The 131826-nt window shown below is 47.2% G+C and overlaps 1 protein-coding gene and 1 long non-coding RNA gene across 6 annotated transcripts; both read right to left on the minus strand.

Moving 5' to 3' along the window:
* Positions 1–12126: 12126 nt before the first annotated feature.
* FBLN2 (fibulin 2) lies at positions 12127–107267 on the minus strand. Of its 5 annotated transcripts, none has more exons than XM_069027882.1 (18): positions 107193–107267; positions 79338–80789; positions 44465–44576; positions 41488–41617; positions 37086–37272; positions 35290–35496; positions 34353–34469; positions 33742–33843; positions 32250–32390; positions 26751–26885; positions 24528–24665; positions 24075–24218; positions 20377–20505; positions 19753–19878; positions 19012–19128; positions 17922–18050; positions 15181–15304; positions 12127–14188 (listed from the first exon to the last, which is right to left on the minus strand). In XM_069027882.1, exons 2-18 carry the CDS (start codon positions 80662–80664, stop codon positions 13831–13833), a joined length of 3723 nt encoding a protein of 1240 aa, XP_068883983.1. In that variant the 5' UTR covers positions 80665–80789; positions 107193–107267; the 3' UTR covers positions 12127–13830. The 5 variants fall into 5 exon arrangements, with proteins under 5 accessions (XP_068883983.1, XP_068883985.1, XP_068883982.1 ...); XM_069027884.1 differs by lacking the exon at positions 107193–107267 and adding an exon at positions 107101–107115; XM_069027881.1 differs by lacking the exon at positions 107193–107267 and adding an exon at positions 95879–96025.
* Positions 107268–115068: 7801 nt separating this feature from the next.
* LOC138117459 (uncharacterized) lies at positions 115069–125280 on the minus strand. The gene is made up of 5 exons (XR_011154651.1): positions 124987–125280; positions 124384–124480; positions 122175–122357; positions 119006–119149; positions 115069–118919 (listed from the first exon to the last, which is right to left on the minus strand). It is a non-coding gene; the product is annotated as an uncharacterized lncRNA (long non-coding RNA).
* Positions 125281–131826: the final 6546 nt, after the last annotated feature.

A 131826-nucleotide genomic window follows, 5' to 3' on the forward strand; every position in this document is an offset into this window, starting at 1 on the left:
GCTGCTCTGAGGTTTCCTTTCCTGAAAGACTCCAAAGATGTGAATCTTAGCAAGGGAGTGAGAGAACTGCAAACCAGTTCCCTCTCAGCCATACGTGGTGGGACCCCCATTCAGCCCACATGGCAGAGCTCCCACCTCTGTCCTCACAGAAAACTTATCTCTAAAACTGTCCTGAGACCCATTCCCCTCCTCTGCCTCAGTCAGAGCCCTCCAGATTCCCACTGCAGGGAGGAGAAATTCATTTCCCTTCGCACATCTGAGGGGTAAAGAGCACACGTATCACTGCCCCTGGGGAATGTAAAATAAATTGAGGAGCACTGGCGTGCTCAAAGCCTTGGAGCAGCTGCATCAGTTTTATATAACAGGTTCTAGTTGTCTCTGACAGCTTGACCTTGACTATCAAGGCAAAGTCATCTTTTCCCTGAAGGCTCCTTTCCTTGGGCAGGTTGGTCCTTTCCCTGCTGCCAAGGATGTCCTTCCTTTCCACTCATCCTGCCCTGTCTCCCTCCCAGCTCTGGGTGCCATTTGTTTCTTCCCAGTTCCCATAATCCAGTTTTGTTCTGGGAAAGACTGAGAACACACTGCTGCACCATCACCCTTCAAGAGCTCACACAAAGCAAGAAAAGGGGTTGCTTCCCAAGTTAGCTCTTCTTTCCCTGTGCTGCTGCAGAAGAACAGGCAGTGTTTTCATGGGCTGTTATTCCTTCCATTTCAAACAGGAAGGGAGGAAACTCTCATCACTGGAGCAGTGATGGTGCCCTGGGGTCCTGGGGATCCAGGAAAGCTCATCTGAGCTGCACAGCACAGCGGGCTGGGCTCAGAGGTGCCACAGGAGCAACTCGAAGTGCTGAAACCTAGGAAACACAAAAGGCTTTTGTCAGTTTTCCACTTTACGCCCTATTAATGCTTCATCCAAAGAGGAGCTCTTGAGAAGTTAATGGAAAACATCTAGCCAGCACTAAATTCTTCCTGCCAGTTTTTGATGAAGAAAATCCCTAAGGCTGCAATTTCAATCAATCTGTTTGAATATACATTTTTATTCCTTATTACTATTACTTCTGCTTATACAGAAGACAAACCTTGTAAGATTCAACTCTCCTATGGTTAAGCAATTCTCTAGCTTAACATCCAGCCTGAATGCATTTCACTTGTACAGGGTGCAGGAACATTATATTTCACAATATGTCTGAAATAGTGCTGCTGGTGGACCTGACAGGCAGTGAACACTTTTCAGTCTGAACATTTTACCTGATTTAGGGAATAAATAAATGAATAAATAAATAAAATCTATCTTGAAAAAATTCTACAACCATAATCCAGCTAAGGATACCTTCTGGAAGAAACCCAAACCTTGTGAGCATCTTGTACCCTACCTAGTCTGACAATCCTCTACATGAATAGCAAATAAACACAATTACTGCCTTAAGAGTAACCCTCTGGCTAAGGGAAACCAAAATGAGGGGGGGAAAAGAGGCAATTGTGTTCTTTCCTTACTTATTCCTTGAAAGAAAACAAGCAGCATCTCTTTCATTGTCTTTCTGCCCATCTGTTTTGAAATCCCCCACAAAAGCTGCTCATTGTCCTTGAGAGCACTTTCCCACTGCAGCCTTGGTTTGGTTCTACCCACAGCTTTGGGAGAGCCTAACACCAAAATCAAAGTGGAGAGAGGAGGGTTGAGCCCCTGTGAGGGTCCCAGTTGCTTCAGCAAGCATAACAATACTCCTAAGACTCAAGTTTTGCACAAACTTACTTAGTACCATCCCAAGGTACAGCTTACGTTAAGTTAGGGCTTGAATATTTCTCAATTCTTCTGCAAATAAATCATTAGATGTGTACCCATCATTTACCAGCCTATCTTTGCCTGTTCTAATGAGCAACACATTGCATTTATCACCCACTCTGTCATCATTTATCATGGTGTAGTCCATGAAAATCCTTGAACAAACCTCTCCCCTGCATTGAGGAGCTGCAGGATTTGACCCACTTAAATTTAATAAGAGACAGATTCTTTCTGAAGTCGCTCTGATGTTAGTAATTCACATGGGTTTCTTTTTTTAGATTAGGTATTATTGCCTGGCATTTAAGGCTCAGATAATTAAGTAGATTTATATTTATATTGCTTTATTATTTACTCATGTCTGTTAGTTAAAACCTAATAACAAACAATGAAATTATTACTCAGATACTTAGGATATCCAAAATTGGAATTAGGATCCAGTGCAAATGACTGCTTATTCTGACTTGATGGATAAATAAACATTCATCAGTAAAAGCAATGAGGACAGCAAATAAAAAATAAACCCTTGCTCTCTTTATGCTGTGTCACATGGCCAGGACATTCAGCATTGCCTTAAAGGTGGGAAGATGCAGACATCAGTATCAAGGATGGGAAAGCAAGTTAGAAAGTCAAATCTGGTATAGTTTTGGACATGAAGGTCTTGGGATACAAGCAAGACAAGGTTTGAGGGAAGAGATAACATCTTTATTGCACATAGGGACAGAATGGTGAAAAGAAATAAGCATTTGGGCTCAAAATGCTTTTTCAGCTTGCATGCTGTAAAGCTTGTCTGCTTTTCCAAGTATATCATTATGTCTCAGGAGCGATATTATCTCTCCCTGCAGACTTGATAGTGCTTAAAATGTCAGCTCTTCTTGAAGATGTCTGCTCTGCACCTTCCATCTGTTCCCACGGACGAAGCTGCTGTCCATCTCTGCTTCTCACCCCTCCCACAGCAACGTGGGAAAAGGTGTGCTTCCCTAGAGGAGGGTTTCCAAATAAAACATGTCTTTTAGATGAATATTAACCTCCTTTCCATACCTAAAGCTGTTGGCACAGACCACAGAGCATGGGTATTATATGTCTGCCATGTGAAATACTATTTATAGGAGCCAGCTCTCAGAGTAGGCACAAGAAAAAGTTACCAGTTGTTTCAGTGCAATATGTGTACAGTAAAATCAGTCTAAACTCCATAAGAAAAATCTTTTACTGGGAAGAAAAAAGAGTTAAGGAGAAAAGAGTTGGTGTGTGTAGCAAAATTTGAGTTCTTTCTAAAAAGAAATATCAAAATCTAAAGCAAACAGGAAATAGCCTAAACTCATATTGTAGATGCTTAAGTAGCATTTACTTTTATTAGAACTGTACAAAAAAAAAAAAAAAAAATCAGGCTTGTGTGTTCATGCAGTGTGGGTTAGGGGATGGTATATTCCCCGTTTTTGAGAGGAAAGAAAGGTAGAGTTTAGCTGATTTGCCCGGTCCCACCACATCCATACCAGCACACGGAATTAAACCTTGCTCCTTTCCCAAGGAGGTGCCCATCCCACTGTCCTTTGGGCAGAGCAGCCCCATGAAGGGCCAAAGCCAAACCAGCTCTCCCGGGTGAAGTCCCACCATGGTTTTACTGAGGGCAGAAGGGAGGAGTGAGGCCTTTTGGCCAACGAGGCACCTTTTACACCCAAACCATTTTGCAGCTTTCTGCCAGGGCGAGGTGGCCTTACAGTGAGCACAGGCCCAATTTCCACCCCCAGAAATTAATTTATGCACTGCTCAGGTGGTGCCTGGAGGCCTCAGCATCGACGGAAATGAGGCCTGGGGATCAGTTCCCAGCTCTGGGCCGGCCTCTGTGCCGGCACGGCCACCACCCACACACAGGGGACGGGTCCCAGCCAAACACGCCACACCTGCGCTCCCAGGAGAGACCCCAAGCCTCCTGCCAGGCACAGATGGGCAGGAGCTGCTACCTGGGGCAGCCCAGCCTCTGTCCCCCCTGGCCCTGTGCAGTGCCATCCACGTGCCAGCCGCGCTCACGCACACGGAGCGCCAGCACCATCCACCCCCTCTTCTGGCTCCTTCCCTCGGCATTATGTCAGTCTGTTCTACACCACCGGAGCCAGCCTGCTCCCCCGTCTGAGCCCTGCACTCGTAAGCTCGAAAATATCCCTCCCTTCTGTTCCTGCCAGCTTCCAGCCGGGGGAGTTCTGCTCTGATCCATTTTTAAGCCGTTCTCATGCCACACTGCCATGACTTCACGTCAGCCCATAGGCTCGTCTCGCCCAGAGCCCAGACATGAACTGCATCCCCTGGACCACAGCACTCATGGATTGCGGGATGTGATTCCTGGCAGGAGCTCCTGAAATGGTGCTTTTCCACCCTTCCCGGGGAGGCCTCCAGAGTCACGTCTGTGCCAGTGTCCTGCGCTGGCCTCCGCACGCGGAGCCGGTGGCACCGTGTGGGGAATGGCTCACCCCTGCTGTGGGATGTGCACTTCTCCTCGCTGTGTCTGGAAAACGTGGGCACAGCAGGAGGAGTGGAAATGCCTGGAGGTGTGCTACTTCCCTGATGGGTACTAATTAAAAGTACATTATGAACCATTCCATTTATTGGTGTAGAGTCCTTAAAATTTTGCACTGTTAAGGCCAGTTTTAAACATTTATTATGCCTGCCAGCATTAGCTGACAGCATGGCTGGGATCACTGCAGCTCGTTCAGTTCTTGTTTTTACCAACATTTTTCCATATGTCTCCCTCCCCTCCATTTCCCCCTTTCCCCCTCTTTGTTTCCCTTTTTATGTGGTTCCTACATTTATGGTCCTTTCAGGAAAACTGATAGTGATCAGGTGAACAATCCCAGGGAGCAATTTTTCTTCCCCTGCCATCCTTCTACACACCAAGGAAAGCCAAGATCTAGAGTGCTCAGACATCCAACCTGTTCCCAGGTGCTTCTGCTCTCCCTCTTTTGGAGTAGAAATACTGCATTACTTTCATCCCTGTTAGGGGTTTGTCGATGTCAGAAGTAACATCAGATGTGATTTTGCCCTGTGCTTTCCCAGGATATCCACAGGGAATATTGTTGTTCATACATGCAAAAGCAGGTCACAGACATACTGAACCCAACTGAAACTGAGTCAGGTCTTCAAAACAAACTTCCTCCATATTCAAAGTGAAACACGGAGCTACCTTGAATCATTGAGACTATTTAATGCCACCTTCTCCTCCAATAAGTGCATACTAACAATTTCAGACACTTTTCCCCTTCTGTTCCAAATCAAGGAGTTTTTGTTGTTTCCAAGATCGTCCTTCAGTACAAGAATGCAGGACAGTAGCAATTTCCCCAGGAAGCTCGTAAAAATCCTTTTTCAGTACATTCCAGAACACTATTCCAAGAAAGAACAAGCAAATTAGAGCACCCACCTCCCGTATTTCTGGGAGTATTTACATGTACTATGGATCTTGAGATGATTAAATGCCACTGAGTAAGCAAGGAGACTTTTACCGAAGAAAACCCCAAGCTTTGTTTAAAATGATAAGTTATCTTTCACCTCAGCATCCAACTATAAAGTGAGGATTACCAAAGACACCAGTGTTTCTGTGGAGATGGTGCTCATGAGATGATGAGGAGTCTGTGCTGCACACAGGCTATCCAACACCTTCCCTCCCGGGGCACTGATCATCCCAGCCCCGGTTTTCCCTGGGAATTCCAGCCCTCCAAGCAATTGCGGCGAGCTCCTGGCCCTTTTCCACTCAGTCCAGGATATTCTTGGCAGCACTGATAAGGGCACTCGTTCCAAATAAGGAGAAATCTAGAAACTGGTTTGTCTCGGCACTCTTGGAGCCAAGCAAATCCGCCAAAGCTCACGGGGCTGGACACAGGCGGGGAAAAAACACCCACAAAGAGCCCAAATGAAGCAAGAGTGAACTTCTGACTGTCTGTCTCGCCAGCACCAGCCAAATCTCATTAAAGAGCCACGATGATGAAATACATTGACAGTAAGTGCAACAGACTTGATGAAAGACCTTAAAATGTTTATGCTAATCCAAAGTTTCAGTTTCACGTTCCATACAAGCTTTCCAAACAAGCACAGTGCCAGACAGCATGGAATAATGATCTTAACTTTCATCTTTCTAAAAAAAACCCAAACAAAATATCAAGCATCAAACCCCCAGGTTTACGTTTTTTTCTCACCACCTGCAGATTTTGCAGGACAGGTAAAAAAAGGCTTTCCTCAGTTTGCTTGTGAAACAAACCTGTGTTGGAGCGACAAGCTCCTCCAGAGTCTGGAGAAACAACGTGGAGCAGCTGGTGCCTGATTTACACCATGGAGGAACTACCCCAGTGCCTTCACTGCTACTCCACAGCTACCAGGGAGGCACCCCTGTGCAGAGACTGAACGATTCAGCACTTTGAAAACAAAAGAAAACCCCCAAGAAAGCTCCAGCCCCAGTTCTACTCCAAACATCTATTATTTAGTCTGACTGCCCCTGCTCTATTTCCTCCACTTTGATCAACTAATGACCAAGAAAAGCAATTACCAGCACAAGGAAAATATATTCTTGGTATCTTTGAACTGCTGTGGCAAGTGTAAATGCATTCCTTTCGTGAGAACAGAGGAAATATTTCTTCAGTGGCTAAGATGAGAAATGAGGGGGAAACAAGTAGGAGGAGGTAGGGGAGAGTCCATTATTTTATTAACTAATTAGATCAGTGTTGAAAGAAAATGAGCCTGCAAATCTCTGCATTATTGATTGTGAAGAGAAGGTTGCAGTGTACAACAGAGGTGATGAAACACTGGGATTTGCATTTGGAAATGGCTTGTCCTGCCTGGACAGGAGAGTGTGACAACTTCCAAAATAATGGAGTTATTGTCAGGGGAGGGGGGGATAAATCCATCACTGACAGATTTGGGAAAATGGTGTATGCAGGTAACAACTGGTCTTGTACTCTCTTCTTCAAATCTTCCAGTGCCAGCACGTCAGAGAGAAGAAGAAATCCCTCTGCCATTTCTCTGTTTTTTGTGCATTTCCAGGAACATCTCCACTGCCACTGTTCCAGTCAGCCACAGCACCACCAAAAGCGCCAGAATAAACCCAGGCAGCTCTGCAGTAACAATGGGCCCAAAACTGACAGAACCACTTCAGCACCAGCTGTGGGCTGGGCCAGACACCAGCACAGCAGTGCCCCCACCCTGCCCCACACTGTTCCCTAGGGTGCAGATGATGCTTAAGGACATCAGCTGAGAATTCCAGTACCCTCTCAAAAACGAACACATGGGAGCAAATATTTAACATTAAACTCTACATTTCTACAAAAACACTCCAAGAAAGAACAAAACATAATGCCTTAAAAAAATTAAAAACAAAGAGCAGGATTTGGGGAAATATAAATCATCTGTTATTAGTGATTTCCCAGGGCACTCATTCAACAGCACACTCTGAAGTCCCGAAGGCACACAGAGCAGCTGCCTTCCAAACCTGCAACGCTGCAGCTTAAAGCCACGGTGTAGTTTAGAATAATATTATTCCTCAGGATCTGGCCTGGCAGCCCAGAGGCACTGCCAGCAGGGCAGTGAGCTCCCCATGCTGGTGCAGGCTCCCAGGCATCAAGAAGAAAGGGTGGATGTTTCTCTTTCTGGCCTGTGCTCTTTTAAAAAGTGATGAAACAAAAACCTCCTGGCAGGGGGGTAAAAGCAAGAGAACCCACGGGAGGCAGCTGCAGAAAGGAGAGGCTGCAAGAGGAATTCCTAAGAGAAAGAGATGGAGATTGTGGGGGGTTAAAGGTACCAGAGTTACCAAACAGACTGGGAGCTCCAGGGATTGCCAAGGATGAGAAGGTTGGGAAGTGAGGCTGCTGAGGGCTTTCAGAGTCCTGAGAAGGTCATCACTACATGTAAAAACCAACTCTGCACCGCCTGCCAAGGGACTTGGACTACCCAAGTGAGGTGCAGATTATCTGCTCAACACACCCATGGCAGAGATGTGAACACCCACTGCCTCCCTCTCTGCACACTCACAACTCCAAACCACCAAACACACAAAGAAAACCTCCTGAAGTTTAACCACTGACACCCAAACTGCTCCTACACCCCCTCCACACAGGGTGCAAGGCTGACTGAAGGCTGGGGAGCCTGCTGCATTCTGGCAGCTGTAATTCTGCCTGTTGGCTTTGAGTTTCCTCCCAGAGTGGAGGCCTGGCCTTCATCCTCCTCTGATCACTTCATTTAGAGTGCAAACATATGTTTCTGGAAAAAAATACAGGTACCTACATGGAGTAATCATGTTTTAAATGGCCTTCGTCATTATATTGGTCAGCATCTTCCAGATGTGATTCAGGCAACGATAGCAGCACGTGTCATTTGTGTCTTTGTTCCTCTCCCCAGAGGAAAATTAAGGTATGATTAAAGCTGTGCCTTCACCCAGCCCATCCATTTCAATGGAGCTCTGCATCAACAGCTGTTGGGAACCTGTTGAAAGCTCTTTCTCGAGAATATTAAATCTTTTCCTCAGGAAATCATTCTTTTCAAAGTCATTGAGGTTGGGGTTTTTGTTGTTTGCTTGTTTTCAGTGCTCCCTGAGTTAGCAGGAGATGTTGGTGGTAGCCAGCACAGCCCAGCACAGCTGCAGGTTTGTGGCACCTGAGAAAAAACTCAGCCTCAGCCCTGCAGCCACCAGCACCAGCTCTGGGTCTGCTGTGGGGAATCCTTGGGTGAAGGGAACCAGCGTCAGGGGGGTTTATTCAGCCTGCACATTCCATGGTTTACTCAGACTCCAGGAGTGGCAGTGCTTCACCTTGAGTGTCCGTCATCAAAGATTATCAGTGTTTTTCCCATACTGAAAGTATTCCACATACATTTTCCTCCTGGCTATCAGTGCTGGGGAGGACCTGCCCTCTTCTATGGTGCATCTGGCTGCAACCAGTAATTCTGCAATCAGAGTGAGCCAAAATCCCTCTCTGGAGTGGAGCCCAGTGGAGTCTGTGCAGCCTTACGGAGCCCTCATTGACAGAGGGAAAGGCATCTCCTCCCTCCCATTCCCTCAAGGCATTTATATCTCCTTTTAGGATGTATTTTCCTTACACTGGATCAGCTGGTGTCCCTAATATGTTTCACAGCTCCTTTCTAGTAATGGTGGCACAGAGGAGAGATGAGTACTCTGCACACTGGACTATTATTCCTAAATTAAATTAGATTTTATGTTTCCCCCTCCACCCTTCCCCAGAAAGGACAGCATTCCATACTTGCCCTATTGGGAAAAACCTCCAACTCCTTCAGATGGCCCTTTCCATAATCAGTGTTTCTCTCCAGAAACTCGGTATTTCCTCGGGAGAGTGAATGCACGAGTTACAGACTATTAGCAGTGAACCAAATCCCATGAACCCTGCACAGAACTAATTTCAATTCCCTTCTCACACATTCTGGGTTCACTAACCTGCCCCTGGGTCACCTGTAAGCACAAGGATCTCACCTGAGACCAATTCTTCACCGGGAGTGAGCCCGGGGTTTATGTCCCATGGGGCTGGCCTTGGTCTGTGAGCTCAGAGACCCTTGTGCTGCAGCAGCTGCCCCAGCCCAGCATCACCAGTTCAGCCCCTCCATCCTGTTCCCATTGCACCATCCCACGTTCCAAGCAGTTAAAGCATCCTGCTGTGCATTCATGCAGTGAACACAATTCTTGGCTGCCACACAGGAACTCACTGATGTACAAAGGCTCTCGTCCCACCCCTCCCGTCACAGCGTGTAGGGCACCACAACAGCATCCTCTTCCTCCCCAACCCCAGCTAAAAAGGGAACATTCACTGCAGATGTTGTCATTTTTAACCCCGCCATAGCAGGAGCCTCAGCTCGTGGGAAGAGAACGTGCAAGAGAAAGAATTGTGCGTTAGAAGGGAAAAGGCTCAAGTTTATGACTTCAGCTTCAGATAATTGGAACCAGATATATTTAAATCCTGCTTTTCAGTAGCCACTTCAAAATGAGTATCTCTGTGATGCAGAGAACACAGAAAGTGTGAAGACACTTTTTATTTGACCTCAAAATCTATTTTTACTCCAGAATCCTAATTCTCCATGGCTGGAACTTTCTCTTCTGCCTGGCACGGGTGGGAGCAGTGGAAAGACAAAGACAATAAAAGGCAAATGAAGGGGAAAAACTCCCTAGGTCTGAGGCAGGTCTGCAGAAGGACACAGAGGGACACAGAAGGACAATGTGTGTGTGCCCCTGTGTGCCAGGAGCTGCCCAAGGGAACAGGGCTGGAGGAGGCTCAGCTCTTCCCTCGCTCTCCAAGATGCCCTGAGCTGACAGAGGCACTGGGACGTTTGCACAGGAGGCTCTTACGCCCTGAAGTTGAAGAGTTATTGCAGAAGAGTTATTGCAGAATGGCCCTTATTACAGATTTGAGCCATAAAATCTGTCTGAAATTGACTTCTGTCCTGAATCCAATATGATTGATACAACTGACTGAATAACTGATACAGAGAAGCAACAGTGAATGAAGGTCTGTTTGGGGTATCTTGGAGGAAATGTAAGGATTTGGGCCCGTTAGCAGCTCCCTCCCCTGCTCTGGTGCCCCAGTGTGAGAAGGAGCGGGGCTCAAGCTGAGCAATCCAATGCCTTTCCCTGCATCAGGCTCACACAGGAATGCTGGCACGGACTGGCCAGCACCTGCAGTGACCCACAGACATGTATTTACACACAAAGAGACTGCAAACCACTTCCCCCTCGGTCCAGAAAGGGTAAAATATGAGGTAAAAACATCCCTCTCACCCGTGTGCTGCTCTTTCAACTTATGTTATGTGCATTCCAGTCAAAAGAAAACCTGATGTTTCTTTCTGGAACAGACCTGTTCAAATTTCCAGCAAACACATAGAGTAACATTTCTTCTCCTTTCCAATGGCTCATTTGATCTTGCTCAGTCTCTGGGATCACTGGATCTCCCAAGGAATACAACAGCAGAGTGCAGAGAGGTCAGATTTTATCGAGGCAGGAACATGTAACCTGCAGAGCTGAGCAGAGCAGGCCTTGCCCAGGCAGGTCACAGCAAGGCCATTTCCATCCTGGGGAACACACCAATAATCTGAATTTTTACACATATAGAACAGATGCCCCAAGTCAGCTATAATTCTTTATTAGGTTTGCAGCTGTTGTCTTCCTCATGAGTTTATCAGCTTGCACATCCCTTGTGTAGCTGTTCTTAATTCACCCCAACCAGGCAAGGGGTGGGGTGGCCACAACGGAGCAAAGGGAATAAACGAAACCTACTCAACTCACTTGTTAGAAATGGAAAAGGAAAATTAAAGAAATTAAAAAAAAAAAAAAAAAAAAAGAAGAAGAAGGAAAGAAAAGTATGGCTGTTCAAGAGGGAGTTCAGGAAAGCTCTTTCTGATCTAAGGAAGTGTAAGGGGCCATGAAGGTACAGCCCAGGCCAGGCCTGAACTCTGCACTGAGACCTCCTGTGCACATGGACACACACCCATTCTCTGTCCAGGCTACCCAGCCAAAGAAAGGGGAAGGAGCGTTCCTGGAGATGGGGACTGGGCCTTTGGGAGCTGGACCGGTTGAAGGAGACCAAAATTCCAGTTCAAGGCCACTGACACCATATAGAAGCACATCCCCCCTGTGGGTGGGGCTGTGGGGGTGAGGCTGCTCAAGCTCAGCCAGGGGCACTGCCCCAAGAGAGAGCAAAGGGTGCAGTGCTGGCTGCTCCTGCTCCCCTTGAACTGACAGGGAGAACTCTTTGGGTTGGAGAAAGGCAAAACCCTCCTCTGGTTAATCTGGGAGCAGAAGAATGTGAAATTACCTCCTGTAATCCTTCCCCTTGCTCTGACCAGTTGCACCCAGCAACCCTTTCCAACCTTTCCCAACTACAGCACACTGATGAAGACACCTTTTTTCCTAACGGAGCATTTTCCCTATAATAGTATGCAAAGCCTTTCCTAAAACTTTCTTCATCAATTACCTGTCTAGAAAATGAAGAGTTGGTGCTAAAAACTGCCAGATCTTTAATATGATTGACTATGACTGGTTTTAGTCAGCAAAAGGTCTCCCAGTAACAAATGACCTGTCCATTTGTTCTCTGACAAGGACTGTCGAGGCCCGGCTATCATTTACGCTCAATCAAGTCCTAATGCTGATGGAAAACTCCGGGTTTTGGTGGCTCCTGACGTGGCCCAGTGGGGCTTGGAGAGATGTGTCACCACTGAACGTGTACACGATGGATCTGGAAGGCCTGGAGCTGTAAGATAGGAATTAACTGGAATGACAAATTGCACAAACATGTGTTTCTCAGTTGCCACTTCCCTGCGACATGCTTATAAAACTGTTAACTGTGGAAAACAAAAGATGGATGGAAGAAGATCTTTTACTAAATGATTTTTATAGAAAAAAACCAGAAGTTTGATGTCTGCAAGCTCACAGACAGTCCTTGTTTTACAGCTGGGGAACATAAATAAGTTTTCCCTGCTAACGTGGTTTTATGATCTCAGATACAGAAAGATTTGCCCTTTAAGAATGTCCAAATTAAAGGAGTGACTTGAAGTGGTAGAGACTATGCCTGGGGACATAGTGAATACAGAACATTAACTCTCACCATATAGGTGATGTTTACAAGATCTTTAGATGCAGTCTTTTACAGTGTAATAAAATTGTTGAATATGGCATAAAACCCTGTAAGATTTAACTCCCCCATTTCCTCCTGTGTACACATCGATGGAAATAAGATTCACTGTAAAAAAGAACAGGTTATTGTTTTCCCAAGAGAGGTTGGATCAGATGATCCTGGAGGTCCCATCCAACCTGGGATTCCAGGATTATTAAACTGCAGTGTAATAAACAATCCATATTCTGTAGCTATGCTTTTGCTTCAAAACATTTTGCAGAATAATTACAGCTGGAACAAAGGAAGCTCAGGAAATTGCAACACTGGAGCTTTTTGGGGAATGGGAAAAAAAAGAAAACAGCCACAAAGAAGTTCTGATATTCATTTCTAAATTCTAATAAACACTTTGATTATATTATGCTGTGCCAGATCTGGTGTCCAGCTTTGGTCTTCACCCAGTTCCCTGAAGAACCAGAAGAAATCGAGCTCAAAACTTTGGTTGTGCTCTTTTCTAAATGGCAAAATGCAACCCACCAGTTTCACTGGCATTTTTCTCTGCATCATTTGGCAACACAACTGGAGGAATTTCCCTGAAGCAGAGAAGCAATACCCCTTTTTGTCTATTTAAAATTGCAAGGGATTGCTCAGGGACATGCCCAAGCTTTAAAATATAGAGCAGTAATGATTATTTCATTGTTTCCATTTGGACACTCCTTTAAGAATTATAAAGCATCAAATCTGCACTTATATATAACAGAGTGAGGAACAGAGGAACACCAACACCTTTAAAGACAACTACTAAAAATGGCAATGTGAGCTTTTACCCTGAAGTGTAACATTCTGGAAAGGCCTTGGTCTTGCAAATACTTCGCACATGAGCAATCCTACTAAAGCAAGACTCATCCATAGGCTTTTTCACTGGTGGAGTTTCCTTTTATTTATATATATTTTAAGGCAACATATTAAGAAAGTTGGAAGGAGGAAAATAACCCGGGAGCAGGAGGTGGGTTCACCCTCAGTGTCCACGGACGGCCTCGGACTCAGCCCCTCAGCAGAGACACCCCAGTGAGGCCACTGGCCCGGCCAAACCTGAACTTGGTGTCAGAAAGAGGAATCACCCAATGTTTTTTCTCAGTACTCTCATGGGAACACCTTCCCTCTCTAGTGCAATACCCTGCAGAATGACTACACCTAAAAATAACTGCTAAGAAAAGGTTCCAGCATTTATCACAAGGCCTTTCTAACCCTTCCTTCGTTCGTTGGCAGGTGATGATGTACAGAATTGCATAAGGAAACAAAACATAAAAAGATAAAAATTAACTTAATTTACACAACCAATAAAAAAGTTTAAAGCAATGATAGAAAAATAATATAAAGGCTAGATACATTAAATGCCAGTTCAACAGTATTAAGCTTTGGTAGAACAGTTAAAGAGCATAGCACCAATAAAATCCAGCGCCAGCACAGGCTTCAGTAGGCATGAGCTGTGATGAAAATGTAAATTTTGGCAAGAAAAGTAGTGTAGGTTCCCTGCCGCCACAGTTTCATTTCCACATCCAACAGGAAGTCTTTGGGCTCCTTGACCTGCCGCTGCAGGTACACGATGCCCGTGTAGGAGTTGAGCCTGCGGGTGCTGAAGTAGCCCTCCTCGTTGCCCTTGGTGATGGTGAGGACGATGTTGTCCCCGGCGTAGGCGGGGGACGGCCCGATCCGGAAGATGTGGGCTGGGACCACGATGTTGGTCTGGAAGTTGAGCTGGTAGTAGGTGATGCGCACAGGAGTGTTCTGGCACTCCAGGTAGTTGAAGCAGTTGATGCGTTCACACCTCCTGGGGAAGGAGAAGGGAGGCACCCTCAGCGGCCAGGGAACAGCAGGGAAAAACACAAACCTCGGAGCATTGCAAAGGATCGGACAAACCGCGGTCCCAAACCCCGGAGTGCGACCAGCAGCTGCCTGTTCTGCTCTCCCAGTGCCCAGGAACATTTGTGAGTGTGTAACTGCCAGAGAACTGCAGAGTAAGGCAGAGATCAGGGACGTGGGGAGCTGTGTGGGGAAGCTCCACAAGGACCAGTGAGCCAGAGTCACGCTGCGAACGGCACCGAGCCGGGCAGCGGAGCAGTGGTTCATCACCGACAGGCAGTGCTCCAAGAAAGTAACAATGAGACCCCTTGAAAAGGTAGCTGAAACACAGGAATGGGAAACAAACTCCTCACCTGGCAAAGCTGCTCAGGTCTGTAAGGCAGGAAAAGTATGTTTTAAGCCATAAGCAACTAAATATGGGTTCCCAAAGCACTGGCAGCCACCGAGGCAGGAAATGGGTAGGGAGATTTTGGGGCTCCTAAGCCCCAGCTGCTGTGGAGCTGGGGATGTGCCATTCCCAGAACCCTCTGACCTGGCAAGATCAGTATCCTGCTCCCCTTCAACACTCCCTGAGGAACTGCAATCTGAATATTAAACAGGGAGCCCCAAACCCGCAGTAAAAGTGGAGCACTGAGCAGCCTGGCTGCTCCTGCTCTGACACACAGCAGAGAGGATCTTACTTTAAAACTTAATTATAAACAGAGCTGTTTTGGAGCTGCAAAGAGAGCTGCGGGCTCTGATCTCTGCTGTTCCAGCAGCAGCTGGAGGGAAAACAGAGGCTCCAGGGCTTGGAAGAAGGAAAGATAACCAGACACAAACTCTGCATGGGGAAGGTCTAGGAGCTTCAGGTGCCAAAGCAGCTTCTCAGAGCTCTGAGCACCCACACCCACCCACAAACTAAGCCCTACATAACACCATGGCCACTGGCCTGGCTCTGCTGCTCTCCAAGGCCATACTCACATGTCAGACACCTTCCTGTAGTTGGAAGGGCACTCGAAGGAGAGGCAGCGGAAACTGCCCTGGATGTTGTAGCAAGTCTCTGCAGCTGAACAGTTGTGGGTTCCTATTGCACACTCATCAATATCTAAAAAGAAACACAAGAAAAAGATGTTCTAAGTTCAAAAGTAAGAATTAATTCCTAATAGTTCTCAGGAATAAACAAACCCCACCAGGACATAATTTACCCATGCTCACTGACTTTTTGAGACTGGAGAAAGCTGGGCTGTGCCAGAAGAATGTATCTGTACGTGAAGGTAGCTCTGGATTACAGCAGAGCAACCAAATCAAATCTGGATTTAAAGCAAGCAAATACAAAGTGGTCACTGCTGTCCTGCAGGATCCAGGAGATGTGAAACATGGGAACTTAGAACAACACCTCAGAACAAGGCACACAGTTTCGAAAACGTAAATACAAATATCTCCCCATAATGAGATGTAATTACAGAAGACATAATAAAGAGCATTTAAATCTCAAAGACACTTTATGGCCCAGAGCATGAACGTGGTTACCTAAATAACACATATCCACAAGCCCAAGCCATGGGCCCTACAATGCTGAAAACCAGATGCAGTGACAAGGATCCAGCCTGAGCAGAAAGCACTGGCAGAGCCCTCACAGTCACACTGTGTACTCCCAAACATTAGACAATGCACGGAGGCTTTAAAATGAAATAAATTCTAACAGACAAGGCATGTAGACTGTGTAGGGCCCTGAAGCTCTGCCAATTGTCACAGAGCAGAGAGACTCTTAGAGGGAAACTATAACCTTCCACTCCCTCCCTTCCCCTGGGATGAGAACTGATCTCATACACTGAACTGGCTGGTTTAAAAGTCTTGCAAAGAAAAGTATACAATAGGAAGTAGGAGAGAATCAAAGACAAGTAAATCCCTTGCTGGTTCTCAGCAGTGCCCGTAGGTGAAAAGCAAATTTCTTCCATATTGCAATCACTGTCATGAAAGCACTCCCTGCACCGCTTTGGCTGCGCTGCAAAACACCACAGGCAGTTTCTGCAGAAAAAAATCCATATGTTGAGACACTGCTCCATGAGATGCAACTCATCTTTTGAAAAAAGGGTACAAGGAGGATTTCACCAGTGACTCTTCAGAACTGGTCAGATGATGAGCAACTGGAGCCAGATCTTTAGCTGGGGGACACTGTGATTGTCTTCCTGTGCTCGACAGAGCCAACACCAACCCAGCCTTCCTCCAACCATGTTTTCAGACACACCTCACTATCTGCCCAAACTTGTAACTACAGACCTGCAGAGCTCCACACAAGGGGATGTATCCAGGGGGCTCCAGTGCCTGACTAAACTCCAGCTCAGGAGCTGCCACACACGTGCTCAGTTTTGCACCTCACCCTCCGTGTGCTGGTGCCAGGTGGTGGAGGCACCTGGAGAAGCTTTTCCAAAGGTTACTGATTGGGCTACTCTGTGCACTGGGAACCCCCTACACACAGGAGGGTCAAACAGGGGAACTCCACACCGCACAAACACCACCAGTGCAACCCACTGCTCTGGCTGGGTGTCTGTGTCCCCCTCCTCCAGCAGCACTGGGTGCCTCCAGCTCAGCCTGGGAGAGCTGTGCTGGCTGACTGACACTGTGACTCACTCTCTTAACCCTGCAATACATTCTCAGCCCAAATCTCACTGCTGGCAGAGGTGGCAACTAACATGCCGGAGCTCAAAGTTAGCAGGAAAAAAACCAAACAAAGCCAGAGGAGTTACAGCTGCAGTTTTCTAAAGGTGAATTTTACATAAGAATTTAAGTGCATGTGGACATTACTGCAATCATACTTAAAAACACATTTAAAAATATTTTTAAATGTTTTAAAAGGATTTTAATTGTCATGTAATCTGCTTCACTGCTCCACAGTCAGGATTAAGTATCCTCATGCTGCTCATGATTTACACAGAGCAAATTCACTGCCATTACCACTCAGAATTAAAGCACAGTAGATACAAAACCGAAGTTACATGAAGGGTTCCTGAAAGAGCAAGCGCAGGAAATGCCTGGCAATTGGTGTAAGGACTGCAGGAATGCGCAGAGGACTAAAGGTAATCAGATCCTCCATGGTTACACAGGCAGTGCATCCTTTGGAAATGGGGAGTTCAGCTCAGAACCACACAGCTGCACACCAGATGAAAACCACCCGACTCCCAGAAGACACCTCCATGATTCTGAAGAAAAGGGGTGTGTGAGGGGAGGGTACTTGTCATTTCACTAACATTTATTAATGCCAGCAGGATTAAGCTTAGGTGACATTGCTGGATGGCCAAGTTCCAATTACAGCTCCAGCATTTAATCTCCCAGTCTTCTGGGGCAGAAAACCGTAACTCATAAAGAAGCCACAGATTTCTACATCTGGCGCCTCTAAAACCCGCGATCATTTAGTGCTGTGCCAAGGTGCACACACAGCTCATGTGAGTAATCAAGTGCCTCAGTCTGAAGGATGAAGTGGGCTCCTTGGGAATTCATTTAAGCAATTAGCTCACGTTGACAGCTGAGTTGCCACAGCACTTCCTTCTAGCACAGGAGAAAACTGACTTTGCAGATTACCAATATTTGGCAACTTTGTCAAAGACTGACTTTCGAACAGTGGCTAACATAGAACACGGAGACTTGACTGAGCAACTGCAATGGCTGAGCTCATTCCAAGGGGATCAGTGATACAGCCCCTGCAGTCCCTGAGCTGCTGTTACCTCTGCAGGTCCTGCCATTGGCTGCCATGGTGTAGCCCTGCTCAGGACAGGCACACTGGTAGCTGCCGGGGACGTTGACGCAGCGGAAGGTGCAGAGGATTCCGGCGCTCTGCGCGCACTCGTCGATGTCTGCGGAGAGAACACAGCCACACCCCAGCAAACAAACACAGCACAGCTCTGCAGAGGGAGGCTGCAGGACACCAGGAAATTCTTCTCACCTGACACATGCATAATGTATTGCTAAACGTGAATGCAGCCATGGAGGCTTGGCATTGCTGTAGCACTGCTGATGGTGCTGTCTGAAATGCTGAGCCCAAGACTGCTCCCAAAAATACTGGCTGCAAGTAGTACAGACTCGTGGAAAGGAATAATGAGGGTAGGGCAAGTCTGAGTTTGAAACGCTCTCTCTGGTGCCTCTGGAATTGAGAGAATCATAGAATCACAGACTGGTTTAGGTTGGAAGGGAGCTTAAAGCTCATTCTAGCCCCTGCCATGGGCAGGGACACCTTCCACGAGACCAGGCTGAACCTGGCCTTGAACACTCCAGGGATGTGGAATCTCTCTGGGCAACCTGTGCCAGGGCCTCACCACCCTTTTGGCAAAGAATTTTTCTAGGATTTCTTGCCGGGCTTCCCTGTGCTAGGACGGGTGTTGGCTTCCTCACCATTCCTTAAACAGAGACTCTCCAATGTGTCAGTGCTGGTAACTTCAGGTAACGGGGTAAAACCCCTCCTTTCTCCATTCTGATCACTCTGCTCCTCATTCACCACGAGCAGCAGTCAGGGCAAACCTTCACTCAGCAGTGCAGCCGTTCACTGATGCAATACACGGATATTTTCCCACCTGATGTTTTCAGTCATAAGCTCTGGCCCCATGAAACCATTACAACCACCTACCTGGCTGTGCAGTCCACAGGTGTGCTCCATCCACTGAACTGCACTGGCCAGCAGCTGGAGTTACCTTTTGCAGCCTCTGTGGCAGCTGGAACTCAAAACCATCCTGCAGCACCAGGCGCTGCTGAGGGTCAGAGATCTCTTCCTGCTACAGAGAATAAACACACCCGCCCTAACCTGGTGGGGCAGCAACTTACCTTTACAGGAATGCCCATCTTCTGCCAGCTGGAAGCCTTGCCTGCAGTAACACTGGTAGGAACCATAAACGTTGGCACACTCCTGGCTGCAGGGACTGTTGTCACATTCATTCACATCTGCATCCAAAAACAAACCCAAAGGTATGGCCACAGTGCTTCAGAACTGTGCTTTCCACCTTTTCCTGCTCCTGGAAACCTTTACCTTCCAGTCAGAGTGACTAAGGAAGGACTAACTTGTCCCTATTTTTTCTGCTCCCTAGGCAGAATGCCAACAAGCCTGAGGACGTCTGTTGCACCTGAACTTCATTTATCCATATGCCACTGGAAACACACACACATGCAGACATTTGCTTCAGGCTTTATAGGTTTCAGTTCACTAAATTATGTAATTGTTGCCTAACAAAAATCATTAAGAACTCAAAATTTTCCATTCGATTCAGAATAATTTTTTATAAGTTTTGCCACTACCAAGTTTCATCTTTATCAAAATTGGAATGAAGGGTTTCCTGTTCTAACTTTGTTCTGTTCTCCTTTTCTATCATCTGAACGGAAAGTGAAAAGTATGTGGGGATAGGAAGAAAGAGAAGAAACTTGATGACACTCATCTGACAACTCCAGTGTTTGACTGACTGCAAATTTGAGCACACAAAGTTTACTGTATTTGTGTTTCACCTCAACTCCTTCTCTAGAGGCCCTTAATTCCCACTGCAATTTCCCTTTCATGGAAAAGCAGCCTGGTACCTTCGCAGTGCTTGCCATCGTAGGAGAGGCGGAAGCCGGCGGAGCAGGTGCAGTGGTAGGAGCCAGGGGTGTTCTCACACGTGTGCTGGCACAGGCGCCCCGGGTAATTCCAGCACTCGTTTATGTCTGCCAGCACAACAAGCAAAGACACAATCAGCTCAGGGACACGAGCAAAGGAGGTGCAGGAGGATATTTTTTAAAGTGTCAGAGATTGATCTGCAGAGAGTGAAATGCTGCAACCTCAGGCTTGATGCTGTCTGCCTCTGTGCTCTAATTGGTGCACGGGAGGGACAAAAGTGCTGCATCATGGCTCTTGGGGGGAAAGTGGTGAAACCTTTAGACACACCGATTCCCACAGCAGCAGAAGCATTACCCACAGGAAAGTACTTTGCAGATGGCTTTAAGGGATAACCTGCAGTTAAACCAAGCCAAGGGCACCTTGTCCGAAATCCCAGCTGGGAGTGACAGGGCTCTGAATGCGCTGCGCAGCGCCAGCTCTGGAGGTGATGCCATCCTCTTCTGAGGACTGCACTGCAGAGCTCAGGACTGCAATGGTGCTGAACACTGCCTGGGACCCAAGGCTCAACCAGTGCCAGCTCTCAGCTCCTCCCGTGCCCCACATACCGATGCAGCTGCGGCTGAAGGCGTCGTACTGATAGCCCATCTTGCAGTCACAGCGATAGCCCCCGGGCAGGTTGTGGCACAGCTGCCCCTCTCCACACCGGTGCACCCCCGTCTGACACTCATCCACATCTGTAGGGCCAGACAGGGCAAGCTGATTAACTACAGTTTGCTTAAAACCAATGTTTATAAAGAGAAACAAAAATGTCCATTGAATAGCAGGATTAGAAACTGGACAGAAGAACTATCACCAGCTTCTCCCACTGTGCTCTTCTCAGAGGCAGCTGTCTGGTTCTCTTAAGTCAAACTTGGGAAAAGCAGAGCATTACCTTCAAAGGGAAAATGGACCTGCAATGGGCTCTCCCAGTATATTCTGCATTTCAGTGTAAACACACTGATTCTGAACAAACCATGACAGTTGAACCCCCCCTTCTGATGTTCTGCCATTCCATGAGTCACACCAAGCCATTTAAAGCACAACAAGAACCAGCCAGAACCCTTCAATTAAAGCAACTGCTATTTCCATCTCCACTTGCCCTCTCAGTCTTGCTCCTGCTGTCTACCTTTAGCTCTTTCCCAATGTTGATCTTTTTTCTTTTCTCAATCAGCTCCCATTTTGATATTCCCCATGGCCTCTCAACCAAAATTCAATACCAACAAATTAGTTGCTTCTCCACTCATACACAACATTTCCAACCTCATTTAAACATCCTCAGGGGAAGATGAGAGTTTTCAATACAGGCTGATTTACAAGACTTGCAACATGACTAAATAGCTCATCAGTATCTAACAAATCCTTCTTACCATCTGTGACAAGAAGCATCAAAAAGTCTGATTAACCCTCACAATTGTGTACTTCTACAAGTATTCCAAGCTCTGCCACTTCCTAAGCCAACAGATCCTCCTTTTTTCCTATTGTTCACATCTTCAACTACTTTTACAACCCAATTCCCTGTTCATGTAATAATCATTGGGATGGATCTCTAAGGCTGGAAGTTCTCCATGCTGCCCTATTTGAAATCATAAATTTGAGCACTAAATCGTTTCAGAGGGTTGCTGGGCAGTTCTTCATCAAACAGCAGCCCTGGAGAGGCTGCACCTACACAGACCCTGCTGGCACTGGGGTTAGGGATGGCAGGGAATGCTCCTCACCACGCAGGGAGTTCCTGACAGGAGCTGAGATTTCTGCTGGAACACTGAGTCCTTGTTTTCTTTGAATCAGAGCTAGCACCAAAACAAGGAAGTCTCTGATGCAGATAACAATTTGTAAAGCAGCAGCTTTATTTGTAATAAATCCATGTGTGCAACCATTTCATTAGTTTGTCCAAAGTTTCATATTCCATTGCACTCAGACTTTAATTAGTTCTAGGGCATTACACCATCAGAAGTGTGGTGTATTTCACACTTACAGCAGTTTTCAGCTAAATATAAGAGGTATTTTTCAATAACTCATTTGCTAAATCAGAAAATCTGAACATTTTGAAGACAGATGAATCCTCTAAACAGAGGAGATGACCCTACAAGTGTCATTCTGCAGAAGAAACACGTGCAGATGATGTTTTTACTACTGTGAATAAATCTGATTCAGGAATCTAATTAGCCATTGTAATGCCTCAAAGAAACCAGTCTTTATCACAGAGAGAGGAAATTAGGACCAGATGCTTTTCTTCTTTCTTTTCTGTGCTCTCTGTCTGCTTAAAAAAAGCCATTCAAAAAAATACCAAACAATACAGACCAGCAACAGGAACAGAGTGCACAGAGCAAAGACAGAGAAATCACCAATTAACATTGATCATGCTTTCCCAAAATCGAGCTAGAGAAGCCTCCTTACGCCTGCTCCTGAACAGCCTTGTCAGGCATGTAAAGCAGAGGCAGAGGGCCATCAGGGATCACACTGCATTGTGCTATCTCACTGTGCTTTAAAGGCAGAGATGCTGGAGGATTAATGGCAATTTCCTCCTCTGCCATGGATTTACACACAGTCACTCCTTTTTAGGAACAACTGCGGAGAAAAACTGGATTCTTTTTGTACCATCAGTTTGAGATTTAGGAACGTAATCTGCCCCAGCCATTACAGAATCACAGGATCATTATGGCTGGAAAAGGCCTCCAAGACCACCCAGTCCAGCTGTTGATGCAGCACCACCACGTTCAGCACTGAGCCATGTCCCCCACGTGCCACACATCCAGGGATGGGGACTGCAGCGCTGCCCTGGGCAGCCTGCCCTCGTTAGCAGGGCATGCAGAGCAAAGGCTGCTGGCACTGCAGCCAGGATGTCTGTGCTGCCCAGGGCTGGCTGCTGCCCTGTGGGAAGAATGGCATTCAGGGAGACCTCGGCATGGTGGTCACCCTAGAAACAATCTCGGGGTCACCACACTTCAGGTGGTGCAACCATATGCAGCCCTGTTGACTTGGCTGAGGAAGGACTGATGGAAAGCAGCTGAAGAACGGTGTCTGCACAGCAACTGAGACATACAGGACTTTTGGAGCTTCCCTTTGCAACAACTGAAATATCTTGGGCTGTAACAGGACAGCAAAGAACACTGCACTGCTATGGCCTGAACTTACAAAACACAGTATTTGGAAGCTTTCTCAATTTCCTCAGTTGCACACATGAACTGTTCCTTCCAAATCTGCTGCTTCCAAATCTTCTCCACCTTTCCACTGGCCATGCATGGTCTGGACAGTCCAGAGGGTAAAACCATAAGGGGAGGTAGAGGATAATGAGCAGCAAAAAGGCGAATGCAGAAATATCTGCGGAAATGGGGTCCAGCTGTACCACTGGGCTGCTCTGCAAGTTGCTAGCCACGACCAAACTAATGGCTCTCAACATGGTTGAGAGCACCACAAAGCACATTTTGTTCCTCTGTCATCCTTCCTTTATTCCAAGGGAAGGTAAGGGAGAATCACTGGGCTATCACCACTAAGCAAACTGCTGCTTTGTAATTTCTTTTCTTTTTTCCCCTGCTGTCATTTTAGGATTTCCTACCTCATGTAACTCAGAACATGGGGAATTGGAGAACACACAGCCAGCCTTGCCTTGGGCACCAAGGACCAAGCTTCCCAGTCCTCAGTGCCTCGTGTGCTCATTTACAAACAAATGCTAACAAGCACTGAAATCTGCTATTCTGAGTCAGTAACTCCCTAAATACGCTGGAACAAATACAAATCAGGATCAAGCTGCATGCCAGCCTATATGAATATTTCATATACTCATTCTCCTCAGAATTCTTTTCACAAAGTGTGAATTTATCCTAAACACCCTCACAAGTGGATGTAATGGGGAACACCATGCACAGAACATCCCTACAAAGAACATCCTCTTGGTGCTACTCCTGTGAGCCCACAAACCCAGCATTCCTTGTTTGCTGCAGGTCACTTCACTTCCAGGGAGGTGCTACAAAAACCACCAAGGGATCGTGGTCTTGACTGACAGCATGAGTTTAAAAAGTAACTAAAACACATTCTCTCCAGAGTGGAAGCCAGTGAATCCCATCTGCTGAGCGTACCAAGGGGAACTCCATGGAGTGATCGGGCATCAGTGCAGGATCCTGCAGCACAAACAAATCCCAGAGCTGCAGGGACAGCAAATTCCTGCTTCCTCATTTGGGAATCTGGAGGTAACTCCAAACATCTCTTTAGAAGTGAAACACACTTTTTCTCTGAGAGACCCCCTGCCCAGCCCCGAGCCTGCCCTCACCGACGCAGCGCGTGCCCTCCTCGTTGGAGTGGTACCCTCTGCTGCAGCTCAGCATGTTCCTCTGGCACGTGTAGGACCCCACGGTGTTGATGCAGTTGAATCCTGGCTTACAGGGCTCAGGGAGAGATGTGCATTCGTTGATATCTGGTGATGAAAATGAACAGAGCAGTGAGAGATGCTGTTTAACCCTTCTGGTCTGTTTTCTTCCAACTGTCAGTTATTTTTCTTCATTTCAATTTCTTGTGCTACCAGGAGAAGGCTGGTGAAGGTCTGCTGTGGGAATACCTTGGAATTCAACATGCACCCCTTTAAATGGAGAGCAGTGCTGACATTAAATTCACAGCAGGGTTTGAGGAAAACTCCACATCCACGGGGTCAATCCACAGCTCCTGAAGGGCCCAGGAGCTGGCAGTGCTGCAGCACAGGGCACAGACACGTGCTGCCCACACCTACCAACGCAGTTTCCCTCAGGGTCTTGCAGGAACCCATCCATGCAGCGCTGCTTTGACTCGCAGTAGAAGGACCCCTCTGTGTTCTGACACACAAAGTTCACTTTGCAGCTGTGAGTTCCTCTCTTGCATTCGTCGATATCTGTGAATCACATCAAAACACCAAACTGGCATGAGTTCAGCTCTAACTTCCAGCAGCCCTCATGGCCAGCTAACTTCCAGGAAGGAAATTAGGAGGCATTATTTAAACAGACACACATTACCAGTGGGAAATCTGAGGGTTAAGTGTGTTTGCTCTTGGAAATTCACTTCGGGACTTGTCAGGTCCTGTGGCAAATTTGATTCGGGTCCCTGCTGCCTTGTTCACAGCTTCTCTTGCAACCCACAAATACCAAAATATCTGCAGTTTTAAAGTCCTAAAGATCCACATTACAATTAGGAATAAGATGCTCATAATAAAATATGTACCACAGACTTTCATAAGCAAGATAGTCTCTTATTCCTCATATACCTCAGGAATTCAGGTCTGTACAAACCTCCCTCCTCTGAACTTGATACTGATAGGGCACCTCACTTGAACAGGGCTGGGATTGCACTGTGTGCACACAGACATGCAGGCGTGTATATATATATATAAATACATATTTACACTTATGTACGCACAAAACCCACTTATACAACTCTGAAAACTATGCTGAGAAATTCCGAATGAGGCAATAATATTAGTAACAAATGTTGCTTTTTATTTCTTACTCTGCAGCCAGAGCCCAACACAGCCTTCTCATTTTTTACTGCATACATGAAATTATTTCTCAAACTCTTCTCACCAACTCAGTGCTTGCTTTCTAGAGACATTGAAAACACTTCCTGCAAGTTTCAAACTTACAAATTTCCAGCCAACTGCTCTGTAGTAACTGTGGTGTAATGGCATTGCTGCTGTTTTCCAGCTGAAGTAACCCCACCTTGGAGCAGTCTCAGCTATAAATGAACTTGAAATTCAGTTCATGGGAATATTTTCAAATGCTGCTTTAACATGTGCTGGTTCCCCAGAAATATCTTTAGTAGAAGATAAAGACAGACAGAGGGAAGTCCAGGACGGAGGAGTCCCCAGGCAGCCTAGGGAGGAACTGCTGGATTTCTCTTCCTACTCCAACCCCTTAAATGTTCAGGTCACGAGGGAACATTACCAGTCTCCCACAAGCTACTCTATTAATAAGTCTGCCTACCATAGTTAGAGGCTGAGACAAATAAAAACGTGGGATCGAGTATTTCATAAACCTCTGCAAATTCAGTAGCTATCTGCAGGCAATTTTACATAGAGCAGCTCTGAAATTTCTTATAGGTCACTCACAGGCTACTTTAAAACAATTTGTAAATTTTATAATCCTCTATAATCTAACTTTAGGACTATAAAGTAAATTAGATTAGTAATAAATGTTAGAAATGCTCTAGAATCAGACAGCAGAACACGACATTCACAAAACAGCCTCTTCAAGTAAACCAAGCTTTACTTATGACAGCTGTTTATAAAGGGAGATTTCTGATAATTTCCATTTTATAACCTTATGTTCTATGCCAAAAGCTAAGCTCTTTCCTTAAGCATCTCTTACTCCAGCTGTCAGAAAACTGTAAAAAGTGCAGGTGCAAGTCACAGTGAGTTTTGCCCTGAAGGCAGGACACGTGTGTCCCTTGCACACTGCCGCGCTGCTGCGAGCGCTGACGTTCCCTTCTCTGTCTGACACCTACAGAGACCAGGAGAGGGGGCATGAAGAATACCTTCTTAACCCCATGACCATTCCAAATGGTTAAATGTCAATGTAAAATGTAAATAAATGCAGACAGAGATCCTGAATACAGGAAGGACGAGGCTGGCAGCCCTGTGATCCATTCAGGCTGGGAATTTTTGCTGGAATCACCAGCAAAGAGCATCATCTGAGCCAGGCAGGGGAGCTAAGGGTGATTCCTCCATCAGGGGATCTCTCTCTAATGCCTTAAAAACAGGGCAAATCCTAATTCAGAAGGTTTCATCCATTTTCTAGTAATTCATAGTTATCACTGGAAACCACTGCAAATAAGTGAACGTGCAGAAGGAGCCTGCAAAGCCAAACACTTCCATGATGAGCAGCCTATTTTAGCTACAGTGCTGATAGCACAGAGCAGCAACACCAAAATGCTCTGCAATCCCTTCCCTTCCCTTTGTGTCAGAGCTGAGGGACACAGTTCTTACCCACACACTCGCCATCCTTCAGCTCGTGGCCGGGCTGGCAGCTCAGCTCCTGCAGGCAGCGGAACGACCCCATGGTGTTGACACAGTGCTCTCTCCTCTGGCAGGTGTGCCTCTCTGTCACACACTCGTTGATGTCTGTGAGAGAGAGGGAACAAATCAGTGCCACCGGCTACCAAGGCATCTCCCTCTCCCTGCTCTTTTGGAAGGAGTGGAAAGATCAAATGAAAGGTTTTGTTACAGTGCTCTGATGGAAGATGGTTTTATCCCAGGGGCTTTAGTTAGCACACAGTGACTGAAGAGACACAAACCACACGGAGATTTCCTTCTCCTCCCCTCTTGCCAAACGCCATGGGGATGGTGCAGGCACTGGGCACAGGGATGGACAGAACTGAGTACAGGCAGGGTGGGCAGAGGATTGATGACCAGCCGAGGGGGAAGGGATGGGAACTCCTGGACAAGTGAACGAGAAAGTGATGAATGCTCATTGCTCCTCCCCAGATTTCCACAGCCCAGGCCACTGACCAGTCCTGCTGCCTCAGGCCAGGCAGACAGGGGCTGCTGGGGTGGCCCTGCTCCAGGGATGGGAGCTGAGGCTGCCCTGCTGAGCTGGGGCATGCTCGTACTGATTCCCTAAGGAATGCAGCGCTGGGACCGGATATGCAGGAGCTCATGGAGAGAGGAACCCTGATGCCTAAATCAAGTTTGTAAGTTTGTATTTAGAGCTTCAAAGAGATTTGATTTCAGCAGGTGGAGTAGTGGAAAAGTTCTTTTAAAAAAACCACTTGAACACAAGATTGCATAGTGTGGGGCAATTAGGGAAGGAATATGAAACACCTTTAAAATGATACGTTTTGATAGGATTGGATGAAATCATCTCAAATTCAGGTTTTGCTTATGTTAATAATGAAAGCTAGAACAGCATGATGAGCAAATACTTAAGAGCAACAAAAAGGGGCAGATAAACTTTCTTGCCAATCTCCACAAAGCCTCACACATTCACGGTTCTATATAAAGCTAAGAATTGCTAGAGCTAACAAAAGCCAAATGTGACCAGAACCATTACCAGTCCTCTGGCTGCTCTGTGCATGAAGCTGTTTCCATACTGCACAATAAAGCAAGCATTGTTTAAATCACATTTTCATTTTGGCTGTAGAACCTCATTCTCAGATAAGTACATCAGATATATGACTTCCCCTGTGGAGCACGAAAACAGGAAAAGCCATTTGAAAAGATTTTTCTCTTAAAAAATCTGTCAGCTTGTTTTCTAGCAAAGAAAGTGAAGAGGAGCACCAAAACACTTCAGTTCCTGGTGGGCTCGGATAACTGGTGATGTGCACTGAGTTTTGCAAGATCTGTATGAGCTTCATTCCATTTCACTTCTCAGTTATTTTATAATATTGTATTATATTATTCCTTTTGTTTTCCTTCTGTTTGCCATTGCTACTCCTCACATGCTGTGGCCTTGCTTTCCAAAGCAGCTGCTAAACCCACAGCAAGGTCCTGGCCACCACCCCAATCTCTTTCTACCAGTTCCACACGAAGTTTGAGATCCTCCTCTGAGGGGCAGGTCCTTGCCTGCCCCAAAGTTCCTACAGGGTTATGTCCCCTAATGCTTGTGCAGTTTCCCAGTTTCTATTCATTACAATGAGGAGTATTTTCACAAGTGGTCCTGTGGGGGTGGCAAAACCCCCTCACGTGCTGGGAGATGAATACAAGGTGCTGTGGTAGATCCCTCTCACCTACTTTGACTTTGTTCTTTAAGAATTTTGGTTTTTTTAAATTCTGTTTTAGAGAAAACCAGCTACGGATGGCCACTTAACAGTGCCAAACCAGGGCAAGACTTTCTGCTGGCTGTACCACGGATCTGAGATTATCTGTTCTTGCAAACCACGAAAAGGTCTCTCACATAAACAAACTGCATCACACTGCAGCTCATGAGCTTGAGTCAGCCCAGCACCACGTCCAAAGAGAAAGTGTTTGTCTGAAATACGAACTGAAGAGGGTAGGAGGCATTCCACATGATTAGAAGGTGGAATATTAAGTAACAGGCAAAAAAAAGGTTGTGATTTCATGGAGGAAAAAAAAAATCTAATTTCATGTTTTGTCTATATTTTTGATTCAATTTTCAAAACTCTGAGTACTTGAAAAAATATGCAGAACTGGCTGGAACACATTTGAGGCAATTAAAATGATGGAAACTGGCAAATTACAATGCAGAATTCTTGCTTTTCTATGGAAGTTTTGTGCATGTGAGACACTGACAAGCTCTAAAGCCTGACTGTGAGCTGGGCTGAGCTGCAGGGCTGAAACCCTGAGCCATGGCCATGCAAAGCCCTGCTCTGCCTGTCCAGTGTCAGGGCATGAGCCTCTGTCTGTGCCATCAGGCCAGCTGCCAGCCCAGCAGAGTCCCCTGTTCAGTTCATGATGCAAACACGCCCTTTTCTGTTCACTTTTCTAAACTAATTCCGAAATGCACTGTAAAATCCAGAGTGCCCACGACCTGTCTCCCTTCAGTCCTGGGAGCCAACTGTACAAGGCAGTAAGATGCTTGGCAGAGCACTAGCAGTAACAGGAGTTATGCTTTCAGTCTGAAACAAAGGCCATCCCAACACTGGACCAGCTGTAGCATTCATCCAACCCAATTACGACTGTGAGGTAGGGTTAGATGGTATTTACTTTAAAAAACAGGAAAAAGAGGAAAAAGAATTCGGTCCTACACTGCAAACAAGTCACACAGTTAATTTCTGAGGAATCTGCTCAGTCTATGTGTGTGGCAGCAACATTCCTCACTCAATGTCAGCAAAGCCCAGAATGAAATGTAATCACGTCACAGCTCTTTTTCTCCCCAGAACTGTTGCTGCAAACAGCAACACACACACAATCCTGAGCACATCTGCTGCGTCCAAGAGCTGGCATTTTTGCAGAGGAATATCAGCATTTACCTAGTGCTATTTATTTCAATATGCACTTTGACATCAAAAACTAATTTTGATGCACCTTCTACAAAAAAAGTCAAATGTAAACTGTTCTTGTCCTGCCTCTGCAGTTTCTCATTATTTTTTTCTCTTCAAATCGCCTCAGCTCTGTTTGTTTTATGGGACACATCTGTGCAGAGGAGGCACTCTGTTAGTTTGGAACCACCCACCCTGCGCTCACGCCCAGGTTCAGGAATAAAGTGACCACCTACTGCTCCCTGTCAGGAGGGAAACTGAGGTGGGAGTAGCAAAGACAGGAGCAGAGCAGTCAGTGAGCACGTGGCTGGTGGGAATGACTTTGCCTGAAAGTCAAGGGAAAAGCAAACCCCATTAACAACACCCGGCCTGGCTCTTATCTCAGGAGAACACGGAGCTTTCAGGCCAAAGCCATTTCGGTATCTGCTCAAAGTGACACAGGGGTGCTGTGTGAGAGCTGTTTGAACAGCTGCTGACTCCTCTCTCTGCATGGCTGGCTTTTGGGAATGCTGGGCATCTGCTCCTGAATGCACCTGGAATTATGATCCTCCACGTCTGACTGATGGAAATTCTGCAGATCAAAGATTATCAGCTGCTTTGCTGCTGTGCAAAGATTGTTCCTCCCATCCCTAAAATATGCAAAGAGTAACATCATCGGACCCACAAGAATTTGCAAACAAATTACCAAAGGTTTTCTCCTGGTGTTCGAGACAGCTCAAGGTGGAGCACAAAAGCAGTCAGGCTGGAAAAGGATACCTCAGGAGAAGGAGGCAGTAAGCAAAACACAAACCACAGTATGCCTGTGGCTTTCCCCTTGGACTACAAAAGTAGGAAAAAATGTTAAACATGGCAAATGTTCTCCTGGCACCACACACGGAGCAGAGCTGGATGGGAGGAGGGAGCACACAAAAAAAAGGAAGAGAATTTTCAAAGTTTTTTAGATTATTTAAAAGGGTTCCTGTAAAAACTGCCCTGCACTGGAGGAACACAGAGGTTTGGTATTTAGTGAGGGAGAAGGGTCTTCCAGCTTCACCAATGAGAGTTGTGTCTTTGCCTTCATGAGCTGTGCCTGAGGTTTTTCTTGTATCAGTCATAATAAAGCTTTTCTAATGTCATGGGGCAGAGGCAGAACGTGAATCAAAGGAAGCTCCTGGCACCTGCCACAGCAGCTCCTGCCAAAGCTGCAGGCATTGGCTCAGTCTCACAGCACTCCTGGGAGAGGTGAAAGAGGACAGCTCCATCCTTCCTGCACAGTCCAGTGGAAACATCAGAGGACTCAGAGGTGAGACTCAGGAGCAGAGCTCGAGGAGGGGCAGTTCCTGGAGCTGCCAGGCTCCCGTGCAGGAGTGTGGTGCCTGCAGCAGGCTCTGGGCACACCCTGGGCAGCCCCTGGGCAGCTCCAGTACCAGCCTCAGCTCAGGCTGAATTGCCTCATAAAGGCCTCCTTCCTTCCAGTACTGTTCTCTCAGCCACTTCATTTAAACCAAATCATTTCATTAATTTTCCATTCTTACCAGTACCTCTGATTTCAAAATAAATATTAATAATAATAATTTAAAAAATCAAAATCCAATGTTGACAATTTAAGGAATGCCCAAAAGGTGGCAAATCAGTTCTTCTCAGGATTCTGACACTGCAGAAGTTTTCCTGCTCATGCCCAAATGCCACATGGTGCTCATTAATCAGATGAGATCACAGAGCTTTAAAGACAGGGACAAAACCAAAGCTGTGGTGGTCACAAAAACAGTGCTATAAATGTAGGGAGGAGGACAGGGGTGGAGAAGGCACTGCATTCACACAGGACATTACAGCCACAGGCACTGATGCTTCCATGGATGACTGGAGGTCTCCAGGTGCTCCATTTTTCCAGGCAACACTGCTGCTGCCTCCTAACCCAGCCTCTAGAAAAGTCCCCAAAAAAGGAAACTGTTCCATAAGCTGAGGCCCTGGCTGCTGGAAGCAAATTAAATCCTCATAAATACACTTGTAAAAATTGATCGGTTTCTTGCATGAACTCAAGCAGCAGGCATGATCCAGCAGAATTACGATGCATCCTTGACTTTTACACAAAGAAATTTGTGCCAGAATCAACAAAGGACTCATGTGAATTTTAAAATGCCCTCCCTTTGGATTGGATCTTTTCCAGAGCCCAGACTCAAGTGGATTCTTGAGCTGTATTTCTGAAGTTTTGTTGTTTGGTGGTGTCTGGAACTCGGCAGTACTGAACTGTCCAGAGAGATGAGCTGCTCTGTTCCCTCAGCTCGGTCTGCAGCCACCACTGCTGCTGTGGTGATCACACCTATGGGCTCGGGGCCTTTGCACAAAGTGATTTGCATCCTGACAATGCATTGCTGGGGAAAAAGCCAAACAGCATGGAACTCATGAGGTGAAGGGGCTGAGCAAATGGTGCACATGTGTTGGTACTGCCTGGCTCTGAAATGTCGTATGCAGAGATGGCCTGAGAGCCTGGAGCACAAATGGTGTGGGGGCGTTGCAGAGCATGGAGGGTTATGATGCTGCGGTGAACGGCGTGTGCCTCTCGTCTTACCAACACATTTCCTATGCCTGTTGAGAATAAAGCCCTCTGCACACATCCCACTGTGGCTGACACAGGAGAATGATCCCAGAGTGTTCACACATAATTGTCCGCTGGAACAAGCCTGAGCACCTGCGAGGCACTCATCCAAATCTACAGCAGCACGTGGCAGCCAAAAGGGAAAAACAGAACTCCATTAGAACAGTTCCTGAAATGAAACAACATTTCTTTCATGCCAGAGATGCCGAGATGAAGTGTGCTGGAGCTTCCACATCAGCAGCACGCTGTAATACATGCAGTGTTACACTGAAAATAGGGCTGGAATAAACCCTTGGAGATCAGCTAGTCCTTGCTCACACTCTTGTGCTTTTGCCATTCCAGAAAGAAATATCCTTAAGAACAGGCAGGCAGGCACACAGAGACAGTGCACACTCCTTGACTTGAAGGAAACCTGTTCCAGTGCACCACCACCCTCACCATCAGATCCTGACTTCAACAGAGATTATAAATGTCCCTTGCTAATGTTTAAACTTACTGCTTCCATTGACAAATACAAATTTTTTCATTTCCTGAAGGAAAATGATTGCCTTGAAATGTCCCTTTTGATTCTGACATTAATTAATCAAATTAGCTTCCACCACACTTGAGTAAGCAGTGCGCTGTGAATATTTCATTTGGTAATATTCAAATCCCATTTTCTTCACAGACTGTCTGGAATTTCATGAAAATGATTTGTTATTCAATAAGATCTAAGATTAAGAGCGATGTGGATCATTTGTGAGCAATTCTGAGCATTGGGAGCTGCTGCTTGCATTTCACTGTTATTGCTCCCATACTTAGAGATTTATAATCAAGGTATGTCACAGGGCATTGCTTCTGACCCCCAAAGCCTTCCTGGGCAAACATATCCTTTGTCACTACTCAAGAATGTCCATTTAAAATTTACATCATGTGAATGGTCATGGTGCAGCTTTGGAATTCACTGCTCATCACTGCAGGCCAGAGCTCCAGCAGCACCTGGAACACCTGGAGCTGGCCCAGCTCCCATGGCACATCCTTCCTCAGCTGTGAAGCCTCCCCGAGTTCAGGTTTCCAAGGCAAGAGGAACTAAAACCAAACAGAGCAGATGCCAGAGCAGAGCTGTGCTCTGAGGGTGCCCGAACAGCAAAGGTGCCCAAGTCCTGCTTGCTGATGCTGTTCCCAGTGAGAATGCTGCATGTCCAGAGCTGTGCACCCTGGGAGGAACCTGAGTGGGAACCAAAAGGGCTGAAAAAAAGCCTGCCATGTCAGAGGAAAAGAGCACCAGTCCAGGCTTGCCTCCACCTGGCCAGGTAACAGCCATGCTGTGCTTCAGGAGGCATCTGCGAGGCAGAACTGGGACTCCTCCTGCCAAACGGTCTCTCTGCTGACCCTGCAATCCACAGTTCTGCAGATGAGGAACACCCAGGGGTGTGAGGTACACGAACACTTACCCACGTCCCTGTGGGGAGCCCAAAGCACTCACCTTCACAGGAAACCCCATCAGCCATGAGCGTGTACCCGGCCATGCAGGAGCACACGGCATCTCCTGCCACGACGTTGCAGAGGTGCTTGCAGGGGCCGTTGTCTGCACAACACAAAATTACAGAATGCATCAGGACCCCAGCACAGATCAGCCACAGTCAGACACTGCCAGGTCAGCTGGGCACGATGCCAGCTCAGGCAATGGGGAGTAACCAATCAGTCTGTAACCAAGCTGTCCAGGCAGCCCTCAGCACTGCTTCCAGCCCTCCTGCTGCACACAGACACACCTGGCTGCTCCTCCCTGCACTGCTCACATCACCCTGCACAGCTGCACTGCCCACCCCACAGCACCTGGCTGCTCCTCCTGCACTGCTCACATCACCCTGCACTGCCCACCCCACACGGAGGAGCAGGTGGGGAATGACCCTGAAAGCAGAGAGCAGCCTCAAGTTTCTCCCTCGGGTTTCCCCTGACAATTGCTCAGCCTTGTGCCAGCGGTCACAAATTAAAGCTGTGCACTGAGATCAGACTGGTGAAGGGATGAGTGGAGTTTTGTTCTGTCACTGAACATTCCTCACCCGCCTGCCTCTGCAGCTGACACCCCCAACCTACCTTTGCACTTGTCCTGCTCTTCCTGCAAGGACACCACGAGGATGGGCTGGGAGGGAGAAGCTACTGGAGGGATGGTGGCTTCGGCTTCCAGCCTGGTCACCTGTCCTCTGTCAGGATCTGTAAGGTGAGGCAGGCAGGGAGGATCAGGGACAGCACCACCCTCCCAGACACCCCACAGCAAGGGGAGACCCCATTCATCCCACTCCATCACGGTTTGGAGGAGGAAACAAACATCATGGATACAGATCAGAGAGCCTGGCTGACAGTAACTTCTGTAAAGTATGGCAATATTTGAATAAACCAGAAATTGCTAATTTTGTTTTTAAAACATTTGTTGTGTTTTCAATACAGCAGCTGTCTTTCATTTGGTATTTGATAGAAAAAACGTCCCAAACCCAAAGAAGCCTTTGACCTTATTCTGTCCATCCTATTTCAACACAGACAAAAAACAAACACCCACCTTTACAAGCACAGGATACTTTGGAATGACTTTTGTACAGCCAAGTGGAAAACATGACAGCTGCTGTCTGCCACTAATATTTTCAACAGACAGTAGTGTTAAAGGTATTAGAAAAGAAGAGCTGTGTAACATCAAGAAGAGTAACCCAGTTTATCAGCATCATCAAAACAGAAGCCTGAATCCATAGGGCTAAATTCTCCCTTAAGAGGGATGTGTGTCCTGCTCCCACTGAGTCCAAGGGTCACCTGGAGCAAAGTGTGAGCCCCCAAGCAGTGACAACCCTGAGTGGCTCAGGGTGACTGCAGTGCAGGTTTGGGGTGTGGGAAGAGTGATTTCCTTAAACAGGGGAAGTCAGCACAGACACACAACAGGCTGTGGCACAGAGACAAACAAAAAACCTCAGAGAAACTGCAGAGAAACTAAAGGAAAGCTGGGTAGATGAGTGGAGGAGGCACAAAGATACTGCCCTTTTCTCACCTGGAGAGCAGCTGGTGCCATCATCCTGCAGAGTGAACTCTGGGAAACACGAGCACTTGTAGGAGCCCACGGTGTTGATGCACAAGTGCTGGCAGAGCTCCCCCCCGTACAGCAGACACTCATCCAGGTCATCTCCAGGCAGGTTATTCGACAGCTCAGCCTCATTGCTGATGGACAAGGCTTCGTGGTGATCCTCCCTCTCTGAAACTACAACAGAACATCTCTGACAGCTGTTTTGGCACTGGGACTGGACAGAACCGGGTGTGTGGTCACACAAATGCCAAGGAAAGTCACATCTGCCCAAAACAGTGACTGCAAGGGTAAGAACAAAGGAACCCAGCCTGGAGATAACATCACTGTGCTGGAGGTCCACCTCCTCCTTCCCTAAGGCTGGAGGGACAGATATTGTACAGAGCCACTGAGAAACAGTCACAGGGGAGGTCACAAGCTCACCTGTCACAAGACTGCCCACCCCATTCCTACTGACATTTGAACCAAGGTGCTGTGCTGAAGCCCCATCTGAAATTTCCCCCACACTGAATTTCAAATTTCAGGGGAAAAAGTGTTCCAGGTGGTTTGGAAACTCTTTCCAACACCACAGTTTGTTGGCTCCTACACTGCATTACCAGCAGCCTGGGAGCCACTGAGCAGTGGCATGGTTGTCCTTCCTACTGCCCTCAAACACCAGCCAAAGCACCACCTGCTTCCCTTCCTGACCAAGGCTGACAAGACTTTCTGTGACATTACAATTAATTCTTAAGTGAACCAGTTTCTCAGTCAACTTCTCTTGAACACACACAGGCAAAGTTCCTTGCTCAGTGAAGTCTCAGCTGGATAGAAATAAACCCTTTCACTTGTTGGTGAGAGGGAAAACACAATTAGCTCATGGGAAGAGAATGGACTACAACTGCACCCCAGCATATACAGGAGGTTACCATAGAACTCAGGGGTGACAGAGGGGCACAGAGTGATGCTGAAGGGAATGGGATCTAAGGCTGAGGGAGGAACATGGCTGTCCAAGCTCCAGATTTGCCACATTCCCTTTGTCAGGCCTCTTTGGCTGCAGGATCTGGTTTAGCTCTTCAGCATCACTAAGTTTGTCCCTTTAAAGAGTGAAAACAAACTTGCAGAGCTCTGAGGTTTCTCCAGAGTGTGCTGTGAGAAAGCTGCCATGGTGTTCAGCAGCACAGCATGAAATCTATTCCCAGGACGTTTCACTGATACCATAATCCATGGGATTAGTTTGACTGAACAAAACTGATCCTTTGCTTTATGCAGAATCTTTCAGGATCGCTCCTGCCCAAAGGCAGCTTCAATTTGCTTCTTACCAAGGGCCCTGGGCTGTGTGACTCGGGAGGGAAAGCAAACAAGAAACCAAACTGCTACAGAAGGCGTGTCTAAGGATCAGAAACATCCACACATTGTTTGTGTTTTCCAAACTGCTTTAGGAGCAAGGAAATCTCTACTTGGTCTGAGAGGAAAGCAGCTGTGCTCCTGCTGCACTGCTCCTTCCAGCACCTCCCTGAATGCCCATGTGACACAGAGCCCTTGTCTGCAGTGTCCCCCAGGTACAGATGGACACTGGCCCTGCAGTGTCCCCCAGGTACAGATGGACACTGACCCTGCAGTGTCCCCCAGGTACAGATGGACACTGGCCCTGCAGTGTCCCCCAGGTACAGATGGACACTGGCCCTGCAGTGTCCCCCAGGTACAGATGGACACTGGCCCTGCAGTGTCCCCCAGGTACAGATGGACACTGGCCCTGCAGTGTCCCCCAGGTACAGATGGACACTCACCCTTCTCGGGGGTCACTGTTGGCAGAGGCTCAGGATGCCGCTTTATCTCTGGATGGATGAAGTGATCCCCCCCTTCACAGCAGGACAGCATCACGTGGCTGCAGGGGTAGCCCAGGTTGATGCTGGCCTCGCAGGTTTTCCCCTCACTCCTCAGCCGCAGGCCCAGGCTGCAGCAGTCACAGCATTGCTGCAAAACAAGGGGATTGTCAGCAATGAGCATCTGGAAGCACTGAACAAATTGCCAGGGCAGTGGTTGAGTGCCCATCCCTGGAAGTGTTCAAAAAATGTGTGGACGTGACACTTGAGGACATGGTTTAGTGGTGAACAGGGTGGTGGTGCTGGGTTTGCAGTCGCACTTGATGATCTCAGGGGTCTTTTCCCACCTTAACAGTTCTGTTCTGTGACTTAACACAGCCTCAGGGATGAGCCCACACACACCTGGAACTGATCTGCACTTCCCTAAGCAGTGGAGCATCTGGAAAAACATCTGGAGTTCAGACAGTTGCAAATATCAAAGCTTTACTTGTGCTTGTTTTTGCCATTCTGCACCAACGGGTCAACTGCAGCCACAACAAACACAAAGTCTGGCTGTGCCAGCGATTTCAGCAACTCCACACGTCAGGAAGGAGGGGTGCTGCACATCAGCTCCTCCCAGCTCTAGCACACAGGCCTTGTACGAACAAAAATTATAAACAAAATAACACAGATCTGTACCTCTGCATTAGAGCTCAAAACATGGTCAGTTTGAAGCAGTGTGACAGGAATTGGAAATATCTTGCACAGACATGAGGGTCAGCAGCATCTGAGCCCTGTCAGGCATCAGTAAAGACTCTCCTCTCTGCACTACTGCCCTGCAAACCTGCTCTGCCCTTCAATTACCTGGCTGTGCCAGACAGCATCCTGCTGAGACAGTGGCTGGAGGGAGGCCAGGGTGCAGTTATGAGGTTTTTGCCTCCCTCTTCCCTCCTGAGAGCATCCGAACAGCAGCTCTGCTGACACACTGATCTCCCACCTCTTGCAGTTTGCTCTGCTGCAGGTGGCAGACAAAAGCTGTGTGGTGCTTTACTCAGTCACAGACAAATCTGCTGCACAATTAGGACACAAAAGTGCATCAGATAAATGACAGCAACTTCAGGCAGTCCCCACTGTGGATGCGTAGTGGATACCTCACCAAGCAGGGAGGCTGAGGAGCTGTGAGTCTCTGCTGCAGAGACAACAGGGGTCACACCTGAGCTGGAGATGCCTTTGTGGATTTGAATTTAAGTGTCCTCTCACCCCTAATTTACTTATTGATTTGTTTATGTATTTTAGCTATACATAATGTCTGTTTCACTGACAGAAAAGCACAGAGCCTCTTTCCCTCTGCAACTCCTTTGACAGTCACGCACTCACTGAGAGTTTGCAGTTACACTGGAACAGCCCCTCTGAACCCAGAGAGCCAGCTCCAGTCTGTTCCAATATTCACCCTGTGGAAAGGTGTCAGACACGGGAGCTTAAGGGCAGGATTCGAGCTGGCAGCAGGAGCTGTGTCCACAGAAAGTCCAAGGAGGGAGATCCCTGACCTGGCAGGGCAGATAAGAGAGGCAGTGTTTTAAGGGCTGGAGGAGTATGGAAACAGGGAGGGATCACTTCTCATCATCAGAAATCCTAGGTGGGCATTGCCACTAAACCAGAGCCTGTCTCCAGCAGGGAAATGCATCCACTGCCAGCTCAATGCTCACAAACTCTTCTGCCAAGTCCCTTTTTTCAGGACAGCACTGGGGTTTCGTGAGCATTTCACACTCAGTGCACAGCCTTGCATGTTCAGCCAGTTTGGATGGCTTCAGCTCATGTTTTATGGCCCTGCTTCCTAATCTGAAAAATCCCCAAACATCATAAACAGCAGACATTACTCACATTTGCAAATATGCACAGCCACGAGGAGCTGCCTTCACGTGCCCAAAAACGTTTGTGTAAAATTTACAGCACACCCCTTGAAGACGATGAATTATTTTGCACGCTAAATAGGCTAAATCATCTTTTCAAAAGCAGTATTAAAAAAAAAAATCTAGCAATAATGAATTGTGGTCATGCTAGAAAAGGGAAAATTCCTCTTTCCATCCTCCCCAAATCCAGAACCTTCAAATTCAAAATTTTATGGAAAAAAAATTATATTGTCTGCATTTTTTTTTCAGTTTTAGCTCAGTTCTGTCTCCTTCAATATGCAAAATAGAAGAAGTTCAAGATAATCCATGGTTTTACTGAAGTACTGTAAAATATACAATATTTGCCTTGAAGACCCTGGATTCTTGCAGTCATAGTTTATTCACAATTTATCCCATGTGCAGGTATGACAGAGACTATTCAATCAGTCAGACATCTTTGGGCTCACATATTTTACAGGTGAACAAAACCGTCTCATTTTCCAGTGGAAAATCTTGTTAGTTGAAAAGTTCCTTCTAAAATGCAAAAACTGGAATGCCTCGACCTTCTATTAGCTGCTTTCTGAACTTCCCAGGATTTCTACAACTGATTTAATAGCATAGATGACTTTTTTTACCTTGCAATTGAGAAACACCTTGAGAAGCATTCTTTGATTCACAGCTTTCTGCATTCCCCTCAAAACTATCTTTGCTGGAATCCAGCATAATTGGATTTTCCACGGTGGAGTCTCCATCCACTGGGAAAAATCCCCAAGCATGTGCTTTTTGTATTAATAACAACTAAATAAGTAAATAACAGTTAAAGCACCCTAAGATTAGGCTGACTGAACACAGGCTGAACTCCTGGATCTGAAAAACCAGCACTGCCACCTCCACCTTGAAGCAAAAGGAAGGATCCCACACCCAAAAATGCCTGGAGACCTACAAATGTTTGTAACCTGGAGTTAAAACCCTGGCTTTTGGCAGGACAGTGTAGATAACTTGCTGGTTTTGGGGGCAATTAATGAATCTTTCCACATTCCAGACAAACTTTTTTGATTCATGCCACAGCAGTTACTAAGAGCAGGGGAAACACCACTAAGGACTGTCAGCATCTTCTGCCAGATCACCTCTGAAACAATGTCTAACCATAATAAAATTAGAAAACCTTTCCTGTAGTACAAAGCATTACAAAGTTGGATTATTTTGTATTACAGCAGTACATACTGTAATGTTAAAGTAATATAAAGTCTCAACAGTCTCAGTATTTATTGATTTTTTCAAGCAGTAGCTGCAGTGACTCAAGAGCTAAACAAGCTAAATAGGTGAGCAAAGCTGTTCAGTAATTTTACTGTCTCAGATGGTTTATCTTAGAGGAAAAATCCCATTGGAACTGGCATGAGCAACCATTCCACGGGAGTATTTTGTCACTGGTTTCAGCTCAGACAGGAACGATGGAGTTCTCCCTCCCCACCTCTGCCTGAGGAATGGCATGTGTAATCAGACCTACTCCACAGCCTGCCTCTGCCTGGCATGCAAACCACCCCTGGTGAAAACCTAAGAATAACAATTCTGTCACATTTCAGACATATTAATGTCTTCTCCCAAGTGCACAAATTCTCTTTTTACTCTAATGATAGGCTTCAGACCAAAATTAATAATAGTTCTGAAGATGACAAATCAGCATAGCTAATTAAACCTTACACTCTGCAGTGCATGTCCACGTTCTCTGCTCTTCCAGTGAACAATTATCTGCGAGAATCTCCGATGTACAGGAACAGATAGAACTAATCAGGTTCCTGCTGAGCCGACGGAAGCTGCACTTAAGCTGAGCTATAGCTATGTAAATTAGGATCAGAGGGAAATGAATTCTGAAAGGCAGTGTTCTGGTGAAAACAAGACAAGCGAGCTGCTGAATCTTCAAACTGGTTTAAATTGGTTTGGCTCCAGTGATTCTCATAAAGCAAATCTCATTTATCTAAGCGGAGGCTGTGGCTCAGGATTTGTGATTTGTGCTGGCCGCTAATGGTTTGCCTTTATTTATGAACAAAAGCTTCCATCATCACCTAAATGCTTGTTCCTCTAGTCCAGCATTGTGTAGAACTGGGAAAGGGGGCCACAATTCAACACTGGAGCCAAGCAAGCTGTCCAGTAATGGGTTTCACATTATATCTTCAATTAGGTTTTGCCCCATCATTTCCTAAATTCTTCTACACTATAGATACAAAAACTAAAATGGACTTCTCAGCTACTTCCAAAGCAAGGAAGCAAAAGCAATACAGCCAGTTAGGTCTACAAAATGGAGATGGAAATAATTCAAAACAACATCACTGTGAAGTTTTAAAAGGGGCTGCAAACTTAAATGCAAGCAGCTCCATTTCCCTGCCACAGTCCTGCAACTTCACCTTTTCTGTGCGCCATAGGAGTGCACAAACAAATTACTGCTGAAGGCAGGCTCTGAGGACACCTCACACGTCTGCAGAAGCACCAGAGGAGCTCACCTTGTAGGAGGAGCCCGCGCAGGGATCGCTCTCCTCGGGGCCACACGTGTCCCCCTCCTTGGCAGCGAGCATCCCGGCCAGGCAGCTGTTCTCCCTCACCGTGGACACACAGCACTGCTTCTGGGCAATCCTGCAAGGGCCAAGCCATCACATGTAACACATCCCGCAGCCTGGGCTCCCTGACACGCTGTGGAACTATCCCCATGGCACCTGGGCTGTGCCAGCCGTGCCCTGGCAGCAGCACCAGGGCAGTGCCCGTCCCCTGCGCTGGCACTGCTGAGGGACCTTGAACTTGGGGTCAGTTCTGGGCCCCTCAGGACAGGAAGGACATTGAGGGGCTGGAGCGTGTCCAGGGAAGGGGCTGGAGCACCAGGAGCAGCTGAGGGAGCTTGGAAAAGGGCTCAGCCTGGAGAAAAGGAGGCTCAGGGAGAACCTGTAGATTGGGCAATTCACAAAAAAAATGGAAAGGGATGTCTCTTATCCCAGCAGAAACCAGGCAGTGACAGACACTTGGCTGCTTTTCCAGTATCAGTGGCCAAGTGTCACTTTTATATTAATATTTTTATGCTGGGTAGCACAAGAGAGGTGAAGCTGGGAAGCGGGGGATTAAGTTGAAAAAAACCCCAAACAAATGCTCTTAGACGCTTTTTTATATGTGCAAAGTGTTTTCTGTATTTAAACACTGAAATCTCTATAGACGTTCTTCTGAAATGGGACATTTAGACAGGAGAAATTCCTGGCCTGCTGGAGTATCACTGGCCATTCTTTATTTTAGTATTTTTTACTTATCAGCAGAGCTCAGTTTCAGCTCCTCTATCACCAGAAAATGAACTGGGAACCAACAGTGACAACCACATGCTCTTGGTTTGTTCTGTTTCACAAACCTGCTCTTTGCAGAGCAGATAAGTGAATTTTGAAGAATATTCAGAACACTTCTGCTTCAGGAAAAGAGTTAGTGAGTCAAGCTCAGTGAACTGCTGCATTAAACTGGTGTGAGTCTCTAACTGAGACACGTGTCAGCAAAGAGCAGGGCCCATGCTGGGACAGCTCATGCAAATGCCACCCAGATAAGCACAGCTCTGTTGTGATAAAACTCACCAATTATAAGATAAAAACTACTATACTGGGTCAGACAAGATTTCATCTAGCCTAACATCCTATTTCTGACACAGCCAGTGGTACAAGCTCTGGGAGTATTTTTATATCAGACTATCTATTGATTATCTAAAGATTTCCTGTAACCTGCTTTAAGTTCAGTCATCAAGTTACTGCACCTGATCTCTTGTAGCCCAGTGTCCATCTTGCAGTTAGTGTGGCTGGTCACTACACAGAGATAGGCCAGGCTGGTCCTTGAATGCCCAGAGACATCAAGATACATCAAGAAGTAGCTTCAACAATAAAGTTTTTACCACTTGAACACCTCAAAATAGCATTTGGAAACAACAGGCACCTCAGTCTGCAATCTCTATGTAACAGGGAGGCTTCCTTCATCTGCATGAACTGAGGAAATGAATCCTTCATCATGGTGATGGACACTTGTAACACCCAAACGTGTCCAGAGAACTGTCCTGGCAGAACAGGAACTAACTTTTGAAATTAGTGTCTACTTTCTATCTGTTCCCATCCCTGGCAGTGCCCAAGGCCAGGCTGGACGGGGTTTGGAGCAGCCTGGGACAGTGGAAGGTGTCCCTGCCCATGGCAGGGGTGGCACTGGATGGACTTTAAGGTCCTTCCAACCCAAACCATTCTGTGATTCTGTGATTCTACTTCTTACAATCTTCAGGCAGTGAGCTGATCTGGCACGGACTCTTGGGAGCCGCAGGACTCGCAGGGTTCCAGCACAGACAGTGCCCCGGGGCTGGAGAGGGGCAGGGTCACCAGCTCTGCTCGCTGCCACATCCCCCAGCAGCAGCAACAAGTTGTTGTCCTTGCCTTCCAGGCCACATACTTGAATATTTTTTACATTAAATTTTTTCTTTGGACATAATATTTATAGGCTGGTTTAAATCTTTAAAACAGGGACACAACTGAAATTTTAGAAGTAAGACAGTTGAACCCCTGATCTCTTATTCCTTTAAATCCCAATAGACTCACAGGGACTGAAACATTTAGGATCTGGCTTTTTCATCTAAAACCAACCTCAGATGTGCAGGTGCAACTCATTAATGTACTGGATTTACACCTACTTAGGCCAAGGCTGGAATGTTTTAATCTGCCTTTACTGCACAGACAGCTGGCATGTGTCAGTTACGTCACGCCAGATCCCAGTGGGGAGGATTTCCATCTCCCACTAACTTCAGAGAGGTGCAATGATACTGAATGTGATAAAAGTCATTATGCCAAAGTTTTTCAGTGCTCTAAATGATGGGATCACTCTTCGAGAATGTGAGTCTGGAGTAAGTTTGCCTTCATCCCTCCCCAAGGCCTGCTCCAGACTGGTGGGGAGGGAAGGGGATGAAGCGCAGCTCGTGCAGTACTGGGTCCATGTTGCCCTGCACCCATCCTTGTTGTCCTGCTGTGCAGAGAGAGCCTGGCACCCTCTCACACCAGATGCTGCTGACACCAGCAGCAGCACCAGGCATGTGGTCCCCCCTCCAGCAGAACCAGGGCCCACTCACAGTGGGCAATAAACACATCCCATAAGGACATGGACAATCACTGCATTTAGCACTGCCAAGGGGAAGCCAAGCTCTGCCCTCCATTTTAACTGCAACTCCACAGATGTGCTGAAAATGGGAAACAGAAATCTGTGCTCTGCTCATGTGGGAGACAAAAAGAAACCTTAAAAAGCTTTTGTTTAGATTCGATTTTGGGCAAATGGAGGGGGAAATCCTCCTTTCTAATTTGCCACAACATATTGCCAGTCTACCAATAATTTAGGCAATGAATGACAGTTCCCTGTCTCCTGGACATCCCATGAACTTCTCAAGGGCTGCTCTTTGTGTTAACCGAAAATGTTCAGTTTTACCTTACGTACCTGCAAATATCACCATCCATGCCACTTACAGGGATTTCTGTGCACTCCCCGTTGTCTATAGCCCACTGCTGTCCAGCTCCACAGCAGCTCTCAATCAATTCCTTCGTGGAACCTGTATGAAACACACACACACATTTCTGTAGATTATTTTGTATGGAATAGATTTGGTGTAACTCTGTTTCTTAATTGAGAAGACCTTTAAAATAATGATAGCTCAGGGTGAGGTTTTCCCCTTTCTTTCCACATTTTGTCTGGTTACAAGGAAAAAAAAGAAAGAGACAACTAATACCTGGAACATCTTGATATAATTATTCACCTGGTGATGTCACTCAGGGGGGAACAGCAGAAGGAAATGAGGAATTTTAAACAGTACAAATGATATAACTTGTTTGAAGAAAATTCCATATTTGACAACTCTGAACAAACTCCCTGAAAAATCATGCTTGGCCACTTGATGCAAGTTGATTTACTAAGTCATTATGCTGCTGTAACAGTGCCCTCACTACTCAGGCTGGGTTAGCATAGAGTGTCCCAGCCCTGGAGGGTTCAGCTGGCTTAAAAATACGCTGAAAAGGGTTTGGGAGACGTAACTGACCCTGTGAAACATTGGCACTGAGATGCAGTAAGAGATGGACATGCAGAATGCTGCTCCAGCTCCCTCATTTTCCTTTGTGGATTTCCAGCGAAGATGTACATTTGCAGGCTGCAGTGAAATAGGATTTTGCTGTATCCTATACACCTACTGCACAGACTTGGGGCACTTTGTTCTCCTCTAGCCTTCAGGGAGAAACAACCCAAACCCACCTGGAGCCACTGTGCCCCCACCCCGTGCAGGTGCAGGGGGGTTAAGGACCAAAGCCATTGGTGTTCCCCCGACCCTGCCCAGTTCCAGGGCACCACGACAATCTGCACATGGCCCTCAGGCTCTGCAATGCTTTCATTTTATACAGCACATTAACAGTCTTAAAATATCCTTGAGTCCTGAAAGCTGTATTAGGTGCAAGAGTTGCTCTGTGACATTGGAGGGTTGATCTATGCAGTTAAACTGGCAGGAAATACATCCAGTACCAGATAATTACAACACATTCCTATAAAACAGTTACATAGTTTTAATTCACTCCCTCGGTGGAAACTCCATTCATTTTACCAAGTGCTGAAATACATTTGTTGCTCTTGCTGGAACACGAGAGTAGAGCAGAATTTAACTATCTATATTGCAGTAATCTACATGAATTATAATTCAAATAAAACTGAGTTACTCATTCCTCACTAAAGATTCAATATCAGATTGCTCTACTGAAGTGCCATACTATTAAACAGTCATATTTGCAAAATATATTGTCTTTTGTTGTGATCTTATGAATAATTAAACCCAGAATGAAGTTATCATAAAATAAACAAACCACTGCATTTTATCATCATCAGGAATTTAAAAAAACCTAGAATAACTCATAATAGGACTCACAGACATTAGCATGGATTTATGATATTTTAATTCTCCATTAGCAAGAACAAATGTATACAACTAAATACATGCACAGGACTGAGGACCACAGAGTTTCTCTGCTGGATAGAGATTTTCAGCTCTGTGTAACTAAAACATTCAAAGAGAGCTTTGTTTATTTGGGGCTTCCATGATCTTAGTAGATTTAGAAGCAGATTTGCATCTGCTCACAGAAAACAAAGTAATTTTGTTTGAGAACTCTGTAATCCTGCGGGTTTTTTATATACTGTGTGAATCTTTGATACTTCATAAAGTCCTTTCACAACCCACCTGCTAATAGATAATTTGCTATTTATAGATTTCTTCTCTAAGGGAAAAAAAAGGTAATTTATGTCAAGCTGCCCGACAAAACAGCAGCAGTTTCCTCACTTGTTTGCAATTCAGTAACTCACCTCCTGCAATTATCACTCTGCATCAGTCTGAAGAGATGAACTACAGGACATTTTGGCCTAATCTCAAAAATTTGTGCATTGTCTTCTAAAGACATTTAGAAGTTAATTCAAATATTTTGAAAACCATTTTTCCCTCAGAGAATTTTAACTCCTCCCTGCCTGTGCTTTCAAGTTGTCTCAGTGCCTGATCCAACCCTGAGCAGCAGTGCGATGGCCTCAGACGGACGCAGGGACACATCCAGGTTTTCCACATGATATCCACGCAGCTTTTACATGCTAAGAATTTCAGCTTCCAGCTACAAATGCTGCTATGGGTGGGTGTGTGTATTTTAAGAAGTTTAGCTGAAGCTCAAACTGAGGAAAACACAGTTAAAGGCTACTAAATTATTTCCTCCCACCGACACAGTGAACCAAAAGTTTGTTAGAGCAGCAAAGGAGACAAAGGAGGATTTTCCTCCCCTTTTTCCCTCCCAGTGTTCACAAATTATGTTTCGAGAGTGATAAATCATCAGCCAGCTCCAGAAGGTCAAGAAGGGATAGAATATCTCCGTCTCGTGCCAGAACTTTTTTGACACTGAAGTTTCCCTGATTTCAGCTTCACCTGAATTTCTACTCAGACCATTTAACAATTTTAACACCGCCAATTTCGTTACTTCCTCCCATTCTCACTTCGGGTTTGCAGCTCTGCAGAGCATTTGCATTGATTGAATAACTCCTGTTATGCAAATACCCATTCTTGGAGCCAGCACTCCTGACTGAGCTGTCAGCACAGCTTTATCCATCAGTCTGTTCCAAGTGTTTCTTTTGTCTAAGTAGAAAGACAGACAAGCCTTAAGACATCAGCACTTCCTCACTGAGCCTGGTAAAACACTGGCACAGGGTGCCCAGAGCAGCTGGGGCTGCCCCTGGATCCCTGGCAGTGCCCAAGGCCAGGCTGGACATTGGGGCTTGGAGCAGCCTGGGACAGTGGGAGGTGTCCCTGCCATGGCAGGGGGTGGGATGAGATGAACTTTAAATCCCTTTCCACACAAACTGTTCTGTGAGTCTACAATTCCTCACATGATGGGAGCAGTGAGGGCTAATCCATCACATCAACCAACCCACCCAAGCCTCCCACCCACCAGTGGACAATTATTTTCTTTTCTACTAAAATTACTCCAGGAGCCATGACATTAAGGAGTCTTAGATAGTAACTTTAACTATAGAGAGACCCAAGTAAGGCAGACATAGCACAGGGGCCTGGATAGAATCAGTTGGCTGCAGGTAGAGGTGAAGTTCAGAACTGGTATTAACCCCAAATACAATTATCCATAAGCCAGGGAAAGCCAGAGCACTGCATGAATCACCATGAGGATCAGCATGTCAGGGGCAGGGCACTGTCAGCCCCAGGCACCCACATCTCTTCAGTGCTGGCTTTAATTCCAGCTGTTAATTGCTGGGTCAGCACTAACATGTGAGAGAGTCAAAGGTCATCCTGCGAAAACTGAGCTGAGCTCTTGCTGTTGTGATGGAACATCCTGCTCCACTCCTACACCTGAGGAAAATAGTTTATCTTCCCCAAAACAATAGTATTTACACTTGGGGAGGGGGGGAGAGGGGATTAAACACCAGCAAACAACACAGGATCTTGCAAGGTAATGAGTTTGTGCACTGAGATTGATTTTGATGTGGAGACTCAGAAATGAGACACTCCATTAGGACCCATCTCCCTCTGGAGGATCTCATTGCTCACCCACACGGGCAGCTGACAGCCACGACTCCCGAGCTGAAACATCACTTTGATAAAAGCAGCTGCACAAACTGCCCGAGCCCTGAGCTGGCATAAATCAGCCACCCTAGGGAGCTGGGTGGGGGCAGCCTCACTGCCCAGCATCGCTGGGGAAGGTTCCATGAGCCCAGGTGAGGGATCAGCTCTGAGCACAGGGAACACCTCTGGGGAAGGTTCCATGAGCCCAGGTGAGGGATCAGCTCTGAGCACAGGGAACACCTCTGCCCCACAGCACCTGGGGGAATTGTGCCTTTCCAGGGAGCAAAGCAGACGGGCTGACTCCTGGGCTCCACCAGCACCTCCTCACAGCTTGCAGGGAAGCTCTTCTTTGATCAGGGGCGTAGGTTCCTTTCACCTGCTGCAACCATCCTCATCCACCAGGAATGAGTGGAGAAACAACAGAAATGGGGCAGATAGGGAGCAGTTTCTATCACTTTCCACGAGCACATACAGTCAAGGAAGGGATCAAACCAGAGTCTAAGTCAGTGCTCATGACTTGTTTCCCTTATTAAAAAACCCAAACAACAAATGCAGCTTGAAAACTTGTTTATAGATTTGCATATGTTTAAAGGAAGGGGTATCCACACCTGCAATGCACCCAGCACATACACTGAACAAGGACTGTTTGCTCACACTGGAGAAAAAAAGTTCTATTTCCTTATCAAATACCTGCCTGAGAACATAAAACCATGTATTCTGAAAAATAATGACAAAAACTTCACAGAACAACTTGGTGGAGTTCTTCAAATACTGAAAAATAACTGTTTCCAGTGGGTCTTTTTTTCTGCTCCAATCTCTTAATCATTTAAAGCTCTAATAAATAAATAACAAAGTACTGTAGCTTTAGCCCTTAATAGGTTGTCATTTTCCATCTTATCAACAGCCTGAGAAGCTTTATTAAATTCCCTCATTGAATTTCACCATTTAGGTGTGCACTGTAACATGTTCTCAGCTTGATTTATCTGGGATGGCTGGGAAGACATTTTAATGAGTAAGGTAAAGAGGAGAAGAACATTTATCTTGGCAGAGACAGGGGAGGGGAGAATGACAACACAGCCCCAAAGCCAGCTGCTTTCACTCCAAACGGAGCTATCACTTACGTCATTAGGGCTGGTTAAGCTCTCCCCAGGACCTGTTCCCAGATAAATGAGCGAGGGTTTGCTCTGTGCAGGTTCCTGCAGGCTCCTCCAAGCGCCTCAGCATTCAGGATGTGTCTGACTCTAAATCTCCCTGAAATGAGGGCAGCGCTCGAGTGTTTCCATGACCAAACCCCCAGAGAGCTCACTGCTCAGGACGGGGCTTCAACCCACGTGCAGCTCCTCAGTCTTTGAGGCTTCTCTCCTTGGAAATGATGGGAAAGCAGACTGCAGGAGAAATACAGGCTGAGCTGGGCATTCAACACACATCTCATGGATCCAATCCAGTGCCTAATCCTTCATTTCCACCACCTCTTCCATTCCTGCTGGACAGCCTGCCATGCTATCACCACAGCAGTGTCAGGGAGCTCCACCACACTTGGAGCAACCTGCCTTCATTTTAAACCTCATGCAGCAAAGCGTTTTTCTACATCCTCCGAAGGCGCCCGCGTCTCTTTGGGAATCCATCCCACCACTCATCCGGGACAAGTTCTGTTATATTGCCTTCACTCCTTGGGAAGCATCTGCTTTCTATTTCGACCTGAAAACATTCTGTTTCCTACGTTATTCTTTTTTCATAAATTCCTTATGCTGGCTTGCTTGGCAAAACACAGAGAGTCGTGTCTGCCCCAAGGCACAATGAAAAACTGGATAACCCAAGCCGAACATTCATTTTACTGTGCACCATACAATGCAGACATACATCAACATAACCTCAGCCAGGCTTGTTTGGCAGATTGTGTTCGAAGTGTGAATGAATAGCAACCTTATATTCCCTCTGGCTTTAGTTCTGGATAATCCTTGTAAGTCAAAACTTGTATTACCTGTGGCAGAGTTCAGATAATTTAGATGATGTTTGGTCTTTAACGTTTCCATGACAGCATCCTTTATTAGGTCCAGGTTGAAAGAAGGAGGGGGGGGAACAACTAAATAAATTCTTTAACCTTTTTCACCAGCAACAAACCCAAGCAATTCCTCTTCCTGCCGTTTCAGAACGTGTCTCATTTTGCTGCATCCTTCTGTCACTGAGTTTGAAGAGGAACAGTTCCTACACAATCATCCTTCTATTAGTTACAATAATAACTCAGAGCAGGCAGAATGTTTCTTGCCCTTCAGCATAGTCTTGGCTGTATTTTCCCCCTCAACCTTCCTTCCCCAGATATTGCACAGAGTATATTTATGCTGGCTATTAACTTTCAAAAGAGCTGAGGCTTTGGAAGCCTGGTTCCGATTATCCTTGTAATTCCTGTCTGAAGAATTTTATCTTGGGGGAGAGCACACTCTTTGCATGCTCTGTTTTGTGGCTAGGTAGGCTTCTTTCTTCAAAGCATTTCCACCAGCCCTGTTTAATTTTAAAGTTAAAATTCAGAGGAATAGTGTTTATCAGGGAATGTAGTCAGGGACTGCCTGCCAGAGCACTTGGGAGAATTAGGCAGGATCACTGAATGTGCTGCAACTCAAACACTTGAGTAAGCCAAGCCCTTCCAGTACGTTCTTAACTCATTACAAATTGAGCGGAGGTTGTAATGGTAACTAAATTACGAAAACAATATTCCTTCTTCTTAAAAAATATAAAAGCAAACAAACATAAAGAAGCAAATAGATCTGCGTGTAAGGCCTTCATTCAGCTTATACGCTCCCCTTACTTCTGAGTGCTTATCTACAGAATAAATTGCATTAATTCCACCACTACCCATTCAGACCCACACACTGCAGTGTTAGGGACAGCCATCTATTAAGACATGTTGCTGCTTTAAATTTAAAAGTGCTTTAAAAGTGCTGCTTTAATTTTAAAAGTGTAGCAGTGAAAAAGGTCTTTGTTTTGGACTGGGAGTGTTGACCAAGGACAAGCCAAGCTACTGTGCCATTTTAGAGTTCAACTGCCTAAAACCACGACCCACACTTTAATCACACAATCCATACAAATACCTTATTTGTTCTCATACCGATCACATGGAAATTGTACTTTTGTTTGAAGTCCTGAAGGAGGATTGCACATCTATATCTGAACCATATCTGATTTGCTGGGGCACAGATTGCTCTGTGCACACCCTGGCAGAGCTCACATGGGATAGGGAACTGCTTATGGATGCTCCTATGAAGCCAACCCAAAGGCCAAACATCTTTCAGGTTGCTGTTGTGAGCCTTTTGTAACTCTGGCAACTGAAAAGAAAATCCCCAGCACCTGCCCAGTGCTCAGTCCGCTTCCACCAGTTCAACACATGCAGCACAGGCTAAAAACACATAGCCTTAGCTGCCCTCCAGGAGAACCCACCCAGAAACTATTCACAGAAAAGTCCTGAATCAATTTGGGGGTTGAAAAAAGCCAAGATTTTCATTTTTCTCATGACCAATTCATCCGAAGTAGAAAAACTGTAAAATTCCTCAGAGGAGTGAACTGAGTGTTCATCTCTATTCGGAATATCACTGAAAACACCGGGCAGATTCACCCCCTGACTCATCCCCAGCTGCTGGTGTCAGCCTGTGTTCTCTGCTCCACTGCGCAGCGCAGCCTTCCCAGGAGTGGCACAGCACGAGCCCTGCATACCTGGAGAAGGTGAGAGCAGAGAGGAAATGACACCACAGCAGCAGCCAGTGGCCTGGACAGCCCCAGGAGCGCTCCTGACCAAGCATGTGCCCTCCAGCTCTGCTTGGACTGAGGACTGCGGACAAAAAGATTCTGCATAGCAGAGGAAGAAAACCTCTGAGTTTCATTGAGTTTCTAATTAGCGAGCAGGGATGCTTAAACAGAAGAGTTGTTGTAGAGCTCCATCTCCTTATTTGGGAACCCTCCAGGATTCCTCCCCAGTCCTTGTCAGGTTTATAATCATAAATTACACTGTTCTTTTCTTTTATGATGATGTTCTGAAGAGATCTCTCATTTCCTCAGGCTTTTCTTTATGAAGTTTTGTAATCGGGGTTGGGGGAGAATTTCAGCAGTATTGATTGTGGCCCAGGGCATTTCCTGGATTAATGACAGGCTGGAAGAGCTGACGGCCCCCAGTTCTGCCTTGATCCAGTAACCCAAGGAGGTTTAAACTCTCCAGGATACACCCAGCGCCAGAGCAGTTATTGTGAAGGAATTTCAGTGGGACACTTAAGTCAACAGCAATGAAACAAACCTCCTTTTATCCCTCACAAAAGTAGGAGGAAATACTAATTTGAATGGGCTGATAATGAGGTTTAGATTGTTCCAGGGGAATTTCGAAGCCCTAGCAGGAAGCACAGCAGGAAATCTCTCCTTTGCCATGCAGTATGCCTCAGAACCACAGACGTTTGGAAACAAGGGGGTTTAGTTCCCTAAGAAAGTAATGATTTGGGGTAGAAATTAGGAAAATTGAGTTTTTAACTTCTAAATGAAGCACCTTGTTTGATGCTGTCACTGTGGTTTCACACAACAGCTATTGGGTGACTCATTTTGCTCATTCCCACTTCAGTCTGCCTCCAGCTCGGCCAATCCATGGTGCAGCTCAGTGTAACCCCACAACACACTAAGAGAAACACTGTCACATGAACTGTTTAATTCCCTAAATCCTCCCTGTCACAAATCTACACCACTCACATCACACACAAAATTCCTGTGCTTTGTTTCAATTCTATGTTCCTGATTGAAAGTCTCGAGTCATTCACATGTTCAGCAAGATAAATGGCACTCCTGTAATACCAGCACTGTTACTGAAGTCACCTTCAAACAAGGCAACATTTGAAAATTGTTGTAAACTCTGGCAGAAGTGGCTGTTTTCACCTAAAGCTAAGGTTTGACCCCGTGCCCATGGAAGCCTACAGGCCCTGCAAGCTCCTTTACCAAAAACCAAAGCACAAAGCCCTTGAATACAGAATCACAGAATCCTTAAGGTTTCTGTGGAAAAGACCTGAGATCAAGTCCAGCCATCAACCCAGCACCACCACCACTACTAAACCAGTCCCCAAGTGCTGCATCCACACCTGTTCTGGAACACTCCCAGGCACGGCGACTCCACCACTGCCCTGGGCAGCCTGTTCCAATGTTTGACAACCCTTTCCATTATGAAATTTTTCCCTAATATCCAATCTACACCTTCCTGACACAGCTTGAGGCCATTTCCCCTTGTCCTGTCCCTGTTCCCTGGGAGCAGAGCCCGACCCCTCCTGTCAGGGAGTTGTAGAAAATGAGAAGGTTCCCCCTGAGCCTCCTCTTCTCCAGGCTGAGCAACTCCAGTTCAGCCTGGGGTTGTTTATACATAGAATAAATATGAACATATTAATATTTAGGCCAGTCCTTAGTGCAGCAGCACTGATGGAGCTCAGACATGTGCTGAAGGCCACTGCTGACCCCGGTCCTGTCTGAGGCACAGCAAGAATGGGTAGGACAGTGACTCCTGCAGGGAACAGCCAACAAGCAACAGCTGCATGTACAAAGTATGAAACCATCAGGAGAATGTTATGGAGATCAGCATTCCAGCCTGTATCTGTCTCTACAGAAACTCCTTCCTCAGCCACCTCAGCATTCCGTGCTTTTTGGGAGCTGCAGAGACAGTCCCAATCCCTCTCCCCTTCTTACGCACACACCACTGCAGCGAGCACCAGCACGGCTGCAGGGACAGAGCTGGCACCCAGGCTAGCTCAGAGTTCTCCTGCTGGTCCTGAGCAGCCAGAGGAAGACCATGTGTGCTGGGGCAGGTTCCACCACCCCACGTGCCTGAAACAGGCACAAGCTAAATCGCGGCTGGAGCTCCATCTCCCGCAGTGCACTCTGGCTCACACTTCCTACGTGGAAAACACAGGCTGCAGCCACTTTTAGAGGAATTTACATTCCCAATTGCATTTTAGTTTGGAATCAGAGATGAAGAGAGAAAAGGGATTGACTTGTGAAAAGCTCCAACTATGTGATTTAAATGTGTTTTGGAGCATTTGGGATAAGGCAGCAAATTCTAATGAAGGGTGGAGGAGTCTCTTCATCTCTCCTACAAATTCTCATTACAGTTACTTTCTGCAGGAGACACCTAAAACAGAGGAAAGTATTAAAAGAAGCAGAACTTCACATACCACTTCATCAATACTTTTCAAAAAAACCCCAGTCTTTATCATTTGTGTGTAAGTAAGTAGAGTGCACTTCTCAGTTTCTCTGTTTTCCAATATTCAGCCACACACCAGGAAAGCAATGTCCAATCCCACACAGCACTTGTGCAAATTATAACTGAATGATCAAAATATCAGGATGGTTGAATTTTGAAGTCTTTTATCCAGGTTTCTAGTTCAGGGTGCTAACAGCTCGTGATGAGAGTAAAGCCTTAGTGCTGCCCAGACTGTTGAAAATAAGATCCCTATGAGGCTTTGTGGTGATACAGCAATAAGAAAGGAACAAAGTGTCTGGATACTTAAAGGCAGACAAGTCTGGACATTGCTGGAAAAAGACAATAACTTGCTGAATCATCAGCCAGGAGAAGGGACAGAAGTGGGTGGAACACTGGGCTCTGGGTGGCTGAGAGGGTTTGGAGCACCACCAAGTTGTGCAGACTCACACACCCAAGCACAACCCTTAGCAAGGCCACAGCCCTTCACATTTTTCTCAGAGTTTTAGTTGTCAATTTAACAACTGTACTCCACTGGCTGAGTTTGCCAATAGCTTGACTGGGGCAGTGTTTGTTCATAGTCTTGGGCTACAAAATGGTGATGCAGAGTCAAGCTTTTTAATGTTCACATGTGTTTAAACTAGGTTTTTCTTTCACCCCTCCTGAGTATATATTTATATATTTTAAAAAATATTTTTATATTTTTATATTTATATATTTATATATATATATCCTGCACAGGGACCCAAATCACTAGGCAGATTTTACTTTTTCAGTGCTTTTTAATTCCTGTGTCAGTCACCTCATGAAAAACAGATTCTTTAAATAAGGTCTGAGAGCATTAAGAAGATGCATCAAAGATAAACTTACCCCCTCTTTAGATCCAGGCCAAGAAGAGAAATATCTTATAAACACTGTCATCAATCTGCAAAAATGTAGCATTTTACTTCTGAAGCTGATTTAATCAAATTTATTTTATTTACATACACAAAGGTAAATCAGCACAAAATAGGTCTTTTATAAACTATTCCATAGAAGCAGGACCTGCATACTGTTTGGCCTCTCCAGCAATTTTACAATTTTGACTTCTTGCTGCCGAGATCTATTTTGTTTTTATTTGAGTTCAGCACTTAACACCTTTCTCTGCTGCGTCTGCAACTGCACATGGATGTGAACTGGATCTTTAAAAGCAAGATACAACACTAGGGAGCACTGACAAGCAAACCAGATGGAATGCATCCTTCCTAACCAGGGGAGGTAGGGTCAGCTTTGAACCTGCTGCTTCTCCCGGTCAACAAACACCCTTGGGTAACTGTCAGCTGTTCCCCAACCACTGCAAGGCATCAGCTTTCACATGGAACAAGGGCCACACAGTGGGGAGAGCTGAGGGACTGCTCCCCTCTATGTAGAGCTGGAAATAGGGGTCACCGTCGGACTTCTTTGCCACTCTCTGTAAATCTGCAATGAGAAAGAGGAGGGGTGGAGGGGAGGTGGGGTATATATGATGATAACAGCATATCAGCACATACCTCTGCAGTGCCTGCAAACCAAAACGAAAGCCTGAAACCCTTCTCACATCAGATAGGTGAGTCCTTATGAAAATTTGAAGTAAAATCTCAACGTTTTCAACACATTAATGTTCTGGAAGGCCACTGACCCAGCCAGCACAAGCTGCAGGTATCTAAGATGCATTTTCATTTGAAGGATTTTCCAGTCCTTCCCACAGATGAGATAAAGCTTTCTGAGGTCTGACTGTCCCTGTGGCTCTGATGTTCAGCACAAGGTCATGGGAGAAGGTTTTCTGTAACAGCAGCACAGCTAAAGGTTGAAGTTGCCATGTCAGGGGCAGCTCCAAAGCTGCTGGGACAAGAGCTCCGAGCTGTGCTCCGTTCAGCAAGGGTTAGGACCACCAACAGAGTGTATTGGCAAGGCTGCTTTTAGGGAGGAGTTGTTTGTTTATAAATTCAAGTAAAATGCGCTGCAACCACATTGTAATGAAAGATTGGCTATCTGGCAAGAGACAGAAACCCTCTTGGGATCACAAGCTTTCTAGGCAATTTGTTACAGAAGCTTTCATAAAAAATATGAATATTCCGTTTTCAGTAACAGGAAAGTGCCCTCCACGTGTTCCAGGTTAGGACCTCTCCCTTTAACCTTCCTGTCTGAGGCAGATTGCAGGGGCAGTGCTGCCACATGGCCGTGCCCGGGGCCATGGGCACGGCCCCACAGTGACAAAAGCAGCAGTGACCCAGCTGCTGGGACAGACAGGAGTAACTACAGCAGCCTTACAACACCAGCCAGTGTCATCTGCGTCCAGCTGGAGTCCTGCAGCTCTTACCCTTGAAGGTTTTCTCTGTTTCCCTACTGCTTTTCCTCTCCAGAGTCCCTTAGTCTTCTCCCTTTCCTACCTGCACACATTACTCCTATTTTTACTGACCCTTTTTCCTTATCTCCCCCCAAATGCTATCTCTTTTCCCACATCTCTTCAGAAAATCACTGACAAGAAAACCGGAACCAATCCATTTCCCTCCAAGTCAGGACACAAAACAACCATCCAGCAAGGCCACCACTACTGAGGCTACATTTCTCACCCAGTCTGCCTTTATCAGCCCCAAACCTCTGTGCACATCCACTGGCTGACTCGGCAGAGGTTCTGATTTCAGTCAGGACCACTGCTCAGTGTGTTCAGAGTGCTCTCCCAAGTGCCACTAACCCTGAGCTCGTGTTCCACAGCTGCTGGGGAAGAGCAGATCCATTATCCTGCTGGCAGCACCAGCACGTGCTGTGTCTGTGCTGCACCACCCCACTGCACAACTCTGTGTGCAGCCACCTGGAGCCAAGGGGTGCAATCAAAGGAACGTGACACTGGCACTGAATCCATACAACTGGAATAGATCTCGTTCTGTGCAGCGGCTCATTGACTTCTCAATGGCTTCTAATTCCCAGCGTCGGCACACGAACTGACTGGCACCACAACCCCATGAATAACGTTTCAGGAACCTGAGAGAACATGGAAACCTGAGCTAAGAGCTCCATGAATTCCCAACAATATCAAGATGACTTACATTTACAGTACAAAGCACCGCTGCCTGGCGTAGTGTAACCATTTCTGACTGAAGGGTAATTACTTTTCCTCACCATCATCTGTTGAAGTCCTGATTAGCACAACTCCATGCACTTGATTCGTGGAGCAAAGTTATTTCATTAGGAAGTAATACGTAATACTGAACAGAGGGAAAAGAAGCCTCCTAAATAAAATTCTGCTTTCCACATCCTCATATCTCCACAAATGTTCCCATGTTATAGTTGTTTAATTACCTAGGAGTGGGAAAACTGCTTAGCCACTTCCAGCTTTCCAGGGCTTTATGTCAATTTACAATGACAGAAACAGGTTTAATGACATCAGTTGTCCCTGAGAATCGGTGATAAAAAAGGGGTTTTTTTGCAAACCTCTGTACAGTAGAGTTGGTACATAAAACCAACTGCAAATGAGGACGATACAATGGCCTTTAAACACAGAAGGTTACATTAGTTCCCAAGACTCAGCAACTGCTTTCAAACAAAACCACCCCAAAACCCAAATTGCCCAGTTCTCTGCCAGCACCATGTAGATCCAACTCAAACAGAAACACCACGGGCAGGTATGACTTTCTAAATGCTATTTCCATGGAATAGTTCCAAAACACTTCGTATGTTTAAAAAGTCAATTAAATTCGATATGTTTGCTTGACATCCAGTGATATTTGCTAAAAAGAAAGACTCAACATTTTTAGCCCTTGATGCAGTATTTTCCCAATCCAGTTTGGCGTGCAGAAATAAGTTCCAAACTGAACTTAGGAACTGTGTACCCAGCACCAGCCAGCACCAGCCCTGCTGGAGGAGTGCAAGGGATCTGACATTTTAGTAAGCTGTAATCAATAATAATTTTTTTAGTTGCTGATTACAGGTATAACTCCAGTCACACCTCCACAAATGCCCAGCCTGTCGCGATTCTTCCCCACTGCAATGCATCCACTTTTTAAGCAACAATTTTATGACCTTAAATTCTGAGGACAGACTGACCTGACACCAGTTAGAATGGCTTCAAGCTGAGGATGCTTTCCCTCCAACACGGCCATAATTTAAATCCCAGAAGTCTAACTCACAATAAACTCTCTTTATGCATATTTTGAAAATCTCCTCAATGCCGTAAGAACTGTTTTGGCTGCTAGCAAGAGGTATCGTTCCCATCTCTGAAGATACGTACAGCACAGCTCAGGTCATCTTCAAGTCAGACACATCTCAGATGACTTTCTCCTTTTTCACCTCAGATAAACAAATGGGTCCATCACACATCACCTTTACAGAATACTTTTTTTTAAGAGGAACCCAAGCCAACATGCAGTTTCTATACATTTTAAACATTTTTTTCTCTTATTAGTGGTAATCTTCACTTACCAGAGCTGGTACAATACAAACTCCCCCTTCCAACCCTTCTTCCCCCATATAAGAAAAAGGTGATATTTCATGTTTTACAGAATCATGGAATCACTTCGTTAGGAAGAGATCTTTAAGATCATCAAGTCCAACCACTACCCTAAAAACCACACTTCTCTTTGAGGAATCCGGGCTGCAGGGATGATGGCAAAAGACAAAAATGTGCTGGAGCTGATGTCCCCTGGGCTCTGACAGCAGCGGGGAGGGCCAGACTCCTGCGGCCAGCAAGGCCAAACATCCCGGTGGAGCTCCTGCTCCACGTCACTCCCTCGGTGCCGGCTGCCAGCCCTCGTGCCAAAAGCCTGGCCAGTGCCAAGCCCCATGGCTGCCAAGCCACAGGGAGGAGAGGCTGCAGGCCTGGCTGGGCAAGGAGTGCCAGCAAATTCCCTGGAGCTGCACGGCCGGCCACACCCAGGGCCTGGGATGACCCTCCAGCATGGAACGGTTCCTGCAGGCCAGGACTGCCAGCGCTGGCCCCGAGCCCCGGCCAGGGCTGCGGGGCACTCCAGGGCTCGGAGCAGCCCACACTCCTGCTCCAGCTGGGAGGGAGCCAGCAGATCAGCCTCTCCGGGCTGGAGTCATCCTCCTGCAGCCATCCCAGCTGAGGAGGAGCTCGTGCAGACTGCGTGCTTCGTTTGCCTCATTTACCAAAGCGTGTCCCACCTCCCCAAGGCCTGGCTCAGCCAGCTCCAGCTCGCAGGCAGGAGCACTCTCAGTCAGGATTTACCTCCACACACCTACAAGTTTATTTCAGCAGAGGAGGAAAAAGCAAAGAAAGAGGCCAGCCGTGTGTCCTGTTTGCCATGTGTCCTGTTTGATCACTTTCTACAGCTTAATCTGACGGTGTGGAAAACGAAAATCTGCCTTGTCTCATTGCACATGGCTTTTGAATGACTTTCCCAAGGAATACATTTGTAAATAAATTATAATTGGAGTAAATCAAAGGACCCGGGTCAAAAAAAAAAGCAACACCCTGGCGAGAAGCCAACAAAAAGTAAGAACTACACGTATGACTGTGATTCCTTCTGACTTCCTTCAAAAACGGGTATTCACCAAAAAGCCCCCACACTTTACATACTATTCTGTGTTTCTGTAAAAATATCTGAGAATTAGCACTGCCAAATATGCCGGTGTTTGGAAAACAGACAGGAAGCTGCAATTACTTGCCCATTTCTATCTTCTTAACCCGATACTCATTTTCTTTTCCTATTTTCCATAGGATTTCACAAGCTGCAAATGACAGAAGTGGGCTTTTACCTGTGGGGATTGATGCTATTTAGCATAACCCACGGCCCAGAGGCAACTAATTTTGTGTACATTAATTGTTTGTAGGAAGAGCAGCTGTAAAACTGCAATGACAGCTGAATGAGGGGTGCCGAGTACACCTTCCACCACCCCAATCTCTGCTCCACAAGCCTCATGGCAGCTTTTAGTCCTGTGTGATGAAATGCTGGTGGCTTTCCCAGACTGGAAGAGGAGAAAATTAGCTTTTCCTTTTCCTTCCTGGCTGAAGAGCCTGGGTGAATGACCTTTCCTTTGAGCATGCTGAAGTGCGGGCAATTCACACAGCCCTGTGCAGGCCTCCCTGCTACTCACTGCTCCCTCAGCCGACATGTCAGCTACAGACTTTGCAGCAGGGACCCTCAATTTTAAATTTCTATTTAGAAAAGGAAAAAAAAACCAAACCCTAAAAGCTGTTGGGGGACCCCACTGGATCAGCACACAGACTCTCCTCTGCTCTTGTGGCTTTTTCCCTTCCACACCTCATGCAAAAGAGAAATGCCCCAGAGAGCTGCACACTGCCCGTCCCTACAACAACCTCCAGTTTCATACATTGTTTTCAATTCAGAGCCTGGAGGAGGAAAACCAGCTTTGCCTGGCTTTGAAATCCCATCCCACAGAGCAGCTTCCAGGCTCTGGCAAAAGGAATCAAAGAATCATAGAATACCAATCATAGGATTGGAAAGGTCCAGCCATCAACCCAGCACCACCCTGCTCACGGCTAACCAGGCCCCAAGTGCCACATCCACACGTGTTTGGGAACACGTTCAGGGACAGTGACTCCACTGCTGCCCTGGGCAGCCTGTTCCCATGCCTGACAACTCTTTCCACGAAGAAATTTTTCCTAATATCAAACCTAAACCTCCCCTGGTGCAACTTGAGGCTGTTTCCTCCAGAAAGGAGGTGATACTCTCTGATCTGCTGTGGAACCTGTAACACCCAGCACTGAAGGACCGAGAGCCCAGCTGCTGAATTCACCTCTTGCAGTTCTGCTCAGTTCCCTTCCTTCTTTTCAGAGAACTTCAGCTGCCCATATGCAGTGATCCAGCAGCACTAAGCTAAATCTCAGCTAGTTAATGAAACCACTTCTATTTCCCACACAGAAACACCACATTGCTCATCCTCTGTTTCAGTCACATAGATCCTTGTCACATAAAAACCCCTCTGTTTGCCTTGGCCCTTCCAAAGCCAGGTATTAGAGTGTCGTGAGGCATCCACTTCTCTCCTCACAGTGGTGGGATTTCGGACCAAACCTCTCTTATCTCATAAGAACTCAGGGCAGAGTCACCCTTGCACACCAGTGGAGCCAACCCTGTCTAAACCCCTCTTCACTTAGGCACAGATGTGGTGCAGCCACAAAACCTCCACATCCCTTAGCAAAGCAGCACCATATTTATCCATTTTGTATTTTTCTCAACACACCTTCAGGGGGTGTTTTGGATCACAACCCAGGGATGTGTCACTGGTGACACTGCAGGACCAACTGGGTCCTACAGCACCAGAGCTCTGCTGGGAAAAGCCTTCCTTGGACCCAGAGCTGCTGCTCAGGTCACATGTACAAGCCCAGTGATGCCAAAGTTAAAAGCCATTACAACAAATATTGTTCCTTCAAAAGTAAAGGTAGTCTTCAATTTTCTTACACGACTGTTCCTGCAAATGGCAAAAAAAGATAACAAAAATAAACGTATCACAGAATGCCAGAAAGGGTTAGGTTGAAAGGGACCTAAATCCCATCCCATTCCACCCCTGCCATGGGCAGGGACACCTCCCACTGTCCCAGGCTGCTCCAAGCCCCAGTGTCCAGCCTGGCCTTGGGCACTGCCAGGGATCCAGGGGCAGCCACAGCTGCTCTGGGCACCCTGTGCCAGGGCCTCACCACCCTCACAGGGAAAAAGTTTTCCCTAATCTCTAATCTAAACCTGCTCTCTTTCACTTTAAAACCATTCCCCCTTGTCCTATCACGATCTACCCAAGTAAAATTCTATTCACTATTCATAGAACTGAAAATCATTTAGGGGCTCATTCTGGCTGCATAAACTCCATCAAGCACCAAATACACAGAAAAAGAAATATCTCTAAAGAGAAAGGTTCTCATCCTTCTTTTAGCTGGGGTATTTAAACTCAAGCTCCATTAAAACCAATGGAAACTACCACAGCAGGCTGATACCTGTCCAAGAGATAACAACTTCCATTTGTAAAAACGAAGTCCTGAAGTGACAACCCACAGTTTTAGTGATACAGAAACCTGCTTATCTGCTTATTAAAAGACAATTCAGAAATAAATTCCTCATTCTGATGAACCAAATTACCAGCAAACAGAGAGCTATTAAATGCTACTAAATAAATCTTTGCAAGCCTCAGACTCTTTATTTTCTTGATTGCATATGTAATAAATACCAAGAGCTCGAGGTAATACAATATGCAAGAGGACTGAATCATTTTTTGGCCATAGGAAAGGAGATAATTTAAAAATGTTATGTAATCCTAACAGACTGACAGCTGAGGTAACCACCTCATGACAATCTATCTAAAGAACTATATGAAGCGTGGCACTGTCCCAAAACTCCATCTCTGTCATCATTCATTCAGCGAAAACTCTCATCCGTGTGCAACTTTTAATACTAGAAACTGTTGTCAGTATGGAAAGGAAAACTTTACCCAAATATGACCTAAGAAACTTAAATAACTGCCAGAAGTACGAAGTGGAGAAGTCAATTAAAGGTAAAGAGAATCTGCCCTGAGTCCCAGGTACACTTTGTGGTACAGGGGACAGGAGGGCAGCTCCATGGCAGTGCCAATCCCATGGGCACAACCCGAGTAGTGAAAGCCCCAGACAAGCACAACCAGTTATGTACTCACTGCAGTGCAGCCTTTATTAAACACCAGGTTTCATTTTGCTCACGGGAGGGTGAGGTTGACTTCAAAAAGGAAAAGAAAGCTCCCCTGCATGGTTCAACACTACCCAGGAGCTGGAGAATGAACCCCCAGCCCAAGCCTCACCTAGAGCAGCACACAGGAGGAGAAGGAAAGGCTCATCTGTGCAAGAGGTCTTTGCTTCCTCAGCCTCCTGGCAGAAAATTGTAGTGTTTCTTCAGGAACAACAATTCACTGTAGCCTTAAACAAGAAGCAGAGGAAAGTCTTAAAAGTCTACTTATGGCCAGGTAATTCTAGTGGGAGTTACACCCTGGTAACACCTGCACCCTCCTCTCCTTGAGCCCAAATGGCAAAGAGAGTCAGGAAAGGTTTTGCTGTACCCCCAGAGCTGGAAAACCTCTCCCCCTGGCAACACAAATGTCAGCCAGCCCTGCCCACAGCTCTACCCCAGCTCTGAGGGCTCTGAATTCACACGTGGAACATTCTGCATGGACCTTATGGCACCTCAGAGCACTGCAGCCCTCCAAGCTCCATCTCCAGCAAGGATTTCTCTGAATCCTGTGGTTTTGTTGCTTAGTTCACCACCCACCAATCAGCCTTCTTAAAGCTTTATATTTACCTATAAACCTCAGTAGCAGAAGCTCAGGCCTTGCTACAAAGGTGACAGCTGAGGCACAGTCTCCATTTAGATCCTTCCCTTACGCCCCATCACTTTTAACCCCTTGAAATTTAATTTCAGCTGTAGGAGGCACACATCACACCAGGAATGTTTTATACAGGCAACCACTCACTGAAAACCTGAAAGGAAGAGACACTTGTTCCTATCACACATTTCTGCAATCTGGGCTTCTCAGTTCCAGATTCAAGACTTGAGACAACCTGAAAATATGAAATGTGAATTTTTAACCAGAAACTTTTAAAAAATTCGAGCTAAATGTAAAAGCACAGCCAGGAGCTCCAGTCATTTCCAGGCTGGAAGGAGGCTGAAGGGCTCTGCGGGCAAACATTCCCACAGCTCAACAGCAGTGGGAGGAGATGCTGATCCACAGGAGCTGAGTCAGATGGGGAATACACAGCTTGAGAGCATCTGCAAGGCAGAATGGATGAGAGCTCTGCTGTGATGAGTCACCGGAGAGACGCAGGAAACGATTACTCAAAACAGGACCCATTATCAGAGCAACATTATGTTTTATAATGGGAAATTAATGTTTTATTCAAGTGATATTTGCTAGATATAATTCCTTGTATCCAAGAGAGTCTAGAACTCCAGCTCCACCTTGGATCTGATTTTCTGCTCAGTCCTGAACTCCCCCAGTTGCACAAGCCTCTTGACTGGGCCTTTTCACAGGCTGGGAAGCTGAAGGGCATGAATGGGTTTTATCACATATAATGGGATGGAGATGTGGATGAACAGGGTTTGGGGTTTTTTCATAGATAAAAGCTCTTTGGGAACAAATATTTATCCCAGTATATGGTATAAAAGATAAACAAGCACTATAAAATCTTCCATAGATTTTGAGGACTGAACCTCAAAGAATACCCAGCTCCAGCCTCATCCAGAAATGTAAACAGTTTAAGGGGGCTGGTTGTTGTCCACAGCCTGCAAGTAATTAAGAGCTAATTTTCTACCACCTACAGAGCAAAAAATTGGAGAGGAAACATGGCACATTGCTACGTGTGCACTTTTCAGTCAGACTCCTGCATCTCCATCATCCTCAGCAGAGCACTGCAGATCTGCCCTCCCCTTCCCAAACCCACGGATGACACCAGAGATCTCCAAAGGCAGAAGGACAGATTGTTATCTCAAAGTGAGGCATTTCCAGAGTCAGCTGCAATTGTCCCAAAACACCCAACGCCACCCACAGAGCAGGAGGACAGGGAGAAACATTGCCAATTCCCTCAAGTGGGGCTCTCATCTGTGATAACCAAATCCTTGAAAAGACCTTCATTCATTTCAACAAAATATTTTCCATGGTATTTGCAGAGGGTTTTTTCACTGAAAGAAGATGAAAGGCTCAGTTGCCTTATCTGTAATTAGACACGCATTTGCTACACATTCCTGGGACAAATAAACCAAATTTACCTTAATAGGGTGGTTTCATCCAGCTGAACTAGTTTAAATTTGCTGCTGTTTTGTTGCACATAACATTTCACAAATAAAAACCAAACCCAGTGCCAGGAAAGCAGCATTCCATGGCATTTTTTTCCAGCTCTACAGACCTCCTGGGGCAAAAAAGGGGAGGAAAGCATTTGAAGCATGAAGGATTTTTTTCCCTTCCCAGTCTCCAGGCCCAAGCAAAGCCTTGCTGGAGCTGCCTGGTGATGTCAAACACATCCCCACTGGGCTGAATCCCTGCGGCACCGCAGCCTCCTGGGGCTCCTCCAGCCCACTCGGCTCCCAGCACCCGCTCCAAGGCTGGCTTGGGTGGACACACTCCAAGCTTGGGCCAGACCTCTATTTTCAACTCAGATGAGTATCTATGGCAACTGTGGGGCTATTTTAAACCATTCCTATTTAGCCACCTCCAGGCTGAAAGTTAAATAGACAAAAAAACCCAGCCCACCCCATCACGCACTCCTCTAACAGCTCACGGCGTGTGACAGAGCAGGATCGCTTTTAATTTGCTCTCTCCTCACAGGGTGGGTGGGTTTTGTTTGGTTTTAAACATTTGAGATTTTGTTTTTCTCTTTGAGGAAAACTGTGAGCCTCCTATTTTTCTAAAACACATCTTTTAAATGAAAGGTGATGGCTTTGGGCAGCCACATGACTCCAGGGAATGGAACCTTACCAATAACCTCAAATATCAGATTATCTGAAACATGTTGTAGAATCTGACACTCCTTTAATTTTGTAGGTGATGTCCAAGGCATACGTTTCCATGCTGCAAAGAGTTTATTCATCTTTTTACAAGCACAACACTTGACAGGCAACTTTAACCTCAGGCTAGATTAACGCTCTTCCTTGTTCTGAACACGACTTGCTACAAAAGGCAGAAATTCGTCCAATTAATCAATTTGCATAACTGGCAGCTATGGAAGAAAAAGCCAGGCGAGTGTTGCAGCTAAGCAGGAAGCCAGGTGCAGTCTGTTTACACATCCTTGTTATCACGCTACAGTCACAAATGCATTTGCTGTGCTGTGTTTGCTTTGCAAACCAGACCCTACTTTACATCACTTTGAGATTTTCTGAGCCCTGGGGCTCAGCTCAGTTCCCCAAGCAAAGGCTCCCTGTTTCACTGGGGACACCTCACAGAGTGCCTTGACCTCCAGTGACCAAACCCCCGGGGCTCTGCAGCACCACGCTTTTAAGGGACATGCAAAAATTCCCGTCTGTCTGTATGCCAAGTGTTCACATGGAGCCAGCCAGCATTCCCACAGCACCTCACACACCTGTGGAGCAGCTCTGCCACTCCTGAACTCCTGCTTACAAAGATTTTATTTTCAATTACATAAATTGTGGCAACAGCCATCACTGCCGTAGAACTGAACACTCCCCTGCTTGCCGGACTAATTCAGGGGATTTAGGAGCTATTTTAGCCTCTGATGAAGGTGGTTTTTAGGCCACACAAGTAGTTAAAAGTTGCTCAGCAGTTTGAAAGTTAACAACCGAGTCTTAGTATCAGGGAATAAGAAAAGAGGGCAAACAAGATAAAGGCATTTTCCAGCCTCAGCACACAGCTCCCAGCACACAGCTGGAAGCTCCTCTGCACCTTTTTTAAGGCACTGGATACCCAACAGAGTCATGCCCATTGTGCCATCGGTGTTGGCTGCATTGACACGTTCATCCTGCATGCTGTGGGTAGTGTCTGTACTGAACACCGACTTTCAGCCCTGTGCTGGAGCTCAGCCTGCACATCCACACACGAGGGTACAGCTTTCTCCTGACTCTCCACCAGCTGCACGCACGGCCAGGCCCCTGAGCTGGGCTGCAGGAGCCCACATGGAGCACCTTCTCCTAATTAGACCAAGATACTGAATGAATAAAGGTTAAACTTTGCCTTCTCTGCCCCGTGAAAGGCAGGGCCAAACTGCACTGTACTCTAGAACTGGGGGAGCAGCAGAGAGAGGACAGGTTATGAAAGCAGATAGTTTGCTTTTCATCCTTGGATGCACAGATAGGAGGCAACACGTACCCACATACTGAGGGTGCCATGGGCTACTACGCCAAAACCATCGCTCCTCAGCACCCACTGCTAGCCTGCCTTCTCCTTGCACTGCACCAACACTTGCTCCCTCTTACTTGCCATGGGCTTTGGCAGCTTCCAGGTGTCTGAATCTGGAGCGGATTCAAGCAGCAAAAGGAAAATCTCAGCAAGGTGGCAGCAAACAGCCAGTCAAAACAAACGAGAGGGGGTTAAAAAACCTCCCTAGTTCATCTTTGGGAACAGAATCAATCACCACATCAGCAGCGTGGTCCCCTGGCCCTCCAGGAAATGGACTCTTTCCTGAACCTTGCAGGGGAGAGAGAGAGAAAGCTTGGACTTGATGATCCTTGAGGTCTTTTCTAACCTTATTAATTGATTCTATGAGAGATATAGATATATAGATATAGATATAGATCTGTTTCTTGCCATTAAAAAACATAAAATGGGAAACTGCTGTGGAGATTTCTTCACTACTACCAGGACTACACCAAATTAAGCCAAGACTTGCTCCAAGACAAGCATCATTCTGACCTGGTATGAATGCAGCACACAAGGACAAGTCTCAAGCTAAACACTTAGAAAAATGTGCAATGACTCTGGGTATAAAACTGGCCATATGGCACAAAACCGACCACAGCCCAGACACTTATGTTCGAGTGCATGATTAACTTTCTGTGGGAGTCTGAAGCTGTCTGTGCCACATTTGAAACAGAGCAGTGAGAATCTCACTGGCAAGGGTGGGGGAAGAATATTAATCAATCAACACCAGCTCTTCTTTCCTAAAGGAATGTGTTTGGTGATGCTGGATGAGTAGGCATCGAGTCCTTTCCTGCCTGTCATGGGAAGAGGAGCTCACTTGTGACCCTCAGCACCGTGTCGTGCCAGGGGCTCAGTGCTATCAGCTGCATGGCCATAAACATCCATTACCCAGACATTCAGTTTGGGGAATTTACAAACAAAAGAGACAAATGGCTATAATAATGTATTTATATAATGATCATATGGTTTATGAGATATTCGTTTACTATAGATTAACTGTAAGTTCTGGGAGAGGAATTTGAGTCTGACCAAAAAATATAACAAACAAGTTAATGCTTTGTTACTGCAAAGGAAGCCTTGTGAAGCGAGAGCAACTGCTGTATGTCCATGTGAGATGTAAGGAGTTCTTTCTTAAAGATAGCATTTCATTTTTAGAATTTCTAATGCTTAACCGTTGCTTTTCACCATTTTAAAGTAATACCAGAGGAGCAATACAGCTAAAATGAGTGTATACCTTACTGAAACTAATGGGGTTAACATGGCATTGACGAGACAGGGTGTGACCTTCAAAGTCTTTTTTCAAGGAACATTATTGACTCCATGTAAAGGCTGAATAACAGCAAGCACTCTCTCTGAAATAGCAGGGTCAGATTTCAAAGCTGTGTAAATCTGTTCACCATACCAAGGGGAGACTTCAATATTACCAATAAAGGTCAGATCCCATGGTTTAAGGGGTGCAGACAAACAGCAGTGCTGATGATGCACTGGCTCTCTGCACGGTCTGGAGTGAGAATGGGGACTTGGGACTGGAGGCTAAAGGAGGCTCAGTCTCAGCCCAGCAGTGTTAAACTCGTTCATCCTCCCTGCAGGAGTGTCCCAGTGCTCAGCCTGACACTGGCCTCTCTCTGCCACATGCCACAATTTTTCTGCATACCAAATTACTCACACTGAAAAGCAAATGTTTTGGAGTCAGCTTTTGGCTGACTCCAAAAGCTCCTGTTCATTTTAACTGGCTGGTTACATTCCTCAGGAATAAGAAAACCAGCAGTATAATTCTTTTTTTCCTCTATACTGGTTAGCTTCACCTGGTGCCAAGGCAGTGAGAGTCCCTGCCTGTCCCACAACGGGTTCTTGGCCATGCCACAGCACAAACCTGCTCCTCTTGTCCCTCAGGGCTAAGGACGAAGGAGAAAGAGCACAGACACTACCAGGAAAACTTTCCCAGGGCCGCAGGCTGAGCAAGGCAAAAGTCTGTACTTCAAGAACACATGCAAAGCACATTCATAACTTTAAAGCATCATCCAAAACTTCTGACACCACAGCACAAGGCTTTGGAAAGTCTCCATATTTATCTTCCACCAGCAAAACCACCACAGTCAATCCAAAGTGACTGAAATTAAACATTTATGGAACCTTTAATGTAAAGCCCAGCCATCACTGATGGTCACCATGCTTTTGATTTCAGTGCCATGAGTTCAGACAACACTTACCAACTTTGATCCAGAACCAGGAAAAGTACAAATTTTATCATTACTACATGAGACGTTACTTAAGTGTGTGTTATCTTCAATGAAAACAGTTCCTCAGAGTGAATCTCTTACAAAATCATTTGGCTAGAACACTGTGGGTTTGAATCTGGAAATGAAAACTACCAGTAATTCCATGCAAGGCAATTCCAACACCAGGAAAATTAATGAACATTGCAGAGGAAGGATTCTTGGATAAGAGGGAGAACTATATTAATCTTCAGCTGCTTATAGGCCATAAACAAGATGTTTTATAGACGTAGCTGCAGAATTACAGTCGGGTGTAGTGGAGCTTTAAAGCCATCAACTGGAAGCTTGATAGCCAAGCCCTGACAGCACTTGGCAGAGCTGTGGGGTGGGTGTATGGCTTTCTGTGCCACCAGGCACACAGTGCATTGCCTTCACACTCTTACCCAAAAGTCTTCCTCCTAGTGATTTCTCACAATCATTATTAAAAATAAAAGAAAGAAAAAAAGACTCCTTAAACACCACTAAACTCGCTCAAAGCTTCTCATTCTGCTTGTGCAACGTAAAAGAACTCTTTTACCTGATGGAAAGAGCCATGAGAAACGACCATTATATAAGCTCCATTTTCATGACAAAGATACGTTTTCGTATCTTTTCATTTCATGGTCATGAAGTTCAGTTTTGGAATGACACACTGGACACATCTGGACATGAGTCCTCTGCTCTCCCCTGCTCAGCCGGCCGGAGCACAGGGCGGGCTTTGCTGTTCAGTGTTTGCCTTCCAGGGAATTCTGCTCCCCACCAAAGCAAGGTTTGTGTGTCTGGAATGTCTTCTCCATGTGCCACCGGCACGCAGGAGGCTTGGTATCGAGTATAACAAATTCTGTGCTACAAACCACTGACAAAATAGAATTGGTTCCTAAGTCCCTGCAGGATGTCTCCATCAGAACATGAGTACAAGAAGCACTTTAGGAGATTCACCTGATACAAGATGTGTAACTCTCTACTATTAATTTAACTTGTGCTCAGAAATTATTCCAGTAAGTAGCACATACAGTGTCTTTGAAGACTCAGACTGAAATGAACTTAAAAGCAGTGAGAAGTGAGAAGAGAAGGAAACTGAGGTACAGCCAGATGTTCTTGTTGCAAGAGCTCATTCATCTTCTTCTCAATTCTTTCCCTGCCTTTGAGCCAGCTCCAGTCAAACTCCAGCTCCCCTGCTCCAAACACAGCTGATGCTGCTGCTCACAGAGAATGTACGGAGGAGGTGAGTGCTGTAACAGATCAGTGCCAGACTGGAGCCCTCACACGGTGCTGTGGGGATTATTACACAGAAAGCATCCAGTGCCACTCTGAGACCAGAATATATTGCATACAATCAGCTAAAATTTTTCTGGACTATGTAAGACATCCATGGAAAAACCCATTTTTCCCATCTGGTACTCTGTCCCTTTTCAGCAGCGCTCACTGATGATCCTGTACTGAGCACACACTTGCTGTTCCAGTTGATTTGGATTTTGGTAACCTGCTGATTTCCCTTACACCACTGGAGGAATGTCTCCCCGCATTTCTTGCCCGCAGCTCTCCCAGAAGAGTTCCTGTACTGGTCCTCGATGTCTGGTGGCCAACTCCAGGCTGCAGGGTCCCCAGACTGGGCCACCAAGTCCCGGTGCTGGGCAGCCCCCCTCAGCCACCTCCAACCCACAGCCATCAGCACCCCCAGAGCCCTGACTCAGCTGAAAGGGAACATTTCCTGAACTGCAAAGCCACACAAGGGCCTTGGCAAGGGCAGGAGGACACGCAGCAAATGAGGAGAGGGAAAATCGGCACCGAGCGCCAGTGGCAGCCAAACAAACAAAAAAACAAAGCCAAAACAAAGCAGGGAAGGCAAAGGTATAGCCCAGATGGAAACACAGGAGAGAAGATGCACATTTTTCTTCTAGAAGTAACATTTCTACGTAGTGACCTCCTACAAAATAAAGCTCATCCCAAGCATTCACCCTCCTTATCCCTGAGCCATCCTCACGTCCCCAGTTCAAATGACCTTGGTGGAAGGGTGTTCAGACTGACACACACCTATTCCTTGGGCAGTCCAGGTCACTGCAGCTGCAGGCAGTCACTTGCCCTGTGCACAGCAACAGTAAGGCTACGAGATCTCATGTGATGATTTTCATTATTTTCAAGATGCACAGTTTACACACAGCAACAGCTCACAAGAGCGTCAACTTTTACAACACCTTTTAAAAGTTACTGATGCAAATCCTCCCCTTTCAGGCAACTGTTTACACTGTTAAAAGGTTTTAAACCCAGAGCTGTTGAAGCCATAAACATTTATTTTAGTACTTGGTAATTCAAAGCTATGGTCAAACAACTCTGAGCCCTTCTGAATGCAGTTGGCCTCACTGTGGTTCACAACAGCATCACAAAAGCAGGCAGCACTCAGACAAGAAGGGAGAAGGAGTTACTGCTCTGGGGGGTTGTCTGAATGGCTCCATTTCTGCTGTGGGAAGCGTTGGAGAAGCTGCAGCCAGACCTGCAGCAGCGTGGCCAGGCTGGAGGGGGGCAGGCAGGGCAGCCCCAGCACGAGCCCCAAGCCCACCCTGGCTGCCCGGGGGGAGCAGCCACCTCCCCTCCCACCACCCCTGCACCCACTCGAGCCACTGCCACCACCTCATCAGCCACCACCCCATCACCATCAGCCACCCCATCACCATCAGCCACCCCACTGCCATCAGAGCACCCCGGGATGGAGGGGAACCAGCAATTCCAGCAGGCAGTGACCAGCTGCAGACACAGTGACTCTGGAATGCTGCTGCCTACAAACCTGCAGGGTGCTTTGTGGGTCCCAGACACCCACAGGCAGTGGTGGAGCAAGGCAGGTGGATCCAGGGGGGCTCTGCAGCTCCCTGGCCCCTGGCAAAGGCAGGGAAGGGGAAAACGTGCACAGGAGGTTTGCTGGCCCTAAATACAGCACAAACACTTCTTTCTCCTACCCCTCTATCAGCCTTTGGCTTAGTGCAAACACCCCTGGTGCTTTGGGATGGCAATTTAGGACTTTCTGGTGGCTTTGGAAGGGAACTGGTCACCTCAGGCACAGCACAGACGGACTGGGAACAGTCAAGAAAACATAAAACCTGCTCACACATAAGGGGATCTTTATAAAATTCCAATTACTGCTGGCTTGTTACCTAAGAATCCCTGAGAGGTAAGAGATATTGCTCGCTGTGAGGCCTGGGGTAATGAAATTACAAATCCTTTCATGAGTAAGCATATGCTAGAAAGCTATGTTTATTCGGCCTACATATTTGAAACTTTTCAAAAGGTTATTGTCTCAGAAAATTTGGATCAGGAATTACTACTTATATACTTTCCTTTCTCTAACAAGGAGCTATATTCAGAGTCGGTTATAATTCCTTGGTGATCGATTAGAATAACAGACACATTACTGCAAAGAAGTCTCATTTAAATTCTGTTTTCTGAAGGAGTATCAATCATGCATACAAAAAAAATATACTCTCAGATACCTACTATAAATAACCAGCAAATGGAGTCCCCTTGAGAAACCTGGTGAGCCCAACAGCCTCGTCTGCTCAAGTGGGTAATTAATTTGTACAAGAAAACTCCCATTTTATTTTCATACTTTGTCTGCAGCATGTTTGAATTTCAGAATTGAGATTCAATGTTCTTGTTGCAAACCATGGATGGCACTGACTTTGCACAAATAATGATTTTTACCTCTACAGAGCAGGCACACGAGATGGGTTTTCTGAGGTATTTTGATGCCATCCTAGGTTAGGTGCCCAACTCCAGCTGCATTATGGCAACAATTTGAGATTTAAACTATCTTAGTAAATAAACACTGTGAAGGCAAGGATATCTGAAAACCCTCCTGTGTTCACTGTGGAAAGCCTGTCCGCACTGTCCCCGGGTTTGTGCCAGCAGCACAGTGCTCCAGGGAGGATGGGATGTCCCTGCACGCCCCAGCCAGGTGTGAATGCCTCCTCCTGTTTCACTTTCAGCCATTCTCTGCGCAGTCCCTTGGTGCCAGCACTGAACACAATGGATTTCCTTCTCCAGAACGCTTGCAGCCAACTGTGTGAGTAACTCCTTGTGCTGCAGCAAACAGCTCGGGGCATAATGCACTACCAGCAGAGGGTCTGGCTGCACCTCGCCTTCACACCAGAGCTGGGACAAGAACTGTGCTCTTCAGAGGGTGTTTAATGAAGGCAGGACTGGCAGGAGCTGCAGGAACACACGTTTGTCCCACCCTGCAGACTGTACCTGCCTGTCAGCTCCCCAGTGATTCACAATGAAGTGAGGAGCTGTTACCTCAATTTTAAGAGTACCACAGGAAGATGGAGAGCCACCTTGTCACACATCTCTGTTTACTAGATTAGCAGGTACTGGGGTTTGAAAAGAGAAGAACTTAAGACCTGGCTCTTAAAAGTCTGCAGACATCTGACTGTGACAGTCTACACGACTTTCAGCAAAGCATGGCATCCCATCTTGGCATTCTGCATACCAGGCGTGTGCACCACTGCACAGATCTCTGCAGCTTTGAAAAAGATCACCTAAACTATACTCTCTAACTAAAGACCACAAGCTCTTGGTTCAATATACAGCTATGGCTTAAAATACTCTTTTAGATAAGGACCAAAACAGCCCCATAAAGCCTGACACAAAAGTACTGGTAGCCAGGAGCTCACAACCTGTGGCTAATATCTCAGTTTTAGAAGGAAGATACACGTGAGGAATGGAAGAAGGGCTGTGGTGAGGAGGGTTTGGGCTCTACAGGGGAATTCTTGCAAGGCATAACATTCTCAGTGCAGAGCCCTGAAGCCCAGCCAGCTGGAAAAGCAACAGCAGGATCTGACCCAGAGCAGCTCCCAAAACACAGCCAGGCAAGCAGCAGCCATGCAGCAACATGTCCAGAGACATCACCCAGGCACAAACCCCAAAGCACCAGCAGTGACCCCAAAAGCACACTCCAGGGCAGCTCTGGACACTGGGAATTAGCTGCTGCCTACGTGCCTGGACTGGGGGGCTCCATCAGCCCCCGATCCCTGCTCCAGCTCCTCACGTGGGACTGCTCCAAGCACTCGAGACAGACCTACTGCTGCATCCACTGGAAGCAAGAGCTTGGGAAGCAGAGAGCCAGGTCACACCTGGCCGTCTGTTCCTGGAGATCGGATACTTTGGCTACTGTTTATTTCAGAGTCTGCAGACAACTACTCTGAGTGCACTCCTCTGTGTCATTTGGGCAGGTCTGGGTTTTCCTTGCACCCTCTGCTCCCAAATTCATGCCTGAGGTGACAAGGGAAGGGGTCCAGGGAAGGCTGTGCAGTAGCAGCCATGAGGGAATCAGCCCCCCCACATCCTACATGGGATGTTTTCATTAACAGAAATGGTTGAATTATTTTCCTTTTTCCTCCTGAACTAGCATCTGGCTGCCTAATAAAGTGCAAAGGCCATTTTTGCCAGAACAGATAGCCACTTTTAAATTTTATAGTATTTTAGTCTTCCTCCTTCTGCAAGCCTGCCTCTTTCCCAGAGAGGCAGAACTCTACCTCAGAACTTCAGCTACGAAAGAAACCACTGAACACTGTCACCCGGGGCTGCAATTCATGCTGATTCACACCTGCTGGCCCAGAGGCTTTTTCTCCTCACACACCAGTCTCCTGAGGCTTATTTTTATTCCTCAGATATCCTATTTTGAGTGCTCAAAGCTGATTTCTTCCTGCTACAGAAAGGACTGGGATAAAGTAAAGAACACAGGATTAAGCCTGAGGTAATTCAAGTGAATTTGAGACAACGCTTCACCTGATAGCAAAAAATACAAAGTAATTGCAAATAGAGTGTGTGTCTGAAGGACCATGCAGGGATTCTCCCACCTCCAGTGCTTTTTATGGTGGCAGTAAGAGGGACAAAGCGTGGGTGTGCTCAGAGGATGCTTCAGAAACCCTCACTGCAAGTCTGCTTTCACAGAATCACAGATTATCCAGAGTCAGAAGGGACCAAAAGGATCATCAGGTCCAACTCCTGGACGTGCACATCGATCTGTTTGTCCTCAGTTTGGAAGTCCAAGGTCATCTTTCTCCATGAGTTTCAGAATCAGCACACACGCAGCACATGAGCTGGTTGAAATCTCAGCTACATCCCCAGAAGTTACACAGGAGCCTCCCAGTAGCTCCTGCCTGATGAGGATTCGCCTGCAATAAATGCCACTCTCACATCCACTGATCTCAGCTCACAAATTGGTGCAATTCACTTCAGTTCGAGAACAATTATCTTTATCTCTAAAAGCCACCACCATAAAAAAATCACCAGCTGTGGAGGAGAGTAAGTGGAAAACCACCTCCACTCTGAAACATGACAGTTCCAGCTAGACCCAAACTGCTGCTGAGCCTGCCAAAACCAGAATGCAAATCATAAAACATTCACAATGAGGCTGCATGCTACCTGAGTTACATTTATCCAAGGAACAGCACTCTACTGCCAGAGCATGGGGAAATGGAAGAAAGCGGGAAAAACATAACAGAATTTGACAATAAGTTCTTGAAATATGTTTTAGGCAGCCCTCCCCTGATCAGGGCATTTTTAGGATGAGGAAACAGGCAATACAGAAATTAAAACTCCCCGTTTGCTGCTCTTGAAGTAAGTGACAGGGTAAGATCAATATTTGGAGAGAGACTGTATAAAGAGAACAGTCTCCATTAATCTCACCCCTTCCCATGGTGAAAGTACTTAATTTACACTCTCTCAGCTGAGTAATTACCTCTGCTGTACACTTACAGCTCCTTCAGGAACGCAGTAACCAGCATTTGCACAGAACTCCAGAGGGCCTGTGTGCTGCTGCAGAAGTTCTCTTCAGTCCCTATTCCGGAGCTATGACCAGAGCACTCACCTGGAGCGGATCCCCAGTGCGGGAATGCTGGGGCTGGCACGGAGCAGGGGGGCTGGAGACCCCTGAGCAGGAGGCACCGTCCCTGGGGGAGGCAGGAGCACATCCCTGGGCTCCCACAGCCCGCAGAGCCGAGCCTGGCTCCCCCCCGGCACAGGGAGAATCCAGCTCCCACAGGGACCATCTCTGGGATGCTCCTCCCTGGGGCTGTGAGTGCTGCTGCTGCTGCCCCAGGCAGCCACCAGAACATCTGCAGAAGGGCTGGTCCAGCAAAGCTCAGAGCAGCCAACAAAGGAGAGGGGAGAATCCCCAAACAAATGGCAATTACCAGAGTCCACGAGAGGAGATGCTACAGGGGTCACGTCAGCTGGCTGGTGTGAACACAGGGCAATACTACAGATGAAAAACAAAAGGAGAAAGAGAACCAAAACACAAAGTTAACCTTTCCTGAGCACCCAAGTGTTCCATGTTGCTTCCACCATTAGATCATGTATGAATCAGCAGAGATTTGGGAGATGAAAACTCAGCTACATATAAAACCAATGCAAGATCTATCAAATACAAGTAATAAAGCCAGGTTTTTAACCAAAGGCATCAGGATCCAACCACAGCAGAGTTCTGGAGCCAGGATACAGCTAAATAGGAGGAACAAATGCAACAGCCACCTAACTTGGGCTTGAAAGCCTCTGTGGAAGCTCCCATGGTTCTCTAAACTTTTCTAAACTCTGCGGGAAAAGAAACACTAAACAAAACATAAAAATAAACCTAAAATGGCCATAGAGGCACAGAAATGTACCCCAGAGCACTCTGCTGAGAGCTGGTCGAACAAAACCCTGCACACTGCCAGAGTGACTGCAGCCTCATTAGGGAACGGCACAACAGCCTCACAGGCTCTGAAAATCAGGGGACTGCTGCAGTTTACATCATGCTGACGATTCCTGAAGTGAGAAAAGAAGTTATTTGGCAATTCCGGTAGATTCTGTCATTTTATAGTTGGAAATACATGCACAAAATTTATGTTTTCGTTCCGTATCTGGAGGCGAGATTAATTTTTCTTTCAAGTCTGACTAGTATCTTCACTCCCCCTCTACCACTGGCTCAGGAGTCACCAAGAGACAAGATGTATGTGTTTTATTACTTGAAACATATGGAGCTACTCACATGAATCACAACGACATCAATTAAACCAGCAGAACAAGTGGAAACACTGCTATCCCTGGGCACGAGCGCTGGTGCTAGCCATGGCAAGAGAGATCCCTCCTTTCTGGAGAGGGCTCTTAGTTCCATACAGATCTTCCACCAATATTCCTGATGGGAATGGTGGGGCAGATCAGGGGCTGCCTGGCCAGGTCCCACTGGTCAGTGACTGTGGGTGGTGGCACTGGTGCTGGCTCCCAAAACATGCAGCAGCTCTGTGGGGCAGGGAAGCAGCAGCCTCAGAGCTGCAGCATCGACGGCCAGTCAGAGAGTCCTGTACTCCCGAGGGACATTTATTTTTCATTTCTACTTCTGCAATATTTAAAGGAAATCATAGGTATGTCAGCTAAGGGGAAAATGGCACCCAGTGATCGCCAAGCCTGCTTCTGTCAGCTGAACAATTCATGCCTGACATGCCATCCATCACATTTTGCTCCAGGCACCTCAACCTAATCCAGCCCCCAACCAGACCTGTCTCAGCCAAGCAGTTCCCAGGAATCACAGACTGGAAATCACCCAAGCAGACTCTGAAATGCAGTACTTAGCTCTGCTGTTGAATGCTTTCATGGCAACAGACTTTCTTAAACCCTCTCATTGAAAATTTCAGAGTGCTCCACCCATCTTTCCTTTTTGAAAGAAAAAGAAAAGGCAATTTAATTTTAAAAATACATCTTTTTTAATGTGGCACCAGGAAACAGGTCATTGTGTGTCAGTCCTAACTCAGGCCCATGTATCATACACAGCCTTGGTGCATGGCTCAGTTCAGATTTTGAGGTAGGCTGGAACAAATAAAGGGAAGTCAAAGGAAAAGGAAAAAGCTGCCATCTCCATCCATGGACCTGGCACACCTTCTGTTTGAACAGTCACGAGGTGCTGCTTGTGTTGGGACTTAGAGTCTCAGCTCCCAGCCTGCTCTCCTCCTCCCATCTGCCTTAACCTTCTCCAGGAGATGGACTGGACAGCTCAAGATGTTTAAGGGCTACCTACACAGCACAGGAGAAATGCCACTGCCTAGGGACTAATCAGTATTCTCTGCAAGCATCCTCCAGCTGAGTCTCGTGAGAACATTTTGTGCCGCATCTTGAAAGAGGAGGTATTGCTCTTGATTTGATGAAAAATGAATTGGAAGTACGAGCTGTATGTGTGCTAATTTACAGCGACAAAGTTTGCATTCATTACAGTAATGAGCACTGCATAAAGCATATAATCAACATTCCCTGCAGATGTCAAGAGGAATCCAGAGGCAGGGAGGAAATACATATACATGCCACAGTTGATCATAAACATCATAAACTTCCAGCCCCAAGAAAACACAAAGCAAGAGACAGTCCTTTTTCTCCCTACTAGTCCTCAGGGGTATTTGGGTGTATCTCTCGAGTTCTTGAACTAATGAGCTTAGACAGGCTTTCAATCATGGGATAAATACTACAAGTGGTCTAAATATTTTTATTTAGAAAGTGAAAGCACAACTGTTTCACTTCCTTCCCAGAAGAAGACAAAAGCTACAAATGTGATTACTGAGTTGGTAACTGGAGATAACTAATTAAATCCTTCTATGCAGAGGAAGATGTTTCTTGAACATCACAACAGAAGTTAAAAGCAAGTAATTGAAGAAAAATGCCAGAGTTTAATAAATCATCATCTGAAATAAAGCTAAAATGCCAGAAAACCCCAACCACTGTCTGTGAAATCACAGCAAAGTGGGCAACAGTGAAATGGTACCTGTTCTGTGAAATGAAACACAAACCACCTCCTGAAGGGATGGAAGAAGGTTGGGGGTGGTTTGCTTGATTCCATGGCCACGTGCAGCAGTAAGAACAACACACCAGAGGATGTGCACCAACGTTACTGTGAGTGAGAGTTCTCCAGACACCTACACTGGGAGCAGCTCTTACCTTCTGGCAGCCTGGGGTTAGCGTGGATGGAGTTGGGGTCCCCGTCCTCCTCGGGATGGTAACGATACAGCGTCTGGGACTGCTTTGGGGAGGACTGGCTACGGTCTTCCTTGAGAGCAACAGGCGGAGAGGTTGTTGCACTGAACTTCACCTTGGGGAAATCGTTCCCCTCGAGGGTTTCATGGGATGATCTTGCCCAGCTCGGCTCTGTAAAGTTCACCTCTTTCAAGTCCTGATACATACTGTTCTCTGGCTCTTCCTTCCTGGCATGCTTTTTCGTTTTGGAGTGGGGGGCTCTTTCTTGCTCATGCCTCTCTTTGTTCCCTTTCGGTCTCCTCTCCAGCTCCTCCAGGCGCTGGGGTGTCTCGGTGGTGGCCGTGGTGTGCTGCGGAGGAGCCCTGGTGGTGGCTGCTGCCTCCTTGCGTGTCACCTGCTGGAGGGAGGCCGCCGTGGTGCGGGGCAGCCTCCTCCTCTCGCTGCGCTCCGTGGCACTGCGGACCTCGGAGGGGCCCCTGGGCAGCGCGGTGGTGCCGGGCGCCGCCGTGCCCTCGGTGTAGGCGTCAGCCAGGGCCAGCGCCGAGGGAGCCATGCTGGACGCGAGGTAGTCATAGTCCTCACCCTGCTCCTGGCTGAGGCTCTCGTGCTCCACGGACGAGTAACTCCTGTACTTTTTTGGAGACTCCACCTGGGTGTTGTCTCCTTCGGAGGCCTCCTGGTCGTAGCTGTAGGGATCGTCGTAGTGCCTCTCGGGCTCGCCGTCCTCGGCGTCCCCCGGGCTGGCCGTGTTCAAGGCGAACGTGTCACAGTCTGGCAGCTGGTAGCACATCAGCTCCCCGCCGGCGTTGGGGCAGTGGCAGACCTTGCAGGGGGGCATGTGGAAGGTGTGCCCCGCCACGTACTTGTGGCCCTCGTGCAGGCAGCCGATGCGGCCGCACTGGGGACACCCATCCGCCGGCACCACCGCGTCGATGCAGTTCGGGGGCAGCTCTGGGCACAGCATGAACTGGCAGCTGATCTTGCCCCCTCCCTTGGGGCACGAGCACTCCGTGCTGCCGAAGTCCACGAAGTAGGACTGTCCCTCGGGCACCTTGCCGTTGACGAAGCCCACGTTGACGCAGTCGTAGTACTGGTAGCCCTCGCAGGTGCAGCCGTGCTGCAGGCACGTGGCGCAGCACTCGCCGGGCTCCAGCACGTCCTCGATGCAGTTCTCCAGGGGCTGGCACTCGGCGCCCGTGCAGTCCCTCTGCGCCCGGCAGCTGCCCGAGCACAGCAGCACCAGGAGCAGGGCATTCCAAGGGCTCTGCTGCCAGCTCCGGGCCCTGGCCATCGTCCTCCCAAGGGAACACGGCTCCGGTCCAACCTCGCACGTTCAACCTTGGCTGCTTTCCTAGAAGGCTGGGGGTTCAGCTCCGAATCTGCAGTGGTTTCCTGAGTTACCTTTTCTCATAGATCCTAGAGTTATGAAAGAAAACTCTGTTACAAAGACTACACTCAGCACATATCCTGTTAAACATTAGAGGTCTTTAAAAGTTGGGACAACATCCAACATCTGGAAACCTAAGGACAAAAATTAATCATAATGTCTTCCAAGCATTATAGGCGCTAAGTTTGGAGTTGGATGCTTCTCCCACCCCTATTTTGAAAAAGAAAGGAAGAAAAAAATGGTTGTGACTGTTCTGTTTTGAATCTGTTGACAAAACATATATATTTCAATAAAAAGAAGGCCCTTCCTTATACTTCAATGCCTTTTTGTTAGTCTTTCCAGCTAAAAAGATTTTTTGGCAGATAATAAGTAAATACACAGTTCTTCCTCTGCAGATATGAGCTTAAGATAATTATTCTTTATGTTTTAATTACAAAGACTCAAATCTTAAGGAATTTTTATAGACAAAACTTAGCCTTGGGACGTGAGAATTTGTCTGTACACATGTTAACTCAAAATACTCATTTTTTCCTGCCTCCTTCCCCCACTGAGCAATCTTTTGCACTTCAGTCTTCAGCATTAGCAGTTATTTCTTTGCTCCAGCAGTGCTAAAATAGAACTTCTTTGTGTATTGCGGTTACTTTGCGGTTACACATCGCATTAACTATCCTGTAATACATATTGAGGGCTGGATCCTCCGCTCACAGAGGCTGGCACAGCTCCACAGCAGGACTGTGGTGCACAGAGGGATCAACTCCAGCTTCACTGAGGACATCTACAACAACTGAGGATGTGCCACCACTGGCAACCACTTCTTTTAGTTTTGGCAACCCCAGCAGTACTTTTTAGTGCATTACTACAGTATGAATACACAATATACATATATACATACGTGAATTGGCATAGTAACACTTTGTTAAAATGCCCTGAAGAAGAGGAAAAGGTTTTCTTTTTAATTGCCAAGCCCTTTGAGCGTGGAAAAGTTCAAGGGTTAATCAGCCGTTGTCCTTTCTATCAAAATTACCCTCAAAAAGTTACATAATTAACATGGAAAACCACTTACAACAGGAAAACAATTTGCCTATAGAATTTTACAGAACCAGCAATCTGATTATTTTCCCAGGACCCCACCCCTCATCAAAAAAACCAACGACCCTAAAACATTTATCTAGGGGGTAAAATACAGTCACATCACCCAGAACAATAAACCACACACGCAACAGGAATTGTGCCAGAAAACCCATTCAGAAAGATTACTTCTCCCATTCAGAGGGGGCTTCCACCACGTCTGCTCGGTCGCTCTGGCAAGCAGCCAGGCCGTGGGAAAAGCGTGCCTGTTCCGATAAGATACGGACAAACTGTGCTCAGAATTTCCACAGTTCTGCCCTGGAATCCCAATTCCTTCAGGACGTTGTGCAGAGATAGAATTCTTACAAACGTAGGCTTACCACTGCTAATTTGAGTGTATTAGCTGAGTGTGCTAAGGGAGAGTGTTTGAAGGAAAAATAAAATTGTCAGAAAATGCAATAGAGTGGCTTGGAAGAATCGTCACTTTTTCAGAACTGCTCTCAAAACCAGGCTATTTCTCATGAAAGAGAATTTTCAATATGTGGTGCTGAAATTAATCCTTCAGAACGCAGCCTGGGAATTAATAATTTATCCTGCTTTCAGCAGCTTTTCCAGGTAATCCAAATTTGTTATTGTTACATTACTTTAGCTGGGAGATAATGACGGGGAGGACAACTACAGATACCTTCTGTAAGGGTCTCACAGCAGGATTTTGCCACATCCCCTCCCATGGTACCTCCTGGCTTTACTGCTTCAGTGCATGTGTGTCCCCTGGGCAAACCCCACGGGGAGGCAGCTGAGCTCAGCTCTGCCCTGGCCCATCTTCCCTTTTCCACATCAGGCTTCCCAGAGAGCCCCAGCACCCCACGGGCCACCTGGGTGCCAGAGGCACAGGTCTGGCAGCCTCGGTGTGCACCAAGCAGAGCCCAGCATCACCTGTGGGACAGGTAAGGGATGAGCTCGTGTGTGTCACCCCTGAGCCCAGCCAGCCTGTGCTGCCCTGCTGGGGCACAGCTCCAGGGAAGGGGCCGAGGCAGCAGGACACCCCAGGAGCAGTGGCTGGCTGCCCTGCTCAGGCATTCAGGTTCCCCAAAACTCCACAGGCACAAGTTCCAACTCCCAACAAGAAACTCCACTGATCCCTATGCTGAAGCAGGAGGCAGAGAGTCAGTGATATCTTACACGTTCAAGGACAGCTGAGGGTTTATCACAGGACAGTCCCGCTCTTGTGAAAGGAGCTGCTCGGTGGCCCTCCCCTGTGCTGTCACCTCCTGGCCCCCTCACCCACACCCCTTTCCATCCAAGGGTTTGTTTGCTTGTCCAGGTCACCGCCAGTTCCTCCTCTGTTCCCATCCTTGCTCCCTTGCCTCTCGCCCACGGAGAGCCCAGAGAGCTCATGGCCAGCCCTGTCCCTGCCTCTCACACCTTCTGCTCCCTGCCCTGCTCAGTCCCCCCGTGCCTTTCTCTTCCCACCATTTCCACATTCCTCGACATCTGGGTTTTCAAGCTGAACTGACAAGGCTGAAATCCTTATAAACCCTTCCTCCATGAATGACACCACAACCTTCCCTTTCCTCAGGCTTACTTTCCTTCATCAGAGGCTCCTTGTTTCTGGTGTAATGACTCCAACAAAAGTATCTTTTTATTCCTTTAACCCACTGCGTTTCCCTGTGCTTTCTCCATCTGTTCCCCACACCCATCACTCTCCCGAACCCATAAACTCGCATATCAAAGAAACAGCCTCTGCTTTAGACACAGAGAAAACCATCTCTGAGTGAAGCACAGACACGGCTGCTGAGCCCCACTGAGCCCCCATCCCTGCAAGCTGAGAGTTGTGCTCCTGCCAGCCCCCGCAGCTGATGTGCCCCGCCTCTGGATCCGTGCCCTTCCCCAACACTGCAACGATGCTCTGGAGACAGCAGCTCATTACTTGGGAACGGCATCAAAAGCTGGAGCTGTAAATAAAGGTGTCTGACCCAAGAGAGTAAAAGAAATACACTATCTCTGTAGGACAGGGGAGTTCAATACCAGCAGATGTTATTGCAAGGATTTGTTTCCATTAGCTATTTTAATGCTTCCCTCAGTGTCCTTTTACACAACTGGGGCAATACACAAGGGCTGCACTAAAATGAGAATTGGTTCTTTGTACTCTCCCCAGTGCCCTTCACCCACCCTTACCAACGTCACTGACTTTTGCTGTTTGTTGGGTGACAAATTAAGCCCTGCATGCCTCAAATAGAAGTCTTTCAAAGGCTCTGTTGAAAGCTTTACAGAGCTCTACAGCAAGGCAACCATGTGCCACCCGTGCCAGCCCTCATGCACTGCTTCATGGCCCAGGAGAACTCCATTCATGTCCATTGTGGAATTTCCTAACCTGAATATCCCGCTCTCCTTTGGTTCAAGGGCCAACCCTGTTGGCTTTACTGGGTTTTACTGGGCCATTATTTAAGAAGTTGTTGCTATTCCTGTGCTCAAAACACCTCCTGAGCAAGCAGGAGTGCCCATGCAAGGGAGGGACGATGCTCTGGACTGGACTGAGTCCCTCAAACTCTACCCAAGCAAACATGTGAGGTAAACCAGCAGTGAACAGCAGATGGTCAGAGCACTGTCGTTCCTTGTGCCCTGATTCCTTATTTGAAAACTATTCCGAGGAAAGGCAAAGTAAAGACACCTTATGGAAAACCAGCTTTAAAAAGAGTCCCAATAAGAATGAGCTGCAGGCACACATTTTCATGGAAAAGGAAAGCAGATGAACCCAGTATCTGTGTGATGGGACATCCAAGGCTAACAGCAGCAGCCATCAAAATTATAACTAGTCCTGGCTGAAAAACATCATATTCCTGTCTCCTGGCAGAGGAATAAAACAAGATTTCAAGATGCTTATTTCAATTCAGTTTGGGGCCAAAAAGTTATAAATTCTGACATTTTTGCAAAACAATATACTCAAAGTGATTTACTTCAATCAAAGCCATAACATAAAACCAAAAGGAAGAATGTTGACTTGATTAAAATTGTTCAGTCGTATTACTCGAAAATGTTGATGAAACCAGTGTGTTCCCACAGAAGATCTACACATTTTAAATGTGCAACTTCTTTAAATTAAGAGGAGCGTTTTATTGGGAGATTCTTTTTCCAGATGGTTTCATTTCAGTGCTGAACCAGAAAGCTTATTCTAGGTAGGCAGAGGTGACAGGAGGCACTCTCCTTCAAAGGTTTCACACAACACAACCTCTCTGTGTGAGGGTTGCTCCAGAAACATGCAGAAGGTGTGCACATGTGGGAGAGATGCCACAGGAGCAACGGCATTCTGTCAAATGTTCACCGAACAAAAAGAGGCAGCCACTGACAAACAAAGAGCAGAAAAGAGAATAAATCCAGTGCCCTGCAGGAGAACCCACTGACTTCCACCCTTGAAGATGTACCTGTGATTTCACCAGGTGCAGATCCCTGTGAAGAGGTTTAGATGGAACAGTTCTTTTCTCTGTCCCACCTCTCAGTCCATTTTTGAGGATGACAATAACAGAAATGCTGGCTTGATCTGTATCTTCTACTTTGGAAGAGTGAGCAGGGCCAGATGCCAGCCTGGTGTAACTGGGAGCAGCCCCTGAGCTTGCCCATGAATCCACACCCAAGTTTCAGACACACAAAGAAACAAGCTGGGGGAAAGCCAGTGCAGGGCTGGCACTTGCCACCCGAGCACAGAGCAAGTTCATCAGCCCACAGAGCTGCCATGAACGATTCTCCTGGTTTCCCAGTGCCAGCCAGCTGAAACTGGCCCTCCAGGTTCAAGCTGTACACGACCTGGGACCGAACACAGCCCTGCTCTGTGCTGGTGAATCTTTTGGTGATGTTGAATCTCTTCTCAGAGTGGTGAAAGCCCCGCAGAGAGCAGGGCAGGAGGCAGAAGCACATGAGCACACGCATCCCGAAGAGCAGGGGGAATGCATCTCCCCAGTCCGTGCATTTTCACACCTCTCCCAGCCAGAGCTCTGGGCTGCTGCAGCTGCCAGCAGCTCCTCGCTGCCTGCGGTCACAGTTTAGACTGCGGGAGGAAGAAGGGAGGGGACGGAAGGAAATAACAATTTTAAAACAATCCCTTTTAAATGCAAGAGAAAATGGAAATTTGTGAGAGTATTTGAATCCGGTATGAAAACCAGGAAAAAACCCCTTAAGCCCAGCAACTCCTGCCTGGGCTGTGCCAGCCCGTGGATTAGATCTTCCTTTCACACCCTCTCAATCCGGAAACTTGTGATCTCACCAGGCGCTGGAAGGGCTTGCTGCTGGCAGGGCTTGCTGCTCTCCTCGCAGAGGGAACTGCAGTGCTGTTCGCCGGCAGGATGAATGGAAAGGGAGAAGCGTTTCCTCCGCTGCTCCTATGCCCCATTCAGTGCCCAGGGCCCGTCATCTCTGCCTGCTCATTAATGGACTCGGAGCTGAACCCTTCCCATTCGGGGCACCTGCGTTGGGCAGAAGGAGCAGAGGGGTAGGAGAAACCCCAAGCTAAATCCCAATCACACGAGCTGCTTTTTGTTATCGAAAGTAAAGCGCTCTGGAATTGTCAATGCTCTGGTTCTTGGCTAAACAAGCCCGTGTTCAGGGGTCATATCTTTTGCAGGCAGTTTTCCTCAGCTTTATTTTCAATAAGAAATCAGTTATCATTAACCCCCTTTTCATGGAAAAGCTTTTAAAAATGGACATTTGGGAGTCTGGAGGATTTTTACTTAATTCAACAGCGAACTCAAGAGCGGGACAAACAAGAATTGAGCAGGATGGGATCAAAACTCATGCAGTCTCCCGAGAGCCACTCCGATAAGAACTCCCTTCCCAGCAGAAGCGCCCCCGGGCAGAGATGCTCCAGAAGCTTTCCAGGACATTCCCCACGCTCAAATCCAAACAGGAACCTGACACGCTGCAGTAATGGAAAAGCATCACCCGAGGTATTTCAGCTCAAGTAGCCAAGCATTAACAGAAGTGACCAGGCAGCTCTGGGACTTATTCTTCAGAATATGCAGCGTTTGAAGGCGTTTTTGAAGTCCCGGAGAGTGAAGGCAGCCTTTTTCCAAGGGAATGACAGAGCCGGGGAGGGGAGAATCATGTCTTAGGTCTGGTGTGCCAGTGCTCCCCTTCACCCCAGCCCAGCCCAAAACAACAGGGCAGGTACTTGGATTCCAGAGGAGTGAAATTCTGTGTCATTGGGAGTCGCCGGTGCAGCAGATCCAAAGTGACTCAGTGGGAGCACAGCGGCTGGCGAGGAGCCGGAGAGGAAGGGCTCACATGGGACACGGAGAGCTCAGCACGGCGCTGTGCAGGGACCAGAGCAGCAGGGATGGCCCCAGAGCTCTGCCAAGGGGTCCCTGACAAACTGGCCAGGGCCGGGTTCCTCTCCCGACAATGCACAGGAGGCTCCTGGCAGCTGGGCCAGGGTCACAGCTCTGCTGGAGAAGGAGCCAAACTCTTACACTGCAGTGAAAATAAACGTGTTTGCTATTGATGCACTTTTTTTTTCCTCTTCTTTTTACATCACCAAGTTTCAGGTGACTATATATACTCCTCAAAAACACAATTAAATAATCCAGCTATTTCCACACCAGCCAAAGAAATCTGGGGAAAGATTAAAGCAAACTCAGCAACAGCCACTCAAAAATGTTTCCCAAGGCACAGCCAACAAAAACTTGTCAAAGCTCATAAGTTATGAACTAATTTGCACAGAGAGAGCTCTTTTGGCAGCAGGCAGGTCCCTGAGCTCCACAGCACCTTGAGCAGCCGGACACATGTGGAGAGCCTCAAGATGGGGCAGCACAGCTCCCAGGAGCCCTGCCCAGGAGCCAGCACCAGCCATGGGCTCTGGGCTCAGGTGAGCACTGTCAGTACTGGAGGCTGCTCTGATCAGTGAAAGAAAGAATTTTTTTCTCATTTTTTCAAGAGCTGTGCTCCTCTCTTCCCTCTCAGGAGGAACAAATCCCTAGTTTTCATGAGTTCCTCATTATTTAGATATTTACCATTTTCCACCAAAAGTAACTCAAGCACAGCACACCCCTGCACAATCTCATAACCGTGCCCCTCAAATATATCTTTTCAAGGTCCCGGATTAGATTTCTCTCTCTCTCTGCTTCCATTCTCTAATCTTCCTCCAGGATGCTCCAGCCCCCTGCCCCTTCCCACTGTTTCACAGAGCTCCCATTTGCAGGGCTGCTGCAGCCTCAGGGACAGTGGCATGCAAAACCTGAGATGGCATTCCCACTCCCTCTGTGATCCCCTCTCCCCATTTCTTCTTTCCTCCATGAAAGAACTCTGGTGCTACTTGGAACTCTCTGTAAGCAGCAGATTTAAGTTTTGGGTTTGTTTCTTTTTTGTAATCCAGTCTTCTATTATGCACTTTGAGCCCTGCTGCCCTGAGCAGTGACAGCAACACAGACCTTCTGTTGGGAAAGGTGTTGGTTGGAACACCTGGGCACTCCCTACCTATTTCAGGCAGCTCTTTCAGAGCAGTTCAAACTAAGAATTTCCCCACCCCCATCTAAAATATAAATTAGGCAAAAGAAAGCCTACTATTTCACTGACAGCTTAGCAAGTGGCCTTTCCTGCCCTGTGCGCTGCCATGTGGCAATTTGGAAATAATTAACAACAGTTTTCATACAGGGAAGGCTGAAGGGAGCTGCCAGGCAGTTTTCGACAGCGTACCTGTGAGGCAGCCCTGCTCCCAGCCAGAGGAGCAGTGCTTCCTTCCTCCATCGCCTGAGCTTCAGCCTCAGGACTGAAGAACTGGATTTGAGACTCCTGAGAAACTCAGAGGGGTTTGCTTCAGTCTGCCAACTAATTCCAAACGAGTGTCAAAACAAAATGTCAGTACAGTAAGTTTGTAGCAAATAATTTTTCAGTAACTGGGTCCTGACTTTGCGTCACTATCATGATTAATGGTGAAAGTCTCGCCGTTGGTGTGAAGAGAGGAACACGTACAGTAGTGAACATTTTATAGTATCCTGCTAACTTGGTTCCCAGTTTCTCCACGACAGCTCTGTCCACGTACCTCTTCTGCCCCACACCACACACAGCTGCTGCCTACAGTCAGCAGGAGGAGCTTGTGAATCTTGACACATGCCACTCAAAAGGCACAATGGTTTCTCACAATGTAGCAGTCCCACAAGGACCCAAGATCAAACTCTTCTGCTCCGTGACTCAACAGCATCCAGATCTGTCCCTCAAGAGAATAAATGTGCTCTCAGCAACCAAGTGTAGCAACAAACCAACTCCTTTAGCCAAGCTCTGCTCCACAGCTGAGAAAATACATCTTGTGGTGCCCCAGCTGCACAGGCACCTAGCGAGGCTGTGTGACAGCAGGTGAACTCTGCACAGCCACTCCCTGCCTGTGCTCTGCCCCAACATAAACAACAGGACACCCCTGTCTTGGTTTCACAGACAGACAGCATTCTCTGTGCTGTTCCTCAGGGGAAATGCTGGGGGGAAACTGGAGAAGGAAGACTCTTAACTTCCTGTAGATAAAATGCTGGCTCAAAGTTATCCATCACTTGGGATATCACTTCTTTCAGGTTTCAGAGGCATCACTGCTCTCATTTTCACCTCCATCTCTCACTTCAAGGGAATATTTGTCTCGAGTCACCGGGATTGCATTTTCTCGGTTACAGTACGTGTTCCCAGAATTTGTCATTTACAAAATTTTCAGCCCACCGTGCAGTCCTGAGCACATTATTACTGCTGGCATAATCCCAGTCCTGCTCTTGACTGTGACCCTGAGAGTTTGCTGTGCTCTAATCTGGGCAGAGTGAGAGGAAGGGACAAGAAGGAGCAGTGCAAGAAGAAACAACTGTCCTGACCACTCCTTCTGCCTCTAAGACCTACCTGAGGTAAGCCTGAACAAAAATCTTTTGAGTTTCACTGCAGGGCAGGCTGCACAGAACCTCTCCTGCCAGAGCCAGTCTGTGCCTGAACCTGCACAGAAGATCCATGGACACGTCCATGGTGTGGGATCATCTCCCAACAGGAAAAGGAACCAGGATCACGAGCAGTCATCTCCTTTGCTCTGCTGCTGCTCAGCCTCTCTTCCTCATTCCCAACCCTAGGGTTTTCTATAAGCCATGAAGGAGACAGGATTTAAAAACCAGCTCCAAAAAAGCAGGCTGGGTTAAGGATCCAGTCTTGCAACTTTGCACTGAAAAATGCCCAGTTAATTAATCTGGTTGAGCATCTGCCCATGTATCCTTGGTCTGAAGAAAAGGAACTCAGATTTCTTTCAGCACTCATGCACGTACCTTCTCTCCTCCATGGAGTGCAGACAAGAGCATATCTGGAGTATGGACTGGATGTACCACGAGGCATATTACCAATTATAAATTAATAAAATCCAGAAAAAGCAGCAGTGATCATTCCTTGGGAACAGTTTCCTCTCATATGATGACAAAAGAAAGCCTGTATCAGGGGTATTATATATACTAATTAAATTCTTTAGCTAAAGCAAAAAATTATTATTTTAATGGAGGAAAAACTAGAACACTTGGTTAAAATGTTCTCATAGAAATGTTAATTACCACAGGCATTAAACAAATGGAAATCAAAGCCTACCATTTGTTGAGCACTTTGAACAGTTTTAATGCAAAAAATGTGCTGGAAAGAAACCTTCAATTTTTCCTCATGAATGAAAGCAAATCCCTGTAAATGAAGCTGCATCTATCATGCTGCTAATCAGTCAGCAGCCACAGATGTAATCCATCAATCCAAAGTGTTCCTGCACAAACTTTCCATAAAAGATAATGGAATTAATTTGGTTTGCTGGATACCAAACTGAAAAGGAAAGGAGCCTGCTCTGCTGTTCCAGCTCAGAGCCCATCGTGCAGAAACAACGACAGTGCCAGGTGGAGCTAACACAAGTCCCACTTGCACCACCTCCCACCCTCCACCTCGGGTTTATCCTTCACAGACGCCCAAAGGCTGTAAAGAATTGCCCAGGAGTGCAGAGTTGCTGCCTGACTCCCAGGTTTGGAATCTGAACTGTGCTGTGCCTCACTGGGGGGGCACAAGTCCTCAGGGTGATGGCACAGGGCAGGGTCCCACGCCCCCAGCACACACACACACACTGCCTGCGACCTTCTCCACCCGCTGTACCTGCCCCTGATGCTGCCCTGCTGGCTCAGGGAGATGCTGAGCTCCTGCAGCCTGGGGATGTGCCAGAGGGGATCGGATGGAGAGCGCTGGGAGCCCTGTTCATCCTTCAGGAGATGCCAAGGCCAGGAATGCCACCCCACTCACTGCAGACTGGAATCCAGAGACGTGTTCCAGAGGAGGTATCACAGCACATGTCTGGTTCACTTCTTCAGTGGTAAGACCTGTTCTCTTACAGGCAGTAAATTTATTTAGAACCAAGCTGAAGTAGTTTTGAAGCTATTTAGAGGCCATTATAAAATGAAGTGAGTGGTTGCTACAAGCAAAATATCTAGTATTAATTCTTGCTGAAGATTTTCAACATAAACAGATAAAGAAACATGTAAATACACACATTTCTTGCAATCCCTGGCATCCTTTTGCTGTCTAAGGAAGGTGCACAACACTTCTGCCTGCAGTAGATCTGGAATCCTGGATCTTGACTTCCTTCCTTTGGCATGGACCAGATCCAAATTGTCCAAGGGGTAACCTTAATTTGCAGAATAATTTCCTGGAGACAGGAGAGCTGTTTTTTTCTGTTTCTGTGCAGAACCCCAAGCTGGCATACTCAGTGATAGTTTGCTGAGTGTCCAAATGCACTGAGACAGCTTCTGCCCTCAGATGCACACATGCAGTTCTTGTGTTCATAACAATTTGTGGTTCTGTACCATATTCACTCTACAAACCAGAACGAGATTAGAAAAGCAACTCTTGTTTATTTTGTAAATTATACATTACATTTTCTAATACCACAGAAAGTTACTGTGATCTGCTGGGTAAATGTGCAACCCATACTCTTGAATGTTTTAAGTTACTGATCATCACCAAATACAACTAAACCCATGACCACTTGCAACTACAGGTGGAACATTCAAAATAGAAATCCCAGCAATCCAGATGATACTGCATTAACAGAAAATGCTGATTGAGTAACTTTATATGTTACCTTATAGACATGCACATAATTTAAACAAGAATACTTCTTTTCCTTTAACATCATCTTGGTTTTGTTGAACACACTGACCAAACAGTAAATTCAATCTGATTTTCATCACAGCAAACAATACTCCACCTAAAGTGGTCTCTTCACTGGTATGGACAATTTGTTTGGTGTTGGCACATTAAAATACGTATTTATGTTTTGGTCAGTGATCTTCTGGAAGGGAAGGAAACTGCTTTATTTTCCAGCTGAGGAAATCCTGTAAGTGTAAAGGTAATTAATACAAGGGAAAATAAATAATTAGTACAACAGAAGAAGAATGAGGTTGCAGTCCCTCCTTCCACATTAGCTATGCACAGTCCAGCACATGACTGAGAAGGAAAATTAAGATGGAAAGTTACTAACATGAGAAAGGAAATAAAGTCTCCCAAGAGCACAGAACATTTGGTATTTAAAACAATACAAGTAAAAGAAAAGCCCCACCAAGGAAAGCAAAGGCAGTGCAATGGGAGGTATTTGCAGGCTCCCCTCCCTCCCCTGCCAGCGCTCCTGAGCCCTGCCCTGAGCCCGGCTGGGCAGCAAGGGGCACCTGCAGAGAGCCTTCCTGTGCCACAGCCCTGCCTCACCCCGCCGTGACTGAAACACTCTGGCAGCCCAGTCAGACGTGCACTCCCAGCTGACTGAGCTGCAGGCTGGGACAGACAAGGTTTTCCCTGGATTTCAGTAATACGAAGTACATCGAATTTGTAGGCTCCATTCTAAAAGCGAGTGGCTGACACCACGGCCTTGGGCATCCAAACAACAAAGAGCAGGAACAGAACAAAGAGGTCTGTGAGTTTAAATTCTCAGAAGATCACAGGTGCAGTTTAACATCCGTTTTCTAGAAGTCACCTCGCTGATGAGATTCTCTACAATCAGTGGAGGGGTGGGCAAGACTTCAGAGGGCCATTAATATCCCTTATAAACCGTTTGGGATTGATGGATTGTCCCTTTGCTGTGTGCTTTACCATAGAATTCCAGACTGGTTTGGGCTGGAAAGGACCTTAAAGATCAGCCAGAGCAACCCCCTGCCATGGGCAGGGACACCTTCCTCTATCCCAGGCTGCTCCAAGCCCCGTCCAGCCTGGCCTCTGACACTTCCAGGGATGGGAAGTCCACAACTATGCACCACACAGCGACTTTACATGATTAATTACCTTATTTTGGGGTAGATAAAGCTGAAGAGTCTGTGATTTTCCACTGTGCAAAGAACTCTATGGGCAATATGAACAAAATTTCAATTTTAAGAAGCACAAATAAACTGGTGCTTCCTTCACCAAATGTGGACCACAGTAGTGGCCAGGGAGGAGAAAGCAATCATTCCCTTGGAGAATGGGGAAGAATCCCATCAGAATCCTGAAAAAAAAATGGACTGGATGGATTCTATCAATCTAGCAGTTCCTGATCATCCATAAAAATGGAGAAGGAAAGTGGCGCAACTTCTCAAAACTCTGCTTCACTTACAAGACAAACTTCTGCGAAGGGTGCAGGATGTGCATCCTGATGGAGATGTTCCTCTCAGTAACGTGGGGGTGGCCACATTATACATGGGCAACGGTAAGGACTGTCAGGATCTGGGTTTTCATTGTTTCCATGCTCTTCTCAGAGAGCCAAAGCTCTATAAATAAATCAAGACAGGACTTCAATGTGTGGAGGCACGATGAAGCCATAGGCCATCTATCCAATTATAGATGTAATGCACTCTTGCTGTACACAGGCCACTGTCAGTACATGCTGACCACCTCACATACTGACCACTGCCTCCTGAGGCCTGATAAATGTGATTTCCTCTTTGGGATGTTTCATCAAATGTTCACCTTTAAAATAATATTAAGCAGTACCTTTCCACATTCCCTTCCAATCTGTACTGCCACCTCAGCCTAGAGGCACTGTTCTTCCTTCAGTAGAAGATTTTGAGTTGTTTGACTTTATCTTGTTTACTTTACACAAATGCTATTCCTTTCTTACAGATAGATATGATCTGTTGAAGACCTGGAACATTTTATCCCATAGCAAAACTCATTCAAAAGTACCATCTGTTCTTCCTGCAGGGGCACAGTAATGCCAGAAACTGTTTAACATTCCATAAATTAAGACCATATAATGGATAGCTCATTGTTAAAGTTAAGCAAGGAACTATTTGGAACCTGATGACAGACATTTTGCTGGGGTTTTGCCTTAAAAATAGTATCCAATGTATTATTTTTGGTTTGCTTTAAAAACTTCACATTTGACATTAAACAGCAGAGGTGGGTCACAATGAAACCTCAATGTCTGGCTTTATCCCCACCTCCAGCAGGATCCTTTGGAATAACTTCAGGGAGAGGGAGGCTCGGAGTGGGCCACTGGTTTGTAACAGACTCCCTGCAACACCAAATTCTGTTCTCCTTTCCCCCGGCGTGTGTCTGTTGTATCTGCAGGATACACTTCCTAAAAGAACAGAATTCAGTCTTCAAGTTTAAGAGCCATTAAAGCATGTCTTATTTTATAGATGTTACACTTTCCACACTCACCACAGCTCCACGCTCTGCCTTTCACTTACTGGAAAGAAACCCCAGCCAGAAATGAACTGCCATTTGCTGTTCCTTTCTACAGCCCAATGCTGAGACACTGAATCAATAAAAACGCTGGACGTAGAGCCCTGCTATGTGTTTGTATCATCTGAGTCAACGCTGAAACAGCCTTCACTTGCCATTCATAGAGAAAACCACAGAATAACGAGGAGGGGGAAAAGAGATCTACAGCAAAAATCCCAAAACACGCACAAAAGAAACCAGTAGTGCTTAATTGGAAAAAACCGGCACTGTGGAATCGTGCCCCAAGAGCGGGACACAGTGGCCCCGTGCCCGGCATCTCCCGGGCCGGCAGCGCTCCGGGACACGCAGCCCGGGCCCCGCGGGCTGTGCGAGCTGGGCTCCAGCACATCCACGCAACCCCCGCTCCTTGGAGCAGGAACCCACCCCGCACCATCCCTGGGACACAAACCAGCACACCGCCCCGCCACGCTGCCAGGGACAGCGGCAGCCAGCTCAGAACTCCGCTATTCCGGCCCAGAAAGTCGTCATTTCAGACCCTGTCCCTAAGCGAATACAATTACTACCATCTCCTTGGGAAGCTCTCACACTGCTATAATAAAACCCGCAGAAGCAAAGCACTTCTAGCCCAGCCATTCCTAATCCCAGAGACAATGCCTATATTTTTCCATCACATCAGATCCTGGATGGTGGGGGAAGGGCAGGAGTGTGAGGAGACGGGGAAATGCAACTTGAGAAGGGGTAAGTGTGTCAAAATCTAAATTACTGGGAGATATTTTGCAGCACAGTCCTCCTTTATGCCTGTGCAGCTCGGTTCATATGGCTCACATTCAGCCTGTCACAGTGAATCATTGCTACTCCTTGACTTACATTAACAAAAACAAACCTAACTTTCGCTCCAGCCTGTGAGGTAAAACTTTGAATTCCCAGTCAAAAGGCCAGAAGCGGCATTAAAAATAATTGTTTTTGTAAGAAGCTCACTTTGAGGAGGAAACAGAAAAAAAGCCCGTGAAGATCTGACTAATAGCACAAACACATGTGTTGCTTATGGAGCATTTTGCAAAAAAGCAAAAAGCTTTGTCCACGAGCAGCAAAGACCCAGCTTTAGCAGCCTTAACTAACAAAGCAAACCCGCCCTCTCTACTTAAGTCTTTACACTGCATCAAACTGGAGATATTTAACAACAGCTTTAGAGCCCAAAGAACAGTTAAAAAGTAAATCTGGAAAACAAAGTACAAAAATCAAAGTGAAACCCAGCCAGATAAAATCTTTGCAACTAGCAGAACACAAGGCACGAAGCAAAGCCAGCACTCAAACAAAGTTATTTTACGCTTCTCCCAGCAAATTTGCAACAAATGTCCAGTTAGGAAAGATTTCTGCTGACCTGTGTACGAGCAGCAATGCAGATGTGGCGAGTTCTCCTGTCACCTTTTGTTCCCAGCCATGTCAGCTGTGCTCTGCTCCAAGTGCTGCTCACACTCCCAAATCCCCTTTCCCAGCTCTATCTGAGGAACTGCCCAGATTTTGTAGTGTAATCTGAGCAGGGAAGTACCATGTGCCTATGATATGGTTAATTCACTTTTTACCCCCTGCAATGCTTAAGGAAGCTGCTTCACATTTCAAAGCTGAGCCTAGGGCTGCCTGACCCAGGTACAGCCAGGGCAGCGCTGGGGCTGCCTCCTCCACCCCAATGGGGCCCTAAAATAGCTCATTTCCCCCTACCAGACCCCAGGGGGGATTCAGGGGGCTGCTGAGGCCCTTCTCTCCCTTCCCCTGGGTGCCTGGTGCAGAAGGGACCGCAGCCCCAACACAGAGGGGCCAGCTCTCCCTGCTGAGGGCCACCACCATCCCCATGGCCAAAGCCAAGGTTCTTCACCGAGACAGCTCTGGTGAGGCCCCTCAAGACCCAGCAAAGCCCTGAGCATCTGGTCTGGGATCTTTGGTGATGAAGTTGGGCTGGAAGAGTCCCATCTGTTCCTCTCCAGTGTTGCCATCAGCTAAGCTATTAACAAATCAAGCCTCTAAACTTTGTCAATTAACTCTTCTGTTAATATTCTTCTGTTGTTATTAATCTAGTTCTGGTTTGAATTTGCAGTTGTCATCACGCTTGACAAGAACACTACACTTGAGAGAAGAAGGAAATGCCTCTTCTCCCTAAATTCTGCACAGGGAAGAGTTAAACCTGTTGTGAAGCTGCCAAAGACGAATGCACCAGAGAAGGTGCAGAGGAGAAAGAGGGAGGATAGTCCTGAAATCCTGTCACTCCTGCTCGTCCAGCCCCACATGCAGGTCCTGAATGCTGTGCACAAACCCAGGTGGTAACAACCAGCACCAGCCTGGTACAGACGTTTCCTGAATGTTTGGTCTTGGAAAGGGTAAAGTGCACACTGACAATGGTTGTGCTATTCCCCAACTTTTGTGAAAGCAAATTCCATGTAATCCCAATGTCAACATTGTCAATGACCCTATCACTGCTAAATGGAGTCAGGGAGGCTGAGGGAGCCCCATTTGGCAAGGAGATGGGAGGTCTCTGTTACTTTCTCCCACAGCCCTGGGCAGATGAGGGGAGCAGATAGAGCTGCTTTTAATCAACCAAGAGAGGGCCCCTAAAAGAGATTAAAGGGAAGAAACAGTCAGGGATCTTGGAGAAGGAAAGAAGAAGACAAAAAGATGGTAGAAAACAGAAAACCTTTGGGGGAACTTCAACTCTTGGCCGGAAGGCAGCAAAGCAATTTCATGTAAGGAACCTGCTTTTTAAATTGTTGCCCTGGTATTTAACACCTACAAATACCTTGTGTGGGATTTCTAACAACTGCGTTCTGCATCTTTGAGCTTTCCTGTCTTCAAACTCTTGACCTTTATTCTAAAGCAAAGGTGAGAGGTCTGTCTTCCCTGTTGCATAATTTACTAAACCCAGTTATGTTTGAAATTAGCATGTGGGTAAGGTAAAACCTGGAATAATGTAATGGACTATTGCAGAGAGAAATATATATCCTTCAAGGATAAATTCAACATCTCAGCTCAGAAATTTGATCTTGATTGGTTATAATGACAATTGCTTACAAAAAAAAGGAACAAAAAGGAAGTGAGGTGACCTCAAAGGTTAGGAATCATAGAATGGTTTGAGTTGGAAGAGACCTTAAAGCTCATTAAATCCCACCCCTGCCATGGGCAGGGACACCTTCCACCATCCCAGGCTGCTCCAAGCCCCAGAGTCCAGCCTGGCCTTGGGCACTGCCAGGGATCCAGGGGCAGCCCCAGCTGCTCTGGGCACCCTGTGCCAGGGTCTCGCTGTAAGGAATCCACAACTTGCACCTCTGCCAGCCCCAGCACCACCTCCACTGCACTCCAGCAGCACTCCGTGGTCCTCACCTCATCACTTTGGTAGTCCAGGTGCCCCATCCCTGACTCGTGTGGGTGACCCCGATTTCTGTGCCCCCCAAGCCCTCCAGGTGAGGCCAGGCAGGGGCTGCACAGCCAGGGCAGGACACAGCTCCCTGCAGGGAGCCAGCTCTCCGCTGCTTAATTTCATTAGCCTGTAGAACAGGCTATAATTTGCTGAAATGATGATTAATCAAATCTTATTTTTCTCTAAGGCAGCTAATGGACAGCCAGTTAAGTGTCTCAGCAATTCTGAAATAACAAAGGAATACTCATGGAGTGACAAGCACCAGCTATTTAACAGCACAGCCTGGCAGTGGCAGCCAGCCTGCCTGGAAGGGCAGGAGGTGGTGACCACCAAGTCCTTTCACCCACATCATCCCAAAGCCCTCTCTTTTTCCTTCCCACTTCAGATCACCACCATCACCCCATCCTCCTCCCTGCTTGCTCCCAGGCCTTTGTGCCCACTGGTGCGGAGGGCCAGGGAGCCCTCATGGGACCAGGGAATGGGGTGCCCAGGGGCCAGGGAATGGGGTGCCCAGGGGATGGGGTGCCCAGGGGATGGGGGGCCCAGGGGCCAGGGGATGGGGGGCCCAGGGGATGGGGAGCCCAGGGGATGGGGGGCCCAGGGGATGGGGAGCCCAGGGGATGGGGTGCCCAGGGGATGGGGGGCCCAGGGGATGGGGAGCCCAGGGGATGGGGTGCCCAGGGGATGGGGGGCCCAGGGGATGGGGAGCCCAGGGGATGGGGTGCCCAGGGGATGGGGGGCCCAGGGGCCAGGGGATGGGGTGCCCAGGGGATGGGGTGCCCAGGGGATGGGGGGCCCAGGGGCCAGGGGATGGGGTGCCCAGGGGATGGGGTGCCCAAGGGCCCCCCCAGCACCCCCCCACCGAGCTGCAGGAGCTGGGCACCCAGGGCCTGCCAGTTCCATCGGGCAGCCACCGCCTGTCTCGTGGCTCTGTTCACATCCTTTCCAGACTCCAAACAAATCCATGACTGCTTTGTTTTGATCATATAAATCAGGGTAAGATTAAGAGGCATAAACACAACTTAGCGCAGTACCCAAAAAGCAAGGAATGACATTTTTTACAAGAATCCATAATCTTGTTTTTTGAAGTATTTCTTCAGTGGGAATTGTGTTGGAACAAAGAATGCAAAACCTAGTAGCTTCCAAGAGGGGGTCATGTGAAATTACTCTATTTCAAGATTTTTCCAAATCACTAACATTTTGATTCTGAATGTATTTGTAAGAATATGCCAAAAAACATCAAACCAGTCAATTTTTTTCTTGCAGTTTGTAGCTGTCTCCTTTTTTTCCAGGTCTTAAAAAATGTTTTTGTAGAGAACTTATGTCATTTCTGTAGAAACTTCTGCAATCCAAAATGACATTGCATTTTTTTTCAAGTAAAAAGCAAGCCTCCCAATAAAGAACAAAGAACATCCTTTGTTTCAGACGAAGAATTTCAGGAGAAACCACAAAATGTTCAAGCAAAACATTAAACATTTGATTTTCCACCCATTTTGCCAACAGTCTAAGTTTTCCCATACTTCTAATATCAGTGTCAATAAGGAGGGGAGGGGACAGGAGGCAGGTCAGATGGATGACTACAACTTAAAAGCTGTTAATAAAATAAAGATGAAAACAGGATATTTTGCAGAAAGCATTTTTCTTCTTTGACTTAGCTTTTCTTTTTAATGAGGAAACAAGACCTGCCTAATTTACCCACCAGGAAAAAACAGCATTGAGGAAAAACTAGAAGTTGTTATTTGTGTTATTACAGCAACCCCAGGCTCTGCTCCTGGGGACACCCAGCTCTGCAGCCACCCTCATCACCAACCCGAGTGTCGTGTCCTTTGTCCAGGCCCAAACATTCCTGGTGGCAGATGTTATTTAGGCTCTTTAAATGAGTTTTCGAAAAGCAGGCTAAAAACCAAATGGAAACATTTCATTTTGAACCCAGTGGAGATTATTTGAAACACACAGACGCTTGCCTGACACGCTTCACTGCCCGTTTTCACAGAATGGTTTGGGTTGGAAGGGACCTAAACATCATCTAGATCCAGCACAATTATGGAGTTCCAATTCCCAGTTAGTGGGAGTTTTCCCAGTGCAAAGACACCCCCCAACTGTGGCAGCACGTGGGACTTCAGCTGCATGCTAGAGTGCCACAATGCCCAGCACTGCACAAACACACAACCAGTGCTGTTTATATGCTCAGAGACAAGCGACCCCAAACTACAGAAATGTCACCAAGAATTAAATACATGAGCTGTCTGCTCTAGACATATGCTTCATCTTCATGGCAAACATCATAAAGTGCTGATTTCCTTTTTTAATCGTTGAAGAAAGAGAGATTTTAGTAAGTTTAAGTATACCCCAGTGAGTTTCCTTCTTGATTACCAGCATCTTACTTCAGTCTATTTAAATGCGGGAGTAGAAGTGATGCACTCAAGTTAACCTGTTTGCCCAGACTGGAGAGACATTATTAAATGTTCTTGTTCTTTTACACATCCTAAATATTCAGACACTTGCAGCACCCCAGGGTATAGTGTGCTATGTCAACACCTCGAGAAGAATGCAAACATCTTAATAAAAGTGAGGAGAGATTGCTTATCGTGCACTCTTGTGTTAACATCTGCATTTTACAAAAGCTCTGAATTATTACACACACTTTCCACAGGACATATCCTCCTGGATATGCAGGCAGCCCTGCCAGGAACCAAGCAGCATGTCAGAAAGCAGACTGCATTTTTGGTTTTGCTCTCAAGGCAAATGTATGTTCCCCTGAGCAGAGCCATTTACTCCACTTACCAGCCCAGAACTGAGGGGTAAAGCCCTCAAATCAATCTGCTCTGTATCTCATGATATCCTTTCCAAATGGCCAACCATATTTTATACATTAATCATACCCAAGATCATACTTCAGGATCATCAGGCTGGATGTTGTATTGACTGTATGACAGAGCTCCATGCAGGAGGCAGATTAGATTAGGAGAACGTGACGTGCTACCAAATGTAAGTGTTCTGGTTCTGAAAACTGAATAAGTAAAAATTAGCCTCCACAGGCCTGGCACAGCAGCTCAATCCAAGAAGTTCTCTTCACTAATGACCCCTGTGGGCTGTGACAGCCCTGGTGCCAGTCCCTGCCCTGGGCTGTGCTGCTGAGGTGCCCCCAGCAGCCTGTGGTGTGGCACACCAGCCCAGCTCCTTCAGGTCCCCCCGATTCACTTCAGGAAAGAAAGAGACAAACCCAAAAGCCAGCAGGATTATCTTCAATAGTCTAATTAGTGTTTTGAGATAATCCACTTGGTTTTGTCTAAAGCAAATAAGGAAGTGCTCGTGGGAACTGTGCAGGGGCAGTGACCAGCACAGCCCAGAGCAGGGGAGGGCTGGCAGTGGTCAGTGGGGTCAGATATCTGCACAAGCTGCCCACCCTTGACCCCGGGCTCAGGGGCTTTCAGGAGGTGCATGCCAGGTCCAGTAACTCTGCCCAGTAGAGCTGCTACCACCTTCTCTGCCAACTCCATTTAGAGTCAGCAACACACTTAGCAAAACAAAACTAGATTAAAAATAAAACAAAATTGGGCTTTGCTATCAAAACTAAAATCTGGCAGCCTGTTCCCATGCAAAATCCTTCACAAGTGATACATTTGTGGAGGACAGCTGGAATAAATCCATGACATTTAATGACATACTAAAAGCAAACCTTGAACAAACAACTTTAAATCATTTGAAATACTACTGTGAATAGATGAAACCTTGCAGCGCTCACATGTTACAATAATTAATAGTTTATAAACAGCGGAGTTTAATTATTTTTTAAAAAATCATTTTCAGAAGCATTTTTTTTCCCCATTCCAGACATATATTTAAAGTAGCACTCTCCTGTGAAAAAGTTTCACTCCAGAGTTTTAAATGTATTCTCTCATTCTGATCTGATTCATGACACCAGCAAAAGAGCTTTTCCAGCTTTCACCCTAATGTTTTTTATACGTAACCTCTCCTCCAAAGCCCAGAGCACAGCACAGCAAAGCAACAGTCCTAGAAGCTGTTTCTGTGAAACACTTCAAATGTGATTGTCACAGAAACTCAGACAACAAATTGCCTTGTAATTTAAACAGGAATTTAGATCCCACAGGCATCCCCTAAACCTCTGTCCATGCATATCCAGTATCATCCTCAATGGTTCACAAATGCTCAGGCAGAAGAACAGGTCTGTCCTCCATGGGTAAAAGAGCTGTTCAATAGGAACCTCACAGATGCCCTGAAGGATTCCAGCTGGCCCCACCAGCGACCTGTGGAATTTGCCAGAAGGAACAGCGATGAGCTGGGGGACAGGTACCAACCTGAGATGATTTAGGACAGCACAAACAGAGTGTAAGGGGCACATCTTAAGCTGCTCCTGGCCAAATGGCCCAGCTCTCATTAAGTGAAGCCTGGGGGACACACAGACGGTGTCTCCTGGCCGTGGCTACGGCAGGAGTTGGCTAAGGACCAGCAGCTGGCTGGTAGTCCCCTACCACACGTCTGGCAGCAGGGACAGAGGGAACATTCACTGTGCTAGTGCAGACTCAGCTAATTTAAGTCAAAAACAAAGCTGGTTTGAGCTAACCTGGCCGGATTTGCAGTGAGGTGGATTAAGAACACCCATAAGACCCCTTCTGCCATCTCTGGTGGGGATATAATCTTTGCTGGCTGTATTTTCTATTTCCAAAATGTCATGTATGCCTGCCCCAGGAATTGTTTTCTCTCTCTCCCTCCACCACCAGTCTAGACAAAACTGCATTAAGATCCTTTCTTAACTTACGTGTACAGGTGTAAGGGGTTAGCAGTTACTAAAAGGTTTTGTGGACACAGGAAAAAATGAGCTCCTTGTCTCCAAGGTATTCTCAGCGAATAGAGTCAGGAGCAAAAACTAGAACTAAACTAAAAGAAATTTCATGCCAAGGATCACAAGAAAAAAAAAAAATGAAGAAAAAAAAGCAATTCCTACCAAAATAGGCAGAAAGTCTGTGAGGAGTGGAAGGGCACTTCCCCAGCCTTCATGGCACACAAAGGAGCGTGTGGCGTACTCGCTGGTGGCTGTTCCTTTGGGGTGCCCCGAGCCCAGCCCGGCCCAGCCGCTGCCCGTGCAGCGGAGCCACAACGCGCTTCCCACGCTCCCTCCAGCTCCGCATTCCTGGCACCGGGCAGGCACTCCCTGCCTGCCTCCATTCATAAAAAGGAGACCACGCTGAGGAAAGCCACAGGCTCCGCTGCACGCAGCCAGGAATGGCAGCGACATCCCCGCTCCAGCAGTGGCTTCCCCGGCCGGCCCGACACGGGGAGCCGCGAGGTCACATCTGGATGGGGGAGTCAGTGCATCAGTGACAGGGCTTAAACTCCTCCCTGCCTCTGGATCCAAGCCACAGAGCTCATCAGCAAACAGGACAGACAGGAATGTACGTCTGCCTTAATGCAAACCAAGAGGTGTAATTAACACCGCTTAATTTCCATGAATAATACGTTAGGTTTGTAACACACAATAATGAAAATGTAACTCGAAGGGTCTGGTCTCGGTCTGGTCATGTTGAGCAGCAGGAGGAGTGGCCAGGCCACAAGTGAGCTGCATTTCTTCATACCTAAGTGGGACATGTTTGCTTCGACAGTTTGATTTCCAACAAAAAGAGCACAATAACATAAGCAGGCGAAAACAAAGCACTTTTTGGAAAGTCCCTTTCCAAGTCTCTTTTGTTTAACTCCTGATCTATATGAACATGGAATTGGAAAGGACTTCTTGGGATATTAAATTCAGGACCCTGTTATTAAAGGCAACATGTCACTTCCAGCAGAAAGAAAGGTTAATGTTACGCCAATTAGCTGGAAGGAAATCCAAATTTCAAATGCAAGAGAATGGGGGGAAAAGCTAAACAAAAGTGAATGCATGAGCCCATATCACGAGATCAGAGCCTTATTCTAAACACATGGACTGGTGGCACATCGAAGAGGAGATAAGAGGCACAATAATTAAGAGTCAAGGTTCTTTCTGTCACTAGGGATCTGCATACAACTAAGAAAAACACCTCAGCACGCTCAGCCCTAGGACAGAGGAGGAAGGGGAGCTCCCAGGGCACTGTGAGGCCACCTGAGATCACAGTGGCCCCAAGGTCAAAGGCTCAGGGAAGAGGCAGCCAGGTCCCAGCCAGCAGCACTCTGGTTTCTTCTGTTGAACAGCCAGAAGGCAGCCGTAGGAACGCATGTGCCCACTGCAAGTCTTTCAGCAACCACCAAAAATCTCTGGAGAATGTAAGAGACACCTTCTGGTTTTGCCAGAAGCAGTTACATCCCACCTTGTACCCGCAAACTGCGGGAAGAAACTCCCAGGCATGGAAACATTTCCAAAGAACAGTTTGAAAGAGAAGACCAACCCTGTAAACACTTGTCATCATCTCCCTCCCTGGATTAAGGAGAGAAGCAGCAGAGAGAGGCATGGTTGGTTTGGTTCACATGGGATGCAAAATCTGAGGGCACAGGGATGGTGGGGAGGGACAGCCAAGGTCACTCCCACACCCAATAGTCTCCACACAGCCTGTGAGAACTCAGTCATCAGACACTACAGCAACGAGAGCAACAGCAGCCCTTAGAGGTTCCAGTACACACAAAAAAAGGCACAAAATCGTGGAATGAAAGCAGCCTGGAGAAGGGCTGTAACTGCTCTGCTCCTGCAGATCCAGAGGAAGGGACATCCGCAGTGCTGGAGGGGCTCTGGCAGCATGGAAACCCCAGCAGTGTCCCCTCCTGTCACTGAGGAACTGTCCAGCAGAAGAGTTTGCAGACAGCACAGCACCGGGCCTCCATCCCAGCCGGGGACAGCCCTGCAGAGGATGCCATGGATGCCATTTCCTCCCTGCGCTGCTGCCCCATGGCAATCCACCCCTGAGCCCCAGGAACCAGACCGGGGTGCTGCTCACACACACGCAGGAGTAAAGCTACACTCAGGAGCACTCTGGTCAGGCCTCCTGTGGGCTCACAAGCCTCTTGCAGTGGGCCAGCTGATCCTCAGCCACACTCACCCCCAGCCCCCAGAGATGGGGGTTGCTGTAGCTCTCCCACGAGCGCACGCCAGAGCGGGACAGAAAGGGCTTTGTTTGGAATGTCATCTTTAATGCCACCAAGCACTGTGGGACTCTCTGCCCATCACCACCTCCCAAAGGCCACCTACGCTCAGCACACAAAGCTGCAGAACACCATTTCTTCCAGCTTCAAGCAGATCAGCTAAATTTAGAAGTGTCTAATAGCACATGATCATCTCATGCAACTGGAAAGGTATTAAATGGATGGATAGACAGATGGACAGAAAGAGAGATCTCTTCAATTACAAAAACTGATTTAAACTAAAAGAAAACCAGTTTTCCTAGTATTTATACACACTGCAAGGCTACTGTTTACTTATTATTTCTCCCACTTGCAGAGTAGCTTGCTGCAGTCCCACAGAAGTGGAATCCCCGAGGATTCTACTTCCAGGGCTGAAGAGCTCCATGGCTTTGCCATTGGTGTCTTGTCTTTAGTGGAGAAGTTAAAGCTCCAGCCACTACACTAAACTCAACAAATCCTGCTCAGAGCGTTGCCTTCGTGACAGAATACATTGATGCAATTAAAATAACATGGCTCTCGAAGAGTAACACAGCACTGGGAAAGCTTTGCCAACAAAGCAATGCCAATTAAGAGTGTGATTTTTGGATGATATTTTTAGGCCAACATCAGCCCTATTAGCACGGGTATAACTGTCTTCAAAGTGATTTTGAAGGTCCAGCTGACTCCACTTGGGAAAAGAACCAGTTAAAAGACTGGGGTTTGGCCTCTATAGCCTCCCTTCTGTCATTAGGGGAAAATCTTTCATAATAAAACTAATTTCATCCATTCCACTAGTAAGGGTGGTTTGTGTCCAAAATCTTCTCCGATAATTTTACGCCCATTAACTGTATACCATGAGCTGAAGTTTTTGTTGTTAAATGCCATGAGTTACAAGTAAAGCCACATTTATGGGATGCGCCCATAGCCTCCGTTTGCAACTGAAAGGACCAGGATGGCTAAAGCAAAGATGTGTCCTGAGGAGGAGCAGGAAAGGAGAGAACTCAGGTGCTGATGGTCTGTCAGAAAACCACACACACTCCGAACACCGCCCCTCTACTCATCGCCTGTGGGTGCAAAGAAGCCAAACTCGGTGCTGATATAACCTGGCAATAACGGCAGCCTTCCCTTCCAAAGAAAACCAAGGGTTTACAGAGAAAATTCGATACCAGTGGGGCACACGCGAGCTCAAAGGCCCTTCCTGCAGGTGTTACAGCCCGTGTGCCCAAACCCTCCTCCTCTGACCTCACTCCCCGCGGGCGGCTCAGCTCGGGGCGACCGAGAGGCTCCTGCACCAGCGCTGGAGCGACAAGGGGAAGAGATAAGGTGAGGGGAGGCGTGGGGGGCAGAGACCCGGCTGCCTTTCGCTCAGCGCTGAACACAGCGAGTGATTCTGTGCCGGGAGCTCGATTTCTCCACTGATCCCACAAGCCTGGTCCCCCAAACTTCCCCAGCACATCCCTCCCCGGTGCCCCCGACCCTCCCCGGCACAGCGCCCGCTCCATTTAAACGCTGCTCGCTCCAGAAATCCGAGCGTACCAGCAAAGGCAGGCAGAGAGCGCTTTTCTTAGCTGTGCCATATACTTTCCCCTCTTCCTTTCGAACTTCCCATTGGTTTTCGTTCGGCTCACGGGAGGCGAGCAAGCCTGCACGACTCGGTGAACGCGTTTATGGAACAATCTCGGCAGCTCTCCCCGCAACGCCAAATGACATTTGTTTTGCAAACACTCCCACCGCCCCGCGGGCTGCTCTCGCCTCCACCCAGGGACTTGTTTTCAATAAAGCAACAGCTCTGAAACATCCACAGCAACTTTTTTCTTTGACAATTTGCCACTTTCAAACCAACAGAAAAAAATAAAAAGGGAGAAAGAAGAGGAACAGCGCAAGGAAATATCCGCGTATCTGTCCCGGTAGCCGCGAGAGGGCTTTGGGTCGTGGGGCTGCAGCGGGCTCCGCTCCGCCGGCTCCGGGAGCGGCCCGGGACCCTCGGCCGGGGCTCCGCGGGGCACAGCGGGGCCGCTCCGCGCCCGGGGCTCCGCGCCCGCGCCGCCGCCGCCACCGCGCTTACCGGGCCGCCACCGCCGCATTTACCGGGCCGCCACCGCCGCGCTTACCGGGCCGCCGCCGCCGCATTTACCGGGCCGCCGCCGCCGCGCTTACCGGGCCGCCACCGCCGCATTTACCGGGCCGCCGCCGCCGCACTTACCGGGCCGCCGCCGCCGCGCTGCTCTGCTCCGCTCCGCGGGGAAGGGGCCGCGGGACCCCGGGAGCCGGAGGGAGGGGCCGGAAAGCTGCGGCGGGGCCGAGCGGCGGCGGGGGGTTTGTCCAACCTGACACCGGCCGGGCGGGCGGGGAGCCCCGGCGCCCCGGGCGGGCGGCGGAGCGCGGCCGGACACGCCGGGACAAGGAGATGGGCTGTGTGGGGAGGCTCACGGGGAGCGGAGCTGCCCGCAGACGGGCTCCGGGGCACCGCAGCTACAAAGACAAAAGGAAAAGCCGGGGGTGAGAGGTGAGCGCCGCGCCTGCCCTGGGGCCGAGGGGCCTCACCTCCGCCTCTGCCCAGGTTAACCCCGCTCTGTCGATACAAAGGTGGCTTCGAATTTGTGCTACAAGAAGGGCTTTTCAAAATTTATTTTTGTCCCGCAGATGCTCACTGAGATCTAAGGAGCCCCAAACTCACCTCGCCCTCAAGGAAGCATTTGGTGATCGGATCCCGATCTGTTCAGCGAGAGGGTTCGGCTGTCGTATGACAATAGCGGCTGTTTATAGAAACCCATCCTGGGATAAATTAGAGACAAGTCCCTGGGACGAACGAGGTCCCTGCAACAAACACTATGTCATCGGGAAAACATCCCTCCTCGAGGGTCTCAGGAAGAACCGGGTGTGCTCCCTGCCAGACAGGGGGCTGCGCTTGTGAGCTCAGGGGGCTCAGTCAGAGGGAGCCTCTTGTCCTGCATCGGGAGCTCTGGGACGTCTCTCTGGGCACCAGGCTCAGCTTCCCCCTGCATTTCTGTCCCTTCAGGACAAGCTGTTTCCAGCCTGACTGTGAGGCCAGTCCCGAAGCTCTGTCCCTGGGGCAGGCAGCACTGAGAGACACAGCTGGGATGTTTTTACACTGCAGAGCTCCTCCATCTTCTCAGGCATTTTCAGGCATTTGGTTATGGGAAGAAGAGACCTTGTTTGATGCTCACTGGAGCTATTGGCAGGACAGTTCTGCCCAAGCCTGCAGGGAAGAGCGGCAGGAGCATGGCAGTGTCCCACCAAGGCCACCTGTCCAGCCCGCAGCCGCACAGCTCTGCAGCACCAGCCAGCCCCTGGCCCGGGCCATGGGGACAGCTGCAAACGGCTGCTGGAGGCACCAGAGCATCCATGGCCTGGCCGCCAGCTTTGCCGTTCCCAGAAACCAAGGGATGCAGCAGAATCTGCTGCTGCAATCAGAGGTGGTAGCTCCCTACAGTGCTTGGTCACCTTCCTCCTTCTTCTCTTCCTCACTGCAAACTCAGCCTGGGCCAGTGTAGGACACTAAAAATGCAATATTGTGAAAAAACTTTGGAGCTGGCCCTGGCTCTCAACTCCCATTCACAAGGAAGACTGAAGTCTGCACAGACAAAATGTGCATACAATTAGGGGAAAGTAGCAGGGTAAGAGTTTCCATTTCTGAAATGCAGTATCCTGTCTCCAGCACAGCCAGTGCTTGGGAAAGTGGGACTGTCTTATTGTGTGATGCTGCAGTGGATGTGGGAAGGGTCCTGCCAGTTGCTGCTGGGCTCCCCGAGGGAAGGACCAACTACACAGAATCATTGTGTAACTTTAGCCAGAGAGAAAAAGGCTATTTACTTTGTAAGCGAACAGTCAACCCTCCCAAAGTGTTCCTACACAGTCTTGAATTTCATCTGGAGAAAAAAATGAAAGCATAGGAAGACCAGAGGACTCTGATTTCTCTCTACCTCTGTGGAGGTGACCCTGTGGTCTGACCCTTGAGGTTTGTTGGAGCACCTTAGCAGGGGAGAGGTGTGGGGAAGTCGTGTGCAGGGTCTCTGTCTTGGCCTTGCTTTCACTCAATTTATCCAAGTAAAAAAATAAAAAACTCTGTCTCTGAGCCATATTTTTAACAACCTGAGATCACTTAAAATATTTAGCTTTGACTTCAAGTGATACTGAAGAACTAATACCTCCAGGATTTAATGAAGTGAGGCTAAATGGAAATATCCATCATTTCTGAATGAAAGAAAACTGACAGCATTGTCTGGGGACTGAAAGGATAGGGCAGGTCGTGTGAATCCACACAAAGACAGGGCAGACATGCTCATGGGTGGGATAGCACATGCCCACCCAGGGACTAGCTTTGGAAAGCAAAACTCTTTGGAAGTCTGACTTCGGGAGAAAAGTCTGGACTTGAATTCAGCCCTTTTTTGCATCTCCAACACTCCTGAAGCTCTGAGCTCTGCACTGTGCACCAAAGGGGAGAGGGTAGCACTGCCTCCTTCCAAGAGACAGGCAGGGAACCAGAGCACAGAGAAACCTCTGGACATGGGGTGGTTAATCCTTGACCCACTTAGAAACAACTTATTTTCCGAATAAAAGCCCCGTAGAAGAGGAACCAAACCAGGAGAAAGAAGATGTGCCATTTTAAAATTCCAGAGCTGAGATTTTAAAAAAAAAAGTCTCTAGGGATTCCTAAGCAACAATTTCCTAATTGCAGACCAGTGGGAATGACACCACCAGTGTCCTCTGCCCCTGTAAATTGTAGGAACTCTTTTGCCACATCTCTTCCATGACTCTCCCTTCCACATAGCTCTAGTATTCCCACTTTAAAGTGGTGCTACTCTGGCTGAACAGCCATGGAGCAGAGCAGACTCAGACTGAAATATTTGTTTGCGTGTCCTCATCCAACCACAGTTTTTCAGAATTTGGGAAGATGTCACAAAGCAACAGAAAACAATGCCTCCTTGGCCAAAGTCAGAGCACTCCACAGCACGCCTTTCAGTGCAGTGTATGGTTGAGAAACATAAGAAATGCACAGCTCACACAGGAAAAGCCTTCAGCAGATGTTGCTGCTTTAAAAAACCAGAGAGTCACTATTCTAGCACATTTCCTACAAGAGGAAGTAGACCAGCTCAATTCAAACAAATCAGTTACAGTCTACATCGACTCTGAGCCCATGGAGAAAAGCTCACGCCATTCTGGGGATTTCTGATCACCAGGACTTTTAAAGGTTTGCTGGGACCTGCACAGCAGAACTTGTAAAGGGAAAAGTCCAAGCAGCAGCTCACAGGAGAAGATTCCTGCAGTGTGAGAATCACCCACTCAAGCAGTTTAGGAGGCATCTCCCCTTCCTTATCATCAGCCAATTTTTCTGCAGGTGTTTGGTCACATTCACTCTCTGCTATACCCATTGAGTGCCCTGGGAGGAAATAAGGTCGTACATGTAAAACAGAGTAAAGCCTAATTCTTCAAGCCAGCAGTAAGTGTGCCTGACAGTGACTTGCCATTAATTTAATGTACTGGCAAGGCAAGAGCACTTACAAGCAGCATTTGATAAAGTATTCTTTCAGATTCTGGCATTTTACTGCCAGTGCCTGAGAAATGTACCCAAATCTAACATCAAAAGGCTCTTCAAGGGAAATAGCAGGAAAATTATCTTTATCTTGGAACCCGATTTGAAACTGCTCCTGGTTCTCAAACTTTTTCACCACTAGTAATTGATGGAATTCAGCACTCTGATGGCAGCAAATGTCACCTCAGTGAGGAGCCTTCAGATGGCAAAGGCTGCAAAGACAGCCAGGGCGAGCTGTCCATCTGCCCCATGGCTGCAGAAATAGCCCCTCTGCCAGCGCTGGTTACCTTCCCTTTGTCACAGGTAAAGCTCCCAAGAAACCCAAACCAAGCATGTCAGACACACTTTAGCTTGGACTGATTTCCAAATATGCCACAGAGGCTCAGATCTGACACAGGTGTGCAGGGAGCAGGCAGAGTGGTGTTTTTCCCCAGTCACCCCTGCTGGTATCTCCTGTTTCCTCCTGGCCATCCCAGTTCCTCTCCCTGGAACCCTTGTACCTGAACATTTTGAGAGTGGGGAAGTTAAAGATGCAACTGAAACAACGAGTTTCTTCTGTTTTCTCTTTTGAAACTGGTCAGTATTGATCTTGAAAGTTTTCAAAGAACAGATGAAGCTCTGGTTCTTTCTGTGGAGGATGAGCTGACTAATGCAGACTGTCAAAATCTACTTTAGATTTGTTGCAGCACGTTACATGCAGGTTGTAAACAAAACAAATATCCAAGATAAGAGTGACCGCCAGCAGGCTGCATCCCGTGAAGCCGCCCTCAGAGTCATGATCTGCATGATGATTCTGAAACACACTGCTAATTTAGGAAGGATCAAGTATTGAAAAGCCATTTCAGCAGAACTTCACAAACATTTAAGGTTGCCAGCCAGGACCCAGAGCCCACGGGCTCTTTCTGTGTGGGCTCTTCTCATGTGGTTTTTTGCACCCACGTCCAGCTCTGCTCCTCAGCAGGATCCTCTGAGGGTGCAGAGATCTGCCAGCACTGCTGGCTACGGCAGGGGGTGGGACACAGGAGAGACTCCAGTGGGAAAGCCAGAGGGGATACAGAGAGGAGGACGACAGCAAGCAGGGGGAAGTCTAGAAATTTGTAAAGGTATCCTTCTGGGCCTGGATATTCCCACCTAGATTCCAGCTGCAAATTCACCTCCCCTGTAACACGCTCCATTACCCACCCAAAATGAGTGGATTGTGTTTTCATCCCTGAAGTGAGCTATGATTTCCATCTGCTATTTCTGCATTTCACTGCACGGGAAGTCTCATCTCCCAAGCTCTGCTTTGCTGTCTGGAGTTACCTGCTGCCTCTGCCCACTCACTGAGCTACCAGAGAATTGCCACAAACAGCAGCCCTTCAAAACCACTCGAATCATAAACGGGACTAGCTCTGTCTCATCTCCAGTGCTCACAAACACAGAGGGAAGCACTGCTTGAGCCTCCCACAGTTCCCTGCTGTCCAGCAGCACTTCACACCACTTTGTTAACAGAGACTGGTGCTTTGCCTCACCCGCTCCAACACTGGGCACTGCTCCGTCCTCACACACACGAGTCTCTCCTGAGCAGCAGCTGAGTGTGAGGAGCCTGCTGTAAGCCCAGCCAGGTGACACACGGGACAAAGGAGGGACTGTCACTGCTGGTGAGAGGCTTCCAGCTCAGCCCACACAGGCAGAGACCTGCTGCCAATGAGTGTGGGTGATTGGGAAGCTGGAAGGTACAGCAAGGTCCCATTTGACAAAGGAGTGCATAAACCCTTATAATTACTCGTCACAGATCATTGTTTTCCTCTGGTGAATGGCTTGAATGGAAACGTTTGCACTGAGGCCAAGAATGCAGGGTCTGAGCCCAAGTAACATCCTGCGATGGTAATAAATACCTACTTCACAAATAAACCACCAGAATGGCTGTTTCCCCAGATGTCACAAAGTTACCCCGTGCACAAGCTGCTCTTTGATGCTGCCTGCTGTCCCAGCCGCAGGCTCACAGCGCCTCTTCCACAGAAAACCAGTGTTCTGTTAAAATAAACCAATTGGGACAGAAACTAAAGCACTGTTACTGAATATGCAGTTATTGTCATTGCTACTGCATCGCTTCTTCTGAAATGCAGATGATCCAAAGCAGAAAGTAAAACTGTGTTTTGACTGCTGTGGAAAATGGGCGACAGTCACCAAGTGCTGGCAGAGCTGCTCTCTGCTCCAGCCAGAATTAAAGGCCTCAGATTAGAGGCTTTGCAAATTGGGTAAGGTGTGCAGCTAATAAAAACTTGAACCAGCCTGGAAAACTGATGATTAAATCTTGGAAAGCTGAAGGCCATGTGAGCTGGTTAGTTCTGACTTCTGCCGTGATGGGTCTCTAACAACATGTGAAAGTTATCATCTCACGAGGCAAACATCCCTGTTGTTGGGCAGCACAGACACACAGCCAGCCAAGTTCTGAACAAAACCAGCTCAGGAGCCCCACAGGGACTACTTGGACATCTCATCCTGCACAAATATACCCAGTTCACACAAAATCATCTCAGTTCAAAGTTAAAAATTACTCCTAATGTGACCTGCTCTGGAAAACCCCACTGCAATGTTTCGTTTTCTTTTTTTTCCACTGTAGCTGAAACTGCAGCACTGGGGCTGGATCCATGCAGTAGGCATCCACATCCAGCACACACTTCCTTGCTGAATTTATGGATGCTGCTGTGCAGGAAAATAACAGGGCTGTAATATTATACAGCCCTGACTCGTTCATGCTCAAAGCCCAGCCCATGATTGCCTTGGACATGGCTCCCATCACCACTGAGGGGAATAGCTGACCCTATGAAACGCCCCTTTCACAGCTGTCTCCAGTTTCCCTCGTGAAATTTGGCTGGATGTTTACTTTGAGATTCAGAACACACATGTAAACTGTTTAGGGATATTCCTATATCCCCGCTTCTCGTTAAAAATGCCGGAGAGAATGAAAAATGTGGCCCATTAGTGTTATAACCATCAGAAGGAAAAAAATAAATAAATAGAAAAAACCCCTGCAGTGAGGGTCTGGCCTGCAACAGCCCAGTCTGTTTCCCCAGCACGTTGCAGTTTCTGGGGAAGTGCTGCTCTGAAGAGGTTTTCAGGCAGCAGTGGGCAGATCCCTGCTGCCCACAGCTCCCACTCCGGTGGTCTCCAGCGTAAGCCGTGAACATCTCTGGGACAGAGAGAGGCTCATAGAGGAAATCGTGTTTGTTTGTTGTTGAGTTTTGTTGTCCTTAAGGTCTGGAAACTGGGATTACCAAAGCCCTGTGGTAGCTGCCCATCAGGACAGACCCACTTCCTTATGTCACCCCAGGCTCTTGTGGAACAGTTCCACGTGGCCCCGTGTCCTCGCACAGGGGTGAGGAAGATGCTGGAGTCACAGCTGAGCCCTGTGCAAACACTGCTCTCAGAGAAGGAAGGGACATCTCATTTTACCGAATGTAACCCAAGGAGGAGAGGGGACTGCCTGTCTGCCCAGGGCCCTGATGGCAGATGGGGACCCCTCAGGGGGTGCAGGAGGCTCTTCCTCCCACCCCAGCACCTCTGGGGCAGCCGTGTGGGGTCTGAGCTCCCCGGGCACACCTGGGTGAGCAAGGGTGCCCTCGAGAAGTGCTTTGGCTCAGAGTAGGGGAGCAGGAACAATTAATGAAGGGAGAAGCCACCTCAGGAGGGAGGAATTTCTGCCCAGATCTCATGAGCCTCTCACCACGGGGCAGCTCCAGGCATGGAGAAGGGGACAAGGCAGGGCACAGCCTCCCGAGATGAAGGAATTGTATTTCCAGCACCTGCTGTATAAAGTAGGAGCAGTGGGAGAGCATGGCCTGGCTGGGGCAGGCGCCAGCGGGTTCCACTCAGCCCCTCGGGGAGGCTGCGGCACCGCTGGGCTCAGGGAGCACAGAAAGGTTAAAATGCCACAGGGCTGTGAGGAAAGAAGTGTCAGAAACAGCCCACTGACACCCAGGAGAGAGGAGGGGCGAGGAAGGTGTTGTATGTTTTTGCTCCTGACCATCTCTGTTTTAATCAGCAATAAATTAAACTGGTTTTCCCCCAAACTGCAACGCTAACGCTTCTGTGACAGATCGGCACCAATCCCAGGGAAACTGGAGAAGACAATGAGTATTTCTCCCTTCAGCATGATCTACATAAAGTAGCACAAAACGTAGTTACGAATTACTGCCTGGTGATATTTGTGATGAGAGTGGCCACAGCTTCTCACGGTCCCAGATGAAGCCATCCCAGGGCCAGCACCCTCCATCCCACCCGAGGGGATGCCCTCCAGGTGTGGGGAAATCCCTTCTCTACCTTACAAGGGAGCTCTGATGTTCAATCAGTGCTTGGGACCAGCTTGGAGGCCCTCTGGAGCCAAGGAAAGGCACATTCCCATCCCTGCGCCCAGGAACTGGTTTGCAGTAAGAAGCGTTCCAGTGGAACTTCCACAGTCTCCACAGGAGGCTCAGAAGGGCTACATTTAACCTTGCTGTTAGTTAAGAATTTTCCTTTTTTTTATTTTAATGAGGTTTATCTGTGTGCAAAGCACTTTGCAGAAAGAGTGTGTGGGTTTGAGGAGTGGGAGAGAGCTGTGAATAGATTCAAGTCCTTCAGCAATTACCAACAGTCTGCTCGAGATGTAAATTCATCCTTCTAGCTCTGAGATCTTTGGAATGTGTGGAGACCTGAGCTGATAGTGGTTTTTTTTTTATTTTGTGTAGACCTTTATCTTCAAATAATAAACCAACACTTTGCCTTATGCAAGGCACTGAAGAGGGAGCAAAAATATCCCATATCACCTACATTCTTGTTATGTGGCATCAACACAGCATTTAATAAAAAGCATCTTGATATAATAATAAAATTTGTTTTCCAAACAAAACTGTTGTTTGCCTAGAGTAATGTAAATTTGCAGTTCTCCTTTACACTTCACAGACGATGAGAGAAAAAGATTTTAGGATCTCCCCAAAGGAGAGATTTAATTATAAAACAAAGCACTAAGGATGACATTTAGCTGAGGCTGTAAAGGCTACATTAATTAAAAAAGACTAAAACATATGGTGCACTTCATGAGGCTGGTTAATATGAGCTCCCAAACGGAACCTTTTTGGTGCGTGAGAAGAAACAGGAAAATGCAGCTACTCTCCTCTATCTCGAACCATAAAAAAAGCCTTTGCTGTAGTCCTCATGAAGCAGGAATGACACTCCCATCTCAATTCACTTATTCTGGAGGAGAGGGATTTCCTTTCACCTGCTAAGCAAGATATGAGCAACTGCTGTGATCTATTCATGCATTTACAATATGATATGAGGGAAGGAAGTTGTCATTAGTGGCCTGTAATCACCTGTCAGCTGATGCCAGCTCAGGATAGTGCCACACTTCTTGGAGAAGTGTCTGATAAGCAACACTTACGTCACCCTTGGAGCACCCTCCCTAATCCCAAGTGCAGGGTCATGTTTCAGTGATTAGAGGAGCCCTGTGGACCACAAGGAACCCTTTGGAGCAGGCCCTCCACAGGCACCGAGCTGGGGATGTTGCAATGTGGTTGAATCCCAGAACAGCAGAGATAGAAACAAAACAAACACAGACCACAACAACAACTTGTGTAATCAGATCATACAGAGAAGCTGGGAGCCAAGTCCCTGGCTGGTGCTAACCAGCACAGCTCTTTCTACACTCAATTTCTCCATTTTGGGTTCAGTTATCTTTATTTCACAGCTTTAAAGCTCTACCTTACCACTTCAACATACAGAAAGTCTCTAAACACTGGGCTACCAGCCTGAAACCGTGTTTTGTGAAAATCTCTGCTCGGTTGAAACCCACAAAAGTCTTTTCCAAACATTCCCACCTTCTGCTGCTGTGGATGCACACAGCTTGGCCGGGTGTAGGGTCTGTTTCTGACAGTGTGTCCGTGCTGCTGTCCAGTTCAGCCCTCCAGCTGAGAGGGCACCAGCAGCGGAACTGAACCTGATGGGTATTCACAGCTTTCTGCCTTTCAGGAAGGTAGTCCAAAAGGAAGCCAAGGAAAAGGGTGTCTCTTTTCTTTCTGTTCCCTGAAAGGGTGGTCAGAAAAATCAGGGTATCAGCAAAAGGCAAAAATACATATCTGTGACAAGAAAATCAGGTAAGCAAACACATCTGACCATCCTTGACCAAACATTATTTAGTACCCTCAGCTTCCTCCTATAACCCAGGCATGTGATAAATTGGAAAATCACAGAATGTCTGGGGTTGGAAGAGACCTTAAAGCCTGTCTGTTGGCCCCAAACTCACAGTTCAGTCACTTAATCACAAACAGCAGCACCCACGAGCCTGTGCTACCGTAGCCATGCTCAGTGCAAGGGCAGCCTCTCTGCAGGCAGAGGGGCTGCCCCACCCCACACAAACACTCAAAGCAGCCCGTTCAAAGGGAAGGAGAGGAATTTTGGCACATTTTCCCAGGAGGGAAGCCTGAAGCTCGTAGCCCTCTGCCAGCAGTATGAATAGGACATAATTTGCCCAACTGAATTATGTCACTGGAGAAAGGTGGGCTGACCTTTCAGACCTGCAAAGCAATAAATGTCAGCTCCAGCAGCAATAGAGAACAAGTGAATTGCAATGAGCAGCCCAAACCATTCACAAAGGAAGGAAAATTCTCCCTGAGTTACACCTTTACTGAAGATTAATAGCAAGCTCATTAGTTCTGGTGGTTTGTTTCTCCTTTCTTTTTTCTCTTCTCCTGTACAAGTAACATGGAAACAGAAGAAAGTGGATAATTTCTCTGGTATTGAAGTGCTTTCTGACTGCAACTATTTCAGGATTCCCCAAACCCAACATTTGCAGTTTGATCCCAGGAGAAAAATGTGTGGTTTGCATTTTTAGGAAAAAAAACCTCTCTGATCAATTTGTGCAGATTTGTATATAAATGGCATTCAGGCTCAGCATCCATCACGATGGCAAGTCTGGTTTGTGACTCCCAACTGTCTGTGGTCTCCAGCAATCACAGCAGCCTCCCAGTATTCTCTCAAGTTGGGTTTGCTTCATTTGCGTGAGCTCAAGGTCAAAATACATTCTCTTCTAGCAGAGAAGATGCAATTTACACACGGGGAAACAGCGTGAGAAATATCAATATCTGCATTTTAAACATGATTTCAGGATGTCTGTCGTGGTTCATTCATCTGCTTTTTGGCTCTTCCACACATTTAGTTCACTTTTATTTGACTGCACAAGCATATGGGTCTCATTAGCTTAATGACGCGCTTATTCATCCTTCATCCTTGCTGGCCCTTCTTAGCTGCAGGACGGGGGTGTCAGGTGAACTGTGCTGATACTCAGAATTATCCACATCATAGCTAACCTGACTGGCAGCTCCTTGATCCCAAGGAAATTGTGGGTGATGATCATCTTCGTTTTGCTGTTTCCAGGTCAGATGTGGAACCTCCCTCCCCGCCAGGCAGAGGCTTTGCAGAGGGAAGTGTTTCCTGGAGGTGACTCACGACTCGCAGCCTCCAGGTTTTCATGTTCTGGGTGGGTTGTGTCGGGTCCAATGAGGGACACACAAACAAACATCCCTCCTGCTGGGTGAGACCACAGGTCCTGCTCCAGCAACGGGACAAAGCCCAGAGGGGAGGGAGGAGCAGCCTCCCCAGGTGCTGGGAGTCCCCAGCTTCACACAGGCATCCCATGGGCTGCTCGCTGCCCCAGGGACACTGGGGTGTCACAGATGCTTCCCCAGAGCCCAGGGCAGCCGCCAGGGCAGTTCCTCTGTAGGTCCCACAGTTGCCTCTAGCTTTGGTTTAAGCTCCGTGACAGTTTTCCCTTCAAGTCTCTGCAGGTTCCCTCGTCCCCTCAGTGAGTTCCACAGGACCATGCCTCTGATAGTGACAGAATAGCAGATATTTTACCTCTTCCCTGAAGGAAAAAAGCTACAGAAAGAGAGATACATAAAATCATTAAATGACTAAGCCAGCTCCTGGGACGCATTAAAAACTGTGTGCTTAGGTATGTTCAACAGCCTTGGAGCCCGCAGAGAGAAGGTGGGAAAGGAAGAAGTGCTGCTTGGAAAAGCTACTGAGGAAACGAAGCAGCTGTCTTTGCTGAGGAAGTTCTGCCACAGCCTGAGCCCACAAGCCCAGGAAATACGTGGGTAATTCACCACTACCGAGGCAGAGTCCTAAAGTATCCTGAGCTGGAAGGGACACACAGCGAATGGCCAGTCCACCTCCTGGCCCTGCACAGACCCCCAAGATTCCCACCACGTGCCTGAGAGCATTGTCCAGACTCTCCTTGAACCGTGGCAGGCTCGGTAGCCTGGGTGGTGAGCCAAGCCTTGCAGTCACAACCACAGACCTGTGCGGTGTTTGCAGGAGCACTCCGAGCAGATCTCCTTTTTCACTCGAATCCAACTGATAAAAACAATAAAGCAGCTTTGACCTTCCATGTAAATTGTTTACTTTACTGCTTCCATTGCTGTTTGTGTTTCTCCTCTCACCTCTCGTGCAGCCTGGGTGATGATGGATCCAGAGGCAGGACCCTTCCAGCACCATCCTGCACTGCCCGGTGCCCGCTGTCCTGCTGCTGCCTGACACCTGGCTGTGGCTGCTGTCACAGGCTTCTTCTTCCTCAGAGCAAATCCCTGGGGTGGAAACAACTTGGAAGCATTAACACCCACCTGACATGCCAGAGATAAGAAAATTGTTGAAAACTGCAGCAGCTGAAATTTCCTGGCTCATCAAGGGGTGCTGAACAGCCTTCCCCCCCACCTTCAGATTTCACACTGAAGTCTCTCACTTTATCTTTCTGTAGCTCCATTGCTGCTGACAAGCTTTAACTGTGCAGCAGGTTGTAGTCATGGAGAGTTGGTTCAAAAGCTCCACAAACCCCCTGCCACTGGGGCTTTCCAGCTTTTCACCTGCCCTCATTGTGCCTCCCAAATTCCACCTGGTAGGCCACCAAAATTATCTTCTGATTTAAAGTCTGCTTTGTACATGATACACAAGAGCATCATTTCCATAAAGAACAACTTTGAAGCATAAAGAGAAATAACACATGAGAAGGATTAAATAGAAAATTGGTTGTGTTTCAAGAAATCGGTGCCATGACAAAGAGCCATCAGTTCCTGAAAGCAGAGATACTGCTTCCTTTCAGATTTCTGCATACAGCCAGCAGGGTTATCTATAATAAGTAATTCCACTAAAATATATTAAAGAAAAAAAAAAAAAAAGAAAAAAGAAAAAAAGCACTCTCCAAACTAAAGTCTTCTACATGCAAGGGTGAATGAAGATAAGTTTTTACAGCAAAATTCACTCTGCTGCAGCAGGAATGTCCCTGGGGCCCAGGGATTACAGGGCTTATCCAACCTGTCCTACTCCTCGCTCCCTCCTGCTTCTGCATCTCCCACACCAGAGGCTCCACCAGCACCCAGGGTGCTCCAGCTCTCAGGAGTCTGCAGTCCCATGGGAACAGGGGGATGCTCAGAGACCCATTTCCATTTAGCTCAGGCAGACAAAGCAGAATTCTGAGCACTTCCTCACAGGGATGGCTGGGTTTGCATCCATCACTGGTTCCATCCTAAGCAGATCCCAAAGGCAGAAGCCTCCACTTTTCCAGGGGCCCCATGGGAAGACAGGCAGCTCCTGGCAGGCCACATGTGCTGCAGACCTCCAGCCTCCTGGGCATTGCAGGTCATCTTTAGCTGATTTCCCCTCATTGCATACATGGCCCTTGCCATTTTTGTTGCCCTCCATGTCCATCTAGGGCTGTAATTAAATAGGTATCTACCTACAAAGCATCTAAAAACTGCAGAAAGCCATGAAATATTACACAGTGCTGGCAGTGGGAGCCCATGCTGAGCTCAGAGCAGCCTCTCCATGGGGTCCCTTCTTCTGTCATTTACCAATTCCACGCTCTGTCTTAATAGACGACCTTAAAATGCAGGGGATAGCTTCACCCATCCAGGAGAACAACTGAATAAAGCAGTTGGTTGCCGACATGCTCCCAACTCCTCTCAGCTCTGAAGTGTTATGCACAGCTATCAGTTTCACAGGGGACACGAGCAGTAAAGCAGTGGGTAGCAGCATTACGAACCAACATCGAGAAGAGAGGAAACAAGGCTCTCTTGACATTCTGTTTGTGCTTCTGGCGTGGCAGTAACAAAGGCAGTGAAAGTGCCAGGGCAGCTCTAAGCCCAGAAAAGAGGAGAATCTCACTGGAATGGCAGCAACTAAAAACCAGAGGTAATGACTCTGCATTCCCAATGCCCTCAGTGCTGCAGCTACGCTCTCTGCAAACTCGGGCTCACAGGCGAAGCTAGCAGTGGTTTTAGTTATAGATGGAATGCCAAAAAGAGCATTACATTGGTCTGCTGTGACAAGAGAGGATCCTGCCTGGGAGTGAGGCAATGTGAGCACCAGCAATGAGGTATTGCAGTTGGGGGCTGGTAAAACCTGCACATGTACAGCCCACGGTGAGAAACGGGAACCTGTGTGAGCACAGCCCGGCTGCCCTGCACCAGCAGCCCCACCTGGGGTCCCTCCCTCCCCTCCTGTGCTGGAGCTGCCTGGCCAAGGGCGTTTGACATCAGGCTTTAACCTGAGCAAGCTGTTCTGTATCTCTTTAACGGACTACAGCCCAATATTAGGAAATGTTCCCTTAATATCTGGAGAATTAATGACGCATGAGTAATGCAGCAGCCTGATCCAAGAAATGTTCCAGTATACTTTCATATTATCAAGTTTTTCCAAACACCTTATTTCACGGATACCCACAGAATACTGGAAATGGCTGGTGCCCATCTGAGCAAGCAGCGGCTGTGACTGGAGCAGCCAAGGCCGTCCCAGTCCCTGCCAGGCTCACCCAGAGCGTGAGAGAGGGGATCCTCCCCAGGCATCTGTAGCACACACACTCACTCCTGGGAGGCTTCTGAAACTCACTCACACGAGTTGTCTTCATTGATTTAGAATTTGCACCGAAACTTTTCCCAGAGAGCTGTCCACAGGCACATCGACAGCGTCTCTGCAGCAGCATCCCCAGGCAGCAGCTGCCTGCTCAGTACAGCCCTGCCTGGGAATTTCCAGCCCTGCTTGCTTCTGCTCTGTCAAACCACAGGATTCCTTTTAACCCTCCTCCTAATCAGAGTTTCTCAGACTTGAAGGGGTTTTGGAACTCAAAAGATCATATGGGGTTACTTAATGAGTTGCATGTTTTGCCTTGCTTCTGCTGATTTTTGGTAAGATGACACTCCCCAGTCTGCCTCACTCGCAGTGTCTGTCAGCTGGGTACCCTCCCCAAGGTGTTGATGTGGTTGTGGTACAGTGCAGGCAGCTTCCAGACAGCTGCAGGATTCTCACCAGAAGGATGGCAGCAGGTATTTGAATTCTAGGGTCTGATGTGCTTTCTTGCTGAATTAACCAGAAAAGAAGAGCCATTACTTGCCAGGAGTCAGCACACAGGCAGCCAATGACTGAACACTCCCCAGCTCATCTGCACCTCCCCTTCCCTTCACAACCATTACTGTGGTGCCAGTAATTACTGACATTCTGTGCCGAGGACACCAGCAGTCACTGTATGAATTTGTATGGGTATTTCCAAAATAATGGGTAAATTCGGGCCTTTTCAGAAGTATCTGTGATTTTCTAAGAAGTTTTTCATGCAATACTTACCCTGGCACTGCCCAGCCATGGTGGTGGAAGACACAAAGCTGGGGCTGCACAGCACCTGATTCCACTGGGCCCATTGTGCACAGAGCCTTTGGTTCAGCTCCAAACTCCTGTCAGTGACTGCTTTTTCCCAGTGCAGTTCCAGCTGGACACTGGGAAGCTGGCCTGGTGGAGTTTGATAATGCCCTGGAAATCCATGGGAAATGATAATGTATGTGCAGTTCACAGGGGGCATTTTTCCTTTTTTAAATTTATTGCTAAGACTACAAACCCAAATCTGGGATTGGAAAGGCAAGCTGAATTTCTTCCTGGACATACCCTCGCTGTAAAGATCTGTAGAAAAACCTCCCTCAGCCCTTCTGCCTAATGAAATCCATCCTAAGCTCTGTCTCCTGAAGCTCTTGGGGGTGAATTGTTGGGAGGGAGGAGAAGACAGGGCAAGGGCAGGGCAACCACCATGGACTGTACACCTTCAGAAACTAGGCAGGGCTTTAAAGAAACCTAAATATTTATAATACATGGGGTTTTTTTTCAGCAATGGAAACCAGAAACTATTTCACATGAAAATTCAGGTGATTATTAGAATTGCAGCATCATGGTTAGATTATCCACAGTTATTTAGAGTGACTGGATAAAAGGCAAAAGCTTTGACAGAGCAAACCAAAGGCTTTGTTTGGTTCTCTCATTCCCCAGCTTTAGCCCCAGTCTCACTTTCCAGCCTCTGCACCACTCCCCAAGGATTTTATCTTGGAGGCTGATCTGAACTTTTGGTTTTTCTCTAATTCTACCCGAGTTCCTATAGTAAGTCTCTCAGACATTTACCACCCGGAGCCTCAGCCCTCTCTTCTCAACCTTTTCTAGGCTTTTAATGTATAAAATCCTCTTTCAAGCCCTTGCTGCTTAACAAAGGTAAATGCTGTGGCTCTGCTACCACCCACCAGATCCAACTGCCAGGCTGTCAGAGCAGTAAATACGCAAATATTTTGCTTGGCAGTCCTGGCTGCAGTAAGAACATTGTTTTGTAAACTGGATTTAATGCCCAGAGAAATGAGTTCCTGTTTATAATGGAATACACGGTATACAGGAATGTATGCCCAGATTTCTGTACCTGTTATGGAAAGAAAATTGCTACAAAAACCCATAAAAGTATTAAATCAATGTATGAGCTGGAGGCACTGCTCCTGTAAGATGAGGGACAGGCTGGTAGCTTCAGTTTGAATATATACATGTGAAAATCACACCTCATTTTATTCATAACTCAGGAGATGAGATTATCTGAATAGATCCCTGAAGTGCAAAACAAAATTACCCTTTTTTTACTGTAAGACAAAGATGACAAGTCAGTAAACAGTTGGATTTTAAAGAGCTGTGCCAAAAAAATGCTGAAGCTGCTGTTGTACCCTTGACAAACAGACACAACCATGTCAACATTTCCCATAAATCCTTATGTGGTGTGAAAAATAAATGTGGTTTATCCTGCTCCTGGAGAGCCACAGAGAAAATTGCTCCATCTCCATCCCAGAGCAGCTCGCCATGCTGTTGTGCAATGGAAAGACATTCCAGCACCCTGTAAACTTGAGACTGGATTTCACAAATGCTGGGGCCTTCCTTCATGGGTAATGCTGCTGTTGTGCAAGAAAGAGCACAGTTTGCTGCAGTCAGAGCCTTGCTGGCTGCACAGCCCAGAGGCCTCTGCACAGGAGAGATGTGGTGCAGTGTTTGTCCTATCACACACACTCCCACCCCCTTTCACCCTTCACTTGTGGGGTGAGGAGGAATTCCTGGCAGACTGGCTGGGAGGGACCCTACCCTGGGGACACGGATGATCGCGCTGCTCCCCACGTCCGTCCATCCTGGGCAGCCAGAGGTGCCCCCTTTCACAGCCCTCCACATCTGTCCCCAGTGTCCTGCTCCTGGTCCAGCTCCTGCTGGGACTGAGGCTCAAGGGCACAATCCTCCCCTCACCCCACTGCTGTAAGGGTATTTTGTGCCTCACTGCAAACACCAGTGGGTTTTAGGCAGCAGTGGCCTTCTTGTCTGCTGTAAGCAGTCACAAAGAGTCCAAAGGCCAATTTAGAGTGGAAGGCGGTTTGGCCAACAGAGTAACAACTCACCAAAATAAATAAACACATAAATAAATAAATAAAAAAACCCCAACACTCTTTCACTCGCTCCTAAGTGTCTGTAACTTGTACTTGACCAGAATACTCACGGCTTCAATTCAGTCCAGGGCTGTCAGGTCTAGTTCTTATTTCCAAGGAACCAGCTCTCTGCAGGATCTCAGAAACCAGGCTGCTGCTTGGAGCAGGCTGGAGAGGAGAGGTGCTTGTAAGGCAGAGAAGAGGCTGTGGCAGTCGGTTCAGTGCCCTCATGCCCAGAGCTGCTCCGGCCGTCCCACCAGAGCACTGTGCCATGTGCTCCTCACCCTGGCACTTCCACACCAGCTGAGCAGTGCTGTTCTGGGACCCTTCCAGCCCCCAGGAGAGTTCAGACTCTCCTTGCCCCCGAACACTCCCTCTCCTCCCGCTCCATGCCCCCCAGCTCATTCCCCCCCAGCAGCACACGTGAGTTCCCCACACCCTCCCTGGCTGCAGGCACATCCCCTTGATCCCAGGCTCCAGCCCTGTGGAGGGTGCTGGGACCTCGTCAGACCTGCAGCCTCTTGGCCTTCAGTTTTGCACCTCTTCTTCCTCACTGCTCAGCTCCTTAGAGAAACTCTGTATGGCCAACTCATCAGAACAAGCACTTTTAAATGTGATTTGGGCACTCAGGGCATTCAGCCTTATGTCCCCCTGCAAATCCTGGGCACATTCACCTTCCTGTCTTTTTCTTGCTGCAGGTTGACCACATGGTGTCCATCCTTGCAAGCTGGACTCCATTGTGGGCAGTGCTGGGACAACACGGCCACCACTGTCACCACTGGCAGCTGAGGTAGCCCTGGAATGATGAGAGTGTCCTTATGCAGCCAGAGGAAATGTTCTGCAGCCATAAATGATTTAATCCAACTCGTCTGAGGGTCTTTGAGCTTGGCTTTGCTTGTTTCTCCACATGGTGTGTGGAGGAGTCCAGAGAAGTGTTACCATCCAGCTGGTTCTGGAGCCACAGAACATTCTGGAGGCAGGAGGGAGCGGAGGCTCTGCATACAGCACGCTCTGAAATTCCCTTTATCACACTCACATTCCCCACTAGCAGCAGAGGCATTTCTGACACAGCAGTGGCCAACTGGCAGGCACACACAGAGATCAAAGGCTTTCCTGTGGTCCGTGGCTCTCCAGCAGATCGCTCTCTGCAGGTCAGGCCAGAGCTTTGTGCTGTGAATTGTGTGACCCCCGTGAACCTGCTGAATCAGGACCAAAGAAATGTTTGTCCCATCCTTGCATCTGTAAAGCCTACAAAGAGCAAAGCTATTTTTCATTAATTGCTAACTATTCCTCTTGGCAAGCCAGTTTGCCTCCCACTTTTGTTCACTTTGGGAAAAAACCTATCAAGAGCCCTTTTAGTCCAGCACTACAATGGGCTGACAGTATTCCCTAGTTTGTCTTCCAAATTCCCATACTAGCTATCAAACGTTGGCTCCTAACAACAACTAATCCAGCCTTTCATCTCTTCAAACTTCTGACTGGTTTTTGTCACAGCCTGATATGCCCATCTGTGAAGATGTTTCTAATACAAAATCTGCACTTCCTTTTTCCTTAGTGTCCTGCTAAATTTGCCTTTTTAATTTACGTAATTAATTTTTTCTCACTAGTATTCACAAATTTTAAATATTTGTTCAATTTAGTCATCCTTTAAGTATCCAGTTCGCCTTTAGTGAGAATGGGAAGCAGCACAGCCATTGCCTTGTTGCTTGGGAAACTGATCCAAGAGTTATCATCATCAAATGAACATGTCAGCAAGGTCCTCTGGCAGGCAGTACCCAAAAATAACTGAGCATTGCAGCAGACCCACAGCACACGTCTGAAATTCACCCCTCCACTTCTTCTCAGGTGTGAAGAACCTCCCTTCTCCCAGCAATTGGAGTTTAAGTTTTGATTCTGATTTAGTAAATTTGGGAGAAACATTCCTATTTTAACTTATAAAACCCTTAGAAAGGAAAAAAAAAAAAAAAAAGAATAATTGCATATCCTGAGCCCCCCATAAAGCACCCAGTACATGTGGCCTCCCCAAGGTGAGCACATTGGCAGAGCCAACTCTCAGCCCCTTCTGGGCAGCTGGCTGCTCTTTTCCCTGGTTTGTCAGTCAAGGTCTTTTAAAAAGCAGTGACCCAGGATAAACTTGTAATTAGAAATGCTGTCTGTTTATGAAATGTTATTTGATATTCCTGAGACAGACTCAGAATACCCTCTTTTTTAAACACCCATTGATTTTGTCACTGACTTGAACACTGGCCTAGCGATAGAATTTGTGTCTCAGATGTGACATTACATCAGGGTCCATTAGTAAGAGCAAAAACCTCTCCCGATTTTTCAAGACTGTTATAAGTAGAATTCCTTCAGTACGTTCATTAAAATGATTGAAGCAATCCAAGTTGGAAATGAGAAGACACCACACAGAGCATAATTACATAGAGAACACATTAAAAATTTAATGCAAAACCAGCATCACTACAGAAACCCAAACCAGCACAGCAGTCTGTAAGAGCACACTGTGTACACGTGTACCAGCCTAACCTGCAAGTCTTTGGGGAGAAAAAGGCACAGGATGGTATTTCATCAGTAGCCACCACCTTTGGGCAGTATTCTGTGTTCCTGTCAAGTTTTACATTAGATATATTGTACCTGGGAATGAGAAAGATGTAAGAGAAAAATCTTCATGAGGAAAAAAAAAACGTTATGTACTTTCCTTTGAGTTAGTAGCTCAGGAAATGCCTTCAGGAGCTCAACTTCAATTCTGTGATACAACGCTGGAAGTTCAGGCAGCCAAAGCTCCACGGAGCCCCAAGTGGTGCTAGAGACGCCAAGACAGCACTTACCAGGCAAGAGTGGATTTGGCCTTTCTGCTTTATTCTTTTTCCTCTTTCCCTTTCTGTTCTTCCCCTCACAGCCATGGGATCCTGTGCTCTTCAGCCCCTCTTGGCTGACCTACCCCAGCCCCAGGGCACACAGGAGCTGCCCAGTGCACCATCAACCAGCTCCTTCTGCCTCTAGTGCAGCCCACGAGGGGCTGGCAGGAGCATGGGGCTGCCTTGGCAAGGAAGCACAGGGGAATCTCTTTATCTATTGATATCAGCTCTTGTGCAGCTTCTGACGAGCCTGACAAAGAGCCTGGGAGGTGGGGCTGGCTCCTGGCACGTCCAGCCAGACAGCAGGAATCAGCAGGAGGGTATTTCACAGGGAGCCACTGCTGTTGCAGTGTTCACCCTGATGATGAGAAGGCCAAGAGGAGTTTCTCTGCAAGTTGTTTCGGGTGCTGACCTTCTCAGAGCTGCCAGGGAGCTGCTGCAGCAACAAAACATCAGTGCATATGGATAAACCTTGGGATGAATCAGAATCATGGAGTGGTTTGGGTGGGAAGGACCTTAAAGCTCCTCTCATCCCACCCGTGCCATGGGCAGGGACACCTCCCACTATCCCAGGGCGCTCCAAGCCCTGTCCAACACTTTCAGGGATGATGATTAACTCCCCTCTGCTCCTGCTAACTATGGCTCTAAGACAAGGTTTGTTCTTTAATGGGACTGTTGCTTCTTTTCCATCATCTCCAACCAAGTTAAACGAATTAAACTGAATTTAGATGATACTGGAGGCATATGGGTTTGGGTTGTTTTGGGGATGGTATCTGACCCTTTTCGTTCTCATCTACCTCCACCATTGCATTGCAGAGCTAGGGAGGCTCAGCAGATCAGAGCTTTTACCCCCCTTCACTCTTTATCCACCTTTGAAGTGGTTGTGATGCTGCAGCTCTCCCCAGAACAAAGGCATTCTCATCTCCTGACACACTGCACTGCCAAGGAATTTCGTCTCCCAGACAGACTGCAAAGGGAAGAATCACCACAGACTACATGCAATTTATGGTTTCATTAATTCCTGCCACCAACCACACTAACAGGCATTTATCAGCAAGGAATGCATGATCAATTAGTCACAGGAAAAAAAATGAGGGAGTAGACTCTTGAAATGAAAAGGGGATTATTCCTGCTTAAACATCAAAATGATACTGGCTCCTCTTTGGATGATTAGGTGGAGAATTTATAGGAGATAACGTTAAATGCTCAAAGGTTTCCCACTTAATTGTGGGAAAAACGGTGGTGGGTGCTTTGGTGGGTGCCAGGAGACTGCTGCCAGTGTGAGACATTCTCCCAAGATTTAAGCAATGAGTGTGGATTGCATTCAGCTCTTACTGCCAAACAGTCATTAATCTGTACAGTTTTTAGGGGGAACTTCAATGTAAAAGGACGATGAAGTCCAGCTCTGGGGCAGGCAGAGACAGCAGCACCAGCCCTCATGCATTTCCTAATGCCCCAGGTTCCCAGAGTCTTCCCTCAGAAAAGGCTGTGCTCACGTTGTGCTGCACTGAAGGCACTTCAGCACGGCCCCATAGAGCCAAGTGCTTCTTTTAGACCCCGCAGCCCCTGCACACCCCGGTGCCAGCGTCCCTCCCCTCTCACAGCCCCCTCTGTGTCCCAGGCAGAGCTGGGCTCCACACACACAGGGCTGTTTATCCCAAAGGTTCTGGTGATTTCCGCAAATCAGACCCAGGGCACGGCGTTTCCAGGTTAAAAGATTGTATCTATAAAAATGTTGATACGAGAGAAATATTCCCTGTGGATTTTTAAAGCATTTCAGAGTCTTTCCCTGAACTATGGTTTATATTGTTTTCTTAATGGAATGCAGCTGGCTTAATGAATAGAAATAGTCAAGAATAATGTATTCAGTGACTGATGGGGGGAAGTATCCCAAATAATTTATTTCTATTTTATAACACTGATCTATTAATGAAGGCATTTATTAATAAGAAATATTCTCAACAATGACGGTGAAAATCAATCAAACACATGATTAGCAATTATTATTCCACCATCTAACTGAGAGGTAAAATGTCCTGTAGCTATAGTTTCTACAGAAAGTGCACAGTGAATTATTCAGGTAACAGCACCCGAAATAGTTCACATTTCAGAGGCAAAGGATGCATAAAGCAATATCAACTAAACCCATTCTGGCTAAAAATTGCAATATTTGCCTTGGGGTTTCTGCTACTTTCTAGTTATTTTGCATTATTAATTTGGAGGAATGCTTACATAGAATACCAACAGGAATTTGACAGGAAATTAATGTAGAGACTCCCCCCAGAGATCTTAGATGTTGCTAAGCCCATTTTTCCTTACCCAGAGTTAATGAATAATCATCTCCCTGGCAATGGTTCCTGGAGTAGAGGCTTGTACTTTGGTTCCTGTTAAATATAGAAAAATGAAAAGTGTCAGATAACGTCGGCATCAGGGGGATTTATCTAAAGCAACTGGGTGAATAAATACCCTCCATGCAGTGAGTCATTGCTCCAAGCTGCTCCCACCACTGCCACAGCTAACTTCAGATTTAGGGAAGTTTTCTTTACAAAGAATGTTTATCCCTTTTCAGTCTAAAGATACTTTGATGTCTCTTTCACATCCAAAAGCAGCACTCCCTCATTCCTCAGTCCTACAACCAACTCCTAAGTCCAGAGATTTCCTTCATTTTTCCTTCTCAAGTTGCAGGACAACTTCTTTCATAGGTGCTCTTCTGGTATTTCATCGCTTAATTTATTGCCAGCACCAAGGTGAGGGCTGGAAGTTGTTTTCCTGCTGCTTTTGTGCTCAGGAGCAGCTGACCTCTGGGGCAAGCTCACAGGGAGATTTCCTGCAATAACCTGAAACCCTGAGCTGGAGCTTAACGTCCTTCAGAAAATGGATTCAGCTGCCCCAGTCGCTGACGGGTGCGGAGCCAGCTCAGCTCTGCCCTCCTGGACACAACATCCCCAGCCCCGGGGCTTTCCAGCCGGGCTGGAGCTGGTCACACTCGGCCATCGGAGCTGTGCGTGGCTCCCGGCAGGACTGGGAGACCAGGAGGGAACTGGGACTGCAGTGGGAGCCATAGACTCAGGGAATCAGAGTGGTTTGGCTTGGAAGGGATCCCACAGACCATCCCAGTCTGCAGGGGAGCAGGGGGCGGCAGAGGAAGGATAGCAAAGGCCAGCAGTGGGGAGTGAGCGCTCTTGCCCAAGCACACGCTGCCTTGTGGAGGATGGGGAAGAAACAAAGGTGTTCCCAAGTTCAGCCATCCCCCAAACACAGCTGTGTCTAAAGCCAGCCCTCTCATCAGGAGCAGCAAGGGCAAAACAAATCAATCCCTGCAGCCCACTGGGGACACTGTGGGCACTGCCCCGTATTTGATAAGCTCTCATTAAGTCCATGAGAGTTTGGGCTCCTCCTCAAATAAAAAACAAAATCAAACAAAAAGGTACAAAGGGATCTGGCTTATCCCGAGGTCTCTGGTGGGCACTGAAGACCTCAAAACATTTCAGAGGGTAGCTCTCCTCTGCCACACACGCAGGGAATCATCATCTCTGCAATAACTCCAGGCAGTACTCTGTGCAATGTTTCTACTGTTTCTCAGGCTCCCTTGCAAATATCAGCAGGTTCAGAGCCCAAATGTTGGTTTTTGCAAGGACTGCAAGATGAAGCTGGCAGAGCTTGCCAAGATGCAGAGATAAAATCCAAATTAAAATGAGTCCCTTGAGGCCACTCCCAGTGTGACAGAGGGCACTGCTTAACGAGAGCCTGTCCATCCTCCCCGCAAGAACACTTATCACTGAAAGACCCCAGGTTTCTGAACTAATCTAGGGAAAACCTTGGTCATGAAGCCACTCCACCAAAGGTGGGGCTTTCCAGGTGACATCAGGACACCTTCCAGGGTGGGCAGGTGCCTTCCTGTGCAGAACACTGGCTCCCAGCCTGCTGAGAGAGGAGCACAGCTGAGCCTGGGGGCATTTATTCCACAGCAAAGCCACGATTTTGGCTGCAGCAGGTGGGTGAGCTGTGCTGAGTGAGGACCTGAATGAGAAGCCTCAGAATGCTCAGAAAGTCCTCACAAGTAGGTACCTGTCAGTGTGGATGTGGACCATTCCTCTTTGGTTCAGGTGCAAAGAGGGCATTTTGAGTCACATTTGCACCCTGTACTGGCTCCCTCAGGCCTTGCACAGCCCAAGGCAGCAAAGGAAGACTTCGAAAAAAGCATTAATTACATAAAAGTGGTGTTGGGAAAGCAGGAGGCAGCAAAGCACTGGTGAAAGCACACAGTGTATATGATGTAAAATTATTGTATTGTTCAATTGATATACTGCAAGATATTGTTCTAATGGTAGGAGGGAAAAGAAATAATGATCAGTTAACTCATTATTAATGTTCATTTTCTTTTCCAGTATTGCCAGCGGGTTGAGTTAATTATTAAGCATGACAGTTGGGCTTTAATATATCAGCTATAGATTCCAGTCACAGCAGTCTAGTTTAATAATTGGGTTTCTTTCTCCTTCATTTTGACTAATAGCATACTTATAGCAATTATTAAAATTCATCATAGCACAGAAATAAACCATTTGAAACCTCACCAAAAATGGCATCACAGCAGAGCTCTGCTTAGTATTTAGTGGAGAATTCAAAACAGCTTCTTGGAAAACATGGAACAGC

Source organism: Aphelocoma coerulescens, chromosome 12 (genome assembly GCF_041296385.1).
Source record: "Aphelocoma coerulescens isolate FSJ_1873_10779 chromosome 12, UR_Acoe_1.0, whole genome shotgun sequence".
NCBI lineage: Eukaryota > Metazoa > Chordata > Aves > Passeriformes > Corvidae > Aphelocoma > Aphelocoma coerulescens.

Bases quoted from the DNA above. Each gene is read 5' to 3' on its own strand.
- FBLN2 (XM_069027882.1), bottom strand. From the start codon at position 80,664: ATGGCCAGGGCCCGGAGCTGGCAGCAGAGCCCTTGGAATGCCCTGCTC. The intron at 44,577-79,337 runs GTAAGAGCTGCT...TGTTTCATACAG, and splicing joins TAACCCCAGGCTGCCAGAAG to GTTCCACGAAGGAATTGATT. The intron at 24,666-26,750 runs GTAAGAACTGTG...TGTGATTCACAG, and splicing joins GAAGGATGGCGAGTGTGTGG to ATATCGACGAATGCAAGAGA.